Here is a 133,058-nt window from a genome sequence, read left to right as displayed (position 1 = left end):
TTTCTACAATGAGATTGAAATCATGGGTACCACAAGACAGCAGGGAAGCTATTTCTAAAAGATTTTCCAATATTCTCACTGTCACAGTCTTATAGAATCCTAGATTTGGGAACTGGAAGGGACCTTTATGCATTGGTGTGCTACTAAATATTCAATGACTAGCTCAAATGTATTCATGCTACATTTTTAGGTTTAATTTGCATTATTAGCATTTTTGACATCACTTTCTTAAGTCTAATCAAGCAAAACAAGAAATCAAGTTCCAATTTGTAGTAGGGTTACAGTATAATCCCTGTAGGGGAAGGGATATGGGAGTTGGTCCCCTGGGAATGTATGGAAGAGGGCTATTGTCCTCTCTATCTGACCCCAGAAGCAGGACATCAGATAAGATCAGCTTCTAAAGTTCAGTCAGGATTATTTAAAGCCTAGCCTGAATCCAAAGTCCCTATCCAGAAAGTAAGACTGGAAGAATGAGTAAACAAAACTAGAAAAATGATAAAGAACTATTATGATGCCTGAGATTCCCAAGACACCAACTCAGATGAGAACAACTCCAAAACATTATAAGCAAAGCCTCAAAGAAAAACACAGTTTGGCCACAAGATCAATTAGAATTCTCAAGAGAAGTAAGACAAAAAGACATTTTAAAATGATATGAATGAAATGAGAAGACTGAAGAAAGAATTCTGAAAGAAATGAAAGTTATGAAGAAAAGACTTGGAAAGAGAATTAATAGTTTAGCACAAGAGAAAAAAACCCTACCCAAGTTAGACTTGCTGAAAATTAGAATGGATCAAACAGAAGTTAAAGATTCTATGAGAAAATAAGAAATATTAAAACAAAGTTTAAAAAAAGCTGAAAATGAAAGATATATCATATTTATTTTTACAAAAGCAACTGACTGGGAAAATACATTCAGCAGAGATAACACAAATATCATTGTACTACCTGAAAACCATAGCCAAAAAAGAGCCTGTATATCTTATTTTAAGAAATTAAAAGAACAGTGCTCAGATATATTAGAACAAGAGGGCAAAGTGAAGATAGGAAGAATCCACTGATCACTTCCTGATAGAAAACCCAAAATGAAAATTCTCAGGATCATCCACAAAAGCTTCCAGGTCAAAGCAAAAAAGAAAACAAAGCAAAACAAAAAAAAAACCAACTTGGAACAAAGAGTTCAAATATCAAGGAACCCAGTCACTCTGACACAGACGACATGATGGTATCCTGCTATAAATATTTTAGTGTATTGAGGGACTGTTTTTATTGATGACCTCCTTGAGGTATCTACCTAGTAATAGAGTCTCTGTGTCAAAGGTTATGGATATTTTAGTCATTCTATTTGCATAATGGTATGATGGTATACTTAGAGAACCTTAAACAGTCGATTAAAAAGTTAATCAAAATAATAACTTCAGCAAAATTGCAGGATATAAAATAAATTCACATAAATCATCATCAACCTTTCTGCAAAACCCAGCAGGAATACAAAGAGAAATTTGTTCTAAAATAACTACAAAATTTATAAAATACTTGGATGTCTACTTTCTGTGATACACACAGGGTCTATATGAATAGAACTATAAAACAATTACTTTAAACAAAGAAGAATAACTATTGCTTATGAGTAGGTCCAACCAAAATAATAAAAATGGTAATTCTTCCTAAATTAATTTTGGAGGAGCAAAAGGTCAAGAATATAAAAGGAAATAATGAAAATAAAGGAGTGGGGAGGGAATTGGAAAAGGACCCAGCAGTACTAGATCTCAAAATTATACTATAAAGCAGCAATTATCAAAACAATGTGGTACTGGTTTAAAAAGAGATGTCAATCAGTGGAAAAGATTAGGTTTACAAAATAAGTAAGCAAACAAACTTGGTAGCCTAGTGTTTGATGAACCTAAATTGCCCAGCTACTGGGATAAGGATTTACTATGTCAGAAACTATTGGGAAAACTGGACAACAGTCTGGCAGAAATTCCATTTAGACCTCACACCATAGGCTGTGATGAACTCTAAATGGATAATGACCTGGATAGAAAAGATGACATCATAAGTCAATTAGAAGAATAAGGGAGAAATTATCTTTCAGAACTATGAATAGGAGAAAAAATCATGACTAAACAAAGGATAGAGAGGATTATAGATATTTTTGACTACTTAGAATTGAAAAAGTTTTTCTGCAAACAAATTCAATGTTATGATGAGCAACTATGATAGTTTAGCTCTTCTCAGTAACACAATGATACAAGACAATTACAAGAGAGTCATGATGGAAAATGCCATCTACATCCAGAAAAAGAACTATGGAGTCTGAATGTAGATCAAAGCAGACTATTTTCCCTTTTGTTGTGATTCTTCTTTCACAAGATGACTAATGTCAAAATATGATTAATATGATTGTATATGTATAACATATCAGATTGCTTGCTGTCTTGGGGAGAGGGGAGGAAAGGGAAGGGGGGGAGAAAATTTTACAAAAATGAATGTTGAAAAAAAATTTTAAATGAATGTTGAAAACTATCTCTACATGGAATTGGGGGGAAAAATAAAATACTATTAAGGGTGGGGGAAACAAATCCAATGCAGCTAAGATTAGAAGGGAAGCAATTTAACTGGGGGAATTTTGGTTTTTGCAGCAAGTTTCTCTGAAAAAAGGTCTCATTGTCAAGATATATAAGAAACTATTTCAAATTTATAAGAATAAAATTCATTTCTCAACTGACAAATGATTGAAGGACATGATAATTCTCAAGGGAAGAAATTCAAACTAGGCATATGAAAAAAATGTTCCAAATCACTAATAATTAGAGAAATGCACATTAAAGTAACTATGAAGTTTTTACCTCATGCCCATGAATTTGGCAGTTGACTAAAAAAAGGGGAAATGACAAATGTTGGAGGGTTTCTTGGAGAAAGACACATTGAGAGTGGAGTAGTGAATTAGTCCAGCTATTTTGGAAGGCAGTTTAGAACTAAACTGTGCATCACTTCTGGGCCAGTGACTCTAGGATGAAGCCTATGTACCCCCAAAATCATTATGTGCAAAAATATTTAAAACAGCTTTTTTGACTTGTGATGAAAAATGCCATCCACACTCAGAGAAAGACCTATAGAGTCTGAATACAGATCAAAACATAATTTGTTTCTTGTTGTTTCTTTCTCATGGTTTTCCCTTTTGTTCTAATTCTTCTTTGACAAAATGACTAATGTGGAAATATGTTTAACAAGACGGTACATGTCTAACCTATATCAGATTGCTTGCTGTCTTGGGGAGGGGGAGGGAAGGGGAGGAAGAAAATTTTGGAACTCAAAATCTTACAAAAATGAATGTTGAAAACTATCTTTACATGTAATTGGAAAAATACTATTAAGATTAAAAAATAAAGCAGCTCTTTTTAGGGAAACTAAAGGGGTGACAATTGAGGAATGTCTGAACAAATTAGAGCATATGAAATGTAACGTAATACTTTTGTGCTATAAGAAATGATGATGGAGAGTTTCAGAGAAACCTGGGGAGATTAATAGGAACTGCTGCCAAGTGAAGTGAGAACAAGAACAGTTTATGTTAGAACATCAACACTAGAAAAAACAAAATTCGGAAGGACTTAAGAACTCTGATCAATAATGACTCCAGAGGATCAATAATAACGAATTTGAACCCCCCCATCCTGATAGAGAGATGATAGACTAATATATAGAACGAGACACACATTTTTGGACCTGGCCAACACGGGGATTAATTTTGCTTAACTACTTCTTTGTAACAATGATTTTTCTTTGTTTCTTTCTTTTTTTCTCCCATGGGCCAAGGAATGTGGGAGGCAGAAAAAATACTTAACAATTAAAAAAAAACCCCAGCATCTTAGTCTACTTGTTCTCCCACAACTCCTTTAACATTAATTATTCCCATCTTTTGTCATCTTTGCCAGTTTGCTGGGTGTGAGGTGAAACTTCAGAATTGTTTTGATTTATATTCCTTTTATTGTTAGAATATTCTTTGTTGTTGCAGGATCCTTTCATATGACTGTTAGTAATTCTGTTGAGAATACTTCAAATCCTTTGACATTTGGGAATGGCTTTTCTTCTTATACATTTGTTAGTTGCTTATACATTTTTGTATCAGACATTATTAGACCATAAATCAGATTAAGCTATAAAGACTTTTCTCCAACCAACCCCTTCCCTTTTCATTCTACTTATATTAATTTTATTTTTGTAAAAGCTTTTCAATTTCCTGTAATTGAAAAGATCTATTTTATCTTTTTTGATCATCTCTACCCTTTGTTTGGTTAAGAATCCATCCCTTAGCTGTAGCTGGCAAAGGTATCTAATCTGGTTCTTGTCTAATTTTTTTCTTAATAGTATGACCTTAATTATTTAGGTCAGGTATCCATTTTTAGCTTATTGTGATATATGATGTAAGATCTAACCCCTTTCATTTTATAGAAAAAACTGAGACCCAGCAAAGAAAGGGGGCTCAGCCAAGGTCACAGTTAGTTAATAAACTCAGACCAGACATGTATACTCTCATAGTCACAGAGAAAGGTAAAAAATATTGCAATGGCTAGTGGCAATTTCCACAATCTAAGGGCAGTTTTGTGGGAAAAGAATTGTGAAATGTGTCCACAGGAGGTGGAAGAAAATAACCAGAATAACACCTCTACAACTCCCATCTGTGCAATCTTCCAATTGGGGAGAGGGAGAGGAGAAAAGACAAGGCAAGGAAAGTTAGCAGAATGTTCTGGGAGGCAGCACAGCCTCCCCTAATGTCAAACATAGTGGAACATCCCACTGCAGTCATATAGAACCCTTCATTATTGATTCCTGGCTCACCTTCAGGCTCCTTGCGCAGTGGTTTCCATGGAAACCATCAGGTTGCCAGGGTGATCATTAAAATCACTTCTTGGAAATTCGCAGTTCTTCTTAAAGTGGTATATGTCCCGGTTTGTCTCTGCCACTGCTTTGAGTTTATTCTTGATTTCTGTGGGTGTCCTTGTATATTCAAAATCATCAAGTTGGGGAATTTATTTTTAAGGCTAAAAAGCAAGTTCATGGTTTTCAAAATGGAATTATAGGAACATAGGATTCTCGATCTTGAGGAGGAAGGGACCTCAGAGGCCATCCTAATACAGATAAGGAGACAGAGAGGTTACAAGTGATTCAGAAAAAAAATCGGAATGATTTTGACCCGTTCCATATCCCCCCTCCCACCGGGGGGACTAACAATAGCACCTCCATTCTAGGGTTGTGAGGATCAAATCAAATAATATTTGCAAAGTGTTTAGCACAGTAGTTGGGACACAGTAAGCGCTTAAAAAACACTTACATGGCTCTTTATTTCCTCCTACATCCTCACTTCAAATGATAATGATGATGTTTGTCCTTCATTCTCAAAGAAGACCATGACAACAGGGAGGTGATGTCATGACAAGCACATGAATTAGATTTGAGTGGGGGGGTGCTGTGCTGAGTCACCAGCCTCACTTTCTCCCCCAGAGTCATCTGGGTCCAGTGGCCAGATTTGAGTCAGGATGACTAGAGATGGCCCTGGATGGGAAGCAATCAGGGTGAAGTGACTTGCCCAGTATCACACAGGTAGTGTCAGTTGTCTGACTGAGGTCAGATTTGAACTCCTTTCCTCCTGACCCACTGCACTACCTAACGTAACAGCCAACTAACTTAATCTCTTCGATTCCTATTTGTTCATCAGTAAAATGGAAACAGAAAATCCCTGAATTATATTAGGGACCCTTTTGGCATCATCTCTGAAGCCACTTCCAAACCATGCTTCCAGCCCTCAAGCTTCCATATTCATCTTTCTAATCTCTCTCCAACCAAAATCTTGGATTCTACTCCTTGGGTTCCAACAAACAGTACAACTTTTGCCTGATTTTTGCTTAGAACCAGGCTTCCTTTTCACTTACTGGACATTTCCAAATCATATTTCAGTGGCTTTAAATGCTCATACTATTCATCACCCCCCCACCAGAACAATGAATTTTGCCCCTGGAATCGCTGTGGATTCTGTTAGGGAGGTTTTGCCTTACTTTGATCACAATCAGATTTTCACATGTTTTTCTGGCCATTTCCAAACTATAATTCCTGGGCCCTAACCATCCTCTTCCTTCTCTTCTTTTCCTTCTCATTGAAACCTTAAACTCCTCATTATCTGGAAACACCATGGTACATCATAGGCCTTATATTGCTTAGAACAAAGTCTCCAAGTCACATCTTGGCCAGTTCCATCTCATTATGCCTGTAGCCAATCATGGCCATTCTCCTTCTCCTTCCTCTCCCCTCAGTCCTTTGGATTTCAGCCTTGAAACTACTCTGACCTTCAATCCAGGTCCCAGTTAGCTCTGTACTATGTATGTCAACTGGACTCCCCATCATCCCCCTCAATCCCGTCCCATTAGAAGCCTTGTCTGTGACCTTAGAACAACCCCAGGCTCTGATAGAAGAAGTTTCACCTTCTTTTGCCCCAAATTCAGGCTCTATATAACTCCCCAGTCATTTTTAAACCAAGTGGCCAAGTGCATTCCCTGCTTCACCACTTCCTACTTCCCTTTTATTGATTGTCTTCCTTTATTAGATTGTAAGCATCTCAAGATCAAGGACTGTCTTTCTTCTGTTTGTATCCTCTGCTCTTAGCAAAGTGCTTAGCACATAGTTAAAGCTTAATGAATGTTTTATCATTCATGTGTTCATTCCAGTGGGTAGGGCCAAATGGCAACCCTGAGTTATCTGAGCCATCCTATATAATTAATATGAAACAATTCTGGCTCCCATGAGGGTGAGCTATTTCCTCTCTAGTGATGGAGATGAAGGACTTTCCTAGACCAGCTCTCCTCACTACAATCCTGCAGGTCTGTGTGGAACATAGAAAGGAACATCTGTTGGCTTTCAGTGGACTACGAGGAGTTAAATAATATCATTATATTCACTGCTGCTATATAATGTTATCATGTTCACATTGTATCACCATTCCTAACCTTGTCAATATGGTGGACTAGACCCAGCCCAGAACTCTGGCAAGCAGTTTGGGGTTAACTACCTCTAACTGACACTTTCTTCTCTGTTCCTGTGCTATGACTAATCAGAAATCATTTGCCTTCACCTAGAAGAGAGTCCAGTAAATCTTCACTGTCTTTCCAAGGACTACCTAAATACTCCCTCATATTGCCAGGCTAGTGGATAGAGACCTGAGGCTTCCTTTTCTGAGAGCATTGATGCTTGCCACTTCACTGATGGCAAAATGTTCATTGAGCTGGATGAGGTCACTTTGGCAGAGACCTTAGATCTGATGGTGGCTCATATGAAGGACAAAGGCTGTGAAATCAACCCTAAGAAAACCCAATATATAACCTTACTGAACCAATTTTTTTTTTTGGAAAAATATAATGGAGAACCCAGTTGTTTCCAGACTCATGGAATAAGCTAATGACATTCTTCCACAATCTCTGGGTTTTAGGGAATACTTAAAAGAAGGCCACCTAGTCAGTCTCTTTCTCTGCTTTTGAAGATCTCTTCTCTACAAAGATTAGGCTGGGTGGAACCTTTCACAGGCACCCTTGCCTTGGATCAAATGACCCTTAGCTTTTGGAGCTTCAAGCTTCTCAAAGTAACCTCTCAACATACCCCTTTTGAAAAGCAGTCACTTGTCTGCTACTGGGCCATATTTACTACTGAATGGATGGTATTTTGTTATTATCATCCTTTGTTCAGTTACCTATGATGTGTTGGCCCTTCTAATAAGTTAGATAGGGCAGAGGAGACCTCTATCATTAAATGGAAATGTTACATTTAAAAATCATACTCAATTCATTTGGGTACCTCTAGTGTTAGTACCCATCATGAACGAGTTGGGGCTTTCATAAAGACTAAGGTCAGTTTAAAATCCAACATTCAGACTGTTATGATGGCACAGTGGGCCCTGGCCTATGAAGGCCTGGCTCCTGAGAAACATTGTTCTGTCTGATTTACCAGTGACTTTGCCCAGTACCAGAAAGGCAAGTGACACTGGACTTCAGTAGCCATTAATCTGATAGCAAGATCCTAGCAAGACCTCCCAGTGGACTGAGCTACAAATCACATGGCTGGCAGTAGAGGAATCTTGAGGGATGGAACAGATGTGACTTTCATCTATACCAAGCCATCTATACCAAGCAATCTGGGACTTGGAGAGAATAGAAATTGTACAATAAAGAGCCTCTCGCCTTTGGGATCAGGTTTAATGGATGAATTTTGCCAATGCCTCTCATAGCATATGGTTGTTTGGGGGGCACATCAGCACCCATAAGATGTTTCATATGCCCTTTGCTAAACCAAAAAATTCAATTGATGTTAAGAGAATGACAGCAATGGCTGCCAAATTGTGGCATATCAAAGTTATGGAATAGTATTTTTCTGTGAAAAATCTTGAGTGACCAGACTTCAGAAAAGCCTGCAAAGACTTGCATGAACTGATGCTGAATGAAGCCAGCAGAATCAGAAGAACACTGTATACAATAACAGCAACATTTATGTGATGATCAACTATGTTGGAATTTCTCTTCTCAGCAGTACACTGATCAAAGACAATTCTAAAGGACTTGTGATGGAAAATATGATCCATACCCCGAGAAGGATCTATAGAATCTGAATGCAGACCAAAGCATACTATTTTCAATTTTTTCAATTTGTTTTATGTTTTGTTTTTCCCTCTCATAATTTCCCCCTTTTGTCCTTAATCTTCTTTCACAACATGATTAATATGGAAATATGCTTAACATAGTTATACATGTATAACCTATATTAGATTGCTCACTGTCAAGGGGAGGGGGAGGGAAGGGAGAGAGGGAGAAAAATGTGGAATTCAAAATCTTACAAAAAATGAATGTGGAAAACTATGTTTGTAGTTGGAAAAATAAATAATAAAATTTATTTTTTTAAAAAAGAGACAATCTAGACATGGAGATTGTGGCACCATGTTATGCTGGGCACAGTACCATATGATCCCTCTAAATAAGGACCAAGTGGTTACTTCTGCCCAATGAATTCCCATTGCTAGCTCTAATGCCTAGCTATCCTATTTGGACTTTCACCTATTCACAACTGGTAAATTGATCCTCTTATCATATCTAAGGGCAAAATTGCTAATATCTTTGACAACATGCCACTGACCACCTGAGTTGGATGTCCCACCTTCCACAGACCATATTTGAGACAAATGAATGCTACCCTAGGAAGGGAGAAGGCTCTCTGGCACAGCAGTTTTAAGGTCTAGAAGACTTAAACCCAATAAAGATGAGTCTCTTTTGGATAAGCTTCCTTATTCCATCCTTGACACTGAGTCATCTAGTCCTCAAGGTCCTTGTCCCCCTCAAAACACTCCATATTTATCCTGGAGAAATAATTCAAATTCCCTTCCTTTCCTCTAGGAGAATTCAAGAAACTACTTCCTGGAATGCGGGAACCAAGGGGAACAATAGTTGGGAGATGTTTTATTTTTTAATGACATGGGGAAGGTGAAACTGTTTCTGGTTAACTGTGGTCCAGTGGATAGAGCACTGGTCCTGGAATCAAGAGGACCTGAGTTCAAATTGAGTCTTACTACCTGTGTGACCTTGGGCAAGTCACTTCATCCTGACTGCCTTGTATTCAGGGCCATCTCCAGTCCTCCTGATTCATATCTAGCCACTGGATCCAGATGACTCCAGAGGAGAAAATGAGGCTGATGACTTAGCACAGCCCCCCTCACTCAAATTCAGTTCAATGGTCTTCTTCGAAATGGAAGGACAAGTAACAACATCATGGTGAATGTGTATTTACCTGGAAGTGGAACCTCTGGTCATCCTGAGCTCTTGGATGAAGATGAAGCAGTGTCCTTATCTAGTCTTCAGCAAAGACTTTTGAAGTAGATACTTGGTATTATCCCCACAATAGGTTTCTCAAGGAGGGCGGCATCTTGAATGGTGGACTGGGAAGCAATGAGAGGTCTCAACTGATACTGGAACAGACTGTAAACAAGTAGTCTTGTCTTAGTGACCTGACTACAGATGACCCCTGACCCCTGAGGAATCAGTGGATGTGCTAAAGAGGCCATCAGCTGTGCTTTGGTACAGATGCTTTTGGTGCTAGTTCTCTTCATTGTTGCCTCTTGGAGAGACATTGGGAGACCTACAACTATGAAATGCAGATATTGCATCACCCATCACATGGACCAGATGATTTAGATCTGAAGGGGAGAGGAAGAAAAGAGGCCTGGGATTTCTGGTTTTTATTCTTCCATATTTGGTCATAACTTTAGAGGGAAATTACATTGCATTCCCCCCCCCCCCCTCTTTTCCTCTTTCTATGCTGTTTGTGTCAGATTTCTTATATCCCCATGATCAGGGTTGTCCAGTAACAACCATAAAAATATTTAAATGGTGGAAGGTCCAACAGAAGGTCTTTAGGATCTTGCCACTGGGGCGGTGGGGTGGGGTGTAAAAGAAGTCATATTTTCCTCCAGAATCTTCTGCTATGGTGGCTGGGTTGGCTTTTTCTAAAGACTGCCCCATGAAGGTTAGGTTAATTAGTTTTTCCTTAAAGGTATTGCAACTGTCCTTGATATTTGTGTGGCACAGGGTGTTGATGGGGTTTCCTGGTCATCTAAGAGCATTCAAAAGGCTTTTCCATGTTGAACGGGAAACTTTGAGATTTTGGAAGATGTTCCAAGGCTCTATGAGTCATCATACCCTGCCTTGTTGACCAGATGCATTTCTAGAGGGAGATCCGATAGGGACCGAGTCTTTCTGAACTAAATGCTGTTTCCTTATTAAATATCCTTTCCATTTTTTTTAACTGCTGAATGACCCATGAATATTCTGGTATCAAACTACTCAGGGACAACAGTTAGTTGGTCCTAATGTATTTTATTAATTAATTTATTTGTTTAACAGAAATTTTATTTAATTTTTCCAATTACATGCAAAGGTAGTTTTCGACATTTGTCTGTTTGAAAGTTTATGTGTCACATTTTTCTATACCCTCCCCTCTCCCCATGGCAGTGAACAATATGGTAAAAGTTGTATGTGTACAATTGTGATTAACATAATTCCATATTAGTCATGTTGTGAAAGAGGAATTAGAACTAAGGGGAAGAAAACCACGAGAAAGAAAAGAATAACAGAAAAAAAGTTATAAAAAAGTGAACATAGTCTACTTTGCTCTATATTCAGAATCCATAGTTTGCTCTCTGGAAGTGGATGGCATGTCCATAGCGGGTCTCCCCGGATTGTATTTGATCACTGAACTGCTGAGAGTCCTAACCTATTTTAGCAAGGTTGTTCGGAGGAAAGTTTCTGAACTGTGTTTATGAATAAAGGAGGTGAAGAACCACTGAAGGTTTTTGCTTGTTTTAGCGGGAGGTATGTCTTGGTCAGACTTATACTTATTTTGACAATTGTGTGAGGGAAATGGATTGAAGAAGGGAGAGGCTGGAGACACTGAGACCTGTGGTTAGTCTGGTTGAGGATGATTTGGGCCTGTACTATGGCAGGGAAGATGGGACAGATTTAGGAAATGTTATGGAGTCAAAGTTGAAAGGATTTGGCAACTGATTGGATATAGGAGTTGAGAGAGGGGATAGTCAAGTGTTATGTCTATATTTTAAACTTAGGGGATATGGGGAAGGCAGTGTAAGATCACTGCAATAGGAAGCTCTGTCTTCAAATCTTCACTCAAATCATTCACTTTGAATGATTTGAATCATTCACCTTTTGAATGTGGTCAAATATTCAAAGCAGAACTTTCTGTGGGAGCAAAGACCTGAAAATAAAATAGATACCTCCCATAGGTAATGGCTCAATAAACTGGAGCATAAGTATTTTTTTAAGAAAGATTTTATTTATTTTGAGTTTTACAATTTTCCCCCTAATCTTGCTTCCTTCCCCCCAGAAGGCAGTCTGTTAGTCTTTACATTGTTTCCATGGTATACACTGATCTCAGTTGAATGTGATGAGAGAGAAATCAGATCCTTAAGGAAGAAACATAAAGTAGAAGAGAGAGCAAAATGACATAATAAGTAATGTTGTTGTTTTTTTAAATTAAAGGTAATAGTCCTTGGTCTTTGTTCAAACTCCACAGTTCTTTCTCCGGAAACAGATGGGATTCTCCGCATTTGCAAATGCCCCCAAATTGTGTCTGATTGCTGCACTGTAGCATAAGCATTAATGGATGTCAAGAAAAAGTAGGAAAGAACAATGTTTACAATGATTACAATAATTTAAATTAAATTACTAAAAATAAGTCAAACTCTGAATAATTGGAAAACCACTAACAGTCCTGGAAAACTGACAATGAATCATACTTCCCTCCTCTTTTTTTAAATTAAATTTATTTATTTATTTTGAATTTTACAATTTTCCCCACTAATCTTGCTTCCCTCCCCCGCCCCAGAAGGCAGTCTGTTAGTCTTTACATTGTTTCCATGGTACACATTGATCTCAGTTGAATGTGATGACAGAGAAATCACATCCTTAAGGAAGAAACATAAAGTATAAGAGATCACACAATTACATAATAAGATAACATTTTTTAAAAATTAAAAGTAATAGTCTTTGTTCAAACTCCACAGTTGTTTCTCTGGATACAGATGGTATTCTCCATCACAGATATGCCAAAATTGTGCCTGATTGTTGCACTGATGGAATGAGCAAGTCCATCAAGGTTGATCATCACCCCCATGTTGCTGTTAGGGTGTGCAATGTTTTTCTGGTTCTGCTCATCTCACTCATCATCAGTTCATGCAAATCCCTCCAGGCTTCCCTTGAATTCCCAAACCTCCCGGTTCCTTTTTCTTTTCTTTCTTTTTTTGTTTTGTTTTGTTTGTTTGTTTGTTTGTTTTAGGTTTTTGCAAGGCAAATGGAGTTAAGTGGCTTTTGAACCCAGGTACTCCTGATTCCAGGGCCGGTGCTTTATCCACTGTGCAACCCAGTCGCCCCTCTCCTGGCTTGTAATAGAACAATAGTGCTCCATGACATACATATACTACAGTTTGCTAAGCCATTCCCCAATTGAAGAACATTCACTTTATTTCCAATTCTTTGCCACCACAAACAGGGTTGCTAGGAATATTTTTGTACAGATGATGTTTTTACCCCTTTTATGATCTCTTCAGGGTATAGACTCACATATACTTCCCTCCTCTTGGCAATGAGGCAGAATGTTGTATCCATTGTCAGATCCAATTGATATATCGGGTGTTATTCCTTAGCTTTATTTCTTTCTCCTGACAAGGGTGGATTCATGTTGAAGAATATTGTTTTTGCAGCATACTTCCACTGGCAGGTCATATACTAGGGTGACAAGATTCCTTCTTGAAGGAAGGCTGAGCCATAGCAGGTAGTATCCTCTGTAAGACTTAGAGTCATAATAACATGGAAAGGGACTAGACCTGGGATTTCATTGAGATAGGGAACTCCCAGATGAGGAAATGTCCTCCATCAATACAGATCACAAACTTCACTAAAACTTATCGCCTTAGAAAGTTTCCCAAGGCAAAGAAAATTTAAGTGATCTGCCCAGGGTCCCATAGCCAGTATGTGTTGGAGGTGTTACTGGTACCAAATCTACTCCTGGCTTTGTGAGATAGGTAATGGAAGTATTACTATTCCCATTTCATAGTCAAGAAAACTGAGCCAGAGAGAGGAAGTAACTCTTCAAAGGTCACAGTTGATTAGTGGTGGAACGGATCTGAACCAGTAATTCCTGACAAGTATAACATTTCTTTCTTCATACTTACCTTCTTTTCAAATATTAGATATAAAAGGAACCTAAAGGTCATTTAATGCAACCCTCTAGTATGCTGAGAGTCTGGAAAATGAATCTTGGAAGAGAAAGGAACTTAAATGTGACCATTGCACAACTTAGTGTCAGAGCTGGTCCACTTGATAATCAGTTCAGTATGCTTTCTACCATAGCATATAACCTCATTTATAAAGATGGAAGGAAGGGGGCAGCTAGGTGGTGTGGGTCCAGGAGTCAGGAGGACCTGGGTTCAAATCCAGCCTCAGACACTTAATATTGATCTAGCTGTGTGACCTTGGACAAGTCACTTAACCCCATTGCCTTGTAAAAACAAAACAAAAAAAAACACCAAACAAACCAAGAGTTGGAAGGAGGAAACAAGTAAGCAAACAAATATTTAAGTACCACACTATGCAAAACACCTTACAAATATTATTTCATTTGATTCTTACAGAAATCTAAGAAGGTAGGTGCCACTATTATCCCTGTTTCACAATTGAGGAAACTGAGGCAAGCAAATGAAGTGACTTGCCCAGGGTCACACAGCTAGAAGGTGTCTGACTGAAGTCACATTTGAACTCATTTCCCTGACTCTTGGCCCAGTGCTCGACTCTCAATGCCACCTATTGTTTGGGCTCAGGAAAGATAACAGAATCATAGAAACTCAGATTTGGAAAAGATCTGAGGGCTAGCTATCTCAGCCCCTATCTGTACAAGAATCCCTTCAATTGCATTTCCCAACATGTTATCTGGTCTTTGAAGACAGCTAGTGAGAAGAAACCAACTATGTTCTGAGGCCTGGAAGCCTGCCCTAAGGTAATTGGTAGCAAGCTTTTCCTTAAATCCATCTATTCCCATAAGCCTGTTCCTCTGCAAGATCTATCTTGTTTTTATTTTTGCCCTTTGAGACCAAGTAGAAATGCTTTTATTCTTTTCGCAAGTGATGACCTCTCAAATACTTGAAGATACATAGCTCTCCTATCCCTTTTATCCCTCCCCCAATCATCTCTTATCTAGGGCATCTTCAATTCCTTTAACATAGTTTTAAATGGAATGATCTGGGTGCAGCTAGGTGGTACAGTGGATAGAGCACTGGTTCTGGAGTCAGGAGGAGCTGAGTTCAAATGTGGCCTCAGACATTTAATAATTACCTAGTTGTGTGACCTTGGCAAACCACTTAACCCCATTGCCTTGCAAAAACCAAAGAAACAAAACAATGGCATGATCTGGAGGTTTCTCCTCATTCTGCTTGCCCTCCTCTAGATATTTTCCAATTTCTTTGAGTCTTTGCACCCAGAACTCAGCACAGTCTGACCAGGGCAGAGAACTGAGCACAAACAGATAAAACATTTATTAAATGTTTATTATTTATTTCCTTATTCCTAGAATCTTCTCCTTTCTTAAGATGGTATTGACTTTTGGGCTGCCATCTTGTATGGTGAACTCATATTAAGTGTCTAGTCCACTGAAATCCTCAGATCTTTTTCATGACCCTCAAGGTCTACTCATACTTTTCTCATCTTGTATTTGTCATATGAAAGAGTGTTGGATTTGGAATCAGAGAACTCTGACTCAAATCCTGTCTTTCTCATTGGCTATCTGTGTGACCCAAGCAAGTCACTTGCATTCTCAGTTTCCTTATCTATAAAATAAAAAGGTTGAATCAGATTACTTCTTCAAGGTCCCTCCCGACTTGAAAACTATCTATCTTATCACAAGCTTATCTTTTGATGGATGGTATTTAGGTTATAGCAATATTCACCTCTTGTTGATTGGACTCTAGAATAAAGAGCACCCAAGAACCTCTTTGGAATAGAAAGGTACCTCACAGATGACAATCTTTCTTGTTAATTAAAAAAGGGGGTCCTTTCTAAAAAGTGTGCTTGGTGTCCCAGAACTTAGGAGGCAGCTAAGTGGCTCAGTGGATAGAGTTGCTATATCTGGAGTCAGGAAGACACTTCCTGGCTATGAGACCTTGGACAAATCATTTCACCTGTTTGCCTTAATGTACTGGAGAAGGAAAGGGTAAGCCATTCCAATACCCTTGCCAAGAAAATTGCATGGACAGTATGAATCACAGGTCTCCGAAGACGAAACTGAACAACTGAAAAACATTCAGGGTTCTCTAGGTGTTATTCCCTATATTCCCATAGGAAAAATATTTTCCCAAGTTGGAAAACCAGTGATGGAAACTTCTGCTCCAGGTATCTCACTGGGAAATTGAGACCAGTCAAGAACATTTCTAACTTGTCTCTGTGTGGTAAGAAATCTGAATGGCAAGATTTGAGAACGAGGAGTCTAAAATTCAAATCTTTGTGGATTCCGAGAATAAATTATGAGATTAAAATAACGGCTCCTGTTGACTCAGGACTTTAGGGTTTGCTTTGCTCAAAGTGGAAGGAATAGAATCCTACTCCTACAGATGAAGCTTACAGAGTATAACAGTGACATGCCCAAGATCACTTTGCTTTTAAGTCACACTTTGCTAGTGACCTAAGTCCTAACCTAAGCTAGGATTTGAAACCAGGTCTCCTGATTCTTGCTAGACTATGTTTCCTCCTCTAGTCCTTAATTTATTTTTTAAATTGATTTTTATTAAAGATATTATTTGAGTTTTACAATTTCCCCCCAATCTTACTTCCCTTCCCCCCCCCACTGAAAGCAATCTGTCAGTCTTTACTTTGTTTCTATGTTGTACATTGATCCAAATTGAGTGTGATGAGAGAGAAATCACATCCTTAAGGAAGAGACAAAAAGTCTAAGAGATAACAAGACCAGACAATAAGATATCTGTTTTTTTTTCTAAATTAAAGGGAATAGTCCTTGAACTTTGTTCAAACTCCACAGTTCTTTCTCTGGATACAGATGGGATTCTTCATTGCAGACAGCCCAAAATTGTTCCCGATTGTTGCACTGATGGAATGAGTGAGTCCTTCAAGGTTGATCATCACCCCCATGTTGCTGTTAGGGTATACAGTGTTTCTCTGATTCTGCTCATCTTGCTCAGCATCAGTTCATGCAATTCCCTCCAGGCTTCCCTGAATTCCCACCCCTCCTGGTTTCTAATAAAACAATAGTGTTCCATGACATACATATACCACAGTTTGCTAAGCCATTCCCCAATTGAAGGACATTTCCTTGATTTCCAATTCTTTCCCACCACAAACAGGGCTGCTATAAATATTTTTGTACAAGTGATGTTTTTACCCTTTTTCATCATCTCTTCAGGGTATAGACCCAGTAGTGGTATTGCTGGGTCAAAGGGTATGCTCGTTTTTATTGCCCTTTGGGCATAGTTCCGAATTTCTCTCCAGAAGGGTTGGATGAGTTCACAGCTTCAACAACAGTGCAATAGTGTCCCAGATTTCCCACAACCCTTCCAACAATGATTATTATCCTTTCTGGTCATATTGGTCAGTCTGAGAGGTATGAGGTGGTACCTCAGAGAAGCTTTAATTTGCATTTCTCTAATAATTAATGATTTAGAGAAATTTTTCATATGGCTATGGATTGCTTTGATTGCCTCATCTGTAAATTGCCTTTGCATATCCTTTGACCATTTGTCAACTGGGGAATGGTTTTTTGTTTTAAAAATATGACTCAGTTCTCTGTATATTTTAGAAATGAGTCCTTTGTCAGAATCATTCATTGTAAAGATTGTTTCCCAATTTACTACATTTCTTTTGATCTACGTTACAGTGGTTTTATCTGTGCAAAACCTTTTTAACTTAATGTAATCGAAATCATCTAGTTGGTTTTTGGTGATGTTCTCCAACTCCTCCTTGGTCATAAACTGCTCCCCTTTCCATAGATCTGACAGGTAGACTAGTCCTTGATCTCCTCATTTGCTTATAGTATTGTTTTTTTATGTCTAAATCCTGTAGCCATTTGGATCTTATCTTGGTAAAGGGTGTGAGGTGTTGATCTAATCTAAGTTTCTTCCATACTAACTTCCAATTATCCCAGCAGTTTTTATCAAAGAGGGAGTTTTTATCCCAATGGCTGGACTCTTTGGGTTTATCAAACAGCAGATTACTATAATCATCTCCTGCTTTGCACCTAGTCTAGTCCACTGGGCCACCACTCTATTTCTTAGCCAATACCAAACAGTTTTGATGACTGAGGCTTTATAATATAATTTTAGATCAGGTAGGGCTAAGCCCCCTTCTTTTGCACTTTTTTTCATTAAGTTCCTGGAAATTCTTGACTTTTTAGTTCTCCATATGAATTTACTTACAATTTTTTCTAACTCATTAAAGTAATTTTTTGGAATTTTGATTGGTAGGGCACGAAACAGATAGTTTAGTTTTGGTAGAATTCTCATTTTTATTATATTAGCTCGACCTATCCATGAGGAGTTGATATTTGCCCAGTTGTTTAAATCTGATTTAATTTGTGTGAGAAGTGTTTTATAATTGTTTTCAAAAAGTTTCTGAGTCTGTCTTGGCACATAGACTCCCAGGTATTTTATATTGTCTGAGGTTGCTTTGAATGGGATTTCTCTTTCTAGCTCTTCCTGCTGTATCTTGCTAGACATATATAGAAAAGTTGAGGATTTATGAGGGTTTATTTTATAACCTGCAACTTTGCTAAAATTGCTAATTGTTTCCAGTAGTTTTTTGGATGATTTCTTGGGATTCTCTAGGTAGACCATCATGTCATCTGCGAATAGTGAGAGTTTTGCCTCTTCCTTCCCAATTCTAATTCCTTCAATTTCTTTTTCTTCTCTAATTACTGAAGCTAACATTTCTAGTATGATATTGAATAGTAGTGGTGATAATGGGCACCCTTGTCTCACCCCTGATCTTATTGGGAATGCCTCTAGCCTCTCCCCATTGAATATAATGCTTGTTGATGGTTTCAAATAGATTCTAGTCCTTAATTTAAATAGTTCTATTAGAACAACAAATTGTGGAGAAACACTATAGAAAGTTAAATTATCAAAACGCTGAGGCATTCAGGGGATGCTGCTCTTTGGGGTTGTTTTGGTTTGCTATTTCATTGGTATGAGAGGCTCTTGTGGCAATTCCTGCTGTTCCCTTGTTCTTCAACTCACCTGCAATTAAGACGGTTGCTTAGAGAACAAAAAAGATTAAGAGATTTTTTGAGGGTCATAATGTCTCTCATTGATGATTTCAGGTTGATCAACTTGCTGCTGACTATGGTTAGCATCTTCCCCATGTTCAACAAAACTGGATAGAAACCAAAGTCCCAGGTTTGCATGTTTTAAACAACTATTATCCTAACTCCCCATCTACTGTACTTCTGTGGAGGGGGGGTCTCCCCTAAACATATCTCCCTCCTCCCTCAACTTTGAAGTTTAGCAGAGTGCCAAATTGAGGTACAAATAGAGAATTTTTCAAACCCTAAAAAGTATGTGAAAAGAAACAATGACCTCTCTTTGGAAGAAGTTTGATGACATTTTACTTTAAAAGAAAGTTCTGTAGAGGAAGCTACTGATATAAATAGTAGGTGATTTGATTGTAAAAAACAATTTCCTTAAAAGAAACTGTATCTTCTTAAAGTCCTCTACGAAATCCAAACCATTTAGTATAGGCATGCATGATGATGATGATAATTTAAGATTCTTCTGATTGCTGCACACAAACAATATCCATTGGCAAGTCTTGATTGGAAGCTTCATTGTTCTGTAAAGAGAAACTCAATGCTTCTAGATATATTCTCCCCAACCCCATATGTTTTAGAGGGAACATGGAATGCTAGATGCTCAGTTTTTGGCCTAAACAAACTTCAAATATGAGGAAAGTTTGAGTTCAATCCAAGACAAAGAAAGGCAAGGCTCTCCTCTCTTCTTAGAGTATCCTAGAGCTGGAAAGGCTCTCTAAGGGTCCCCCTCAAGGGCCAATAACTTCACATTACACAGGAGGAAACTGAGGGCTAGGGAGGGGAAGTCACTTGCCTAACATCATACCTAGGATCTTAGATCTAGAGATGATGAGAGGATCATTCAGAGGCAATTGAGTCCAATCCCCTCATTTTATAAAGGAGCAAACTGAGGCCCAGGTAAGGTTAAATGACTCCTAACAGAGGGAAGAAAGGAAGCAGTTATAAAGCACTTACTATTTTCTAGGCACTGCCCTAGGCACTTCAGAAATATGGTCTCATTTGACCCTCACAACAGTGGAAGGTTGGTGCTATTATCCTTATTTTACAGTTGAGGAAAACTGAGTTCAAGTTTAGCCTCAGACACCTACTAGTTGTGTGACCCAGGCCAAGTCCCCTAACTTTCTATAGCCTCAGTTTCCCCATCTGTAAAATGGGGATCATTCTAGCATGTACTTCCCAGGACTACTGTGAGGATCCAAATGAAATAATGTTCGTAAAGCACTTAGCAGGATGGCTGGCACAGAGTAGGTAGTTAATAAAATGCTCTTTCCCTTCCCCCATTTGCTTCTGTTTGTTTACATTTGGTATTGAATTTTTGGTTTATGTTATTCCCCACCCCCACCCCAGCCCTCTGGAGGAGGGAAGCTTCTTGAGAAGAGGGAGTCTGAGTCCCCAGTGCCTTCCTGGCTCAGCTCTTGGCATAGAGGAGAAGGTTAATCTGCTTAGTGATTGATGATCATGGTTTCATGGTTTTGCCTTCTAAGGCTATGGTTCAGGTAGGAAGTGTGGACCTTTTCTTCTGACCTCCACAGCACAGCTATGGGCACACCATAGATATAGGCTAGAGATGGCCTGGTTAGATGGAATCCCAGGATCGGTGGGCTCAAAAATGGGCACCGGAGGATCTCCAAGTACCTTCAAAGTGAATTTAAAGTAAAGTATTGAATTCCTTTCCTTGATGGGCAAATTGCTTTGGCAAACTTAATTATCTTGAAATGTTACCATGGAACAAGAAGAAAAAAAAATCAACCATTTCAGATGAACAATGTGTAAGTCAAATAGTGAATCAGCAACAGAATTAACAGTAGGTTGGGTTATCAAGTAACCCGATTAAATGATTGCCTGATAGATGCACCATTCATTAGTAGAAAACAAGGAGCAATTGTGGCTGTCACTCTTAATACAATGGCATTCTGATGTTTAGAAAACAAAGCAAGAGAACCATCAGATCTGTTCTCTTTGTCATAAGTTTTTTGGATTCATGACCCTCAATAGAGGCATGATGGATGGGAAGTTGGATCAGAAGTCAAGAGGAATTGGGTATGAAACCTACATTGAATCTTTACTGTATGACCTTGGACAAGTCATTTGACCTCCCTTTCCCCATAAAATAGAGAAACTAAAACCTGTACTACATATACATCATGAGGTTGCTCTGAGCCTTGAATGTGGGAACCTCTGTATAGAATTTTGCAAATAAAGTCTGAATGCCAGTTATCATGGCCAATATTACTATTCTAGCTAGTACAAGTTACATTAAAAGGTACTGGAATGGAAAGAACTTTGGATTGTGGAGGCAGGAGATGGATGGTCATGTTCTAGTTCCAGAACTCATTACCTGTATGATTCCTTGGGTCAAGTTCCTTCCCAGCCCTGAGTCTCAGTTTTCTCCTCTGTAAAATGAGGGGGCTGGATTGTATGGCCTCTGAGGTCCTATTTAGCACTAGACTGATGACCCCACAAACCCACTCTACCACACAAATTCGTCCTGTGACTGGGGAAGTTCTTTTTAGACCTAGACCCCACCACCCCACACTGCCACTGAAATGCATTCTGTGACCCTGAGCAAGTCTCTTCCCTCCTATGGAACAATGAGACATCTGGGTTAGAAGATATCTCAAAGCCCCCTTTTTCCATTCTAAAGTCCAATGACTCTTTGAAAAGACTGATTTTAAAAAAAGTCATTTATAAAGCTTACGTCAAAGAGTATGTGCCAGGCCGGTAAGTTCCTTAGTGGTAGGGACTGTGATTTAATTCATTCTTGTATCCCTAATACACAGCAGATATTTGGCATTAGGTAAGTGTTGAATTCAATAGAATTTTATGGCAATTACCATATTCATCTTTGTAAAATGACTATAAGGAGAGCTTGTACTAATTATTCAACTCTCTCTCTGGAGGAGGAAACTGATGCCCAGAAAGGTTGAGGGATTTTCCCCCCAGAATTCATGGCAGATCATATCCTGCTCTAGCCAGGATTACATTTCACGGCTTCTTAAGCCATTCTGTGGATAAACATTCTGCTTTGCATTCTCTAATAGGCTGAGTTTCCAAAAGCAGACCTAAAGGCTACAATCCGCCCACCCGGGCCTCCCCCGTGGTGGTTTGGGAAGTTCTCCTTTTCTGTACATGAAGGCCCTGAGAACCGGAGGTGGAAGAATAGCAGCAGAGCCCCTGGAGGAGATGTGGGGCCATCTCATGTTTCACAAGCAAGGCCCGATGAAAGGCCAGATTGTTCCCCCCTCCACCCCCAGCTGCCAGCAAGCCCGATGGAAACTAGGGAGTCGGAGGTGGGAGGAGGCGTACCGGAGAATCAGGATATGGTGGTCTGCTAGGAGGCGGCTCCAAAAAGCTACAAAGCATTGGTGTTTCAGAAGTCGTGTTGCTAGGGAGAAAGAAGAGAGACAGCGGAAGTGATTACGTGAATTCCCTAATATGCAGCAGCTTATCAATAGCACGCTGCCCTTGATTCCTGGGGGAGAAGCGCCTGTCCAGGCAAAGGCAAAGTTTCTTTGTGATGCTTTGGTACAGATTATTGATGCCATTTAAACAATTTAGTTAATTTTGAATATTTCCCCCTTTACCCCCCCCCGGTTCCCCTCGCCCCCCATTTTTTCCTCACCAAAATCAGCCTTTTCATGTAACAAAGGAAAAAAGCCCCATAAATCAAATCCTCAGACACAATGTCTGATTGGTGTTGGATGATATTCTGCCAAAGCTGGTATTCAAAGAAGCCCTCTTGTCAGCCTACAAACACACCATGGAGGCAGTGTTTGGGGCACTACTGCCAGGGCAGGAAAAAAGGAAACTGGGGGAGGTGTGTGCTTGCCAGCTGGTGGGATGACTTCAGATGGCTAGAGAAGGGGGAAAGGGGGACAGCTACATGACTGCCAGATTATTAGACTAAGTCATTCTACCATTGGTGTGCACACAATTAGCTGGAAAGTTGTCCCAGAACGTACTTATTGCTAGCTTGTTGCAAACTTTGGCACAATAGATTCTTAAAAGTCCCTGAGGGGGGGAGAGACCGTGGGGTGGGGTTGGGTGAATATCTGAAGTAAAATACGGAGAAAACAATGCTGAATTTAGAGGTAGAGGACCTGAGTTCCAATCCCAACTCTGTCACTTATTATCTATTACCTTGGAAAAGTTCCTTCCATCCCTCTGGGCCTCAATTTCCTCATCTAATAAAAAGAGGGCATCAAACTACAATGGGTATCTCTCTAATATCTCCCTGAGTTCTAAGTCAAGGCTTACTAAGATAGCTTTGGTCTTGAAATTGGAAGACTATGATGGGCCTCTCTGAATAAATTCATAGAAGGGACCTTAACAACTATTTTATTTAGTCTCCCTATATAAGAAAACTGCCTGGGGGAATGACTTGAGCAAGGTGACCTAGCAAAACAGTGGCATAATCAGGCCTAAACCCACATCTCCTGATGCTCAAACTAGGGCAAATCTTTCAGCTTAATTCCTTAGGGTGATTCAATGCAGAAACAGGCTCCTTACTTAGTAGAGGCTGTGAAAAACTTACTCTACTAAAGGTTAGATCAGAGATGTCATATACATGATTAGTCAGATGCATGCCATCCATGATACTGTGTTACCAGAACCAGATTGAAACATAATGGGGGGGGGCAGCTAGGTGGCACAGTGGATAGAGCACCAGCCCTGGGGTCAGGAGGATCTGAGTAAAAATCTGGCTTCAGACACTTAATAATTACTTACATGTGTGACCTTGGGCAAGTCACTTAACCCCATTGCTTTGCAAAAACCAAAAAAAAAAGTAATTGGGAAATAACAAATAAAAATACAACAGAATATAGTCAATATAATTATGCAGTTTTCTAAGAAAATATTGGCTGGAGTTTGACATCACTGGGTTAGACGGCTATTTTTTTCTTGCATGATATGAGGTTCTAGCTCATCAGATGGGATTGACCCAAAGGAGAGGTAGGTAATAGAGTTTCAGGTGATTCAGTGTTATGATTACAAGTCACCAACACAGTTTGTAGTGATAGGGAATGAATTTCTCTTTGGCTCCATAGCTTTGTGATTGGGTTTGGTTGAATACTGAGTGTCCCATCTAGGATCTTTTGGCAGCAGCAGCACCTACCTCAATAAAGGAGGCAGAAAAGATGACAAAGTACATCAATGACCAGTCACTCAGTCATAAACACATTCTACACACAGGATTGAAAATAACACAATTTCTTGGTCAGTATTGGATTTAGCTTTCTTGTCTTTCTTAGTTGAACCAGTTGATCATCAGTACTGTCAAATTTAACAGTGTCGGAGTCTCACCCTCTTATGTCCCTGCCCAGAAGGGATAGAGACTTTCTGAGAATCAAAAGAGATTAAAGTAGGAAGGAATTTGGAAGGCATCTTGTCTAGCCTCCCACCCAGAATTCCCTCTACATCCCTAACAGGTGGCCATTCAGTTCTCTACTTGGGAATTTCCAGTGAAAGTGAGCTCAGTATCTCCTAAGGAATACCATTCAATTTTTGGACAGTTTTAATTGTTAAGAATTTTTAATATATTGAAGTAAATAAAATCAATTTCCTTTTCTCTTCCACCTATTGATGCTAGTTTTGTCTTCTGCAGTCAGAGATATCTACTTCCTTCTTCTAGGTGAAAACCTTTTAGAGTTTAGATAATGGAAGATGGCTTTCATATTCTCATTCCCCATCTTCATTGTCTTTAATTGTCTCTTACATAACATAGCTTTGAGTCTCATTACCATTCTGTTTTCCTTCTGTTGACTTAAAGCTTGTTAACATCAGTTTTGAAATACAGGACCCCAAACTGAGAATAAAGGAAAATTCTGTACTCGATTCATTTTATTTCTATAGTCTGGACTGATTAGCTCAGTTGATTAGAACATACTGTTCCTGAGGCCCAAGTTTATGACTCACTTCTTGTGAAGAAGTTAAACTTACAGAACAAAATGAACTCTGTCCTTTAACTTGATCATTAGTATCATAGATATATACCTTTAGTCATCTCAGAGCTCCAGGGGCAGCTAGGTGGCAAAGTGGATAGGGGGCTGGGCCTGGAGTTAGGAAGACTCATTTTAAGTTCAAATCTGACTTAGATACTTTGCTAGCTGTGTGAAACTGGGCAAGTCACTTCACCCTGTTTGCTTCAGTTTCCTCATCTGTAAAATAAGCTGGAGAAGCAAATGACAAACACCCATATCTTTGCCATGAAAACCCCAAAAATGGGGCCACAAAAAGTTGGAAATGACTGAAAAACAACTCAACGACGACAACAACAATCCTAGAGGCCCAGCAAAAGTAGGAATGGCTTAGCACAAACCTATTACTATTACCAAAAAACCCAACTTGGTGCAGCTATCATTGGGGATACATAATGAGAATGGCATTAAATTTGTTGGCAGATCTGGGCTTAAATCCTAATGCTATTGTTACTTAATACTAGTATAAACTTGGACAACTCAACCATTCTGGCCCTCAGTTTCCTCCTCTATAAAATTCAGATGAATTAAACCAGATGATCTTTGAAATCCCTTCCAGAAATAGAGACTGTGACCTTTGTATTGATAGATGTCTATTCATTTTTCCATCAGTAGAAGCCATATAGGTCCAGCCACTGTGAGCCTATTCATTGTGACAATATGCCTTCTCCTCCTCTCCCCAAAAAAGCCCTGGGGGGGGGGGGAATTCTTTAGCATTTCTCAGAATGAGGAGAAGGACAGTAAGTGTAATACATAGTTTTTACATTGGATCCAGGAAAGTTCACCTTTACTTACTCCTTGTCTATAGTAAAACTTCCATTTAAGAGAATGATTTCATTCCCAAACAATTTTGTCAGATACAGAAATAACATAGGAGGCAAAGGGATAAGTTTAAGAACAAGAAAAGTTATGACAGCATCACTGCTTGAGGCAACTGGTGGCACAGTGAATAGTGAGGGGCTAGTGTCAGGAAGATCTGAGTTCAAATCTAACCACAGACATTAGTTGGGTGACCCTGGGCAAGTCATTTAATCTCCACCTGCCTTTATTGCTTTATCTGTAAAATGGAAATAACTAATAGCATCTACCTTCCAGAGTTGTGAGGAACAAATATTTGTAAGGTGTTTGGCAAACCCTGAGCATCATATAAACAAGTTATTATCATCACTGAGATAAATGACAAATCTGCAGGATAAAAATTTTGAGTCAGAGAACCTAGCTGTGTGACCTTAGGCAGGTCACTTACCTTCCCTTAGGATTCAGTTTCCCCATCAGTAAAATAAGGGGATCGGAACAGATAACCTCTAAGGTCCTTACCATTCTAAATCTATGATCCTTTGAAATCCTAAATACAGATCTAAGACTCTGGAGGAAGAGAAGACGTGGAAGATAGAGGTTAAGAGGGATGGGGAAGTGACCTCATCTTTGGCCAGGCAAGGAAGAGGAAGAAATCTGATAGGAAGGAACCTGGTGAACAAGTAGACTGTCATTAAGGTCAGGTAGTCTGGCCTCCAGATTCCAGAGAAAGCTGGTGAGGAAGTCAAATAAAGGCTGTCTTGAGTAGCTTACAATCTAATGGAGGAGACAACATGCAAAGAATATACAAAACACATACAGGATAAATAGGAAATAATTAACAATGGAAAAAGGTGCTAGAATGAAGAGGGAGTTGAGAAAGGCTTCCTATAAAAGATGGGACTTCAGAGAAAGCTAGGGAAGTCTGTAGGTGAAGTTGAGGAAAGAAATCATTCAGGGCACAGGGAACAGCCAGAGAAAATGCCCAGAATCAAGAGAAAGAAGTGTCTTGTTCATGGAACAGCCAGGAGGCCAGTGTTAATAAGGAGCCCCTGGAGCTGGCTGAGTAGGGGAGTCACAGGGTCAGATCTGAACTTAAGGAAAATTACTTTGGCAGCAGTGTATAAGGATCTAAGGAAGCTTGGAAGAAGGGGCAGTGCATGGGAAGATTAAAGAGTTCAGTTTTAGACTGTTGGGTTTAAGATGTCCCCAGGATACCCATTTTGAAATTTCTAATGGGCAATTTGTGATGTGAGACTGAAGCTTGGGGGGAGAGGCTGGGGCTAGCTAGAGATGTAGATCTGTAAGTTGTTTGCTATAGAGATGATAGTTAAGCCCAAGGGATCTGATGTGGTGAGAGAGAATAGAGGGAGATGAAAAGAGATTCTAGGATACAACCTCAACTAGAGAGGTCGAGTGACATCAGTAGGAAGTGGCAGGGCCAAGATCCATTACCATGTCATCTCCCTCCATATAAAGTGTTATTTCTACTGTACTAGAATTGCAGACAGATTTCAGTTAAAAAAACTTGCTAAGAATTGCATGACAAATTGGAGGCCTTCAAGTTGAGGCTGTATGACCTCTTGTCAGAGACCTTGCAGAAAGGATTCCTGTCCAGGTATGAGTTGGAATAGGTAGTCTCTAAGATATTGTGATTGTGATAAGACACCAGGTTAGTTGTTTGGTTTTTTTTTTTTTCCGGGGGTGGGGGGGGGGACTTGATTTGGTATATTCACTCTCTTTTTTTTGTAAGGCAAACAGGGTTAAGTGGCTTGCCTAAGGCCACACAGTTAGGTAATTATTAAGTTGTCTGAGACCGGATTTGAACCCAGGTACTCCTGACTCCAGGGCTTTATCCACTACGCCACCTAGCCGCCCCTGGTATATTCACTCTTAAAAACCTGAAACTGAGAAAGGAAGAGGGGCACAAAGAAGGGCATCAGATGGTAGGGCATTAAGCAGGGGGAAAATGGAGGCAGGTACAGAGTCGGGCAGGAGAACTAAAAGCAGGCAAAGGTAGGAAAGGACAGAACAAAGAATTCTATACCTCTACAAATCCCAATTAGGTCACTCTCCTCTCCCTTTAAACTGTAAGCTCCTTGAGGGCAGGGACTGTCTTTTTCCTATTAGTAGCTCTAGCATTTAACACAGTATTAAATGTAAGAAGCACTTAATACATGTTTGTTGACTGGAGTGACCTGAAACTACAGCTTAGCTAGGATTTCGGAACTGGAGCCTCCCATTTTGATAGGAGGTCAAGGAACCCAGTTTCTTGGCTCTTACTAATGCAAAGTTAGCCATTCAAAGTAGTTGGTTCCAATAGTTGAGTCAAACTCAGGGCAGAAGAAAGTAATGTGTGAGAAAGGCTTCAGTTCTCCTCAAGCCTAAGGAGAACCATTTTTCTATCAGTAAAAAGTCTTTTCACTTTCAACTGGGCTTTTGGTAAAGATCTCCACAACATGCTAGTAAGAGATATGGAAAAATTAGCTGAAAATTGGCTGAGAATCTTTGAGACTACAATCTAGCCTTTGTAGCAATTACAAAGACATGGGAAAAACTAGCTAATTGAATGACTTCTTAAGATTGTGGGGTAATATTTTGAGTATAGTCACACTGTACCAGGAAATATTCTGAAATTAAATTAACCAGTAAAGGAGCCTAATTATATTCCAAGCTTAATGTGAGGCAACAGTGTGAGGCGGATGCTAAGAAAGCTAATGCAATTAGCATTAATGTATTAATAGAAGTATCGGCCGGAACAATGGAGATAATAATCCCTATGTAGTGCTGCTGATCATATCCAGAGTTTTGTGTTCAATTTGGGGTATCAAACTTTAAGAAGAACTTTGACAAAGTAGACATCATTCAACATCCAGAGAAGGGCAACCAGGACAAAGGTTATGAAAGCCCTGCAAGGAATAGATAAAGGAACTGGAAAAGACTTTATGAAGTAGCTGTCATCAGCATATCTGACAAGTGGTTTCATGGAAGAGCCCCCATGGAGCAATAATCACCTTGCTGAAAGAACTCTCTTTTAGGAGTCAGAGGATCTGGGTTCAAATCTCAGCTCTGCTATTGGTTGTGTGATCTTCGGCAAGTCATTTAACTTCTTTGGATACTACAAAATAAGAGAATTGGACTAGATGACATTTTAAGGTACTTTCCAGGCTGTAAATCTCTGATTCTTCACTTGAAGCTATAGTGAGGCAGATTCAAAGTCAATATAAGGAAGAGAATGTGGTGGAATGACTTAGAGGTCTGACTATTTGGGTATTTCTTTTTTTTTAAGGTTTTTGCAAGGCAAATGGGGTTAAGTGGCTTGCCCAAGGCCACACAGGTAATTATTAAGTGTCTGAGGCCAGATTTGAACTCAGATACTCCTGACTCCAGGGCTGGTGCTCTATCCACTTCACCACCTAGCTGCCCCTATTTGGGTATTTCAACAAACATTAAGTACCTGTGTGTGAAGCAATGTGCTAGAGATAGAAAACAATATAAAAACCCTGTATTCCAGGAGTTTCCATTCTAAAGACAGACAGGCATCAGGTGTTTAGTAAATTTATACTATATATTGCTGAGCAATCAACAATGATGTGGTGGAAAGAAGACTGGCTTTGCTATTAGTTCAAGAACTGACTCTGCCCACCAACTACCTAGAAATGACCTTGGTCAAGTCACTAAACCTCTGGGCAAGAAATTCCTCATCAGGAAAATGACCAGGTTGTCCTAGATGATATCCATGGTCCTTTCAGGTTTTAAAGCTAAGGTCCTATGAAAAAAGGATTATTAATTAGTGAATGAACTTTTTTTTAACTTTAAGGCAATGGGGTTAAGTGACTTGCCCAAAGGCTACACAACTAGGTAATTAAGTGTCTGAGGCCACATTTGAACTAAGGTCCTCCTGACTCCAGGGTCAGTGCTCTATCCACTGTGCCACCTAGCTGCCCCATGAATGAACTTTCAAAAGGAATTGTCCCAAAACAAAATTAGGTGAAGAAGAAAGGTAGTATAACTCTCTTGTACTTGATTTCTTTAAGCTGAAGGTCATCACTGATTAATCAATAAACATTTATTAATCAGGTACTGTATGTCTGACACTGTGCTAAGCACTGGAGATACAAAAAGAGGCAAAAGATATTCCTTGTCTTCAAGGAGTTCACAATCTAATGGGGGAGACAACATGTAAATAAACATATACAAAGCCAGCTGTATAGCTGGTGCAATGTCTAGAGTACCAAACCTGGAGTCAGAAAGTCTTGTTGTCCTGAGTTCAAATCCAGCCTTAGACACTTACCAGCTCTATGATCCTGGGCAAGTCACTTCACTCTTGTTTGTCTCTTTCCTCATCTGTAAAATGAGCTGGAGAAGAAAATGGCAAACCACTCCAGTATCTTTGATAAGAAAACCCTATTAAATAGGGTCACCAAGAATTGGACATGCTTGAAAAGACTGTAAAACTATAACATCAAAAACTATATACAGGATAGATAGGAGATAATTAGCAGAGGGAGGTCACTGGCATTAAGGGGTTTGAAGAAGGGTTCCTGTAAAAGATGAGATTTTAGCTGGGACTTAAAGGAAGCTTGGGAGGTTGCTGGTTGGAGCGGAGAAGGGAAAGTGTCTCAGACAGGGATAGCAAGAGAAAATGCCTGGAACCAAGAGATGGAGTGACTTTACTGTGGAGTTGCCAGAAGACTAATGTCACTGAATTGAAAAGTACATGTGAGGGAGAGATATCAAAGGCAGGAAAGGTAGGAAGGGACTAGGTTATGAAGGGCTTTGCATGCCAAACAGAAGACTCTGTATTTGATACTGGAGGCAACAGGGAGCCACTGGAGTTTAGTGAGTAGGGGAGTAGCTGCACCTGTGCTCTAAAAAAAATCACTTTGGTAACTGAATGGAGGATGGATTGGAGTGGGAAAAGACTTGAGGCAGGGAGACCCACTGTAGGCTTCTGCAATACATGAGGTGGTGGCAGTGTCAGAGGAGAGAAGGGAGTGTATTTGACAAATGTTGGATAGGGGATATCAAATAGGTCTTGGCAAAAAGATCTGATATGGGGGTGGTGAGAGATAATGAGAAACCCAGATGTTTCCTAGATTGTATGTCTGAGGGACTGGGAGAATGGTGAGCAGAGGGAAGGTGGGAGGCAAGGGAGGATTTAGGGGGAAAAGATGAGTCCTGTATTGTACACCTTGAGATAAAGTTGTCTACTGGACATCCAGTTTGAGATGTCTATAAGGCAGGTTGGAGATATGAGATAGAGAGGTCAGCGACAAGATAAAATAGACTTGAGAATCATCAGCATAAAGATGATAATTAAATCCATGGGAGCTGATGGGACCACTAAGTGAAGCAGGATAGAGAAAGAAGAGAAGAGGGTCCAGAACAGAAGCCTGAGGAACACTGACAATTAGGGGACGTGATTTGGAAGAGGATCTAGCAAAAAGATTGAGGAGTGGTCAGATAGGCAGGAGGACCAAGAGAGAGTGGTATACTGAAAACCTGGAGGGAAGAGCAATCCACAGTGTCAAAGGCTGTTGGAAAAATCAAGGAGAATGTGAAGTGAGAAAAGGTCTTTGGATTTGGCAACTACAAGACCAGAAATAACTTTAGAGAGGATAGTTTTGGTGGAATAAGTCAGAAACTAGTTTGGAAGAGAAAAAGTAGACACCTACTGTGGATAGCCTTTTAAAGATATTTAACTACTAATGGCAAGTTGGTGAGGAAGGGAAATTAGTGAGTAGTGACAGAGGATCAAGCAAGACTTCTTCCAGGATGAGGGAGATATTGACATGTTTGTAAGCAATAAAAAGTGAACTAATATACAGGGAGATATTGAAAATAAGTGAAAGAGTGGGAATTACAGAGGGGACAATTAGTTGGAGGAGACAGAATGAAAAGTGGTTGCTTGAACTGTTTGAAGCGCTAGACTTAGGAAAGAGATTTGAGGAGAGATGAAAAGGTTTGGAAGAGTCACTGTGGAGAGTGAAATAGTGAGATAATAGTGAATTATCTAGTACCAATGAAGGGAACACAAATTTGTAGTAAACTCAGCCAGAATTGATGAGTAATTTTTCTCCATCTTTGTTCAGCAGCTCATATATATGATTGAAGGCATCAAATGGTGGGAATAATCCAAGGCTGAGGTTTGCTGAATGTAACTGAGGACATGCTAAGAGGGGTAGGGATTCAAGAGAGGAAAACAGTATAGAATTGAATTAGTTCACCAAGAGGTCAAAATGGGGAGAAGAGAGAGTGGTTATTGTAGATGACCCAGAAGAGAATTAGGGGTCAAGGGATTAGAGGTTATAGTGCAAAAAAATAGGGTTTTGTAAGGGAAGGCAGAGATAGAGTCAAAAGTCAATAGATTATAGTCAGATAAGGAGATTTCAGAATTCTTGAACATAGACCTGGTACATCTGGAGGTGATGACAAGATTGAAGGTAAAAAAACATCTTTTTGTATGGTTGAGGTAGAGTGGAAGAGTAGCTTATGGGAGGTGAGTAGACTGAGGAGCTGAGTGGTTTTGGTAAGGCATTTTTACAGTAGATGTGAGTGTGTGTGTGTGTGTGTGTGTGTGTGTGTGTGTGTGTGTGTGTGTCTGTGATCCTAAAGATATTAGGATTCTAATTTAGAAAATTAATTTGGGTCTCCCAAGAAAATAAATTTGGGTCCCAAAGAACACTGGCCTATATACTAGGGTTCCTAAGGGTAAACTCAACAATATTGTTTTTCTCCCTTAAGAAGTTCTTGCCCTTGAGCACAGGGTTTTGCTTTTGCTATGTATCTGCAGTACCTAGAACACTGCCTCTCATATAGTAGGTACTTAATGTTTGCTCCTGAGTTGACACAATACGTCTACAAATCATTGATACTCAGTAAATTTAACAAAATGTCAACTGCAACAACCACAGTTTTCTATTTCCCCTCATATTTCCATAAACAATCTGTCATTTGTTGGTTCTTCCCTCCACTAATGCTAATTGCAAACCCTTCCACCACCCCTTTACTAGGCAGCCTTCATGAATGTCTGTGGCACTACCCAAAAAATCAATATCTGGAGGCCAGTCTTCTGGTTCTGAATTTTTCTAAACTGCTAGTCCTTGGGTACTAAACATGCAGGCTTATCACCAGACCCATACACTAAGCTTTTCCAACTTGGTTGTAAACTGAGAGGGTTTAACACCATTGGCACAATCTTCCAGAACCCGGGGCTCACCTCCATGCCAGGGGGCAGCATAGGATGACTTTTGTGGAGGTCTCCTTAGAAGAGCCAAAATAAAAATGAATGGTATAATTAGTTCCCTTTGCTGGATAATTTCATTTCAGATTATTTCCCTACAAAGCACGAAATCACAGGCTGGCTCTTTGTGATTGTTTCAAGTCATGACCTTTAGTTTTAAGCTTGTGTTCCCTGGTGAGTTACCAAAGGAGAAGACCCAGGCCAAGAAATAAACTAAATTGTAGTAGAAAGATTCACTACACCCACTTTCTTATAGTCATATGATAATTGTTTTAAAAAAGTTTTCTTGCTGGTAGTTGGTTTTTTAGTGTTAGATAAGATTTTCCATTGATGCCACAGAAAAAATTCATAGATGTGTGTTATTCCTCCTAGGATCCCTTTAAATAAGGCTCACATCAAACATATCTTAAATCTCACATCCTATGAGCTGATGAAGAGGTGTTTTGTTGTTTTTTGTTTAATTGGCGTGTGCTTTGCTGCAATGAGAGCTGGTGATTAACATGCAAATCCCAAGAAAATAATTTATTCACACAAAACAAGAAAGCAGAGGGAAATTAGCATTCCCTTTCTGAATAAATCATGCATAATTCAAAAGACAGAGGACACCATGGCAGAGAAAGAACAAAATGAGTTCCACATTGCAGGAAAGGATCAGAGTCTTGACTTCTATGGGTGTGATCCTCCCTAACCGCTTCAAGAATCTTTTTAAAGGGTTCAGAGGTTTATGACCAGCATGACGTTGTCTCTGCTTGCAAAGACAGAGGCAATACTTTAGGGGACCAAATTGCAGTCTGATCACATACTGAAAGGCTGACTCTGGGCAATTATTTTACCAATTTGTGTTGCTGTCAGTTAGGCCACAAAGATCTCCAATTTCACATATAGAGCTATCAGTCAATTTATAGGATACAGCTAATCGTATGGATGCATTTATTTAGTGCTTTTGAGAACATATGGCCATTAATTATCCTGCCACCAAGATAGTAAAAACAAATTTCCAAGCTGCCTATGTGATTTTCCTTTGGCTCCCTCTACCTAGAACTTATAGACAACAGTGAAAACCAATCCTATTTTTAACCTTGGCTGAAAAATCACTGGAAAGTCATCTGTGATATAAGACGACATGGTGTGGCAATGGAGGAGGCAAGGCTGGACTGCATTTTCACTGGAATTATCTTAGTCTCATTTAGCATAGTCTGCCCTTTTCAAAATTAAAAACTTTAGTTATTTGGCAGTGAATTCTAATAAGGATGAGGCCTCTTTAGGCTCAGGTCCTAAGAGCTAAAATACTAAAATGTAAGGTCAGAGAAGATGGCAATTACTTTTTCTCCCTATAATAAACTGTTAGAGAGTCCATTATGTAAAAGACATACAGATATGCCTGAAGGACAAGACTTTTAGTCATATAAGTGATTAGATATATTGTTGGTAGGAGTCCAAAGAACCTAATAATGCAAGGACAAGGGTCCAAGGTTAGTACAGGTTTAGAATTTGCTTTAAAGATTTGGTTAAATCCAGCCCAAGATCAAATTATCTGGTAATATATTGTTGCATACACACACACACACACACAGCAACAGACCCTTCTTCCCAATTGCCTTTCTCTAATTTAAAAAGAAGTATCTAAAAACTGGAGCTATCAAACAATGGAAAGGAATACCTTGTGAAGGAGCGAGTTCTCCATTATTAGAAGTACTCAGCCCTCTTCCTGAACTTTTGTGAAGGGGTACTGTAAGAAAGAAATTCTGTAATGGGGTAATAAGGCTGAACTAATTGATTAAGTTCTATTTAAGATTCCATGGATTTTTTTTTATCATGATACCTAAATTCTAGAATTTATAATCTCAAGAAGTATTTCAAATGTCAATCCTGGAAAGGGGTGGTGGTGGTGTAGAGACTGCACCACAACATGTCATAATACCGAAAACACCCTTGTTAAAATCCTTTTTCCTGATGTAAAGAACCAAAAAACAATACTACAGCATTCTCGGGGTATCTTGTTTTCTTAGGGGAAAAAAATTAGCTAGACAATCAAAAACACAGTCACTCTTAGAACATCCTTATAACTCATCAGTTCTGAATATGGTAAATATACATTTAAAGGAAGTCTATTATCATTATTTTGTTATAAATCAAAGCCAAGGACAAAAATTCGAAATTTTTGATTCCCAGTGACTAAAATCTAGTCACCGGCTCCCTCAAAAGGAGAGCTTCAAAAAATTGCTTCAAAAAAACAACTCTACAATTTAAATTCTACTTTCAAAAATCTTGGTGATGGAATTCTAATGTCATTTTGGGGATGGCATAATTGGAGAGACAGTTCATTGCCTCCAACTCAGAAGAGTAGGGTTCTGGAGGGATTTGCATGAATTGATGCTGAGTGAGATGAGCAGAACTAGAAAAACAGTATGCACCCTAACAGCAACACGGGACTGATGATCAACCTCAATGGACTTGCTCATTCCATCAGTGCAACAATCAGGGACAATTTGGGGTATCTGCATTGGAGAATACCACCTGTATCCAGAGAAAGAATTGTGGAGTTTGAACAAAGACCAAGGACTATTACCTTTAATTAAGGAAAAAACCTGATATCTTATTGTCTGATCTTGCTATCTCTTATACTTTATGTTTCTTCCTTAAGGATATGATTTCTCTCTCAACACATTCAATTTGGATCAATGTATGCCATGGAAACAATGTAAAGACTGGCAAATTGCCTTCTGTGGGGGGTGGGTGGGGGGAGGGAAGTAAGATTAGGGTAAAAATTGTAAAACTCAAAATAAATAAAATCTTTATAATTCAAAAAAAAATAAAAAAAAAAGCCTGGAAAGACTTATATGAACTGATGCTGAGTGAAGTGAACAGAACCAAGAGAAACATTGTATTTACTGACAGCAACATTGTAAGATGATCAACTATGATGGACTCAGCTCCCCTCAGCAGTCCAATGATCAATGACAATCCTAAAAGATTTGTTATGGAAAACACCATCCACATCCAGACAAAGAACTATGGAATCTGAATGTAGAGCAAAGAATATTATGTTCACTTTCTAAAACTTCTTTTATGTTTTTTTTTCTTCCCAATCCCCCCCCCTTTAGTTTTAATTCTTCTTTCACAGAATGATTAATAATGGAAATATATTTAAAGGGACTGAAAATGAAATAAAACAACCTTTCAACCTAAAAAAAAGAGTAGGGTTCAACTCTGACACTAGTGATAATCACTTCATTTCTCAATGTCCCAAGCAACTCTTTTAGATTCTAAGTGCTCAAGCAGTAGCTCATCTGCATTAATGAAAAGTATTTCCTCACCAGGAGCTCCTTTTTCAACAAAATTACAGAGTCAGGCCAAAATAAAAATGCATTTTGGGACTGATATGTCAATTTTAGGATCACAAAACAGTTTTCTTCTTTTTAGAATTTCACATATGAAACCTTTCAGGAAATGGTGCAAATTTGTGTGAAGATTCAGTGAAGGAAAGTTTGGAGATCCAAGTTCTATGGTAGAATGCAAGAGTTGTTGTAGACTGTATAGAAGTATTTTAGCAACCATCATTCTACTTATATATAATAGTTCAGTTAGAATAATGGCAAAGGTAAATTTCTCAAGCTGTGTTATCATAAGATTTCTAAGATGGAAGTCCAGTAGCAAACATGAAGATATTTTTAAAGCCAAGAAACATTATACCAAAAAAGAACTTTTAGAAGCCACATTTCTCTTTTATTTTAATTTTTATTAGCATTTTGAAAACTAGCATAAATATAATAGAAAGAGGACACCTTGACACATATACACAGCACAATTAGCTCTTGTTCTTGCATCTTTAAGATGAGTTACAGATTAGATAATATGAGACTCATTCAGGAAAAATGAGACAAGCAAAGTCAAACCCCCCAGAATCAGTCTTCCATATAGAAGAGTGACAGGACAGGTCTTTGGCATGTTTAAGATAAACTATAGCTTTACCATACTCAAAAGGAACCAACCACAAAAACAGCATGGAAAAGTTAAGCAATTCTTTGGGGTTGAATACCAAGAGAGAGAAGTCTTTTATAGAGAGAAAAACAGGCTACTTCCATTACACAAGCTCAAAAGACAACAGTTGCAATGATTAATCAAGAATGAAAAATCAACAACAGTATTCACAAATGCCACACCAAGCATACTGTAGTGAGTTATGTTATTCTAGCACATAACATATTAGTCTAAACTAACTTGAAGAGAGTGGAAAATTATCTGATCTAAGTAGAGTTATGATTACCTCTTTCCTAGAGGGGTCCAATTATTAGTACCCCCTACATATATAAGCATGTACTAATTAATGTATTACTTAGCAATGGATTTATACAAGATTTCTTGTAGCAGTGTTTTCACCCTAAAAGTTCACTTCACCTGTCTTCAATGGTTTTTGTTCTGGAACATTATATCCTCTCCCAGAGTCTATGCAAATGCATTATTACTGTATAAGAAGTTAATACACATGACTTTTTTTTTTTTTGCAAGGTAATGGTTTAAGTTGCTTCCCCAAGGCCACACAGCTAGGTAATTATTAAGTGTCTGAGGCCACATTTGACCTCAGGTCCTCCTGACTCCAGGGCCGGTGCTCTATACACTGTGCCACCTAGCCACCCCAATACACATGACTTTTTGGGGAGGACGGTGATATAAGGCAAGATACAGAATTGCTACTACATTTAGTTACAACAAAGTTCCCCTAACCCCTTTCTCTTTAACTAATAAATCTAAGACTTGGGAAACAAAGAAGCTAAAGCATCACTAAGACTATACCACTAGTTTTATTTACTCATAATTGTTCATTAGAATTCTAGACCCTTCTCAGAAGTCCATTATGATGAATGGTGCATATTTGGGAATATGTGATTACATTTATCCATAACCTGCGAGAATCCTTTCCCACAGACTCTTATTGGTGAATGCCTTCAAGGCTTTTGCAACACAGTCCTCAGTCTTTTCCCATTTGAGAGTATAGCTAAATTGTTGTTCTACTATCTCCTTTGAAAAGGAAATGTGTTTTATAAGAACTGTTCATAATTGAATAACTAAGTCCATTTCAAGCTATTCTCAACTTAAGTTCAGAAAATTCCCTTTCTAATTTTAAATTGAATGTTGAACTGTCCCCAATTGTTCAAAGCACTTATTTCAGGTTTTAAAATTTAACTCTTTGCTAGAGCTATTCTATTTCTATTTTTAAAAAAATCCCTTAAAAGATTTTTAGATAGCAAAACATTTAGAGTTAAAAAAAAAATTTACAGTCATTTAGGGGCAAAAGGAAGTAGATAATTCTGACAGAAAATCCATTACATGTAGGAAGCATATTTAATCAATTCAGGAGTCTTAATAAGAAATAAAAAGGAATTTACAAAAATGCCTAAGACTATAACTAATCAACACTGACTTCCCCTTCACATTTAAATACAAAATTGATCCAGGTAAAACACAAGCTGAATACTGGCACAAAGCCCCAATTAAGCATTTTCCTAGTCATTTAGGTTTTTTCTTCCTTATACTACCCCTTTCTCTTCCCAAAACAAAGTAAATATCTCCAGATTCCTGCATAAAACAGACAATAGTAAGATTAGTATGTTATTATTAGCTTACTTTAGAAAATAGCTTTTGATAGGTTGGTTTTATATATATATGTGTATATATATATATATATATATATATATAAATATATGCATACATATATATTTAGAGAGAGCTAGCAATTACTGAAAATATTAAGAACTAGTGTGGGCACAACGTGTCATTTTCAAACATCAGTTTGTGAAACTGTTTTAACAATTATACTTCATCAGAACTCACTATTCCCATAAATAAATAGCGCTCTCAATTATTAAAAAAAATAATCAAGGGACGACATAGATATAGAGATATATTAGCAGCTTAAAAGATGTATGTTTATAGCTTCAACATACTCTTATTTAAAAGATGTTTTTGAAAAGATTACTATGTTGAATTTAAGCGCATCCTCAGAAACTGGATATGGGAGATCTCTAGAATACCAATATTTCTGCATATTCCTAAAAGAAAAATATAAAAGAGGAAATAGCTCAAATTGCGCGATACAATTCTACATTATTATTTCAACTGGCTTTTTCTCTCCATCAGAAAGACAAGTCTTGGAGTGGTGAATCACTTAGATGAAAACTCATTTACAGGGATAAATGGAGAGCCCGAGTCAGAAGGTGACACAGGAGAGTCGGTGGTAGTGCTGACTTTAGCTGGTGAGTTACAAGAAGATCCAGCACTGCTGCTGTTTCCATCAAGAGCATCTGAAGACAGACTGAGAGAAGAAAAGGCCACCCATTGTAAACAGAAGTCAAGAGATTTGAAATGTGTATTTTGTGAGGAGAAAAGTCTGCAAAATAAGCACAGACCATCTACAGTAAAGAAGTGTTAGTAGTTACAGTTTCAGGATACCATCTGGATAGTAAAGTCAAGAGTAACAATGTTCTCTTTTTCTCATTAAATTAAGCTTACTGTGGTTCAAGTGAATAGAAGAATGATTTCTTCCCCCCTCCCAAATGTGCATAACCATACTTCTCCTATGTTCCATATAGAAATCTATTTCTATGGCCACATTTTCAAAAAACACACCCATTATATAATCAGTGTCACCTATACACATGCCTGAGAATTAACTAACTAGACAAACTAATCAATAAATCCATTTGAGATTAGTTTGCTAACATCTTAAAAAACGTTCCAAAGCTGACAAGTCAAATAAGGCTTTAATAAAATCATGCAATTCAAACCTTAATGAATGTTGGAAACCTAGAATTAAATCACTTACCACATATCAGGAATTGATGGAACATCAGGAGAAAGCAAACTGCTACTGGTGCCTTGAAAGAATCTCTTTGGTGGATCTTCATTTTCCATTTCGCCTATGAAAAAACACCAATGGGAAAGTCAGCTTTAAACAGCTTGGAGCTGGGTGGGGGCGGGGGGTGGAGGGACAGGTATCTATTTTCAATCAAAATGGTACAACTTTATGATAACTTTCAAATACGTGTTAAGAAATCTAATGCTTTATGATCATATAGTTACACGTAAGGTAAAGAGCAATCTATTGTTGGAAGAGCCTTTGTGGACTGGTAGGATTATGCAATCATGTAAAACCAAAGACCACACCTTTTTAGTTTCTTTAAACATCCGCATGGAGAGCAATTCTATAACTCTTCCTTGGGAAGATTGTTATGTATTTTCAAAGGCTTGAAACTTATTTAATGCATCTCGACCCATGCCTCAAGATGCATATAGACTTTCACAATTTAAGGTAAGTTAGTCTTCTATGCATTAAAAACCTCATTTTAAAAAAACCTCTTATCTTTAGAGAAGGTCTTAGTTTTCTTTAGTAAAGGCAACCCTTCTAAACCAACCAGCCAAACTGCTCAAGACTGCCCCTTTGAGTTCCTTCTCTCTTGTGCTATTCTCAGAGAAGATGATCAATTCCTGTTTATTGTCACCTCTAAAACCTTCTTATGCTTTGGATCCTCTTCCTGAAGAGTTACTCTTCACCTTGGAAGGTTCTCTTCTCTAGCTTAAAAGAGCATTAACTCCTTTAACCTTGCCTAAATTTGTTCTTGGTACTCTCTTTCTCTACTTTTAACTTGACCTGTAGGGTCCTACACTCTCAAGTGGTTGAGTTACAAGGGAATGCTCACTTCTGTATTAGGTAAAAGCAAGTTTTAAAAATAGATGATGCCGGGGTGGCTAGGTGGCATAGTAGATAAAGCACCGGCTCTGGAGTCAGGAGTACCTGGGTTCAAATCCGGTCTCAGACATTTAATAATTACCTAGCTGTGTGACCTTGGGCAAGCCACTTAACCCCATTGCCTTGCAAAAACTAAAGAACTAAAAAATAAATAAATGACACCATGCCCAAAGTGATAAAACCTTACTTTCTTAAAAGGGCAGAAGATTTAAGTTAAGCTAATGCACAAAACTTTGACCTGAAGCATATATTTAATATATTCAAAAGATTCCAAGTGCTCTATTACCCTTAGACTTTCTACTTTTGCATGACATTGACTCAGGCAGCTAAGTTATGGACAGTCCAATGTAAAAAAAAAAAGAAAGAAAAAAGGCCTTGCCCTGCAGCTCAGTCTTTAATAATTTGAGAGTAATTACAAAGAAATGCATATGTCTTGGTTTAATTAAATATGCTGTGCTGGAAGTCTGCCTTATTAATTAATCCAAAATGTATTATGTTTGAGAGAAGAAAGCATGCTGTGGTTCTTGCTCTCTTTTTGTTGACCCCTTCTATTCTCCCATTTTCACCATCCCACTCAAAGCAAATTACATTTCTTACAAAATATGCAGTTCATTTTGTTTACTAAGCAAGTGGAGAGAAGAAGAACAAGGTCAAATGGAGATGAGATGACATGGAACCAAAACTGGCTCAAAAACCACCTTCTTGTTTAAGTCACCATTCCAATACCAATTGTCCTCCTTCCTTTCATCCCACCTTTCTAAAACTAAGAATAAAAACAAACACTACAACCTCAACCATTTTAAAATTTATACCACGTTTTAATATTATCTATGTTAATCATTGGAAGAAAAAGCAATAAAATACTTGCTGAACTAAGTAGTCTAAATTGAAAAGCATTTTTATTATAATACTTGCAATATCTATCAAATGTTTCATAGTCAGCAAAAAACTAATCCTAACAAAGCCACTACTTGATGATTTAGTGACAATATATGTGAAATTACTTTGTAATCAGAAAGTACTATGTTAGTGCAAGCTATTAGAACAAACACTAAGAAAATATAACTTTACAAGTCCCAATTCCCAGACTCCCATAGAACCACAGTACCTTTTCTCTTTATAGGTCCCAGAACACTCGGCCTGATACAGTTGATGGGACTCTGACTCCTCCTGCTAATGTAACATGAATCACATTTGTCATTACTATGCCTCTATCCGTAGGTCAACAGTTGTGATCAGAAATCTACAAGGTTACTAGAGCAAAGCCATCACTACTCTCAAAAATGTTTGGAATAACCAGGTCCATCTAGCACAACTCAGTAGACCAGAGAATGTGGTCATAAAATGTAGGTCTCAGAAGTCATGCCCAACCTCTCTCTCTAATCCCAAGTGTACAGTAGAAGCTTCTAATTGTTCTATCCTATTTCTTAGTAAGAATAGGAATAAGTTAGTAGCAAACATACTTCTAAACTCTGCTCTCTAGCCAAGAACATTTTCCTAAATTTGGACAAATTAATGGAGAGCTATGTAGTCTCAGTTGTGACTGACTTAATTCACAAGGTTATTACAGATCTAGAGGTGGATAGAGGCAGTATGTGTAATTACTACAGAGGGCTGGGCTTGGATCAGGAAGACTTTTGGGGGGGGCAGTTCAAATCTCACTTTTGATAGTTATTGGCTATGGGACCTTGGGCTTATAGGTAAAGTGACTTCAGATAATTCATCAGGGTTTATCAACTACTAAATAGAATGTCAACAATCTGGACTTTGGGGAGGTATTGACTTTTCCACATATCGATATGTGGAGCTACAGAGAAGCTCATATAGTTTCCAAAGTCTTTAGAGCTTTAATTTTTAGTTTTGGTTGGTGGAGGGAGTTCCTACAAATGTTCATTTGTATATGTATACTGCATGTATATTTGCATGTTTATAGGTGGATGAGTGGGTATACTTGTAAAAAAGTATCTAGAAAATTATATGTATGAGTTAATATACATCAGAGGGGAGATCTCATATGTATGAATTCAGCTAGTGAAATGATTAAGAAAAGAACATTTTAATTTAGCTTTGAAGAGACACTATCCAGGTTTACTAGGTCCAGAAAAAAGAAACTTAAAAAGAAAAGTATAATTTTTCTTTAGTTAGAATCAATTTGGTATTCTCATAAAATGTGAACTTACGTTGCAAATCGTCTAGTCGGGCTAGGAATAGGGCTAGGAGGCATCCCATTGCTGGCAACAAAGGTCTGTAATGAAGGTGAATAGCACTGCTAAAAAAAACCCAAAATACAACAGAGAGTTCAAAAAAAAGAAATACCACTTTCCAAATCACATATACTACAATAAGAGAAATCGTTTGGAGTTGGGAATGCTAAACATAAGGTTTGCTAAGTGTCAGTTTAGCCTTCATTCTCCCCCAGTGCCTCACACAGTGTGCAGGAAAGAGCAGATGCTTAAAAGGTACATGTTTTACTGGTTCACTGGATGAATAATAGAGCATACATGGTCAGGTTTCACCTTCTTACCTTTCCGATTCCCCTGGTAGGTGAAGGTGCAGGAGAAACTGGAATAAAATCAACACGCCTTGGAGATGATGACTTCTCTCCATCATTATCGTTCTAGGTAAATGGAACAGTATGTAATTATATCACTGATAGTTGAACCTAGGTGACAGCAGAGAGGAAATATTGGATTGCAACTGCTGCTGCTGGGAAGAAGCAACTATCACTTTCATTAGTTGGAAAGAGCTCAAAATTTCTATCAACTCTACACCATGGCAAGGAACCTCAAAATCAGTTCCACTAACAAGTGTTATACCTTATTTTGGGGGTGAACCAGTTACATGGAATTTGAGGGGCTCCCCAAAGTTTCCAGTAGCTATATTGTAGGTCCAAAAGACTTAGCATTAGTCAGTATCGAGGTATCGGAGAAAAAAAGAGTATTTTTCTTTCCTAAGTGTGAATGGAGATGATACTGAAAATAACATTGTTTAGAGAATGACCATAGAGGTCTGAAACTGGGTACTGGTGAGAAAGCAAGAACAATGGTATTTACATACATTAAAAATAAGCACTGACTGGGGGGCAGCTGAGTGGCACAGTGGATAGAGCACCAGCCCTGGAGTCAGGAGTACTTGAATTCAAATCCAGCCTCAGACACTTAATAATTGCCTAGTTGTATGACCTTGGGCAAGTCACTTAACCCCATTGCCTTAAATTAAAAAACGAAATAAGCGCTAAAATGAATGGATTCACCTGATTTAAATCCAATTCTAAAATATCAACTCTAAAGGGTGTTCTCAGCAAATCCTAGAAAGACATGAACTGATGAAAAGTGAAATAAGCAGAACCAGGAGACTATCATATACACGAACAGCAATATTATATAATGATTCACTGTGAATGACTCAGCTGTTCTCAGGAATGCAATGATCCAAGATAATTCTGAAGAACTTGTGATGAAAAATGCTATTTCCAGGGAAAGAAGTACTGGAATCTGAATGCAAAATAAAGCATACTTTTGCTTTTCTTTTTCTTGGTTTTTTTTTGGTCAGTTTTCTTACATAACATGACAGGTATGAAAATATGTTCTGATGTATAACCCATATCAAATCTATATTGCTTTCCTTCTCAATGAGGTAGGGAAAGAATGTGGAACTCAAAAATTTTTTAAATGTTAAATGTTAAGGGGTCAGCTAGGCAGTGGATAGAGCACTAGCCCTGGAATCAGGAGGAACTAAGTTCAATCTGGCCTCAGACACTTAATAATTGTCTAGGTGTCTGACCGTGGGCAAGTCACTTAACCTCATTGCCTTAAATAAATTTAAAAACATGTTAAAAAAAATTTTACATGTAGTTGGGGAAAAAAGAAAATATTAAATAAAAGAAATTAAAAATAAAATAAAATATCAGGTCTAAGTTCCAATAGCACCAAAGCATTGAAATACCAGGCTGCAAAGGGATCCCCAAAGCTTATTTTTGTCTAAATAATTTAACTGCTAGAATCATCAGACTCATCAACTCTGGTATACAGTATATCTAGGAAAAGAAATAATATTTTCCCTTGTAATTGGGTTTATTTAAGGCTTTGAAGGAAAGGTCAAACAAGACTGAAAATTCAGCTCAATCCTTACTTGGTTCATCAGCCAAGATGATTAAGATTGAAAATGGCTTATCATTAAATCACTGCAATTAAGCAATCATAATCTGTACATAGGAGTTATAACATTTTTTACTGAGTTTCGAAGTTCTAAATCTGTTTCAATTGAAGGGTATATGCTAAAATAATGGTGGGGATATATGTATTATGGATATAAAATTAAATAAATTTTTTAGGAAATCCACCATAAGGCTTTAAAGTTCAATAGTTAGTAAATTAAGAAAAGAAAATAAGAACATTGATTGGTCTATCATCTAAGAATTCTGACTAGGTTTTTTTGGAGCCCATCATGAAGAACAGGCGGTGTTTCACAACTAAAGCGATGATTTTGTTTCAGATAGTTATTTATTTTGAATCCAACTCTTAAAAAATAGAGTAATTTTATGCCTAAACCATACAACATTTCTTCTTAAAAGAATTTCAAGTTACAGTAAGTGGGAAGCACATCTCAAACTAATTTTCACCAAAGAATATGTAAGGCTTTGAAATAAGGAAGTAGGAATAGGAAAGAATGTCTTGGTAAATGCAAACTTTTAAAAATTTATACAAAACTGAAGTATAAATACTTTACCAAGGTTAGAGTTTCTTCCCATGTCTGGCTTATCTGCATTGCAGTCTGAACCTCTCTAAAAAAAAAATTAAGAAAGAAAGAAATCACATTTGGTACTTGATGTTGATAGCGTTGGTACTTTTTAAAAAAATAAAAATAAAGATTGGATAAAATGTGTCTGGAAGTAAACATCGCCAGAAAACAATTTAATTCAAAAGTTAACACACTTACCGTTCATGCACAGCTTCCCTGTTTAGCATGTCCATCCCTTCTTCCTGAAGGACAAGAAAAACAACTGTACTAATTGCAAAGAATCTTTATCTGACTTTTAGATTTGATGAATCCTCCTCTTTTTCTTCACTGAGTTACAGAGAAAGAGTCCTTGAACAAGCATACACATTGTTTTTGCTTAACTGGTAGACTTGTAACAAAATCCCTAATAAAAAATCTCAAGGCTTTTTGAAGGAGGAAGGACAGTGGGAACAACTTGAACAAAAGGTGAGAGGTAGGAATAAATATTATGTGTTCAAGGGCAAGAGAAGAGATTGGCCGGCATGGACTTTTAGGTTTGTACTGACAAGTAGTGAGAAATAAGGTCAAATAGACAGAGTGGAGCCAGATTATGAAGGTCTTTGAATGTCAGTTTGGATCTTTCCCAATAGATAGTAGATAGCCATTGGCATTTTTGAGCAGTATAGTTACTATTAGAGGATAGATAAGTAGTGGCACAGTGGATAGAGTGCCAGGTTTGGAGCCAGAAAGATTCATCTTTGTGAGTTCAAACCCGACCTCACACATCTACTGGCTGTGTGACCCTGGGCATGTCACTTCCCTTAGTTTCCTCATTTACAAAATTAATCAGAGAAGGAAATGGCAAACCGTTCTAGTATTTTTGCCAAGAAAACCCCAAATGGGATCACAAAGAGTCTGACACAGCTGAAATTGACTAAACAGCAACAACAAATTACATTAACAATGATGTTTGTAGAAATATTTCTTTAGTGTTATGCAGAATGAATTGGCCAAAAGGACAGCAGAAAAGACTCATTCAGTAATCCAAGGCATAAGGGATCTGGCTAGTGAGAATCTCAAGACAAAAGAATAATTCAAAGAGAGCTTGTCAAGAAAGATATACAAGATTTTCTGATTGGTTGGGCAATATATTGGATGAAAGAAGAGAAAGAATAAGAAATAAAACTGAGGTTTTCAACCTGTGACTGGGTGAATGCTAATGCCATTGATAGAAACGAAGAATTTGGGAAAAGTAACAGATGTTAAATGGTATTTGAAAATACAGTATAAAAAAAATACCTAAAGAGTTTAGAGGGTTTAGATTTATTCTGCTTTGCTTCAGAGTTTAGAGTTAGGTACAATTTAGAGGCAGATTTTTCTTAATTTATTATTTTTTCAGCTATCAAGGATTCTTTTATAAATCTGTCTCACCTATTTCCTCCAAATTTCCTCATAGCAAATTAAAAAGAACCCCCCCAAAAAAAATAAAGCCCTCATACCTATAGTCTGGCAAAACAAATTTCTACAATAGCCATGTCCCAAAATGAATATCTTTTTGCATTTTAAGTTCATCACCTCTCTGTAAGGAGTACCCATGCTTCATCTTCATTCATTTGGTCTCATGGCTTATTATTTACAGCTAAGTTTAAAGAAACCCTTTCTGATAATTATTACTGCTTCAGGAGGCAGTGAGTCACCCATGAGCTGAGGTGTTTAAACAGGCTAAATGATCATTCATGGAGAATATTGAAATATATAACTTCAGAGGTCCCTTTCAACTCTAAGATGTCATTTTTTTAAAAAAAGGAAATAATTTGTAAATGTGTATTAAATTTTATAATGTCATAAGGCATAAATAACGGATGAGAAGACATGGAAGAGGTATTATGTGGTATAAAATGGAGGGGAATTTTTATGTTCCATTTCCATTTGAGATGGCTACCTATGGAAAAGAGATGTTCTTTCCCCTTGCAATATTGCTATTAGCCCCTATAGGGAAGAAGAGGTTGGAGGAGATACAACTTCTCCCATCTATGAGCTTAAATTATATATGGACAAAAATGCCCTTTTGGAGTAATATTTACAAAAGAAAAACATTTTTCACTCTTCTGAAAATGAATATGTTGAATGATATGTGTCTCCAAAGTCACTTAGGAAGCCCATGTAACAACAAGACACAAACAAAAAAATGCTTGATAGATTTCCTTTTCAGAATATAAGGGGACAATAATATTACTCAATAAGCACAACAACACTGTGACACTATCCTGAATTGAAAAGGTTCATTTCGACGCCAAAAAGAAGTCACCATTAAAGACCAGATACAGAAAAATAGAAAACGGGCAACTGGGAAAATAATAGACCAGAAAATTAAATTGCTAAAAATAAATTTAAATTTTTTCCAGTAAATCTGTAGCCAGACCAGGAGCAGACGGCTTTTCTCCTTCAACTTACCCTTTTTTGAGCAATTCTAAATGCAACAAATATTGAATTAATATGGATAATAAACTTCTTTACTCACTATATTACTAGCTATAGTTAAAATATGCTTTACTCAGTGCTTTGATAACTAACAACCTATAACCCCAAACCTCAAATACTTAAGATAATTGAGGAGACAGCACGTACAAATTTCAGAGATAAACAAAAGCTCACTTAGATATTGGCTATAAACTGTTTTTATCACTTAAGAAATGCTACAGATATATAATGTACACACTTATCCACCCAGAGAGGGCTCAATTTGAGTTTTATGTTAATATCAGGTTCTTTGGGGGAAAGGATAGTGGAAGAAAAAATGCTGGGGGGGGGGAGAGGGCTGTTATCAGGGGTGTGCTAGAGTGGAAACTGAGTGAAGTAAACCTGGCAGCCCCCAAACCAAAATCACAAAATATATCATGTTTCTGAATTTAAGGTGATAATGAAGCAAACAAAAACAGCACAACTGTGGTAGCCTTAACAACAGTTAAGTTACAGTTACAATTTGTGAATTATTAAAAAAGCAATAACATAATAAAAATGGTATAATCATGATATAAGGATGACTCTATTTTGTAATAGAAAGCTAGTTTTTCTAAGCAGCAATCCTCTGAGTTTTCCGAGGAGAAAAGGGCAACAGGTAACATAATTATTTTTGAAAATTACTACTTTCTTAAATGCAATAAAACTTTGTCTAATGTACAAAACATTTATTTTCCAAACAAATGCTACTTCTAAACTGAAACTCTAAATCAACAACAATCTGTTAAAGCATTACTATACCATGAGAATTAAACTAAACAGTTAACTTTGCTTTTTAGCGTTAGATTAGATAGTGACTTTCAAAGATCCCCCCACGAATTTTCTTACCTGTTTGATCTGATGAATCCGGCTACTGGGGATTCGAAGAGGGGAGGATGGTACCAACTGCAAAAACAATACAGAAAATAATCAAATAAGTTTAATTTGTTTCTTCTTAATTCACACTAAAGAAATTTGTAAAAAATAAATTCAAAGTTATAAAGAAAGGTTTAGGGTTTCCAAAATAGATCAAAAGAACTGCTCACTCAGGCAATATGGTTCAGAAAATATTAATAGAAAAGAGTGATGAAGTAAAAACGATTCAAGCTTTGAAGTCAGAACCTGAGTTTGAATTCAGACTGTGATGGATTTGTGGGCACTCCTTGTAAAGTACAAATCCCAGCTTAGTACTATTCATCCAGAATGACTCTTATGGGGATTATGATTCAATAGGTTTAAGGATGTTAATGAGAGTATAAAAAAAAAAACCTGAAGATGAGGTAATTCATGCTACATCAGCATGATATCTCTGGTCTACTTAGGGTTAACTTAGAAAGATGACCAAATATGTCTCATAGTTATAGTTATAGCAACTTAATAAAAGCAGGCTAGATTATTTCAGCTTTTGTGACAATCAAGGGGAGAGAGTGCTAAACTTAAGCTTATCTTTGCTAAACAAGTTCTTTTTTGATGAGATTGGAATGAGATTTCAGGAGATACATTTAGACCTCTTAAGGGGCCAAACTGTTTTAAGTGTCCTTAAGCATTGGAAGAGGAATATCATTTATATAGACTTGATTAATTATAAATCATTCACATCTGCTAGTCATTAACCAAAGGATTCTCTGTTGGACCAACACTTAGTCAAGTTATTGTTAATATATTTGAATGTATCAAAATGACATTTCTTTAAAAACAAGCAGTAATTCCGGTTTTTCAAAAATTAAATCCAAATTAGCCTGACAACACCAGCATAACAATGATAACAAATGATAACAAATCAGTTAAGTTGGAGCAATATGTTACTTTATATTCAAAAACTTAACACAGACCGTCACTCTCAGTATAGTGAGAGGATTTGTACTTATTCAGGTCTACCTGCTAAGTTCCTGGCCCAGAAGCTGAACAGAGGCATATAGTCTCTAGACTGTTGTGGACATTAATTAATAACTAAAGATGAACTGTATAATTGAATTCAAATACCATATGAGTTTGTATATGGAATGCGAAGCAATATGCTAGATGCTGAGGGACACTTCAAGGTCAGTTAAGACTTAGGCTGTTCTCTTAAGAAACAGATCTGGTAGGAGCCAAGATTCAAATACAGGTTCTCTAAACTCCAAATCTAGAACTCTCTCCCACAGTTTCACATTGCTTTCTAGCTAGCAACAAGATAACACTCCCATTGTGGTGCAGAGCACTGTTAGGCACTGATACAACTAAATTCAGAGAAGATATGGTCCTCCTTGTCAGTGCAGAGGTCAAGGTATTAGTAAGAGGATAGAATATAAGAACTAAAATACAAACTAACTCAAGATATGAAAGGAACAAGGCAAGACATTATTTTTTTTCTTTTTTTATTAAAGATATTATTTGAGTTTTACAATTTTCTCCCAATCTTGCTTCCCTCCCCCCACCCCCACCCCACAGATAGCACTCCGTCAGTCTTTACTTTGTTTCCATGTTGTACCTTGCTCCAAATTGGGTGTGATGAGAGAGAAATCATATCCTTAAAGAGAACAGAATTCTCAGAGGTAACCAGATCAGACAATAAGATATCTGTTTTTTTTTCCCAAATTAAAGGGAATAGTCCTTGTACTTTGTTCAAACTCCACAGCTCCTTATCTGGATACAGATGGTACTCTCCTTTGCAGACAGCCCAAACTTGTTCCCAATTGTTAAGGCAAGACATTATTGAGAGATCAGAGGGGAAAACCGGGAATGAATTGGGGAAAATCACAGAAGGCTTCATGGAGAAGGTATATTTAAGTCAGACTTTAAGGGCTTTGATCCCTTAAAGTTCAACAAACATTTATTCAGAACCTACTAGGTACAGAGAAGGTACTATGCTAGGTGCTGAGGATATGAAACTGGTCTTGCTCTCCAGAAGCTTACAAACTAAAAGGAGGAATGACAAAATAACTAAGGTACTTGTGAGAATGGGAAATGCAAAGCAGAGATCCTAGCAAAGTATTAGGAATTCAACAGGGTGGTGAGAAAGGGGAAAGTAGAGAGGATGGGGGAAGGGGATCTAGAATTTCAGGCACAAAATGGCAGTGAAATAGGAAGATGGATGGATGGATGGTTAGGGATGGTGTGTAATACAGTTCGGGTGGAAGGAATAATGGCAATAAAAGCACTTCTTAAAATATAAAGCGCTATAATGGGTATTATACAAACTGTCTCAAAAGTCTTATTGCGATTTTAAATTATTAAGATGGAAAATTGCACGAAGACTTTTGGGACACCTGGTGTAAGCACTTAATAAATACAAGTTAATGTTGATGATGGTGGTGAATAGGTTTAGGCCACAGCAAAACTTGAATGCTAGGCTAAGTCTGAATTTTATTTGATAAGTTGGGGAAGGAGTGACCTGATCAGTTATATGGAGAAAGAACCTGGTGGTAATATGCTTGTGAGAGGCTAGTTGGGATGACTGAAAGAATGTGAGACTTGGAATCAGAAGAGCAGAGTTCAAACATCAACTACTTTCTCCTCATACAGCCTAGAACAAGCCATTTCAACTTCCCCGAACCTCAATTTCCTCATGTCTAGAAAGAGGGGGTTGGGTCACATAAACTCAGAGGTCCTTTCCACATCTAAATCTGTGAGCCTGATGCTGAAATGGAGGGGGAAAAGGTTTCAGTTTTTAGGACATCTCTTATGAATGGTGGCTTCTTCCTCTTCTCTAAAATTGCTTAATGACTCTTAAAACTACATTACTCTTTTTGCTATCTCTTAAACTTTATGTTTCTTCCTTAAGGATATGATTTCTCTCTCTCTTCACACTCAACTGAGATCAATCTATACCATGGAAACAATGTAAAGACTGCCTTCTGTGGGGGGTGGGGGGAGGGAAGCAAGATTGGGGAAAATTGTAAAATTCAAAATAAATAAAATCTTTCTTTAAAAAAAAACACTGTTACTTTATATTCTCTCTGGACTTTTTAAATGCACATTTGTAGACAAAAACATGTTTACACTTGTGTTTTGGTTTTTGTCACTAAATATTAATTCAAATATATTCTTTTTTTTTGTTTTTTTTTTTTGGGTTTTTTTAGGTTTTTGCAAGGCAAATGGGGTTAAGTGACTTGCCCAAGGCCACACAGCTAGGTAATTATTAAGTGTCTGAGGCCGGATTTGAACTCAGGTACTCCTGACTACAGGGTCAGTGCTCTATTCACTGCACCACCTAGCTGCCCCCAAATATATTCTTTATAAAATAATACAATCTACATGTATATAGGGATAAGAACTGAACCTGTGATTTCATTGATAAAACTCTCCCAATCTTATACTGATTCATTGATATAGTAGAATCTTCCTTTGCCTATGTGGAATGGTAGCTTCTCTACAACTTGAATTTTATGACTAAACTCCAAATTGAGAGTCCAGAATCTCTAAGATATGTAAAGTGCAAGAATTGATGCTGACAATTCCATCAATATGTCATTAACATACATACATACATATGTATGTGTGTATACTAAATATACACATAAACACAAGCATATATACATATGTAAATTTAAATTCCATGAGGATCATTTCCATGGTTTCATTAAACTTAGATCAGTAGAGAAAAAATTGTAAATGATTTCCAAGTTACATATTCAACAAAATTTGCTCTAGAGATGATGTATTAATAAAAAGTGTTCAGCTATAAGATTATGGGTATAAAATGGCTGTTTTTGTTTAGATATTATGTGACATTATAACACCAAAGATGACAGTTCAAGACTGAAGAATAATGAATACTAAATTCCTCTAAGTAGAGTATTAAAAATTATCTTTTCAAGCAAAAAAGAAAAAATTAAAATCTAGTGTCTCCTATATTAAAAACAAAATTTTTATTAAAGTCATATGAGTTTTAGAAAGAAATTATACTATTAAGTGCAAATAATTATCAATAGGATATGTGCTGATCTTTCCCTAAGTATTGATGAAGTGGTACAAGTGTGGGTAATGATGAATAAGTTATCAGTATTTTCTTACCAAGTTCTGCCGGCTTAAAAATGTAGTACTGTTCCTTCTGGTTCTTAACATATCAGCTTGGAATATTTGTGAATTGTCACTGAAACCAAAACGCAAAAATATTTGTCAAATATAGTTAAAGGACATCATAGGTGATTTAAAAAAAATAAACTGTCATTCAAATGTTTGAGAACTATGACCCTAAAGTGAACAGCTATTTAGAGACAAATGAGTAAACACACAGAATGATTCAAAGTGCAGTTAGCATCACAATTAGCCAACCAAATTTGGAAGTGAACCCAAGAACTCAGGCATCCCATCCTTACTTATATACCTAATATGAATAACTTAATGTTGTTGGAAAATTTAGTATCACTTTCAGATGAAGTTCAGAGTATAGCTTTATACATACCTATCAGCCAAAATGAAGAGCAAAGTTCTAAGATATGAGCCCCAGATCACCTTTAAGCCATTACCTTTTCACTTGAATGGGGGGGGGGGGGTCCAACATGGGAGACTCCATAAATATCCCTCATTTTCTATTCCTATCCTATTCAATCTGTCCCCACCACTCAAAGATTCAGAAAACTCTTTAGTTTGATGTTTGATTTAGGAAATTTTTAGGATTAATTTGATTTAGGAAAATGGAGTTAACTCCATATCTCCATATTGTTTATTAATAGCTGATGGGGTGGGGAAAAAGAGAAGGAAATTTCCACCGATAGTTTTATTTTGTTGCTCATCCCAGTAATAAAACTATTCAAATGGAAAAAAACTAAAAGGGATTATAAAGAACTGAGAACACTAAAAACCATCTGTCACTGACTTTTAGGCTTATAATCACATACACAAAAGTCTGGAAACTCTATAATGAGATTAATACTTGCCTTAAAGAACTTGTTAAAAAGTACAAACTATCAAATGCTGGTGGTGCAAAGACAGTGGGATTTCTTAAAGAGGCATCATTAAATGAGTTCAGGAAGTTATTTGAAAGAAGTGAAAGGATGTTTAACAAGTACTGAATAAAAAGTTGTCTTGGCCTGGAATGGTATTGAGGAAGGAATGGCAATGAAAAGGAAAAAAGTGAACGGCATACATAGTGGAACTGAAAGGAGCCTAGGTAAAAATCCAAATTTCCCAGTTGGAAGTCAAAGCTTACAATACCTTCCGGAACTTTGTGGATTAACCTCTGACCAAATCCTGTGTCTGCTAAAATAGCATTGTTAGTGTTACTTCATGGACCCTGGACAGGACCTCTAATGGAGGTCCAGCCCTCCTTGTGTTCAGGCAGATAATAGTACATTATAATAAGCTTCCATTTGCATAATGCTTTGTGAGCAAAGTCCTCTAAATCACCCAGGGAGGTAGCTTGAGTTCCAATTTTTTTTTTTTGGAGGCAACTTGGTCCCTTCAGTTTCTAAGCCCTCAGCCTCTTCTGATTGGAATGTTTTACCCCCATTTAAACTGAATCTTCCACTTAAAACTACAAATATCTTGATGAAATTCAGAATCTAACCGATGCAACCATTCAGTCAATTTCACTCCAAAGTCTACTACACTTACGAGTTTTTCTGCTTGTCCATACTTATTTTTTCCCCTATACACCATCTTTGATGCTTTGACCATCACTGAAAAGTCTTGTTGAGCAAATGGCTTTCCTCATCCTTTTAGGATCAATTACTTTTTTCCTTCATGAAAACTTTTATCACTGATCAATCCTGCTGTCAGCAGCCCACAGTGCTTTCTTACATTCACTACTGGGTTTAATAAAAAGTTGGAAACCACAACAGAATCCTGTATTTTGTAAATCATTCAGCTTCTCAAATATAAACCACAGCACAAGGCTCTCTTGTTGGGGGGGGGGTGAACATCCCTTACTTGTGTATTTAGATAAAATACTTTCATAGTATTATGGATTTTAAAGTGACCTTAGAGCAGGGGTTCAACTTGAGACCTAAGGGGTCTATGACAGATTTCAAGGGGTCTATAAATCTGTAAGGGAAAAAAAATCACATCTTTATTTTCACTAACCACAAACTGAAACTTAGCATTTCCTTCAACGATCAAAAAACACTATTCTGAGAGGAGATTTATAGGTTTTATCAAATTACCAAAGAAGTCCATGACCCACAAAAATTTAAGAAATCTTGCCTGAGAGACCAACTAGTCCAACTCCTTCATACTACAGATGAGTAAAGCGAGGTCCAGAAAGATTAAATAATTTATTCCAAGAACACAGAGGTAGGAAGTGGCAGAATTGAGATACTAACCCAGGTTGCTGCACTTTCCCACCCTTATGAAATACTTTTTTTTTACTTAATTTCCTTTTCACTCTAAGGAGTATGGAAGTTCATGTTTTCTTACCTCAAAAAGTTTGGAATGGACATAATGAGGATTCAAACCTGAATTCAAATCTAAGCTATCACTATTTATATGACCTTGGGACACATGCTGCTTAGCTTCTCTGCATTTCAGTATCTGAAAAATGAGGGGAAATTGTCTGGAAGGCGTCTTAAGGTTCCTTCCAGCTCTAAATCTACCACCTTAGTTATTGTATATAGGTACATTATAAGTAGGATCTGAGAATGGAGTAAAAAACACCCCCCGAGTATTCAATGTTTGGACAGTTAAGAGCCCATATTTTAGCGGCCATTGACAGAAGTGCTCCCTGTCATCTGAAAACATACACGGTATGTAGCATTTCTACAGCATCTTTCCCATTGGGGGAAATTGTCTTGCTGTTGTAGCCCCTGAGCCGGGAACTTAGTATAGGAGAGGGGAAGCCGGCTACGACGACCGGGGGGTGGGGCAGAGACAAGCGAGAGTTACCTAGAAGGGGGCCAGAGATGGCGAGAAAGTTCGTCCCAACCAGGAAAAGCACCTGCTCCACTTTATTGCGATTAGTTGCGGCGCTTGGTCCTGGGCTCCTAAGCAGCTCAGTGTCTATGTTCAACTCGGGGCCAGAAGCTAGGGCCCCGGGCTCGCCGGTACCGTTCAAAGGTTGGGTTCGAGGCAGGAGGAATATCAAGGTGGGGGGTGGGGGGGTGTGATAGCTTTGGAAGAAATGATGGAGCACACACCTGCTGATGCGGATGCGGGGCGCATGCGCACAGCCCCCCGCCCGCCCCGCATCCTCGGCTGCCCAGCTAGCCCTCACTCACCTGAGCCCATGGATAAGCGGCGCGCTATTGGAGCGCCGCAGGCCGCCCCCGTCCGCGCCCGGGGGCAGCTCCAGGTCTAGCTCCATCTTCTCCTGAGCCATGGCGGGGGGTAGGTGCCGGGCCTCAGCTCTGGGCTCCCATCCGCCTCGAGATGCGGGGGTGGGGGGAGGGTGGGGGGTAAGGCGGGGGGCGGGGACCGGGAGGAGGGAGGGATGGGGTAGGAGGAAGCGGAGGCCACTCTAGACGGCGGGGCCGCTCATGCTGCTGCCAGGCCAGGTCGGCTGTGGGCGGGGGCCCGGTTCGAGGCTTCGAGGCCCGCCCAGCAGCAGCAGAGGGCACGGCGCGGGCCAGGCCCCGGCCCGGTGCCTCCAGCCCCCATGGCTTGCCAGGCTCCCCCCCCCCCCGCCCTCAGCCCTGCCTGTCAGTCTGAGGGGCCAAGGGAGGACCCAGAGGAGCAGGGCCCGCGGCCGCCGCCGCCGCTCCTCCTCCGGGCCCCCCCCCCGGGGCCCCGGGCCCCCCGGGCAGCACGGGGGCGCGGGCAAAACAAAACCGGCAACCTGCCGCCTCCTGAGAGCAGGCAGGGTCCGCCCCGCACGCTTACGCCCCCACGTCCGCCCCGACAGCTCGGCCCTACCGCGCAAGCGCCAGCGCTCGCGCCGGGCCTCCCGCCGCCGGGCCGCCGGGCCTCCCGCCGCCGGGCCTCCCGGCCTCCCTGCTCCTTCCCCGGGCCTGGCTCCGGGCGCCGCTGTACAAAGCCAGCTCTCCTCTCCCAGCGGCTCCCCCAGGGAAGGGCCCCAGGCCGCCCCCCCTTTGGCCGCCGGGGACAGGGAGCGGGCGAGCGCAGAGAGGGGCCAGGCTGGCTGGCTCGCTCCAGGCTGGGCGCTCGGCTGCCTTGGCAGACTCCAGATGCAGAAGGCAAAAAGGCAGCCGCCCACCCCGGGAGCATGGACAGGCCAGTAGGCGAAGTGTGGGGAAGGGCAGATACTGAGCACAGCGGAAACACGACCCCCCAGAAAGGCTTTGAATTCACTTAATCATTCACCCCCCCCCAAGAATTTAAATTTGCTTGATTACACACACAACCCCCATAAGGATCTGAATTTACCCCCCAAAAAGATTTGAATCTACCTAATCATTCAACCCCCCCAAAGGAATTTAAATGTACTTGATTACACACACAACCCCCAAAAGGAGTTGAATTTACTCACTTATACAATCCCTCAAAAACGATTTGAATTTACTTACACACACACAAAACCTCCCAAAAGGATTTGAATTTACCCCCCCAAAAGATTTGAATTTACTTAATTACACCCCCCAAAGAATTTGAAGTTTACTTAATTATACATCACCCAAAAAAGAATTTGAATTTGCTCACTTGTACAATCCCTCAAAAAGGATTTCAATTTACTTGATCACACACACAACCCCCAAAAGGAATTGAATTTACCCCCCAAAAGATTTGAATTTACTCAATTATACAATCCCTCAAAAAGGATTTGAATTTATTTACACACACACACAACCCCCTGGCCAAGGATTTGAATTTACCCCCCAAAAGATTTAATTTTACTTACACACACAACCCCCCCAAAGGATTTGAATTTACCCCCCCAAAAGATTTGAATTTACTCACACACACACAACCCCCCAAAGGATTTGAATTTACCCCCCAAAAAGATTTGAATTTACTTAATTATACCCTCCCCAAAAGGATATGAATTTACTTAATCATTCAATCCCCCCCAAAATAATTTAAATTTACTTGATTACACACACAACCCCCAAAAGGATTTGAATTTACCCCCCCAAGATTTGAATTTACTTAATTATACTCCCCAAAAGGATTTGAATTTAATCATTCAACCCCCCCAAAAAAGAATTTAAATTTACTCGATTACACACACAACCCCCCAAAGGATTCGAATTTACCCCAAAAAAGATTTCAATTTATTCAATTACAAACAACCCCCCCAAAGGATTTGAATTTAAATTATACATAGCCAAAAAAGATTTAAATCAATCACACAATTCCCCCAAAAGAATTTGAATTTACTTAAATTCCCCTTCGAAAGATTTAAATTTACTTAATTACACTCACGACCCCCAAAAAGATTTGAATGTACTTAAATTCCCTCCCCGAAAGATTTAAATTTACTTAATTACACTCACGATCCCCTAAAAAGATTTGAGTTTACTTAAATTCCCCCCAAAGATTTAAATTTACTTAATTACACTCGTGACCCCCCAAAAAATTTGAATTTACTTAAATTACACACATACCCCCAAAAAAGGATTGAATTTAATTACCTACTAAAAAAAAGAATTTGAATTTGCTTAATTACACCCACCAAAAAAAAGATTTGAATTTACTTCACACACACACACACACACACACACACACACACACACACACACACACACCCACTCTACCCCAATTAAAAAAAAAGAATTTTCAATTTAATCATTCTAAGTAAGTAAAGGATTAGATTTTGGAAGTTCCAAAGTATAGAGGAAAGAACTCAGTGTTAGGAGACCTGAATTCAAATCCTAGGCTGCCACTGGACAAATAGATCACTTCCTTTCTCTGGGTCCTAGTTCCATCTTTAAAATGAGAAGAACTGAACCAGACCTCCCAGGTCCCCTGCGATTCTTATCTACCTCTGCCACGATATTCTGAGCGGTGGTAACCTGTCCCACATGGGTCAAGGCAATTCCCCATGGTGAATTGCTTAAAATGATGAAAACAGATCCTTTCTTACCCTTAAGTACCAATAAATGAATTTCGAAAGTAAAATCTTTACCAAAACTTTACCTTTAAAAGCATTCCGGGAAGCCAAGTTATTTGCTTGCCACCTTTGGCGGGCGACAGCAAATAAATACCAAAGTCCCATCTGTCAGCTATATCAACTCTGTCCACATCACTTTTCTTAGGTGAATGTATATTGTGATGTCATCAATTTCCTGTTACTTAGGAACAATACTCCCCAAAGACAAGGCAACGTCACCCTACCCTGTTATCAGGATTAAGCCCCCTCTTACTTTCCGGCCATTATAACTAAGGGTACTGCAAATTAAGACCAAAGTCCCAATCTTCCACATCAGATAGATCCTTTAAAAAAAATGGGTAGGAATTTGAATAAATATTGGACAACCCGAACCACAGAAACCATTTAGTTGCCTCTATCGGCTTCATATTCTTTCTGAGTTTTTCCTCTTTTGGTGATCCAATGTATTTTAAACTCTTCCTCGATAGGGACCAAATCTGCTATCCAGAGATTGGGTCCCTTGGGGTGGGTGGGGGGGAGTGGAGGAAATAGAAAAGAAACAAATGCCCTTTCTGCTCTGTGGGGGTGTTGGGGAACTAAAACACAAAGACTATGACAACAATTACAAATAATGAATCGAGTGAAACATGATTGGGGGTCGGGGAGAATGGGCTAGACCCCAAATTTCACCAGGGTAAGGACCTTCTCTTCTAGGGCTCCCTCCACAGAGGCGGAGCAGAAACTCAGCTATAACTTAATCTGAAGAGAATTCTTGGATACAATGAAACTTAGATGGTTTAGAATGTTTCTGGTCACCCAGAATGTATCAAAACCGGGAATGTAACCCCAGTTCCTTCCAGATTAGCTGGTTCCTTACCACAGTGTTCTAAATTGAAATCAAAATGTTTCAAGGCAAAAGGAACAGCTAGGAAACAAGCTGGCAAAAGATGTTTGCAAGTTGCTAATGATGAACGTTACAGTAGTTTGGAAAGGAGCGCAGTCAGTTTTCAAGTAGCAACAGGATTTTGCCCTCCGAGTTATACCCGTAGAGGAGGCTTTAGAGATTCCAGTTCTCCCCAAACCTTCCTTGATTTGGAGCTGGAAGGTCAACAGCAGAGGCAGGACTTGAAGCCCATGTACTCTGGCTACCATGCCTCTGAATCATGATTGTCAGATCAGCTGTTTTGGCTCCTGCACATGCTTAGTAAGAACTTGTTGAGATGGATTTCCTGCTTTTTCTTTCATAAAGCCCTCAGATCGAATTTCTGTAGCTCTTGGACGCTTGCAATGCAACTATTTCGTCACAATCTTGTAATTATCCTCATTTTACAGATGCAGAAACCGAAGCTGTCCAGAGGGGAAAAGATCTGGCCTTTATCACCCAGCCGGGAATTGATCAGAGGGAGTGACTGGAACCTAATCCTTCGGCTTCCAGCTCCAGCGCTTTTATCTCCATTGGTGCCACTCTTACTGTCCTGGTAAAAATGAAGGGCTAGTGTTTCCGCCTACCTATCTTTAAAGGGCAAAAGGACAATGAATGGCGTGGTCCGCCAAAGGGGAAAGGGGTCTGGAGGAAGGATTGATAGAATTGCCTGGAGATGGAACTACACGATTCTTAGGAGATTTTTCTCTTTTCTTTTCTCTCCCTTTGACCTAGGGCTTCCCACTTGAGCCTCTTAAAAAGCTGCACAGATGGTCACTCCAATTCAATAAGAAACCAGTTTCCCCTTCCCCCCATTCCAAAGAAAGACCACCCGAACTGGCGGACTTGGGCAATTTCCCTGATTGGCCACGGTGTCTCCCTAAAGTCGGAGTGGGAGGAATCGAGGGGGCTGTCGGGTCCTCACTCTTTCTCCTTCCGCGATTGGCCCGAGCCCCTTCCTGGAAGGAGCTGCTCGCATTCCACCAGCCTATTGGTCCCTTTTAAATTCTAGCGCCAGGGCTCCTCTGCCAATAGCTACTACCTGAGCGCTCCGCCTCCGGCCGAGGCTCCGCCTTTTCGTGGAGTTGTTTTCTTGCGCATGCTTCCTGGGAGCTGATGCGTCTGAGTAGTCGCAGAGCGCCTGCGCAGAAAGAGTGGCGGAAAGAGGGCCGGCCCTGCTGTTGCTGAGGCTTCGGAAGCTGCGGCGACGGCGGCGGAAGCAGTACAGGCAGCAGGTTGTAGTTTTTGTTTTGGCCTCAACCCGCCAGCTGGTTCTCCGGGGCTGTTCCTGCCGGCCTGAGGAAGAGGAGGAGGAGGAGGAGTGGTTGCATCTGTAGCCCCTTAACCGGGTCGGGTGGAGGGGAGTGGGGAACTTAGAATTCAGCGGGGCGAAGTCCCGGGACAGAGTATGGGGGGCTGGGCCCAGGCCCAGATCCAGACCCAGACCCAGGCCCAGGCCCTGCCTATGCTGGGTCTCTGCCCCGCATCGTGTGATCGGATGCCAGGGTGGCCGCGATGTTTGTAGGCTCCGGGGAAGGCGGCAGTAGGAGCCTCCCCTTCTCCTTCTAGAGCCACCACCTCCTCCTGCTGCTTCCTTCTCTCCCCCTCTCCCTGTTCTGCAGTGAGTGGGAGCCGAGAGAACCCAGACTTGAGAACCGATACTAGCCTCAGGCCATCCCCACATCCCGCTACCCAGCCTCCCAGCATGGCTCAGGAAAAAATGGAGTTGGACCTGGACCTGCCGCCTGCTACCGCCCCTCCTGATGGGGGCAACCTCAGGAGATCCAACAGTGCTCCCTTGATCCATGGGCTCAGGTAGGACGGATGGGGGCGGGGAGGGAGGGAAAGAGAGAGTTTGGGCGCTGGGCCTTCAGCCGGCCACCTACCCTCTCCAGTGCAACTGGGAGACTCTGGACTCGGGGGCTTTTTGAGGGCTATCGAAGTTTAGCTGATGGGGGAGGGGCAGGAGGAGGCCGCTTGGTGCGGGGGGGGGGGGACACGGGCATGCCTTACAAAAGGGTTAAGCAGGTCCGGTATGAGGGTGGGATGACAGTTTGGAGGAAGAGGACTTGAAGGGGGGAATCTGAGTACTTGCCCTCATGTAAAGTGACCTGCGGAGTTGGCTGGCGGCTTTGACAGGTTATGTGGCCTCCCTGATTCTGAGCAGCCAATGTCAATCTGAAACTTCCGGAGCTGGCTGGCTTCAATTTAACACCTGTTTCGAGAGCCATTGAGGGATTTGCCCTCCCTGTAATATTACAAAGAAAGAACCTACACTAAAGCATATTTTAACTGACAGTTGAACGATGAAGTCACTTCTCTTGAGGTGATTGAAAGTGACTCGGAGTAGGAAACAATGTATCATTTACAGGTCTCAAAATTACTTTCAGAAATATTTTGATGCACCGAAGGATCTGTGATTGTATCCATGGAGCCAGCATGGATATAATACCCAAGAATACAGATCACTACCCTTTCATTTATTGCCAGCCTAAAAGGAAAAAAAAACCTCTTTTTGAAATGTAGGAAATCGTGAGGTTAGAAGATTTAGAAATTGTATATGTTTAAACTTTAATGTTGGCTTATTAAATGACAAGTGTTATCTTTTTAGGCTGATTAAACTATTAATGGGATTTGTATATACATGTATTTCCCAGATGTTTTTCATCACTATTTTATAGGTTGCGTTTTTCAAAATTCCATTTGACTAAATAGCCAATTTATAACGCCTTAGAGTTGTGGAATTCATCAAAAATATCCTATTCAATGAAACATGGAACAACCTGTTGAACATTTATTTGTATCAACTTAGGTATATGTGAACTATTTTGACCATTGCCTTTTTTCTTTGTTAAATTTTTTAACTCAAGGGAAATATGGCTTGTTTATTTGAGGTTGTTTTTATATGACTGAAATCAGAAGTTCAAAAAGGCCTATGCTTCTGACAGACACTGACCTATGAGTTTTCAGATTTGAGGAGCAAATAGCAAATAGTAATGATCAAGCTTTGCACTTCTCTAGAAATTACTGTTGCTTCTTGATTCATAAGATTTATAGTTCTTTTGTATGTTGAAGTATTCATTTGAGGAAGAGTATGTGCTGATGAAAAGAACAATGGAGTAGGAATCTGGAAACCTTAGTAAGTCACTTAGCCTGACTACAAAACCAGAACTACGATAAGAGCTGAAAGTTTGATTAGAAAACAAATGAAAATGTCTTTGATAAAAACAAATGAAAAGGTCTTTTGATAAGGAAATTCAATAACAGTTCTTCTTATTTTCCAGTGATAATTCACAGATTTTTCAGCCTTATATAATCCGAACCCGTAGGAATAGTACAACAGTGATGAATCGTCATAGCCTGGTAAGTTTATCAGTAAATTTCTGAACTGCAGAGAATGAGCTGATCTGCACTGGTAGGAGTTTCCTGTGCACATGAAATCACAGGTCCAGTCCCTATTCTTACCTGAACTCTTTAAAACATGAAAAAAAAATGTACCCTTCAGATATAGCTTTTCCTTGAAATTAGTTGTTAAATGTGTTGTAGGAGCAAGAAATTTAACATTCAGCCATTGCCGAAAAAGTTAATCAACCTATGAGATTTTTAAAAAAATTTTTATCTGTAAATAGCAATTTTCAATTTTTGAGGGAGGCCTTGTAAAATTTATTTGCTAGGGAAATTTTTTTTTAAAGTAATTATCATTTGTTGGTACATAGTTCTGAAGGAAGTCAGTATTAATTTTAAATTATACCTCATAATGTTTCTAATTCTCCCAGGATGAAAAAAAAATCAAATCAGTAGGAGATAATATTATTTGATGACTCTATATGGGATTATACTACTTTAAAAATGATACTGAGTTCATAAATCAGTGTAAACATATTAATATGTTTACAGGTACAGATATGGATACATGACTTAGGCTAAAGAAATATGGATAACCTCACTTAACTGTAATACATTAAGGACAAAATATAGGTACTTTCCCTGGAAAAGAACAACAAATTTAAAAAAAAAGAAGAAAGCACACACACATAAACACACACACAAACACATACACACCCTTTTAAAAAGTTTACCCATTATGTTTTGATGTTTTCTGAAGATTTATCATTTAATTATTTTTAACTACTAAGATTCTTGATAACTATCTAATTGTTAAAAGTTAGAAAAAATTAGAGTGTGGTTAATTCCTCCATTGGGAAGAAAGGAGTTTGTTTCTTCGGGAATTCTGTTTGTCAGTGAAATCACAAATTCAGTTCCCATTTCTCTCCCCGTTTCCAAACAGCAAACATCTATGTATCAAGCACCATTTGACATATAAACATTAATATTCTCATGGAGCTTATGATGTAGGGAAATGAGACAAAACTTTATTTCAAGTTTTTTTTTTTTTTGACAAGGCAATCAGGGTTAAATAACTTGCCCAAGGTCATACAACTAGTAAGTGTCAAATTTCTGAGAGCAAATTTGAACTCACATCCTCCTGATTCCAGGGCCAGTGCTCTATCTACTGTGCCACCTAGACGCCCCCAAACTATATTTCAGAGTGAAACATATTTATATATATACACATATACATAGTACAGAGCTATCCTGGGAAGTCTAAGGAGGGAAAGGTTATCCAAATTAGTGGTGGGGAAATTACGGATGATTGAGAAAATAGAATTAGAATTTGCTGGGTCTTAAAAGGAGAGCTCAGCAGGCACAGTCACCAGCAGCAAGAATTGATAACATCATTGAGAGCAAAAGAAGAGAAAAATAGAATAAAAACAGAAAAACCAAAAGTATAGCAACTCGAAGCCATGTAATATAAAGGTAAATGATCTATGTTTGATAACTGAGGACATCAAATCAAGCATAATAATGAGACTGTGTCATCAAGAAAAGTAAAGAAAATTGTAAAACTCAAATAATATCTTTAATAAAAATAAATTAAAAAAAGAAAAGTAAAATCATATTTAATATATTAGAGTTCTCCACTTAATTAGTTTCCCCAAACTTAATTACATGAGATAACATGTGGGGGTGGGGGGGAGCAGTAACAACATTGAACAACATTAAAAAGTAACTTTAAATATTAAAATAAGGAAGTAACAAGCCCAAATTCAGGCTATAAAACTTTAGTCAAGTCTTCAGAAACTTGAGAATTGGGTGGAGTTGGGCTATTTAGGTTCACTAAATAGAACCCTTCCTTCCTCAAGGTGTTAAGACATAATACATCTAGTTGGGGAAGAGACTCTTTCGATTTGTAGCTATGCAGTTGAATAAGAAGCAAAAATTACAAGCTATAGTGGAAGGTGTATAGCAAAAGCTAACCTTTGTATCCTCAGATTTCCTCTAAACTCCTGTCATCTCTATATTGATCCTGAACAACTCAGATGAGTTTGGATATTTTAGAAGATGGGGTGGAAAGGGATTTATTGTCCACAGTTGGGGGAAGGTATAATCCATCTTTCCAAAGGAACAAAGTACTGGAAAAATATTGAGTCCCAGTGCAGAGTGGTAAAGGAAAAGGGTAATTGCCTCCTGGAGTCCTAGACTGTAGATCAAAATTCTCATTTACTGTGAGAGAGTGGATGAGTAGGGTGATTAATGGGACTGTGGCTTTACTTGTAGCAGTTGTATAAGTTTTAAAAACTTGAAAATACTTAACATCTGATATTTAACAAACTAATTCAAAGACATGACTTAGGCTAAAGAAATATGGATAACCTGACTTAACTGTAATACATTAGGGACAAGATATAGGATGGAACAATTTTACTGATGTGCTTATATTTTATTTGAGAAGATCTTTTTAGGTTTCTGTCTAAATTTATTGAAATAGCCATTTATTAAATAAACACCTAGAATGTACAAAGTAATCTGGTTTTCTAGCTCATCTCAGACTAAAAGGAGCAAATTAAATGTAGGTGTTAGAGACAGGCATGTAAACAGCATCAGGAAATGATCAAATCATAAAAAACAGAATGTTAAAAAAGAATAGCATTTCCAGGCCACTGAATGTATGGTCAAAGGACACCTGGCACTAAAGTAGCCTCCAGAGACATCGTTGTAATTCAGTCCAGTACAATAATGGGGTTTGTAATTCTGACCCTGTGCCTTGAAGAAAAGATTAAATTATGTTCGACATAGCCATATCGATATTGAAAATAATTAATTCTCTAGAGCATTGGTGTCAAACTCAACTAGAAATAGGGCATCCTAAACCATTCGTAAGGATTGCTGAAGGCTGCATATTGACCTAGTAGTAAAACGTCATATAATTTGTATTTTATTGAATTTGTATTTATATATTTCTCAATTCCATTTCAATCTGGTTCAGGCCACATGTTTGATGACTGAGCTCTAGATCACTCAGTCAGTTGGAATTCTGTGTTTGAATATGTCTACTGCCAGTACACTGGCTAGATGCTAGGAGCTGGAAGGAATTTATAGAATGGGACAGTAAGTCATGCATCCACATTCTGCAGGCAAATAATGCGAATAGGTAACAAGTAAAAATGAAGAAACTGAGGTTGTGACTTAGAAGTACTGGAGTGGGAATTCCAACCCTCAGGTCTCTTGGCTCCAAGTTCAGTGTTTCCTGCAAATTGTACCTCTGCTACCTCTGTTTCAGTTGTGTTCCTTCTCAATTCTATTTAAGTAGTAGATAGTGTGTGAGGCCTCATAGGAATTTATTTCATCAAGATTATTCTATTTAAGCACAAGATCAACAACTAAAAAGAAAAGCTGTCGCCTACTGAACATGTGTTCGGTACAGGATTTACTTTGATTAGACAGGTCTCCTCTTGTGAAATGAAAAGGCACAGGGTGGTGGTGGGGGGAGGGAGGGGTTCGGGTCTGCATAGTTAAGGGAATAAACCAAGGAGACCATGGATTCATCAAATCATAATAACACAAGGTGTAAAACAACCTGGTTTCCCAGCCCATAGCAGCTCAAGCATCAAATTCAATGAGGTTGAGGGTGATCAGGGTTAGAAACAGGCACACTGATTGTAGGAAGAAGTGATAGATCATAGTCTGACAGCAGAGGACATAAACTTAATGAAAAGCAGATGGAACTCAAAATGCAGAGCAATTTGGTGCCATTTAACTTAGGGAAAAACAATCTGTGGCAGCCTAGTAGCCCCTGAAGACATAATACTGTACAATACAATACTGTTTGCTACTGACCTTGACTGATTGAGAAAAGATTCACTTAGGTTCAGTATAAACTGTTTTAAGACAGGGAAATGTGTATGTGATATGTTTTTAAAAGATTTCTATTCCAAGCGGTTAAACTCTAAAGAGGGTGTAAAGCAGGAAAGTCACATATGGAACGCTTCATTGCCAAAGGGGCAATATAAATAAGATATTATTTGGATTTGTTTTTCCTAGCCAAAAACCCATCCTCTATTCTAGAATTTATTCTGTGTGCAAGGTATTGTCAATGCAGAATTAGAGAAATTTGGTCAGGGAATTTGAGAGTGGGAGGGGGCCACAAGGGATATGGAGTCTTAAATCATACCAGAAAGAGAATCCCCCCTATAGTACACCTGACAGGTGCTCATCTCACTTTGACTTCAGAAAGAACTTAGCACTCACCTAGCTAGCCCCTCCATTGTTGGATAATTCTTTGTTTGGAAGTTGTTCTCATATCTAGCCAAGTTTACCTTTTTTTCTAACTTCAGCCCATTGTTTCTAGTTTGGACTTCAGGGGCCAAAGAGAACAAGTCTTAGTCTCCCTTCCATTTAACAGTCTTTTAAAGTCCCGGGACTCCTTTAAAGTATTTAAAGACAGCTTTTATGTCCCCACTGAATCTTCTCTTTGCCATACCAAGCATTCCAAATTCCTTTATCTGATTCTCATATCATGTGGATTTAAGGTTCTTCAACATTCTGGTTACCTTCCATCTATGTATTCCTATCAGCAGGGTCCTTCCAAAAATCTGGTGCTCAGAGTAGCAGTCTTCCAGAAGTAGTATGACCAGGTCAGAGGATAGTGGGATCATCACCTTGTTCCTGGAAGCTAGGCCCTTCTATTTAGCCCGATATTAAATTTGTTTTTTAGCTGCCATATGTTGGTGACTACTACTGAGCTGTTAGTTCTTTTCAGATAAACTATTATCCAACCATACAAACCAGTCTTGAACTTGTAAAATGATTTCTCAAACCCAAGTGTAAGATTTCATTTATACCTGTTCCTGTTAAACAGTATTTTCATTAGATTCAGCCCAGTTTTCAGAACTATCCAGATCTTTTTGAATCCTGAGCCTATGATATAAGCTATCCCTCCTAGTTTTATATCATCTGCAAATTTAATAAGGATGCTCTTGATGCTTTTAGCTGAGTTACTGATAAAAAATGTGAAACAGCACAGATCCCCGGATCATTCCATGGGAGGCTTCCTTTTAAAAGTTAATGTGGGGGTGGCTAGGTGGATAAAGCATCAGCCTTGGAGTCAGAGTTAATGTGAAGTCATTAATGGCGGTTTCTTGAGTCAGGTTGCCTCTGAATCCATCAAATTCCACTTTTTTTTAGGTTTTTGCAAGGCAAATGGGGTTAAGTGGCTTGCCCAAGGCCACACAGCTAGGTCATTATTAAGTGTCTGAGACCGGATTTGAACCCAGGTCCTCCTGACTCCAGGGCCGGCGCTTTATCCACTACGCCACCTAGCCGCCCCTAAATTACACTTTCTAATCTAACCCACATCTCTCCACCTTTTTCATCTCCTCAAGTGATTTGCTAAGATCTAGGTAAACTATCTGTAGCATTACCCTTATCAACTGTTTCAGATGGGAAGGGGATGATATTAGTGCAGGGCGAAACTCTTCCTCCCAGTGCAGGTAAGTGAACATAATCTCTGCGATTTATTGGTAATGGTAGCAATTAGCATTTATCTAGTCCCTACTAAGTGCCAAGTACTTGACAGCCCGGGGAAGGGAAGTGCTATTCCTATCCTATTTCACAGCTGAGGAAACCAAGGCACACAGATGAAGTGACTGTATCACAACCAGTGACTGAATCACATAACTACTAAGACTGGATTTGTATTCATGTCTTCCTAACTCTAGGCCTGGTATTTTATCATCTAGCTGCCTCTAAAGCTCTAGAGAAATATCTAGAGCACCAGGAAGTTAAGGGATTTGTCTAGGGTCACATAACCCATATATGTCAGAAGTAGGACTTTAACCCAAGTCTTTCTGGCTTTTTCAGATGGTCTGATAGAAACTCCACAAATTAGAGGGAGATAACAGTGCTAATTGTAGCAAGGAGGGAACCTTAGCCAGAAAAAAGATCACATAACGTGCCCTAGGTAGGAGAGAGGAAAACTCTGGGAAGGATTCAGTTGCCCCTATTCAAGAGGGAGTTCATCTAGCCGACTCTGGTATTCCATCAGCTACTTAGGGGTCAAGAAGCACTTGGTGAGGAATTGATGCAAAAACTATAGAATAATTGGATTGAAATCTAGAAATAAGCTTGGAAATTATTCCCATTTTTGATGTTAACTTCTTTTTTGAGTGGAACCAGAAGATGAGGTAGGTTATTGACTCACATTATAGGTAAGAATGACAGTTTAAGAAATGCAGGTACTTAACTAGTGTCCACAAAATAGGAAATGACCCAGAGAAGGTCTCTAATATAATGGGTAGCTTTTCTACTGAGCACTTTTAGAAGGAATGAACCAAATGAGAGGGTGTGGATAAACTAGGGTCTGCTCCATGGAGGGAGTATATACATCACAGGTCAGAGCTCTCTCAAAGTCTCAAAAGGACCCTCAGATTCTAGTATTTCATTGTGATTGTTGATTTTCTTTTTAAACAATGTAGCTGACTGTGTTGGAATTGCTAACAAATGTATAAACCAGGATGTTTCGATGTGTTTTCTAAAACTCCTCCATAGAGGAGTTAGCCAGCATTTAATATCATTTAATATGTCTTGCTCCAGCAAGACACAGCTACATAACTGAAGGAGAGGTACAATTGTTGTTAGCATTCTTAGTAATAATAACAGTATGAAAGGCAGCATGGTATGGTGGACAGAGCTGGCCTGGAGCAGGAAGACTTGGGTTCAAGTCCTACCTCTGAAGAAAAGTGACTGGGTGATCCTGGGCAAGTCACTTCACTTTTCAATGCTCCAAGAAGCATTCTAATATTCTACATTGTAGAACAATTGCCAATCTACTTGGGTAGAGAGACTCCCAGCATCACTGAAATCATGGAAATGTAATAAATCCCAAAATCAATAGCATAAACAATAAAGAACAGAAATCTTAGGCAAGAGTGATTTGCAGAATATGCCATACAGGTTTACTACTCATAAAAACATTCACAGATTTGTAAATATTGCATACATGAACACTGGCCTATGAAGCAGAAGAGCCACAAATTGAATGATTGACTGTGGGCAAGACACTGCATTTCTGGTCCTCTCTCTTTCATCCTCTAAAATGATAGGGTTAGACTAGCTGATCTTGAAGGTCCTATGCCACTCTACAATTATCTGCTTCCAGGAGGGCCATTAACTTGAGGCCTTTAAAAGATTGAATGTGGATATTTCAGTTTCAACCTGGTTCATCTCTATTCAGTTATTTATGCCCCCACACTAGGTAGAAAACATCATGTTGCCCATGATACAAGCTCCATAGAACATAGTGTAGTCCTTGCTATGAAAAGTCAATAGAAGTAGTGAATGTGGCCGTACATCGATGAAATAATTTGCCTAGGTATTTAGGCAAATGCTTATTCTGCCCAGATCTGTGCTGAAGGCACTGGGGGGTCAAGACATACAAGACACAGTTACAGTGGTGTAGAATTTAAAGCTGGAAGATAATCTATTCCAGAGATTCTTAACCTGTAGTTTGTGTATTTTAAAAATAAATTCCATAACTGTAAATAGATTTTTAGTGTATTTTAATATTGTTTCCTTTGCATTACTTTGCATTGTATTATTTTGTGTATCCAATAAGATAATTGTAAGAAGTTCATAGTCTTCATTAGACTGCTGAAGGGGTCCATATCACAAAAGGATTAAGAACTCCAATCTAGTCTAACTTCCTTTTTTTATGATTAGGAAATTGAGTCATGAAAAGGTCAAGTGATTTGTTCTAGGTCTGTCTAGTAAGGAAAATTAGGATTTTAACCTAGGGTCACATTCAGAAGCTTATCATCATTTTGGTGCACCAAAGTTTAAGAGAGAGGTAGGTATATAATGTCCCAAGCATCCTGGTAAGGGCCTGTTAGAGCTTTTAAAAGAGCGCCACCTAATGGTATTTTAGGAGTGATCTATAAATGACAAACATTTTTCTTTCACTCCTTTAAGTCCCTGAATTCCAAAATATGTCTCAATTCTTTTAGTAACTTGGCCCATTTTTCTAAGATGTTACTAAATTTTTGATCAGGTACTTGATTGTATTTAATGTTTTAGAAGAATGTTAAATTTCTTTTTTTTTTTTTTTTTTTAGTTTTCTTTTTTGAAGGCAAATGGGTTTAAGTGGCTTGCCCAAGGCCACACAGCTAGCTAATTATTAAGTGTCTGAGGCCAGATTTGAACCCAGGTACTCCTGACTCCAGGGCCGGTGCTCTATGTACTGTGCCACCTAGCCGCCCCTAAATTTATTTTTTTTATTAATATTTTGTTTTCCAGTTATGTATAATAGTAGTTTCCTCCCTTATCATTTTCTGTAAAGTTTTGAATTTTACAATTTTTCCTTCACTCTCCCTTCTCTTCCCCATCCCCCCCACGGAAGGCGGTCTGGTAATCTTTATATTATTTCCACGCTATACAAGAATGTTACATTTCTGACATCTTAAAACACATCATAGTCCCTCTTTTCAATAATTCTTGTTTTTGTTTTCTTGACTCTTTGTTTAGAGAGGATATCCAAGACGTCTTAATGTAGTCTGTAAACTCTACTAGCTCAAAACTACACTAAAATTTCTGAGATGCTCTGCATTTATAATCTCTCGTTCTCTTACTCTTTTTTAATGACCCACAATGCCATTAATAGATGGGTCGTAGAATTTTTATTCTTTCATTCCTTATGCCATCATCGCATTTTAGCAGCCTGAAATTTTTATCCTTTGTCAAATCACCCATTTAGAATTTAGCAGTCAAGATTTTTTCTTTGTGAAAAATAAGAAAATAGGAATAGAAAGAATCAATATCGTCAAATATTCAGGAGAATTTGGGATTATGATTTGGATGTTTCCCTCTAACTATGTAGATCACAGCTCATTCTAGCCTGCTCAATTGACTTGTTACTGTCCTCCCATAATGTAGCCACTGAGTGTTCAATTTTTCACTTTCTCCTGACACCCCAAAGATACTAGCGAAGATCTTGGGCTTCCAGCCTGTCCTTTTGCAATCCATGTCTCAAATCTCCTGACCTTACTCAGATACTTTACTTCAGTCCCATACAGGGATGGTCAAACCATTACCTTCTACTTCCTTAAGTAGAATTTGTGACATTCCTCCAGCTGACCATAATCATGTGTCATTCCATCTTTCCCTGTATTGCATTCCTCACTAGTCTTCAGCCTCATTCTGATCTCCAATCCCTTCACCCCTCAGTCCTTTCTCAAGTTACCCCTCTGGTTTTTGAGGTCCTTTCTCTAGCTGTAGTTCATTCAGTCGGCTCTCTTCCAGCCTACGCTGGAATCCCTTGTCTATCTTTTTCCTCCTTACCCCCTGCAAAGCCCTAATCTTCTGATATCCCTGCAGTCCGTGTTAGCTGTTTCTGCTTGTGAGCTGCTGAGCAAAACTAGAGGAATTCACCCCAAATGGTGCCAGCTTGGGATAGCATAAATGTGTTCTCCATCTTCAACTGGGCCTTCATCCCTGCAGGAAGGTAATCCTTTTATTCTCCCTAAGAGATTTTGTATCTTACTCCCCACAGATGCTGTGCTAAAGCTCTCTTTTCCTCCCACCTCGGAAACTTCCTCTTCTCTCCAGTTTCAGCTAAGGACCTCAACCCTTGCTTGCCTGAGAAAACTGAGACCATGCATCTTGAGCTCCAGCTCCTTTTACCTTTACTTTATCTCAAAGCACTGAGGTGATCTTCTACTCTTTCCTCCTTTCACCCATTCTCTGCTAATGAGGTTACCCTTATGCCTTATTCCAGCCCCTCGACTTGTCAGCTTGATCCTATTCCATCCCATCTTCTCCAGCAGGTTAGATTTCATGTTTAACTTCTTCCTCTTTCCTCAATCCTTAAGAAAACTTCATTAGGCGCTATCATCCCCCAGCTATCATTTTATATTTCTCCTCCTTTTCTCAAACCAAGCTCCTAGGCTAGGTTTGCACTTGGTGCTTCTGCTTTCTCACTTTTACTCACTCCTCAGTGCTTTGCACTCTGGTTTCCAACCTCAGCAGTTAACTAAAACTACCCCTATCTAAAGTTATTAGTGATTCCTTAAGTTGTCAGGTTTGATGGTTTTTAGATTTTTGTCAGTCTCCTCCTTTTCTGATCTTGCTCATCCTTTTCCTCTTGGATATGTTAGCCTTTTTAGGTTTGTGTGCCAATCTTTCCTGCTTCTCTTTTTCCCTGCCTGACGTGTTCTTTCTCAGTTGCCTGTGCTAGACCCCATACTTACGAGCATGAAATGGGGATGTTCCCTAAGGTCTTGTCCAGGGCTCAGTCTCTTTGAACACTTTCTGTCTGGGTGACCTCATCAGCTTCCATGTTTATACAGGTAACCCACAGGTCTATATATCTAGCCCTAGTCTCTTTTGTTCTCTTCATATCATCTCCTTTATTAGCAGTTACCTATTGAATGGATGTTCTAGGGATCTCAATTCAATTCTCCCAACTTCCTTCCTAACTTCACCCCCTTCCAATTTCTCTTCTTATGGTTGGAAGCATTTCCATTCTTCTAGCACCCTAAGTTCTTAACCTTGAGGTCATCTTAGACTTCTCCCTCTCTCCTTCTTTATAGCCTATCAGTTGCCACATATTGCTGTCGCTACAGCCACCTCTTTTGGGTCCAGTCCCTTTTCTTTACACATATAGCCATCATCTTTCTTTAGACTCACCTTACTTTTCACCTAGACCCAGGGTTCTTAGCTTTTTTTTTATGTTGTGGATCCCTTTGACAGTTGGGTGAGACCTATGGAACCCTTTTCAAAGTAAAAGTTGAAGTGCATAAAATAACATGAATAAGTTTATAAAAGAAGTCAGTTATATTGTCATATATTTATGAAAATATTAAGAGAACAAGTTGACAGACTCAAGGTTAAAATTATCCTTTATCTATCCTTCTGGCCTCAATGACTACAATAGTCCCTTAATTGGTCTTTCTGGTCCTAGGGAATAAGCATTTATAGAGCACCTAGTATGAACGCTAATTGCTTTACAATTTCATTTGATTCTTACAGCAACCCTAGGAGGTAGGTGCTGTTATCCCCATTTGACAGAGGAAACCAAGTGTCTAGGGTCATCCAGTTTAATAAGTGTCCGAAGCTGGATTTGAACTCAGGATTTGAACTAGGACTCAGGCCTGGACTCTGTCCACTATGCCACCTAGGTACCTAAGTGATTTTGTGTAAGTATAGGTCTGACCATGACCCTCATCTAATCTGTTATCTCTAGTGGCTCCCTTTAGGATGAACTGCTCCCTTTGTCTTCTCTCTTTTTTTAGAAATTAAAATTTTTATAGGTATTTTTCAATTATGAAACATTGATTTTTTTCTCTCTCTCCCTTCACCTCCCTGCAACAACACTTCCCAACCTGACCCCACCCTGCCATTCCAACCTTATTGTTGCTCCCCTTCTCGTATTGTGGGATTTTGCAGAACTACTCTTCTTTCCATTCCTTACTCATGGAAGGCCATCTCGCTCCCTGCCTCAGCCCAGGCTGTTCCCCAAGTCTCCTCACCTTTACCTCCCAGAATCCCTTTCTTCCATCAAGAAGGAGCTCAAGTACCACCTTGTACATGAAGTCCTTTCCTATTGTTCCTCCCTGATGTCTTCTGTTTATTTGAATGTAATCTCTTTACTTGTATAGACATCAAAGTGCTATTCTTATATTTAGGGACATAAATATCCATATTACTCTTCTCTCAAACACTGGTCACTGATCTCAATACCTTTTTGACCTCTACCTTCATAATTTCTCAGCCACACGCAAGATATGCCACCATTGTCAGAATTTTGAAATTCCTGCATCTGGCTACGATCTCTCTTCCAGCCCTGTCTCGTTCTCTTTCTCCTCAATATGCAGCAGTGAGTGCCTCTGTCCTTCCTCCTTCCACTATTGCATCGTTGCTCTTCCCTCACTCTCTTCTTCCCTTAGCAATCTTAATCCTACAATTAGTTGACAGGGCTATTGGACAGGTATCATTGGGCCAGTTAATCTACAAAGCATGATTCTTAAAAGGGCAGTGCTTGGCCAGATGTAGTAGCAGGTTCTTGTAATAGCTTCAAGTTAATATCTTGGGATGCTCCTGAGTTTCAGTGGCCCAAGGCATCTGCACCAAGTCCAGCTTTGGTATGATGAGGCCCCTGGAAAGGTAAGAGTTGGCAGGCGGCACATGAGAGGCCTCTTCTGGGCCTCTGAACAGCCCTTGTCCTTCCAACCTATGGGGGGAAGCGACCCCTGGTGGCCATTTGGGAGTAATACTTAAATATTTGATTTTACAGATTTTCTATTTAGTAAAGTCCTGACTGCTTAAACAAGCTTTATCTTCTAGTAACTTCTGAAATATTTTTTCCTAAGACTTCCTGTAATTGATAAATTAGTTGATCATACATTTGATGTCTTAGAATTGATGAACACTATCTTCCTCTAGTGAGTTCTTCTTGTGCCTTAGTTATATTGCCTGTTTACTTTCTCTTTTAAATCCTAGTCTACTTTTTAAAATGCTTAATTGTCTGCCATAGTTCAATTTTTGTACCTGAATTATTGTCAGACTTTCTCCCTAGCAACGTTTTGATAATCTTTTTGTTAGTTATTTTTCTGCTTCTCTCTAGTATTGGCTGTTTCCAGTAACCAATGCTAGAACAGCAGGGTGGTATGGTAGATGGTGCTGGGCCTGGAATCAGGAAGACATAAGTTGAAATCCAGCTTCAGACACTTTTAGCTGTGTGTGATCCTGGGCAAGTCACTTAACTGCTACTTGCCTCAGTTTCCTCATCTGTAAAGTGGGAATCATATCAGTACTTGCTACCCAAGGTTCTTTGTGAGAATCAAATGAGATAATATTTGGAAAGTGCTTTTTTATATCACAGTACTTGATTGTTAGTTATTATAATCATATTAAGTGCTTTAGAAACAAGGTACTATATAAGTGATAGCTCTTATTATTGTTATTTTGTCACATTTGCCGATGTGCTGGTCTGAAGGGAAACCCCATTTGTCTTAGGTTTCATTTTGCTGTATTGTGTTGGCATATTTTTTCTATATGACTGTCAGTTGCAGGCAATTTTTCTCTGAACTACTTGTTCCTTGTGGAAACGTGTTTAGCATGGTAGTAGCTGTGTGGCCTAAATCAGATTGCTCACTGATAGGGAAGGGAGGGAGAAGGATGTGGAGCTCAGAATCTTATAAGAAAATGAATGTTGAAAACTATCTTTGTTTGTAGTTGGGGAAAAAAAAATAAATTTATTTATTGGCTTGGGTTTTTTGGCAAGGTATTGGGGTTAAGCGATTTGCCCAAGGTCACACAGCTAGGTGTCTGAGGTCAAATTGAACTCAGGTCCTCCTGAATCCAGGGCTGTGCTCTATCCACTGTGCTACCTAGTTGTCCCCTTAGATTTATATTTTTAAAAAAATCTACCCAAAATACTCGTTCCTACTCTTTGACCTCTTATCCACTGAGTAAAGACACTTGTTATCTTAATTATCTTTGTGACCTTATACATGTTCCTTCCTTGTTCTCAATTTTTTCCTCTCTTAAAAAAAGAGGAAGTTGGACTGAATGGTTCCCCAAATCTCTTTTAGCTCCAACTCCATGAACCCATATTGTGTCTATGTTATCTCATTCTTTTCTCTGCCTGTCCAGGTTATTTTCTTCCTTTGCAGAACTTCATCATTTAGTCATATCAAACCCGTGCTCTCTTTTATTTGGGGATTGAAATAATTATGTTGATATTCCCTCCAACACTCTGCTCACTTAGCCTCAGCTTCTATAGTCTCACATTGATTTAGAAATATATTCTGCCTCTTTGAGCAAGAAAACCTTCACTTCCAGTGCCATGGTCCCTTCTTTAGCCTCACTGTCTTCCCTTCCTTTAGTTAACAAGACTAACAGATATGTAGTATCAGACCAGCTAGACTATAAAGCATTCTGGTAAAATACCTGGCATTTTTATTTTTAGGGCTAATCCTTAAATATTAAACTATTACTCTCACATTTTTCTACTTAATAAAGTAAGCTTCAAGACAGACTTTATATATTTTTTAAATAACTTCTGTACATTTTGCTAAAATTTCACTAAATTGATCAGTTATTTGATTTTCTGTTTGAAGCCTTAGGTTAAAAGTTTCTTCCTTCATGATGTCCTATTAATATTACCTGTCTTTCTGTCCTACATACTTGTCCTTTTTCAAAATTGATATGATGACCATTCAGCTTTTATACCAATTCTTCTTAGCCTATCTCCCATCTACTTTCTGAGAATTTTTGTTTTCACTTTCTTTTGACCATTAATTTGCTAACATTTATAGCCTTTTCTATTCAGTTACTCTTCTTCTGCCCTGTAATGAGCTTTTTTTTTCTTTTTTTAGTTTTTTGCAAGGCAAATGGGGTTAAGTGGCTTGCCCAAGGCCACACAGCTAGGTAATTGTTAAATGTCTGAGGCCGGATTTGAACTCAGGTACTCCTGACTCCAGGGCTGGTGCTCTATCCACTATACCACTTAGCCACCCCCCCCCCACCCCCTGTAATGAGCTTTCAACATAGGATCATAGAAGCTTTATTCTTTTGTTTCTTATTGCATCATTGCTTATTTTCTTTCCCTTTATCTTCTTGTCTTGAAGCAGTGTCCCATATTAGTTTGCCTGACATTTTTGTCCTTTGCCTTAGAGAGCCCTTTTAGAATCTGACCCCAGAAGATTTTGCCTTTTTGAGGAGTAGGGACAGAAAACAAAGATATAAAAACATGTAAAATGAAGAAAAAACTCCATTTCAGCAAATCCCCCTTTTTGGGAGAATTATCTTAATTAGCTACTGTTTTAAAAACTTGTTTTATATCATTTATTAGCTTACTCACTGATCGATCAAGGAAAAATTTAGTTAGGATCATAACTTATAACTTAAGGGTTCACCTGCAATCGTTCTGTACAGTTAAACTTATCACTTTGTTTTTGTCCCTGGGTATGTAGCTTACCCAGCAACTCTTTTTGGAGCTCAATTGCTGCCTTGGAAGTAGTTGTTGATTTGGAGTCAGAGAACCTGGGTTTACATCCTGGATCTGCCACTTGGTTTCCCATTGAGGCAATTCACTTTACCTTTCTGAGCCTTAGTTTTCTCCTGTGTTAAATGAGGGGGCTAGACTAGATTAATTCCAACTCTAAATCTGTCATCCCATGATCTGGCAATAGGACCACCATTCTTAGGCGGGTTACTTATATGCGCCTAAGGTTTTCTCCCTCCTTTCTTAAGGAGTTGAGCATACTTTTTTGCAGTTGTCTTATCTACTTCCTGCTCTTATTTGGACACTTAAGCTTTCCTATTGATATTCCCCTGGAACACCTATTTCACTCAGTTCATTAATCTTTTCAATTCCTGCAATTTGTAGCTTCACTATGGTGAAAATGGTCCTATCCTTGCTGTTACTATTGACCATAAGTGTTCTGCTTCTATAATCCAGATCTTTTCATTGCTTTATGTAACTACAGTGTATTTTTCCATTCCTCATATTTATCTAGTAACTTTGTTCATATATCTATATCTAAAATGTCTAGGTTGACATCTTGAATAAATTTCCTTTTTTTTTAAATTTTTACAAAGCAATGGGATTAAGTGACTTGCCCAAGGTCATACAACTAAGTGTTGAATAAATTTTCAATGACAGATTCCCCCATGCTTGGATAGAAATCATACAGGTTTAGGATACATTCATGTCATGGGCATGCTAGGGTAGCTAGATGGGGCAGTGGGTAGAGAGTTGGACCTGAGTTGAAATTTGACCTCAGATACTTTCTTAGCTGTGTGTCCTTGGGCAAGTCACTTAACCCTATTTGCTTTTCTCATCTGTAAAATGAGCTGATTGCATTTTCGTTATCTTACTTTGTAATCATGCATCTCCTAGCTTTATAAATAGATTGCAGACTTCCAAGAGGCAGGGACTGTGAATTTTGTTTTTCACTATGTCCCTACAGATTTGTCATCTAATATCAACAGTCTTCTCAGGGGGTTTACACAGCTCAGGACTCAGACAAGGGAACCAGTGGGGGGGAGTTGACGGAATATCTCAATGTTATTGATGTTCATATCAATTTCACCTAGGAATGGTCATATCCTTTGAGCTTGTGTTCCAATTCCATATTCAGTAAATCTCAGAATCCTCTCTTGCCATCTCTCATGTCTTATTTCTCCTAAATCTGTTTTTTACTCACTGATCAGGGCACTGTAATCCTTTTCATCACCAAGGATCACAACCTTATTGGCATCCTGAAATTCTTACTCACTCCATATTGTTAATCAGTTGCTAAAGTCTGCCTTTTCTGCCTCCAAGACATTTCATAGATCCTCTTCTCTCCATTTAATCAGCAATCCCCATCACCTCTAACTTGGACTATTTTGAAGGCTTCTTAATAGGCCTTCCTACCTCAAGTCTCTGCCTATTTCATGAAATCCCTTCTGCCACTCATAACCTCAATCCCCTGCCACTTTATAAACCCCAGTGACTCCCCATTACTTCCAGGATTAAATAAAAAGTCTTAGGATATTTAAGGCTCTCTATATCCTAGTCCCTTCTGATGTTTCTAGACTCTTTACATTGTATTCCTTCTGCCAGGATCATACCTGATGCTATTAGTAGCTCGGTGTCTGGAAGACCTTAGTTCATCTGACCCCAGATACTTAACTAGCTATGTGACTCTTGACCTGTCTGCCTCAGGGGCGGCTAGGTGGTTTAGTGGATAAAGTACAGGCCTTGGAGTCAGGAGTACCTGGGTTCAAATCTGGTCTCAGACACTTAATGATTGCCTAGCTGTGTGGCCTTGGGCAAGCCACTTAACCCCATTTGCCCTGCAAAAAAAAAAAAAAGCTAAAAAAAAAAAACCTGTCTGCCTCAGTTTCATCATCCTATAATAATAACACCTACTTCCCAGAGTTATGAGGATGAAATGAAATAATATTTGTAAAGCATTTTGTGAACCTTGAAGAGTTGTGTCAATGCTAGCTATTATTTTTATTATCTCCCCTTTCCATACCTTTGCACTGCTTGTCCCCCATACCAGAAATGCTCTCCCTCCTCCCTGACTTGCTTTTTCTGGTTCCTTCTATTGTTAATGCTGTCTCCTTTAAGACTACTTTTCACAAACCCTGGGAGACCTGTTATGGACAATGCCATCTACATCCAGATGAAAAAAAAAAAAAACCAAATCCAAAAAAACTACAGAATATGAATGAACACTATTTTCACTTAAAAAAAATTCTCTTTGTATTTTTCCTTTCTATCCCATCGTTTTCTTTCTTTTCCCTTAGTCCTAATTCCACATACACAAAATGACTAATATGCAGACATGTTAAACACAAATGTACATGTACAACATATACTAGACTGTTTGGCCACTGAGGGAAGTGGGTGGGAAAGGAGGGCAGAAGAAAATAAATATGCAAGTGGATGAATGTTGAAAAACTTTCATAACATGTAATTGGAAAAATTAAATAAAATAAAAAAAGACTACTTCCCACCTACTCTGTGTATATCTCTTCTCTGTACCAATATATGTTTATGTTTTCTCCTCCATTAGAAAGGGAGTGTCTCGAAGAGGCAAGAACTCAATTTGGCTTCCATATAGCTGCTAGTCATTTTTCTTAAGCCCAGGGCTGATCATCCCATTCCATAAATTCTAATGAATTCTATCACTTCTAGGGTCAAAACCCAAACTCTTTCATTTGACATTTGAGGCCCCTCCAAGCCATCATTGATTACATATTACCCTCCCTCATACATTCTTTGGTCTAATCAGATTTACTTTTCCCACTATTCTTCATACAAGACACTTCTCAATTAGCTGCTTCTTCTGTACCATTTCTGGGTATCTTCTATATCTGTAATTTAGTTCTTCCTTGCTTTTCCCTCTTAGAATCCATAATTTCATTCAAAGCTCAGCTCAAGCCTCCCCTTTTATGTAAAACCTTTACTGATTCTACCAATTGTACTAGTGCCTCCCTCCCCAACCAACTTTCTTGCATCTCTGTATTTCATATATACTTTTATGTGGTCATATTTTTTCTGGAATAGAACGTCAGTTCTGTAAGGGCATGAATGATTTGATTATTTTTTCTTGGTATCTCTAGAAATGGCTGGCATATGTTAGTTGCTTAATAAATACATGTTGAATGATTGAATAGCTAATTGGTTTCTGCTTCAAGTCATTCTCCTCTCCATTGCTCATAGTTGCCAAAACAATCTTGCTAAACATAAACTCATGCTTCAATTTTGCTCGAGGATCTTCATTTGGAGAAAAATAGAGATTCCTCAAATTAGCATTTAAAGCCCCTTGTACTCAGGCTCTAGACCACCTCTGCAGTTTTATTGTAGATTATTCCCCTTTGTGTCCTCTATATTTTAACCAAACCACTGACCTCAATTATTCCCTGACATGAATATTCTATCTCAACCTTGACAGAGGCTATTTCCCATTCCTGGAATTTTTTCTCCTTGCCTCTACCTCTTGGTATATCTCTATATCCATTCCTCATGGAATATCTGGCTTCTTTCAAGGTTTGGCTCCTGTGCCATCTTCTGTAAGAAACCTTTTCTTATCCTCTAAAGCAGAGGTATCCAACCTTTTAGCTCTTCTGGGCCACATCACCCAACCAAAACTTGTCAAGGACCACATACAGAATTTTTTATTGTTTTTGAAAGGCAATGGGGTTACGTGACTTGCCCAAGGTCACACAGTTTGGTCATTGTTAAGTGTCTGAGGCTGAATTTGAACTTGGGTCCTCCTGACTCCTGGGTCAGTGCTCTGTCCACTGCACCACCTAGCTGCCCCCCACATATAGAATTTAATATTGATTGATGACGATTATAGTCATTAAAGGTTGTACCCCCTTGCATTAAATGTTGATGTTATCTCCTTTTTGAATATCATATGTGCTTCTCTTTACGTGATGTAAACTTCTATTAAATGCCAGCTCAAAGTTAGGGACTGTTTTAGTTTTGAGTTTATATTTCTATCACTTTGGCCACTGCCTTGCAGGTAGGAGTCACTGGGAAATGGTTTGGATTACAGGGGACATGGGATCTGCAGCTGGAAGGAAGGGAATTTAGTTATCTAGTCCAAACCCTTATTTTAAATTACAAAGAAGATATTTTATGGTCCTTCCAGTAGTAACTGATAATAATTTGCAGAGCTAGAATTTAAATTCAGGTCATTCAACTCCCAAATGAGTACTCTTTCTATTGTACTTAATTTAAAAAAAAAAAAAAGGTTAAATTTGTTTTTTTAAAAAAGTGAAACCTGTTTGGTAAAGAGGTGTCTTCCTCCATAATTGGAATGTAAAACTTCAGAAGAGGGACAACTGTAGAAGATATTCCCTGTATAAGATAAATGTTTGAGTGAAGCATTTGGACTACATTCTGACTTTTCTTACTAGTTTAAATTTTGCTGAGATCAGACTGTTACTTCATCAGCACAGGCCACTCCCCATGAAGAAATTTTTTGATCAATGCAGATCTGTAACTGATCTGACGCTTACCCTCACAGAGTTGGAACCACAGTGAGGGTCACATTGTAGGCTAGATACAGATTGTATAAGCAGTGTCTGCTTGATGTAGAATCTAAGTATTTCTTTAAAGACTGTTAGGATTGCATGGCTTTTTTTTTTACATTCAGAAACCACCAGACTAGACTAACTTATTAGCCTGTCCCTCTAGCTTTAATGTATATTGGAACTAAAATGAATAAGATCAGTCTTTTCTATTTATCCTGTTTAAAAAGGTGCTTATTCTGGGCCAGTTAGGAAGTGGCTATTTCCAAGACTGGAATTTTTTTTACATCATTTACACTGGTCTGAATACATTTGGGAAAAGTGGTAAAGTCAACGTTTATTGACAGATGGTGCTTTGAGGTCCAGCACCTGGTGTACTTTCCAGAGACCAAATGTATTACCTCTATGTCCATTAATGTTCAGTGATTTAAAGAGCTAAATTTCTGAGATGTCTGGATTTTTAAACATATATACATGAATATAAGAATACATTGTACACAGTAATATTGAAAGCTGGCTGTTTTAATTCAGAAAACAGTGAATGTTTTCTTTTGTTTGTTTTCCCAGTTGCTGTCATCTTCTCCTATTCGTATTCCTAGTAGCAGACTTCATCAAATCAAAAGGGTAAATGTTTTCTTCCATAGATCTAAATTTTTCATAAATAATGTTTTTATTTTCATTTCGAAGTTTTTGACATTAAAAGGTCCACCTCACTCTTTTTTTTTTAACAATTTTTTGTACCTTCTCCATTTAGAATTAAGAATGCTTATCTTCTTGTAGTTGGAGCCAGATTTCCCTCAGAATCTATGAAATTCTTTTTAATAATTATATAGATTATATGATTTTAGAACACTAGTTAGGGGTAGTTAGGGTTATATTGCCAGATCAAGCCTAAGTTATCTCTCAGTGTATGTAGATAAAATGTGTAAGTGGCAGTTTTGAAATGCTAGCTTTGCCATATGTACTTTTAATTTTTAAGATCAGTTGCTTAAAAACCAAGGTAGGGAAAAACCCCACTTATGGAGAATTTTGTGACTTGTCTTCAAGCTCTGAGTACATATTCTCTTTCTAGGAAGAAGGAGTAGACTTGATGAACAGAGAAGCTGCCCATGAAAGGTGAGTGGTTCCTGAGAATGGGGACTTAACCCAGTCTTGTGCTGTCCCAAGTTACTGATCAGAGCTTTTTGTTTTTCAGGGAAGTACAGACAGCAATGCAGATAAGTCATTCCTGGGAAGAAAGCTTGAGCTTGGTAATTTTTTTTTTTTGCAAATTGCTTTGAAAGGTAGCTTTTAAAAAAATAACTTATTCATTGGCCCTCTTTATTTGTCCATTTAACTTTTATATGCCTTACTTACACTTCTAAAATTATAGCAGTTCTTATCTCCTTTTCAAACAGGTTTAAATAAACACAAGAGACCTTTTGTTGATCTGCACATTTGTGTGTTCTAAAAATCTAGGTGTGATAGTTATGAGAGTAAATATAATACTTTGGGGCTTATTTCTGGAGAAGGGATGTTCTGTGTTGTTATAAGCAGATGACATATTTTATTTACAGAGTGATAATGACTTTGACAAGTCAGAGAAATCATCCTCTCCTAAGAGAATTGACTTCGTCCCAGTTTCTCCAGCACCATCACCCACTAGAGGAATAGGAAAGGTAGGATCATTGAAGAGATTTTAAATTGCTGCAAATGTCTATTTCACACACCCCAAGCCACTAATTGTTTAAAATAGGAAAGGGGGGAAAACCCCTCTGTGTTCAGATAATGATTTGAGAGGAAATTAATATTAATTTGAAATATACTCAGAAACTATGTTAACCACCCTATATGATACTAAGCACTTCATTGCAAATGCTTAAAAAAGAATGTTTTTTAAAAATGGGACTTCAGAACTGTATTAATACTGACTTTTTTCTTTAGCAATGCTTTTCACCATCCTTACAAATGTTTGTGAGTAGCAATGGGCTACCTCCAAGTCCTATCCCTAGTCCAACAAGACGATTTTCAAAGTAAGTGAGCTTGCTTTATTATAAAAGTTATTTAATTTGTTAACTTAGCTTCACAAGTAACCTTTAAATTTGATGCTATTAGAAAAGACTGATATATATATATATATATAATATATATGAGTGTGTATGTATATATAGAGAGAATGAAAATATGATTTTTAAAAGTTTGGGATTTTTAAATAATTTAGCTTATAACAAAGAATTTTAATAGGTTTTTTAAAAATTATCTCTTGTTTAAATTTTCTTTTTCCCTTAAAACCCTTGCTGTTCCACAGAATGGGTCATGTTATGTATGGGACAAATCATATTCCTCATATACTTTTGAATCCTTTGGAAAACTAGAACATAGGAATTAACTTTTCCCCCCTATCCTGAGTTTTCTTTACCTTTTTTCAATCTTGGACCTCTTGGACAGTCAGTTTGGTGAAATCTATGGACTCCTCAGAATTGTATTGTTAAGTACATAAAATAAATTCTCAATATAGCCAATTGTAGTGAAACAGTTTGTCTGTCTGTCTATCTATCTATCTTTTAAAAGGTCAGGTACACCAGTTAGGAACCCCTACTCAACATTAGTGCTATCACAAGATTCTGCTATAGGTTTTGAAAAGTTTAGTAAAATCCATTTCATTCCAAAGATAGAATTCTGGTATAGTAGAAAAAACACTGAGCCAGAGTTCAGAAGGCCGATTTTGGAGTCCCTGTGCTGTTGGGGAAACTAGCTGTATGAATTTATCTATTCTTCTGTTTCCTCATCTGTATAATAAGAGGATTGGACTAGGTGATTTCAAACATCCCTTCCAGCTCAAAAGTTCTGTTGATTGATTTGGGAGGGGGGGGGAATTGGTAAAAGAGTAATCTAATCTCTTTTAAAATTTATCTTATGCAGTATTTTCCCTTTTATGTGATTAATTGAATAGTTTCCATGATCTTTGGATCTGAAACCCTGTAAAGTGGCATACACTCTTTAAAAACAACATATTTATAAGAGTAATCCTAGACAGTCTCAAAGCCTCATTGTGGAAATAGACATTTGTACCACAATTCTGGAACTGGTGAAAAACCTTAAAGTTAAGAGAAACTGTGGTAGCCACCCTAAGAAAATTAAGTTAAATAATTTAAGAAAGATGGAGCTGAGTAATGACTTCTCTCTTAGATTGTCTTGTTTTGCTGCCAGCCTTTAGATCAGACTTCAAACCTGGCTTCCCCCCCCCCCCCCCATTATGTACTGTCTTTTCAGGAAAAATGGCCTGCCAGTGGTGCAGGTGGTGTTTGCATTGCACAGGACTGTTATTCTAGGATCCCAAAATTGGGGTTGCACTGAGCTTCAGAATTGGAATCTTTTTGTGGGCTTTTAGACTATTTATCTTGTACCTTGGAAGTACTTCAAATCTTTCTGATGCCAATATTTTAACTTTATATTTTAGCAGAAGGAGTCAAAGTCCAATCAACTGTATTAGACCCAGTGTTCTTGGTCCTATTAAACGGAAAGGTATGCAGTGATGTTTGTGATATTGTAAAACATAGTTTGTTTTGAACTAGAAACTCGATTTCCTGTCTCTCAAAGCATTTCAAGATGGAATCTCCTCCTCAAAAGAAAGGTTTATTTTTCCTTACAAGCATGATTATAAAATTTGAATTTTATCAATTATCTTGGGGATATTTTCTCATTAATCTATATCCACACTTGATTACTTATTTATTTATTTACATTTTAATCATGTGGAGAAGAGATAGTAGTTTACAGATTATAGAAACAAGTTCTAAAAAGTAGAAATACAGAAAAGTTGCTCATATTGAGTTTTCTAAATTATTCACAAAGAATTACTTAAGTTAAGAGTATTGTCATTTCCCAGATACATTTTTAGAATTCTGAAAGATTATTTTTGAAAGATATTAAGGAGAGTTTTCATGTGAGTATTAGAATATGTTTAATTTGGGCTGTTTCACTTCAGAGCGACTTCAAATTAGGACAGCAGGGGGAGCTCGTCAGACAAGCTAGACATTCCACTTTAAAAAAAAAAAAAGACCAGAGAACTTTTGCAAAATGAAGGTAGATTTTAAAACGAAGTATTTTCATTTAAGGACAAGAAAAATAGAGACTTTACCAAGTTCCCATGACTTAAAGTAACTATAGAAAAAAATAGAACATGAATTGATATTTATTAGAAAAAGTGAAAATTTTTGTTTGTTGATTTGTTTTTGCTCTAAGAACATTTTCAATTTCAAACTTTGATCTACACATTTCTTCCTGAAATATAGATCAACCCACGATTGATACTGATGCACAGTGAAGAGATCTTTTTTTTAAGTCTTAAGCTTTTTGTGTATATGAATTTATTTTGGAAAAGACTTAATATATTGCTGAATTGTTTTTAATTTTTGTATTTTGGTGGTAAAGTGTTAAGTAGTATTAGTATATAGTAGAATCTTTTTGATGATTAGTTTTGAGAAAATTTAGACTTGGTTTCAGCTGGATGACTAATATGCATTTACATATACATATTTACATATATACACATTTATATAGATTTATATTTCTATTTACAGATTTGCATATATGTATAAGATAAATTTATTTATGCATATCATACCCTTCATTATCTGCACCATTATCTTCATTCTCTGCTTCACTGCTTTTGAAATTATGTTTTTGGTAATTTTCAGTACTAAGCAATTTAAAAATAGACATATGTATACAGTTATATGTATATGTATACATATACACACATGTATATATGTATATAAATATAAAAAATGTAGCCAACTATGACATTTTTGACCTGTCTCCCTTCTACTAGTATGCTAGGAATGGAGTATTCAGGTAGTGACCTGGAGACAATGAGGGTTCTCTGCTAGCGAGTTGGCATATATTATTACTTACTGTTGGCTTCAAAATCTTTGCAAATATTTCTTGGTGCTCTGATTAGTCTTGATCCAGTATTCACGATGGAATCAATGTGCAGCTCTTCATTTAAGGACCTGAATATACCTAGCACATATGACATCAAATCAATGGGAAATTTTCAGGGCTGCCAACCTTTGACAAAAAGATTTTCTTTTCCATCTGAGTACATGCTGAAATCAGCTCTAAAATTAGTAATGCACAGAAGAATATTGTAGTTTGGGATTAAAAAACAAAGTAAACTAAATGCCCCAATTAAGCAACAAGTTGATATATTTCATAATTCATTTTTTTCTTTTTTTGTTTTAGGTGAAATGGAAACTGAAAGTCAGCCAAAGAGACTCTTTCAAGGCATTACTACTATGCTTTCTCCTGATATTACGAATTTGGCAGATCTCAGTTCATGGTAAAAAGGCAGGGGGGTAATAAGAGAAAATATGTGAATATATATTAGGACATGGCCCACTTAAAATAGATCATGTTGAAAATAATGTTAAATCACCTTGGAACAATTGAAAAGCTATTTATTTATGAATGCTGATTGAGGGGAATTTTCCATGCAGGCATGGGTGACATAAAAGATAATTCAAAAGTCTTATGTACTTCCCTTTGGTATGCATGTTTCTAATTTTATTACACTCACTTTCATGCCCAACTCTGACCTCCTATTAGCTCAACCCCCCTCCAAGTTCGGCCATGTGGGAGGGAGTTGGTCCTACATATGGGGAACTCTGGGGATGGGAGGGAAAGAGAGTGAGTTATCTTGGCTTGCTGTATCTAATGATCTTATTCTACATGTTTCATCTTTAAAACCTTTTTTTTTTTGCAAATATTTGACAGGACAGGAAAACCCAAAATTCTTCAACATGGTTTCTTTAAATACTGTCATCTAAATATTTATATAAAATCTTTAGGTTATTCCACCAGTAGTAAAAATCTTTTTTTTTTAAAGTAACCTTTCTGGCTCCTTAGGGGAAATTATCATAAATATTTTTAAACTTTTTTTTTCTTTGTTTGGACCTGAAAAAATAATATCTTTCTCCTCCTGGCCAGGAATTGCCAACCAATTAATGACAAGGTGTTACTTTTAATTTCCCAGAAGCCCATCAGGACAGGGATTGCTGCTGCCAATAACACTTTCCTCCTAGTTAGCACATGGGTGTATGGGGGGAGGGGGGTGGGAAGTGGGGGCAGTGGCAGGGAGGAGTGTTGACTGATTTGGAGATCTACCAGGTAAGATTGAGATCTGTTATAGGTTTTTCTATTCTACCCAGAGTCGTGTTATGCCCCTTCAAAACTCTAAGGGTACAATCCTGCATTTTACAACAGGCCTTTTCAAAAAGCCTCTGAAGGCATGTTATTTTGGACATGTACTCCCAAAGACCTTTAAATGGCATTTCCAGACCATTTCTAATTTGAGTCACTTATTCACTTTTTATGTAAACTAACCTGTGCTTCTAGTTGGCAAATAAGTCCCAAGTTTTTGCCTTATTTTGTTCACTTAACTCCTGTGGTAATCCTGTCCTCATTTGGGCTCATCCTATCTCTCCTGGAGGGCTCTGATCATTTTTGTCTCCCTCTTTTCTTTCTCATCTGTCTTGTCTGTCCTCGATAATTGTGTGCTAATTTTGATACTAGATGACTTTCCTGGCATTAGGGAGAGATGCTTCCAAAGATCATAGAGGAAACAGGTTGCTGAAACTGTCAACTCTGTTTATATTTATTTTTAAAAGACCTGAGCAATTACACACACACACACACACACACACACACACATATATATTGGCCAGGACAGAGCCCTTAGGAATAATATGTGCTGCTCTTGTTCCCATCTAGCCAGCTCAAACAAATAGGTGTGGATGGCTCTCTTACCTTGTGCCTATGGGACTGGAGATAACAGCTTCCTAGGCTTTGTCAGTACTGAAAGTTTCCATAAATGACCAAGGCTTTTGCCACTGAGGTGTAGACTCTTTTTGTGGCCACTAACAAAGCATTGTAGTAGTCTTGGGGAGGACATGGGTGGTGAGGTTTGTCCCTACTCCCATGTCCACTAGTTTTGTTTGGGGCCTTTGAAAGGGCAGGAAATTGTGAGCGCATAACTATATATGATGTTAGCAAGAAGTGTGGTTTTGGGATCCAAAAAAAACTCTGTTGGTCCCAGTCTCTTGGGAGGCTTACCCTCAGAAGAGTGGGACAAAGGGTAACTTAATTACAATCAAGGAAAAATAAGATGCTGCTGCAGTCTTTCAGATTTTGTTTATCTTAAGTCAGTATTTAAATACTTGCCATTTTCTTTTTGAGGACTGGGCTAGGCACACTTTTCAGTTGTATCTTGTATCTTAAAGATTGCCATGTCTTTAAGGATTTGCCAGGTCCAGTTGATTCCAAAATCATACTGTTGCTTAGATATTTACAACTGGGATCAAGTGATATAAATCTTAGAATCATCTTTCTGTGGGCTCTCTATCCTGCTCTGCCAGGAACTCAGGAACTCTTTCAATCTTTGTTATGAGATTTCATTGATCAGACATCTATATTCTTGAAAATAGGTTGCAGCTGGCTTTTGGGATCTCATGGCAAGGAAATCTGTACTATTTGATGAAATGAAAGCAAGGGGTTATTTGGTATTAATTTTGCTAGAATGGAGAAATGGGGGGAAATGACAAGATAGAACGACTAAAAATTAACAGCTCCATCAGTGTTTCTAGCTTTCACAAATCAAATGAAGAGAAAGAAATGTTTTTTAAATAGTGAAATGGAAAACCATATTTTTTTCATTTTCATTCCTTCCTGTACAAACTGAATACTTATATGTGTATTTGTTCAACCATTGTAGCCTTACTATTAAGTTTATATTGAACATCTCCAGCTCCAAACATCTTTGTGATAAATATGAAACAAGCCAGTTTTTGGAATGGACACATCTATCTCATTGTTATGTGTTTAAGGGGCCATGGTGCACCAAGTACTTTTGTGACCACAGCATGAGCATGACCCTGCTTTGTGGTTTTAGAACTAATTGTCTTTCAACTTCTTTCTATTTGGTGAAAATTCTTAAATCTGTGGCTCTAGGGATGAGGCATGGATTGTACCTGTACATACGTACCTTAATTTGTGTATTATCAACACTGGGTTTCCTACTGTCAGCTCTTTGCCTTACTTCTTATTGCATCACAACTCTTTATTTTTGTTAAAAAAAACAATCTTTTCCTACCTCAATCCCTGAGGAGCACAGATGCCTCCATGGTGTAGAGAAGGGGTTTTCAGGGCCAACAAAATGATGCTAAAGGTTCTTATAGGAGAAAAGTATGTCCCCTAGATTTTCCTACTCAGTAAATCAGGAATATTGTGGGGTGGGGGGAGAGAGAGAGAGAGAGAGAGAGAGAGAGAGAGAGAGAGAGAGAGAGAGAGAGAGTGTGTGTGTGTGTGTGTGTGTTTTAGATTTTTTACTTCACATTTGCAAAATGAGTTTGTACTGAATGCATATGCAATGTGTGTCTAAAGAGTTTATAGAGTCATTTAGGCATAATCTGTATCTTATTTAACAAATTCAGAGCAGGAACTAAATTATCTATTCCTAAGAGCCTTATGAGCTGCAGTGATACATCTCTGCTGATCCTTTTTGCTTGGGGCAAAAATATCTCCCTCCCCAGAAAATGTGTCTGAAGATAGTCAATTGTAAATGTGAACATCTTCTAATGAAAAACAATGTGGAGACTTCCAAGGTTCAGATGGTATCTTTCTTTAACATCAATTTGTACACTGGTGGGACCTGGGATATGTGCCAGCCTGAGAGGGAGAATGGGGCAACATTGATAAGAGACATCAGGTGGCATACACAGTGAAGATGCCAGAGGTAGGGCTGGGAAGAACCAGTAGAGAGTTTTAGGAAAATTGTGGGTTTAGAAAAGAGGAAAGGTGGGGGCTTGGCTGGCCTTAAGAGCATAGACAGGGAAGAGAAAGGGGAACAGGACCCCAGGATGAGTAGGCCTAGGTGGAGGGTCAGCTAAGGGACTAAGCATGAGCTAGGTAAGGATGCCTAAGGACAACCTAGAGGACTCTGGCTGAATGTGTCATACCTCATTCTCCCCCCCCCCCACCAGCCCTTGTCAAGCATTACCATATAGCAGAGATGAGAGCATGCACCTAAACTGAATGTGAGCGCTAGAGTGGACAAATACTGCTAGAAGAAACAAAAAGTGAGGAAAAGCAGGCAAGAAGATCCTTACCATCCCTCCTCCCACCTTCAAAATTTTAGAATAATAACAGCAAAAATATAATTGATGCAAAAGTTTCAAGGACACTCCTATGTAATTATTCTGTTTGGAGTGCTGCCTGAGGGTGTGGGGTGTGTATATCATTTGGTTTTGAGGATAGTAGTAACTTTGATAGCATTGACTAAGTTTTTTAAAGCCCATTTGGATCTGAGGCTCTGCAAAAGGCTATCTAGAAAGAGGGTCTGTCTGCCTAGAGTGATCTTATGAGAGTTAAGAACACACAATTGATAAGCTTGAATAACCAGTACATTGATGGTCCTGAACCTCAACCCTTCCTTTCCCTTCAGGTAGAATGTATTGTCCCAAGTCCTATAGGAGGCTCCCCTGAAGTTTCATTTGGAGACTTCAGCTGGTGCAGATCATAGTCTCCAGAAGTTGGCAGCACCTTGTCCAAGGGAGCTCTTGCAATGTCTTCTAGACCCCTTCTGAGTACAATTGCAAGTGTTATCAATGAAACCCTGTATGGCCAAGATTTAAATTATTTTGAAGATCTTATTCAACTATCCTGTGCATTCTGATAGTTCACTCAACTGCCACATACTGGGTACTGATTTCTCCTGAAGGGAGCTGGAGGCATGTTATTTTTGTGGGTTGGGCACCTGGACCTGTAAACCTGGGAGGCTGCTTGTATAGTAGAAAGAAAGAACCTTGAATTTGGAGTCAAGAGGACCTGGGTTCAAATCCCTCATTGTTATTTACTTGTTCTATCTACTTGGAGAAAGTACCTTCTCTCTCAGCCTTTCCTCATTCTTACCAGCTTGAAGCCCTAAATCCCAGGAATCACTCTAGAGTCTTTTTAATTTTTTTTTAAATTTTTTATTTATTTAAGGCAGTGGGGTTAAGTGACTTGCCCAAGGTCACACAGCTATGCAATTATTAAGTGTCTGAAGCAAATTTGAACTCGGCTCCTCTTGACTCCAGGGCCCATGCTCTATCCACTGTGCTACCTACTCTGCCTCAGTCAGATTAACAATAGGAGGCATCTCCCAAGCCTTCATTTTGTTGCTACCTGGTTCAGATGTTTAAATTTCAATTACTTTTTTATTTTTTGTTGTTGTTTTTTTCCAAATATAGGGCATAATTGAAGGGAAAAAATTCCTCCTTGCTCCTTTGAGGGTCTATGATTACTTGGTTATAGGTATTCAGTCAGCATCTGGCACATGAAATGAATTAATCAACTTTTAGATGAGGCCTACTGATTAGCCATTTTGTGAAGCACCCAAGCCCTTTACCTTTCCTCTCCTTGGTCTGAAACTTGACCAAGGTATCTGTTTTTCCTTTTAATAATTAAAATGACTATGCTTAGCTTTTTCTCTCTTTATTTTGCTGCTCAAGACTTATTAAAATAGAATTAGAAATTGAAAATCATATTGTAGAACTGCCTTTATCTGATTACCAAAATGGGTAATGTGATTGTTAAACAAATCATTATTGAACACATATGTGAAAAAAGCACTGTGCTAGGTGCTGCTGATCTGCCTTTTTTGCTTCGAAGATGTGGCCATCTGTTAGTTATAGATCATCTGTCTTGGGGCCTGAGAGGAGAGGCAGGGTGGGTGCAGTGAGCTTAGTGCTCTATCCAGTCTGAGGGATCAAGCCCACTCCTATTGCTTACTTTCCACCTAAACCTTTCTGGACCTCAGTTTCCTCTTCTATAAAATTGGGGAAGTAGTATAACATCAGGGATCAGAGAACCTAGGTTTGAGGTCCAGCTCTGACTTGTGCTGTGTGCTGCCTGTGGGACTGTATGTGATAGGTCCTTCCTCTCTTTTAGCCTCAGTTTTTTCCTTTGTGAAATTCTGAGGGGGTTAAATTAGAAGACCTCTGAGCTCCCTTTCTAGTTGGAAATCCATTATTCTACAACAGAAAAATTATTAGCACAATACATTATTTTAGATTAGTGAAAACATCTGATGAAGAATTTCTCAAATTCTTAATTTGCAAACTGCAGTAGTGACTAGTTGTAATCCCAAGAATAAATGAAACAAGTAGCAATTCGCATTCCATCTACAGCAGTCCAGCAGTTCGGGATAAGGGGGTCTAGCTTGTTAGATTCAATATTAGATAAGCAATTGTGGAAACTAGAAAAAAGGCAGATCAAGTTTGTATGCCTCTAACTTTCTGGAAGGCTTCTCTATTAGTGAGTTTCTTTGGAGTTAGTAACAAACCATGCTAGAAGAGTGATTCCCTTCAGGAATGATAGTTCATATTTGGAATGAGTGTTGGGTTTATTTGAGTCAATGAGAGTATCACAAATGATATTGTTTAACCTGGTACAAACTTACAGTTAATGTCTCCCTATTTCTATTCAGATTCTCCAGGTTGTAGCCAATTTTTAATGGGAGCCTCCTTTCTTCCTGCCACGTAGCAGGGCCCATTTTCTCATGCTTCTCAGCTAATATGTGCTCTAGGGATGCAAGCTGATTTTTAGCTGAGGCAAAAAATGCTGTATCCTAGTCAAATGAAAGTAATTTTTGGATTTCCATGGGGAGGAAGGGGTGGTTTCTATTTGTACATCTGCTTTTCTCTGGTAGTGTAAATAATTGTCCAGTCAATTCAGTTCACCAATTATTGCACATGGTGAAAAAAGTCTTTGTGAACCAACTCCATTTTCCCTATTTCCTCCACTTAAAAGCGCTTTTAGCAATGATGGATTTGAAGGCAGCGGGCTTTAGAAACCTAAACACATACAGTGGCAGTGCTGTGTTAGAGTACTGGATTAGAGAAGCACTTTTTGGCTTTTTTTTATTTTTTATTTTTTATTTTTAGAGTCTTAACTTTCTTAGTTTGTTTTGGCTTTTTCCTCTAAGGAAAGGCTAGATTTATTTTTCAGGTTCAGAGCCTCTTGGACCCCTGCTTTTTATATCTGTGTGTATATATATATATATATATATATATATATATATATATATGCCTATATCTATATTATATATGTATACAGTAAGATCCTATTTGCAAGATATTTTATAATATCTATATTTATAATTGTTATGACTTGAACTTCTAGATATTCCTTTTGTGCCATATTTGGATCTTTTAAGATTTGTTCTTAGTTATGGGCAAAAATCACTCTCTTTTGAATGCATACATTTCATACAGCAGTTTTTTTTTGTTTTTTGCAAGGCAAACGGGGTTAAGTGGCTTGCCCAAGGCCACACAGCTAGGTAATTATTAAGTGCCTGAGACCGAATTTGAACCCAGGTACTCCTGACTCCAAGGCCGGTGCTTTATCCACTACGCCACCTAGCCGCCCCCATACAGCAGTTTTTAAAATTTAATTTCATTTTAAGAGGTGGATATCTTTTGATTAGTTTTATTTTTGAATGATAAAATTAGGGTTTAAATATAGGTGCTCACTATCCTCCCCAACCCTCTAATTTTCAAGGCAACCAATGTCTTCATGTCATCCTCATTGCCTTGATTTCTTACCCACCACATTCCATCAGTTGCTAAGACTTGTCTGCTCTTCCTTTGTCTGCATCTTTGTAACATTTCTTGCATCCTCCCTGCCTCCCCCAAGTTCTTGCTGCCTCACCTAGAAGACTGCTATCAACTACAGGTCTCCCTTCCTCAAGTCTCTTCAACTCTAGTCCTTCCCTACTAAGCTGCCAAATTGGTTTTTCTAAAATGAAGGTTGACTATGTCACCGCTCCCCTTATTTATAAAACTGTAGCAACTCCCTCTCACCTCCAGGGTGAAATCTTCTATTTGGCTTTTAAAGCCCTTTATTACCTGGCTTCCTTTCCCATCCCTGGGCAACCTTTCCAGGCTTTTGAGACCTTCTTCCCCACCCTGTGTCACTGGCCTCCTTGCTCAAGCACAAGCCTTTGCCACAAGCTGCCCCCCATACCTGGAAGGCTCTCCCTCCTTATCTCCACCTCCTGACTTCCCTGATATCCTTCCCACCTGAGATCCCCCCCCCCCCCCAAGAAGCCTTTCTGGATCATCCTTAACTCTTAAGTTTTCCCTTTTCTGTTGATCTTAAATTGATGCTTTATGTAGTTAGCTTGAACACTAGACTGGGAACCCTAAGGGCAGGCACTGTCCTTTTGCACAACATCCGGTACATCGTAGATGCTTATTGAATGCTTTCTGACTGACTGACCTCTGATTTCATGGGTATAGGTAGCTCCAGGGTGAAGAAACTCCCTGAATCAACACAAGTTTGCATTGCTCTCAGTACTTTCTAATCTTTGAGCACCGAGGTTGCCAAGTCTTTGTGTCAGCCATGATTGGGCAAAGGGGGCATCTGAACTTTGGTTTTGGTGGCTCAGGGGTCACCTCTCTCCCTGACACCATGCTACCACTCCAAGATTGAAAATCATCTTTCAAAATTGCAACTACTTAGTCTGTGGGAAAGATTTGGGGAGCAGGAATAGCCTGCCACAAGCAGCGTCAATAAAACAATTTCTGCTTGTCTTTGTGTGGTAGGAGTATAAAATGAATGGGCCTGAAAAGGAGAGACAAAAGAAAGGATGAAGAAGAAAAAAAAAGATAAAGAGGAGAAGAAATATTTCTAGGGAGGGTTAAAAAAGTCAGAAATTCTTGGAAGTGCTATGGCAATATATTGGATTTCAACATTTTCTAGAATTAAAGAAAATTCCCAAGAATGTGTTTAGGGTGGAAGCAAGCAGGCATTTAACAGCCTAACAGGGATGATGTGAGACATAAAGGAAATAATGGAGAAATGCACACTCTCATTATATACATCATTTTTAAAGCACATTCAGTAAAACCCTAACTTAACCCTGAGTGATTGGAGGAGGGAGAAATGGTATTGGATCAGAAGTCTGGCGATATGGATTCTAGTTTCACATTTGTTGTGTCATTCACATCTAGTTAAAAGTGCTTTGTTGGGGCGGCTAGGTGGCATAGTGGATAAAGCACCGGCCTTGGAGTCAGGAGTACCTGGGTTCAAATCCGGTCTCAGACACTTAATAATGACCTAGCTGTGTGGCCTTGGGCAAGCCACTTAACCCCATTGCCTTGCAAAAAACAACAAACCTAAAAAGTGCTTTGTTGTGAGTAAGGCCTTGGTCTTCAGTTTGATCTGCAAACTGGGGGCTAAAGTTCACTTGAAATAGACCCAATTGTTGACTCTTTTTTTAAGATGTCATTTATTACGAAGGATAGCTGGCTCTGTGTCGGGAGCAGGGAAAGTAGATGGAACCCTAGGCTCACTCACTAAGAGACTGCTTGGGCTCTTTATTAGCTGAGTGGTTCTAGGTATGTTACTTAAAGGTTCCTAAGCCTTAATTTCCTCATTTTAGAAATTGAGGACACACTATTATTTGGGCTATCCCTTACCAGGGCTTTGTGAACATCAAAAGAGACATTTGTGAACCTTAAGGTACTATAGAAATAAATGTGTGCTGCTACTCAGTACATAAAAAGATGGCTAATTAGCATGCCAAAAATAATGTAAGAACAGAAAGTCTTTGTTTATATATATTTGATGGGTGCATGGCACAAGCAATTATTGAGGCAGGATCACAGATATGATCAGGGAGCACCAAGGAGTCAATTTGACTACAGAATAGGCTTTGCGTAGGGGCCAGATATAGAAGGGTTCTATGTCAAGATGAAGAAAGACATGGGGGCGGCTAGGTGGTGTGGTGGATAGAGCACCGGCCCTGGAGTCAGGAGTACCTGAGTTCAAATTCGGTCTCAGACACTTCATAATTACCTAGCTGTGTGGTCTTGGGCAAGTCACTTAACCCCATTGCCTTGCAAAAACCTAAAAAAAAAAGATGAAGCAAGACAGAGGCCACCTTGACTAGACTGAATAGTTTATGCCATAAATTGCAGAAGACAGGGCCATATTAGAGAGGGCCACAATACTAGGAAGAGTGATTTGGATTTTATTATCTAGGTTCCTAAGGAGTCACTGGCAATTTTGAAGCAGGGGAATGACACAATGAAAATGGATCATTAAGTAATTATTTGATTAATAGAAGAATCTGGAATTATGTAGGATGGATGTCAATTAGGCCAAGTGTACAAACCTAAGCCTGAGGTAATGAATGGAATTGGGGTACTGCTTTTATATAGGATGAAAAATAAATAAAGTCTGTAGTCCAAGCTAAATTCCTTGGGAGAAGAGAACCATTTGACATACTTGGGAAGATTGAAAAAAGCCTTCCTTTATTTGGGAGATAATGCGACTCTGCTCTTGGCTATGGTGAGATTGAGGTATCTGAGAGCTACAGATTTGTGAATTCTCATAGAATTGACCTCAAAGCTGAAGCTTTGAGAACAGAGAAGCTGAAGCTATGAATATCAAGAGAAGAGGGGTCAGGAGGATGAAAAGGAAATAGGAATAAAATAGTCAGAGAGCACTCTGGGGTGGGAAGAGATCCAGGATAGGATGGTAACTCAGAAGCCAAGGTAGGATATCTAAGAAGGAATGGAGGTGGTCAGCAGTGTCCTACCACCAAAAGAATGAGAAAGCAGCTTAACCAGATGAGCTCACTGATGACCTTCACTAGGGTTGTTGGAGTAGACGAGGGCTAATTAAAGGAAGGGAAAATGGTGACAAGTGTGGACCACTTTTAGCTTACTGTCCTCTCCAGCTATTTCATTCTCTTTTTCCTTTAACTGCCAAACTTCTCAAAGAGAGGTGTGTGTTTGTGTGTGTGTGTGTGTATGTGTGTGAAATTGAGAGCACACATGCTGTGAGTGTTCGAAGACAGAAAAGGAGCCAGAGAGAGGAAGAAGCTGAGAAAGTGAATATATGATCACCTAAAGATGGTACCTAGGCTATAGGTTCACTTTGGAAACTAAAGGACACTTCTTTCCCTAAGATTGATGGGACAGATGGGAAGAGATTTAGAATAGAAGTATCTTGAACTAAAGATGAGGGGAGTTTCCCCAAATGGCCTTAGGTCTCAGTGATATTGGAGGTGAGACTACACACAAGTGATGTACCATCTAAGGCATTGATGGTATATGTAGAAATACATTTTCCTGTTCCTTTCTTTTTAGGTTTTTGCAAGGCAATGGGGTTAAGTGGCTTGCCCAAGGCCACACAGCTAGGTCATTATTAAGTGTCTGAGACCGAATTTGAACCCAGGTACTCCTGATTCCAGGGCCGGTGCTTTATCCACTGCGTCACCTAGCTGCCCCTGTTCCTTTCTTAACTCTGCACAATTTGCAAATGTTCTCTTAATTTGTGATTTCTGAAAACTGCAGCTATTGCATGTTGTACTCACCTGAGAGACACACCTGCTCATGACTGTCTCTGCTTTGTCCTCAGTCTGTCGTCAGATATTCTGGATGGCAGTAGTAGCAGCATTGGCTCATCCTCAGACTCACTGGCTAAAGTCAGCAATGCCACAGACTCTCCAGTAACATGTTCCAATTCATGCTCTTCGTTCATCTTGATGGATGACCTTTCACCCAAGTGACTTAACCATTTCTCATTCAGCGTTCTGACCGTGCTGTTTTCTAGACAAAAGACTCTGGCAGGCAGGGAAAAAACTTTGATCCTTAATGAGGATTAAGATATTAGTTAGGATAACAAAAATTAATGTAACATTATCCCTTAACATCTCTATTCTCAAAAGATTTAATTCTTAAATATATTAGACTTTCTACTAGTTTTTGCAAATTTCCTTTTGCTTTAAGTGACCATTCAAGATAATTAAAATTAGCTTTGAGTTGTTGCGCTATTTGATTTGTAATGCCTAAAAGGCTACCTCCTTAAGGTCCTGTAGTTTGAGTACTGATGTATAGTTTCTAGTATGGCTCCTTTCCCAGCAAAAGTAAATGACAGTTACAAAACTGATCAGAAAGTCTCAGATCACCATTCCTATCCCTCCCATTAAATACATAGTTCTGTATTGCTAAGAATTGCATTTAGTTAGATTTGAATGATTTTTCTCATCAGATTTAAATATATGATTTCTCCTTTTTCCTCACTGAGCTACTTGCATGTGGCCAGATGAGGAAATACTTAGTGGTCTCTGTAGCTGCTGGTGTTGCTCCTTCATAGTTAAGCTTGGATGGAAGGATAATGTTTGAAATGTTAATGGACTTGGTAGTATGGTTGAATTAGCGAGGAAGAATGTTCCAGATCCTTATAACCCAGGAGTAGTGGTAGCTAACATTTTCCCCCAAACTTGTAGCCCAGAGGAATGTATAACATTTTATTAATATTTTTAGTTATATGTTATCAAGGAGAAGAAATTCCAACCTTGATCAAAGCTAGCAAGTGCATCCAGAAATGACTAGCCAGTGTTACTGACCTAACAAACTACTGTGCAGGAGAGTGCATGTGGGACCATCAGTGTCTCCTGTGGCATTGAGGCCAGAGGGATTTTTGTGCCTTAGGGGACATTGTTCTACTATTAAAGAATGTAAACCATAGGGGAAAGGGAAAACAAGAGGGGGTGCCATGTGTAATGATCTGATATGGGGTCTGGCTCCCCCTTTTCTTTTCTTTCAACTTTTAGATTTGTTTGCTTCCCCCCTATGGTGATTGGTACCAATGATTCAGTCCCTCTACAGCACAGTTTTTGTGTTGCCACAGGAGCAGATGGATGGGTTTAAGTAACTTTCATGCTGCCTTGAAAAAAGGTCACATCTCTAAAATTTAATTTCTAGGGAGAAAAGAAAGGTTTGCAGGCCTGATAATTGAATATTAGCTCTGTATTCTACTGTTAAGAATCAAATTTGAATTGTAAAGGAGTATACTTGGACCATGTCAGTCAGTCTGAGGTAGCAAAATAGGGAACTTCATAACAGGAGAAATATTAACTGAGCTAGATAATCCATTGATTATAATCTTCCTATCATGCTATTTATTATTTATAACTATGTAAAAAGTCTGTGTGATGAATTATAGTATTTTTTTATGATTAAAATTTTTTAAATGTTTGGTAGTAACTGCTGGCTTGTCGCTAATATACAAAATTGCCTGCCATAAGCTTTCATTGTTAAATGATGGTTCAAAATGCTTTTGTCTAAAATACAGCATTTGTGTTGTGTTTTTGTTTTTAAGAAATAACCATGAGTTTTAAAAAAGAAAATTATGTGCTTTGAAGGTAAGCAAAGATTGGGCAACTTTGTGTGTAGCTTGATTAGAGGGGAGAACTCGACTTTCTTTTCAGCTCTAACAAGGACATGGTATGGTCACAGTTCAATGACAGTATCTTGTATTCTTTATTTTAAATTGTAATAATCATGGTAACCAATAATGGATTTATTACTTGTATTATTTTTACCCGTGGATTATCACTAGTTTCCCCACTTCAAATAGATGTGTATATTGTAAAATATTAATCCATAGTGTGCCATTTAAAAGAGAACATATAATTAGTTCTACAGTATTCAATGTATTCATTTTATTTGTATATGAACCATATTATTTAAGATGTTTTTGCCTGTACAGTAATGACTAGAGTGTTTTATCTTACAGAATATTTATCCACTTTCACTTTGCTGTCTTTTTTGCCTTAAAGGGACACTTTCAGCCATAATTTTCAGACTTTGAATTGATTGCTAAAAATATAACCTTTCAATTCTTATAGATGATTAAATCTAATTTAAAAATTTTAATCATTAAATTAGAGGGGAGGGAGTTGGAGAAGAGAAATTAAACATCAACATATTCCTGCAGTGTTTAACTGCAGCTTGATGTTAGTTAAGAGGCTACATACTAGCTGTGTGACCACAGAAAAGTCACTTAACCTCTCATGGCTCAGGTCACTCTGGGATTCTGTTCCCGATGAGTTGCTGATCTGCATTTAGCGTATGGAGTGCCCTGTACCAAATGATATCATGGGTCTGGACCAAAAACTGGGGTGGGGGGGTGTTTTTAAATGATCACACATAGTGATCTGTTTGAAATCAATTCTAAATAAAGGTCAATTAACTAATGAACTTTGTTGACAGTCTAGCAAATGAACTTTGGTGACAGTGTCCCTTTATATCCATATAAAGTTCACTCTGCCATTTGAAAAATCATATCTGTTCTGATGTGATGTAGAGGTTGTCATTTATCTCCATTATACTCTCCCACCCTCTTCTCAGTGTCTCTGTTCGGTAACATAGACAAGAGATGGGAGGACCAGCGTCTCCCTCATGGGCCATCAGATGGTTTCGTCTGCCTGACTTGTAGAAGTGATGTATTTCATGATTTCTGTTTTGGGAGTGATGGAAAGTTTTCTGTGAAATGTTGGCCTTTGTAAACATTAGAATGAAAATCTCATAAAATGTGAACACATACATAAAACTTTGTATTTTCTTCAAAAAAAAAACAAAAAAAGTCTGGTTGTCTCTTTTCTCACTGGTGACTTGGATTTTGCTGCCATATTCCATGTCCTATAACTTTGGTTTCACTGTATTTTATGTTCCTGATAATTCTTCATCTAATTCACAACGTTAGCTTTGATCTTTTGGATTTACAGGAGAGCATTAAACATTTGCATTATCAAACTGCTACATTTCAGACACTCCTCAACTCATAAATTCGTATCCAATTGTTTTAGTGCACACTGCCTTCTCTGACCCACCCCTCAGCTACCCTGGACTACACCAAGCACCTCCTACTGACTGAAGAAAATTAGATCACTATCCCTGTCATCTCTCCTTTGTAGGCATGCTGAACATATTGTGGGCCCTGCTTTTCCTACTTCCATTGCTCCTAACTGCTCATTAATTCCACCCCTAGCAACCATGACATCGTGTTCTCCATACAACTTTTTGGGGTGCTTCTTATAAGATGAATGAGATTCTGCAAACAACTGGGTCTGTATATCTGATTTTCTCTTTATATCTCCCCCAGGGAGGCTTTAGCCTAACTTATAACCTCTGTTTATACCCTCCTGGCACTATGCCGTCCCCCCCCTGCCATACAGATCAGAGCAAAGCAGCTAGACCTCTGAACCAGAACAGAGCACCTGCAATTGTTTAGCAGCATAGAAACTGCTAAATGGACTAATAAGAAGAATCATCGGTTACATTTGGAAGCTAGCAAGGGGCATGTGCTTCCTTCCTCTTCCCCTGAAGGGGAAATGAATTTATCATTTTCATGTCCTCTATATGCTAGTAAAACTGGACCACTCATCATCATCCCAATATGTCCTGCAGTCTCCTACTTCTGCATCTGTGTTTACTCTCTCCCTTAGATTGTTCTACATCACCTGGTGATGCCCTGCACAGCTCAAAAAAAACCACCCCCTCCAAGAAGCTTTCACTTACCTTCCTCCAAAAGGCCAGTAGTGATTCCTCCCTCATAGAGCACCATACCTGGAGTCAGGAAGACCAGGGTTCAAATCCTGCTTCAGATACTTTCTAACTGTGTGACCCTGGGCAAGTCACTTAACTGCTGTTTGCCTCAGCTTCTGCATCTGTAAAATAAGGGCGATAATAACACCTTTCTTGCAGGGTTATTGCAAGGATCACAAATGATTGTAAAGCACTCAGGACAGTGCCTGTCATGTCCATACTACAGAACTGTTAGCTATTATGATGTGTGCTATTCACATTTTGCCCTTTTAATTTGTGTACATATTCCTATTACTGGGGCGGCTAGATGGTGCAGTGGATAAAGCACCAGCCCTGGAGTCAGGAGTACCTGGGTTCAAATCCGGTCTCAGACACTTCATAATGACCTAGCTGAGTGGCCTTGGGCAAGCCACTTAACCCCGTTTGCCTTGCAAAAACCTAAAAAACAAAACAAAACATTCCTATTACTAGACTGAAAGCTCCTTTAGCTTCTGCACACGGAGATAGCTTACCACTGAATGGCTATTACTGTTGAATGAATGGAACACTTCTGGATCCCCTTTACCCTTCTTGACCAATTACCACAGGAAAATTCATTTTCATTCTGCTTTTCCCCCTTTAATCCTTCTCTTAGTTCTTTTTATATAACTCAAAAAAAAGCATGGAGGATGTGTGGAAATGATAGTAGGGATACAATGTATATATATCAAGGTAAAGAAAATAATATGTTTTGACATGATATTGGGTAAAGAATTGATGCGATCAACCTTTGGGAGTACTCAGAATCCCCCTTGAGTATCAATAGAAAATTCTATCTACCATCCCCTCTTTACTTCCAATGAAACCCACTTTGCTTCAAGAGCATCATTTCTTCTTCCCTGTCAGCAGAGGAACTTAACTTGATCAAGATAATTATGATTATCCATCATGAACCCCCTCTTCTTATGTCTACATTCAAATCTTATCAATATTTTTCCATTTTTGCCCCAGTCTCAGAAGAAGAGGAGGTCCTCTATGTCCCTTCCATTGGGCAGCTAGGAGTAGCAGTGGATAGAGCACTGGCCTTGGATTCAGGAGGATGGCCTCAGACACTTGCTACTTACTAGCTGGGTGACCTTGGGCAAGTCCCTTAACCCTGACTGCCTCGTATCCAAGGCTATTTCCAGTCGTCCTGATTCACATCTGGCCACTGGACCCAGATGACTCTGGAGGAGAAAGTGAGACTGATGACTTAGCACAGCACCTCCTCACTCAAATCCAGTACATGTGCTTGTCATGGCATCAACTCTGTACTGTTGTGGTCTTTAAAAATAAAAGACAAGGGGCAGCTAGGTGGTACAGTGGATAGAGCACTGGTCCTGGAGTCAGGAGTCCCTGAGTTCAAATCTGGTCTCAGACACTTAATAATGACCTAGTTGTGTGGCCTTGGGCAAGCCACTTAACCCCATTTGCCTTGCAAAAAAAAAATAAAATAAAAGACAAAACACGATTATCATTAGCCCCCTCTATAATCTCCTCTTCCCCACCTTTGATACAGGTAGGGAAAGAGGAATTGGGGTGGGGGGGGAGATAACTGTGGTACAACTTTTCAGAGAAGACATCAGGAGATAAACTCAACAGTACAAGTAATGGATTTAGCCACCTTTAAATGGGAGATTGGAAGAAAGGACAGTCATTCCATAAAATAGTGTCGAGGGCTAAAGCTCAGAAAAATCTAGTGAGATGTGCCAAGGATGACAACAGTAGGGTATGGTATAGTGGACAGAGAGCTCTTGGGCTCTCTGGGCCAGGAGGATCTAGAGTCAAGTGGGGAGGTCAGTTGAATTCAATAAACATTTATTGTGTACCATCTCACTGCTCTGGGCAACTCTGAATGTAAATTGTAGAAAAGGTGCCAACCTCCATTGGTAAAGGGAATTTCCTCACCAGGGAGTTGCCTATGTTGATGAAATCAGTGGTCCAGTCCCTATCTGTGAATTCCTGTTGGGAGAAAGAAGAATCAAAAAAATTAAAGGGCCACTTCTTGGGATGGACGAGATAAACTGATCCCAGAAAGCAGGCATTGTTATCAAGTCTCATTTTATTTGTTTTCTCTGACAAAGAGAAGACGCTCTGAACTGGAAATAATGAAATGGAAAGGCAAATAGGGAGTCAGGACTCAAAAGAAGCAGAGATAATCAGAAAATCCCTAATTGTGCCCTTGATGACTTCAAGTCTTTTGGTGCAGATGAACTACATCCTTGGATATAGAAAGAACATGCAGATGTGATGGCCAAACTACTTCTGTGATGTCTGAAAGATCATGGAGAATGGGAGAGATACTGGAGTGCAAATGTCATTCAGTTTTCAATAAAAGGAAGACAATGGATTGCAAACTTAGATGCCTGTGGGCTTGAAGCTGATGTCTGAGAAAATGAGAATAGATCAGGAAACAGATAGCTGTGACTGTGTAGAAAAGGAAGCAGTGAAGAAATGGAATGAGCCAGTATGATTTCATCAAAAACAGAGGATGACAACTGAATCTTATTTCCTTTTTTGATATAGTTAATAAACTGATAGGTCAGGGTGATGCTCCAGATATGGTTCACCTAAATTTGAGCAAATTATTTCATAGTATCATAGGACTATATATTTAGTGGTAATCTAGTTCAACTCCTCAGTTTATGGAATTTGAACTCAGGTCCTCTGGTTTCAAATCGAGTATGACTGGAGAGATGAGGACTAAACAAGAGGACAATTGCTTGGCTGGATTAAAAGAGTAGTCATTAATGGTTCTAAATCAACTTGATGGGCAGGATATTTGAATATCCCAGGAATTGGCATATACCTCTTTATCATTTGAAATTTTTACCAGGGACTTGGATAAAGACATAAATGACAAGCTCATCAAATTTGCAGATTTCATGAAGAGAACAGGAATAAGAATGCTCAAAGTGGCTCACACACTTACAAGCTATGTGAGTGACCGAACCTGCCTCAATTTCTTCAGTAAAATGAGTAAAATGAGTAAGAGGCAGCTAAGTAGTAAGCAGACAGAATAGCAGGCCTGGAGACAAAAAGCTCCAAATAAGTCTTACCTCAGACACCTCTAAGTTGCATGACCCTGTTTAAGTCATTTTACCTCAGTCTTCCTTAGTTTTCTCATCTGCAAAATGTAGATCATGATAGCATTTACCTCTTAGGGTCGTTGTGAGAAATAAGAGATAATAAATGTATAGTATGTTATAAAACTTAAAGTGCTATATAAATTATTATTACTATTATTACCCCAAGCACTCTGCATTCTAGTCAAGCTGGCCTTCTTACTTGTTTACCATTCCATTAGCTATCCTCCCATGCCTTGAATGCTCTCTCTTCCTTCTCAGTTGTGTCTCTTGACATCCCTAGCTCCATTAAAAGTTCAAACCAGGTGATACTACCTCTTGGACCTCTTATGATCCCCATAATTGGGAGTACTCTTCTCTCCCTGCCCAGATTACTTTGAATATATTTGTATTTCCATTTCTATATACATGTGGTTGCTACAAAATAGGATGTAATGTTTTGATTTTTCTTTGTGTATATATATATATATGCATATATATATATATATATCTTTTTTGATAGGTTTTTGCAAGGCAAATGGGGTTAAGTGACTTGCCCAAGGTCACACAGCTAGGTAATTATTAAGTGTCTGAGGTCGCTTTTGAACTCAGGTACTCCTGACTCCAGGGCTGGCGCACTATCCACTGCGCCACCTAGCTGCCCCTCTCTGTATATATCTTCAAAGTCTTTGCACCTGGTAGAGGTCTAATAAATCCTTGGTGAATAAAGTCCCCCAATCAAGATGAATAAAATAATTATTCAATTTGAGTGGGGGGAGGGGGTCAAACATTTATTAAGTGTCTGAGGCTGAATTTGAATTCAGGTCCTCCTCATTTCAGTGATATGCACAGTATCACCTAACTGCCCCCTGGGGCTAGGCTTTTTTTTTTTTTTTTTTTTAGATTTTGAGACCGGACTTGAACCCAGGTACTCCTGACTCCAGGGCCCGTGCTTTATGCACTGCGCCACCTAGCCGCCCCAGGATTATTTTTTTTAATCATTTCTTTTCAGTTGTCCAAAATTACGCTGAATTAAACAGGCTTTGTGCACACTAGCTTGGAAACTTTATCATCATTTATACCATAATCTCTGGGGAAAATCTGTATTGTGAGTTTCAAATGAACCAGCATTTGGAATGCCTTTTTCATTTTAAGTTGAGGACTGCAGATATCTTTTCCCCTTCTTGCAAAGTTCCCTGAGGTGTTCAAATCACACCTATTTTTTCCCAGCATTTTACATCCAAATGTATTGTTTTTAATCTCAGAATTTGAACATGTTGTTTAATTTTTATATATACACAAAACTATAACTTCCTAGGTGGTCGCTTAATAAGCTATTGGTAATATATTCTACTTAGCCTGTGCAATGAGAATTTATAGATTAGCCTAGAAAAATATTTAAGGCAATGGTGTTACATGACTTGTCCAAGGTCACAAGATACTGCATTTTCAAAAATCAAGCAGAGGATCTGTGATGAGTTTGATTCTGTTCTTGCTGCGTTCTTTTGCCTTTTGTCCAAACTTAAGATTTCTCAATATGGAAGCTCCCTCCACCAATGCTAAGTGGAAACTCATCTGTAACTCCAGGGCTACCTACCATACCTCATTCCATTTATTTATTGATTTATTTATGTTTGTTTGTTTATTTGTCTATTTATTTATTTTAGATTTCTTTATTTATTATTCCAACTACATACAAAGATAGTTTTTCAGCATTCATTTTTTTCCTAAGATTTTGAGTTCCACATTTTTCTGCCTCCAATCCCTCCCCTCTTCCCCTTGACAGCAAGTAATCTGATACAGGTTAAACATGTATAACTATGTTAAACATGTATAACTCTGTTAAACATATTTCTATAGTAGACATGTCGTGAAAGATGAATCAGAATAAAAAAAGAAACCATGAGAGGGGATAACTTGTTCCTTTTAAAGAGCTGAAATCAGAAATTAAATTTTGTGTTTCACAACTTTGTGACCTCTTTAAATATAAAATTAAAAACTAGTCGTTGCAAACACTGGAAATGGTGAAAATTGCAACAGAGTTGGAGAGAGACCAGGCCAGGGTTCAAGTGTTACCTCTGATAATAGTCAAAGCTGCACTAAGATTTTGGGAATACCCTGTGTATTTACCTTTGGCTTAACACCAAACACCTTTCAGTGTCATCTGTAAAATGGTCATCAAGATACCTGTAGCTCTTAATCTCACAAGGTTGTTGGATCATAAGAAATAAGGTATATAAAGTGCAAACCTTAAAAGCACTATAGAAATGACCGTTATTTTGAATATGATTAGTAGGTGGACATAAACCAGGAAAGGCCTTATTGAATGTAACTTGGATACAGATGACCCATCTTAGTTGTAGCTCACTTAAGAACTCATTACAAATCAGGCTGGATACTTATTTCTGTTCATTTCAAAAAGTATTTGAATTAGCAAATTAAACTATGTACTCGGTAGGGGGAGCTAGGTGGCACATTGGATAGAGAACACCAACCCTGGAGTCAGGAGGAGCTGAGTTCAAATGTGGCCTCAGACACTTGACACTAACTGTGTGACCCTGGGCAAGTCACTTAACCCCGACTGCCTTGCAAAAAAGAAAAAAATGGAAATTAAACTATGTCTTGTATTGCTGGGGTTATAATCCCTGCAGGAGCATCTGCCCGACAATACAAAGACATCTCCACTTACTGTTCTTACTGTTCGTATAAGCTGAAGTGAGTTCTTTCCCCTCAGCTGTAAAATAGAACTGATATTTTTTGAACTTGTAGAACATTAGGCTACAGCTATTAACAGCAAATTAGTGGAAGAAAATGGAACCTTAGGAACTTTCAGATTGGATTAGGAACTTCAAACACTTGGGGGGCTCAATCCTTGGGTAGCACAGTTAAAAAAAAAGGATGAAGAGAAGATTCCTCATTTGTATAAATTAGAAAATTATTATAGGGGCAGCTAGGTGGTACAGTGGATAGAGCGCTGACTCTGGAGTCAGGAGGACCTGAGTTCAAATCTGACCTCAGACATTTAATAATTACCTAGCTGTGTGGCCTTGGGCAAGCCATTTAACCCCATTGCCTTGCAAAAATACTAAAAAACATGATTTGATGGAGGGGCAGTTAGGTGACAGTAGTGGATAGGGTGCAGGGCCTGGAGTCAGGAAGACCTGAGTTCAAATCTTGCCTCCCATACTTCCTAGCTATGTGACCCTGAGCAAGTCACTTAACCCTGCTTGTCTTACTTTCCTCAATGGTAAAATAATCTGGAGAAGGAAATGGCAACCCACTCGAATATCTTTGCCAAGAAAGCCCCAAATGAAATCAGAAAGAATTGAACTGAAAATGACTCAACAACAGCAATAGCTGATGAACAGAGAGCCCTTCTGAGAATATCTGCAGACTGCAGTGTGGATCTGAGTACAGTTAACCTGTCTCCCAGGATACGGTATGGCCTCTAGAAGCAGGAAAGTGAACCAGTTGCATATTAAATAGAACAGCAATGAAATATTAGGATGCAAGTGCTTCCAGCCTTGAATTCTCTATATGGCATTTGGATAGCCAAAGACCTTTCCTTGAATTCTAAATCTCAGAGAAGATCAGACCCTCTAAATCATGTTCAAGACCGTGACCAGCCTTTTACAAGGTAGTGAGAGTACTCAAAAAGGCCGAGGGGATGTGGCTTGTCTTAATTAAAGAGTGAGTAACTCAAACCCAGATGCCAGTTCACAGGTATACATTTATGAGCTGTTCTGTTTTTCTTTCTGTTCTTGTCACATTTTTAAACAAAATGTAAAACTAGTCATTTCTACTCTTGAGCCTTGTCAATGTCAATCCTTTGCTCTCCCACCCTCCTGTCCAACTTTGCAATATAAGGATGGAAAGAACAACATTCATTAGGCAAGCAAATGTCTTGAAATATGCTCAATATATCAAAACATCATTCTTTCTTCAGCCAGGACACAAATCTCCCATCTGTCCCATAAGGCAGTTAAGGGTTTGGGGGGTGATTGTGTGTGTGTGTGTGTGTGTGTGTGTGTGTGTGTGTGCAGCTGCACTTTGCTACATATATTGGTACATAAGTTGTTGGTAGCTTATGTTTACCTAGCAACAAAATCTGTTTGGCAGGAGGCTGTGGGAAGGGAGATGTCGTGGAGGAGGCTGTTTTGTATAAAGCAGTTTCTTCATCTACAAATTCTTGAATGCAAGAAAGGCCAGTGTCTTAAGCCAAACAATCTGCCTTTTATATAGTTTTAACCCAATCTGCAGGGGAAATGCAAACTTGTAGAGTTGTCTACTTAAATCGCCTTATATACGAAACAGAATGCTAGTTTTCTAGAAAAGTTCAACAATTTGGGAGAAAATCAAGGAGAAACTGTCTTAGTTGTGGTTGAAATCATTTACTCCATACCGATTTCCCATCCTCTCAGCACAGCATCCACTCGGACCTGAGAATGGACCTTATGTATGGAGGACTGATAAATTTTGGGGAGGGTCACAGCCATTTATCAAACAGGATTAATCTAACCCTCCAAAGACATAGAAGGGCTATAACCTTTGTTAATGGAGGAGAGTACCTGCCCAAATGAGATGCCAGATTCATTCATGCAAGAAAGTGCTCCCATTATCAGAAGATTGCCCAGGGACAACATGTCTACCTAGTGTCTTTGAGGCAGTTAAACTTGACCTGTGGGGAGCAGTTTGCCTTTGCTGCCTGAATAATTTGTCTTTTTTTTAGCAGTAATTCTTTCTCCTTGCCTACTTTCTGTTTTTTTTTTCCAGGCAGTGGAATTAAGTGACTTGCCCAAGGACACACAGCTAGGTAACCATTAAGTGTCTGAGGCCAGGTTTGAAGTCAGCTCCTCCTGACTCCAGGGTTGGTGCTCTATCCACTCCGCCACCCAGCTGCCCCTCCTTGGCTACTTTCTAACCACTGGAGCAGAGCATGTTGAAAGAACAAAACAACGAGAAGAGCTCACTAAGTATGGGCCAGTCAAAGGTCTAGGGCTCTAAATGCCAGTCTAGTCTGTCCCCTGTGACGGTGGGGCAAATCACTTAGAGGAACATGGATGTAGGACTTGAATGGACTTCACAAGTCAAGTTACTGAACTCTCATTTCACAGATGAGGAAACTGAGTCATAGGGACGTGAGATGACTTAGGATCATAATATCACAAATGTAGAAGTGGCAAAGACCTCAGAGGCCACCTACTTTGACAAAACTGAGGCCCAATGAGCTGAAGTAACTCCTCTCAAATCACACAGATAGTAAGGAACAAAGGCAGCAGTCCTGTGAAGCCAGGCTAAGCTTCTTTCCTACTTGCCATCCTTCCAGCTGAACTTCATTCTCCCCAAGCATCAAGGTTCATTCTAATTCTAAATCAATTATTCGTCATGCTCTGTGCCCTTGAAGTTCTCAGGTAAAGTCACCTCAAAAGTGAACAGAGAACCCCCAAACCAGACTTCTTTCTCTTAGCTTCTTTCAGATCTATAGACAGAGCTTTTGACATTATAACTGTAAACATTGTTCTCCAGATTTGTCTACAGTGTTGAAGAAGGAACTTGAATTCCAATGGAAGAGTCAATGACTATAGTTGCTGTATTACAAGGAGACTGGGAAAAGTAACTGCTTGCTAGTGACTGTGAGGATACCAAAAAAAGGCACAAGGTCCTTGCATTTGACACTCTACTTTCTAATCAGTGGAGCATGTAGGGCAAGGGAAGGACAGGAAAGACCAAACCAAGAACTACGGAAAATTGGAAAGTAGAAAATGTTGCCCTTTGGGGCCTTTTTCCTCTACCCTAGGGACTTCTCTACATATCTCTTTCAGTTACAATGTCTCCCTCCTGTCAGTAGAGGGAAAAAATGTATATTATTATTTTTTCTTTACAGATTTTATTTATTTTGAGTTTCACAATTTTCCCCCTAATCTTACTTCCCTACCCCCAACCCCCCACAGAAGGCAATTTGACAGTCTTTACAAAGAATGTATATTATTAATTTCATTCTCACCCTGCAGTCAGGAGGACCTGAGTTCAAATATGACCTCAGACACTTAATAATTGCCTAGCTGTGTGACCTGGGCAAATCACTTAACCCCAATGCCTTGTAAAAAAAAAAAATTCATTCTCACTGTGGCATCACAAATCCAATGGGTTTGTCACTGCAGAGGTCTTGGTATTTTTTTTTTCAAAAGGGAGAGAACAATACTTGAAAAGGGAATGTATCACCAGAGATCAGTGAGGGAAAATATTTTCGGGGGGCTAGGGGTGTTTCTGATCTTTTCCCAATGTTACAATGTAGTTAGAAAGTCAGGATTGGGGGCAGCTAGGTGGTGCAGTGGATAGAGCACTGGCCCTGGAGTCAGGAGTACCTGGGTTCAAATCCAGTTTCAGACACTTAATAATGACTTAGCTGTGTGGCCTTGGGCAAGCCACTTAACCCCATTTGCCCTGCAAAATTCTAAAAAAAGAAAAAAGAAAGTCAGGATTGTGAGGATAGTTAAAAGCCTAGGAGGGAAGAGGAGCTCAGAAAAGAAGGTGTAGAAAGAACAAAAGACTAAGCTATTTTCCGGGTAGGAGATAGTGGCGGAGGTGGCAAGGATAGGGAGCAGGTAGAGGAACTACTGTCCAAGGAAACAAAGGCACTATCAGAGAGGTCAAGAGGAAAATTTCAGTTCAAAAAGCATTCATCAAGGGCCTACTATGTACTTGAGGCTAAGGCAATGATACAGATGAAAATTGTCTCTGGGCTCAAAGAACCTATGGTTCTACAAAAACTGGGACAGTGCATTGTCACAGGAGGGAGGAAAGGTGAGCCTCATCAAACAGCAGAAAAGGGTCAAAGGAAATGAGAACTGAGAATTCTGATTTGGTGAAGCTTTGGGGTTTTGACTGGAAGGAGACTGGTAAGTGACCTTATTAAGGGAGTCTCAGTAAAGTGATGGAGTAGAAGCCTGATAATCAATAGCAAAAGGGAAGTGGGGATATTTTCTACTTGCTGTAGAAATTTTAGCAGTGAGAGGAAGAAAAGATGATGGTAACTTAGAGGGTCATTGAAGGGTTTTTGTTTTCCTTGAGTTTTGAGAGACAAGTAAATGTTTGAAAACAAGGTCATGATCCAATGGAGAAAGCAAGAAAGTTTGAGAGTAGGGCCCCTCAGGAGCTGGGAAGGGACAGAATCTTGAGCATAGGTGGAGAGAAGGCCAGCATTGAGAAAGTGGAATAATTTCCTCTGAGACGAGAGTTGTACAGACAGGGCCCCACACCCCATCACGAGATAGTCTCAATTTTTTCCTTTGAGTAGGAGGCAAGATCATCTGCTGGAAGTGAGGGGGTGGGAGGGAGGGGGATTTAGGGGGCTTGAGAAGAGAGAAGGTCTGGAACAGCACTGTGGGAAGGACACAAGAGACAATCATGGATTGTTGAGCAGTGGTGAGGGCCAAGTTGATGCTTGACAACATGGATTTGTATCAGGCCAACTCTGGAAGGTTCTATGGGGCCAAACTGGTTAGTGGGCCAAACCTGCAGTTCCATATAAGGTTTTCTCCCACATAAGCAAGAAAATGTATCTGGAAAAGATTGTTCTGCAGCTTGCTCTAAAAAACAAAAAATTGTGTTTAAGTGTCTTTTTGCAGCTCTGTTGCTATACATTAAACACCTGAGGAACTGTTTTAGCATATATTGCAAATTGCCTTTGAAAGAATCTGACCAGGCAGGTTGAGGCTCTGTTGCTTATGTGGGGTTTTGCTAGAGTGATCAGCCAGATTCCACTGCTTGTCCTGGACCCACTCCCCTAGCGAGTGAGCCCTGAGGCTGCCTGTTCACCAGCTCATCCCTTGCAGGTGGTTTTTCCTTACATCACTCTGCAACCCCATTGGATTTAAGTAATGTCCTTTCCAGATGTCCAGATGTCTTTTGGGGGACAGAAGGGGGAGAAGGAGTGATTATGGAAATATAGAGCCTGTTGATGGGAAAAGAGAGAAAAATAAAATGAGATTAGTAGATACAGTTTTTTTAAATAAACGACTAGAGCAAGGAACAAAAGTGGGCAAATTGTTTAGGGACCAATGATTTAAAAAGACAGGTATCAATTAATCAATCCACAAGGTGGAGAGGTGTTTCAGAAACAAAGACAATGAATGAAATAATTCCCAACTCTTAAGGAACTTCTAATGGAGGAGTCAATTAAATTACTATAGTTACTGTATTACAACAATATTGAAAATGGTTACTTTCTTCATTAAAAGGATATGCTAAAATTGAGAATTTAGCTTCAGAAAAGAGCAAATATTTTGGACCATCAGACAATCTTCTAGAAGTTTATAGAAAAGCCTTTTACTTCCGCTCTAATTATACATTATGAGCTCTTATAATGCAATTTTCTACAATCAGAAGCTGATAAGTAACTTGGTTAGACCACTTTTGGTGAGCTTTTCTTGAAACTTAAAATATGTATATGTATGTGTGTGTGTGATGTTATATAAACTAATGGCCAGAAATAGAAGAAAAAATACCCATTTAATATAATTACACAAGTCATTAAAGAAAAATTAAAAGAGTATTGGATCTCTGTATTTTCAGTGGCAGCCCCATTAGTAGCCACTTATGCCCATTAAAAATAGGTCTGTGTCTTAAGTCAAAGCATTCTTCTCCATTTAAATCCTTAACCCATTACCAAAGTGAGTAATTAAAGCTGCCTTAGGCAACTTCTAACTGCTTGTCTCAACCAAATTTAGACTCAGTATGTCTCCAAAGGTAAGACTTTAATCCTAGAAAGCAGAACCTGAATATATACCTCTTAGTAGAGAGGAGTAGGGATGAACATCTTTTGCTCTTGGGATAGTGATAAGAATAGCTTAGTGTAAGGAGTGCATAAATTTAGGGGAGCAGTGGAAAAAGTTACTAAGTAGAGTGAAGCCTACCTAAAGGTCTTGGAGCCTAGGTAAAGAAAGCCTGATTTGTTAGAGTTTCCAATAAGGGAGGGACATGCTAAAAGTGGTTTAAGGAAGAGTAGTCTACAGTGAGTATATGCAGGGTATGTTGGATTGAGACTGGAACTAGGGACAGTAAACTATTACAGTAATCTAGAAATTGAGCAATGGGATCTGAAGAGTCAAGGATGGCAATGGAAATTTAAATAAGGGGCAAAATCAAGAGAATCAAGAAATGAGAGAACTTGGTGACTGAATATTGGGAACAAAACAAAAGGAGCAGTCAAATATGACTACATCTAGGCTAGGATGGTAGGGAAATGGCAATATTAGAGAGAGAAGTTGTTGGGAAGAGCAACTGTCTTCTGGAGGAAGATGATTTTCATTGGGAATGGATTGGGATTTAAGGTGGTGCCATGACACCAGTAGAGGGGCAGGATAAGGAAGTAGAGGATATGAGACTAGACACATTTGGGACTGTAGATTGAAGTGAATGGTTGAAATGAAGAGATCCCTAAGGGATAGGGGAAAACAAATGCTCAGAACCAAAAGTTAGTGGGTAAGACTAGAAATGGGAACTAACAAAAGGGGCAGGAAGACAATGAAAGGAATAGGAAATGAATAAAGAAGCTGTGGTGGCATGGAACCCCAGCGAAAAGAGATTTTTCAAGGAAGGAATAATCAGTTTTGAATGAGTTAGAAGCTGATAGAGAAGAACTGAAGGACAGGCCATGGAATTTGGCAGAAGGGATCAATGGTCACCTTTATGCATGTTTTTAACAGAGCAGTAAAGATGGAAGAGTAAAGTAATTTCACCTCTTGGACCTTCACTTTCCACTTCTCTAAAATGGCAATAATATCCAACCAACTTTAGAGGGGACTCAACTTGTAGAAAAGTCTTAGATCTCTAATTCAGTCTCCTGATTTTATAGATGAGGAAGCTGAGGCTCAAAGAAGTTCTCTCTTTACCTTAAAGGAAGGGGTCTTAACCTGACATGAACTCATGGGAAAAAGAAGTAAATCTTGATTATTACTAACTTCTCATGGAAACTGAATATTTCTCTCTCTCTCTCTCTCTCTCTCTCTCTCTCTCTCTCGTTTTTTGCAAGGCAATGGGGTTAAGTGGCTTGCCCAAGGCCACACAGCTAGGTAATTATGAAGTATCTGAGGCTGGATTTGAACTCAGGTACTCCTGACTCCAGGGTGCTCTATCCACTGCACCACCTAGCTGCCCCTGAATATTTATTTCAATAATTTTTTTTTAAAAATGTCTGAAACAAGGTCCAAAGTCTTTACCAGACTACCAAAGGAGTCCATGACACAAAAAAGGTTAAAAAGCCCCCCTAGAAGGTTATTGTCCAGATCTAATGAAAGGAATCTCTGCATTAAGTGGGAATTAAATTCCTACTCTAAATTGTGTGATAGAGATATGTAAGGTCTTCAAAAAATATAAAGCATCATATGTGTGTGGCTGGTGGGGGGCCTGTGAGCAAACCCCACATTGTACTCTAGTCTACTGCATTATATTGTTTTTTTTAGTTTTTTTGTTTTTTGCAAGGCTTTTTGCAAGGGTTAAGTGGCTTGCCCAAGGCCACACAGCTAGGTCATTATTAAGTGTCTGAGGCCACATTTGAACTCAGGTCCTCCTGACTCCAGGGCCGGTGCTCTATCCACTGCACCACCTAGGCGCCCTACTACATTATACTTTTAAGAGATTTACCTCAGTACCCAAATAACAATCTGTCTTGACTCATTCTGATCCATAGGAGAAAATCTGCAATTTGAAGACAAAGAATGTGGGGAAAATGTGATAAATCACTTCTGTAGTACTGGGTCATGGCATGACTCTCAATTTGTACCTCTTTTATTATACATCTATGCATGTGCGTGCATTTGTGTGTGTGTGTGTATGTGTGTGTGTGTGTGAGAGAGAGAGAGAGAGAGAGAGAGAGAGCTTCTGTCTCTCTTTTCCTTCCAGTAGAGTGTATGCTCCATGAGGATAGGGATTGTATCTAATGGAAACTTTTTATCTCCCTCTCTTCTCAGCACATTTCACACTTAATAAATACTTCTTATCCTAAACTCCTGGAGGGCAGAGACTGTCTTTTACCTCTTTATGTATCTTCAGTGCTTAGCATAGTATCTGGCACATAGTAGGTACCTAATGAATGAATTACTGATTGATTATTGATATAAACATCCTCATTCATTTTCCCTTTCTGAATTGTACTCACTTTTTCTTTTAGTTTCTGGTAAATGTCACTATTTAGCCATTTAACCGTTATCTTTTGCTAGGGATAAAACCCAAACCGAAAGAAATATAATCCAACATTGAAATACCTCAGGGCTTTAGGTTGGTAACCCGAATATGCTAAGTAAGCAGGGTAAATTTGAGTTATAGATGGAAATCTCTTTTGTAAGTTTGCCCTGGAAGCTTAGTGACTGGGGCAAGGCACAAGAAGGGTGGGATCATCTGCCCAAAGCAGGTCTGGCAAGTTGCTGTGATGCCAAGTCACTAGGTAACACTAAAACACAGCTGTGAATTTTCCAGGATGCCAGGTCATCACTATTCTCTTTCTTGCCCTAGAAAAGGGCAAATATTGCAGGTTGCCCTGCCGGGTACTGGAATAGTCCAGATTTAGATAGAAGAACTGAAAGGCAGTGGAGAGATCATCTAGTTCAACACATTCATCTGAAAAACAGCACCCAGAGGCTTTAAGTGACTTGCCCAAGAGTTTTCCATATATTAAACAGTCAAGTATTCAAACTCAGGTCCTCAGACTAGTAATCTAGTGTTCTTTTCTTTACTGGCTCCCTCCTACTTCTCCAGTTTTCTGATACCTCCCTCCCTGCCAGGTATTCTTGGCTCCAGTGACTCTGGCCTCCTCTCTGTTCCACAAACAAGACCTTCTATCTCTCAGCTCCAGGCATTTACTCTAGTTGCTCCCCATGCCTGGACTACTTACTTTCTTCATCTCCATCTACTGGCTTCCTTAGTTTCCTTTAAGTCCCAACTAAAATCCCATTTTCTACTGGAAGCCTTTCCCAATCTCTTTTCATTCCAAAGCCTTCCCTCTGTTAAAGCTGTCTCATTCATCAGGTATGTAGCTTGTTTGTATGTATGTATTGTATGTTGTCTCCTCCATTAGCCTGCAAGCTCCTTGAGGGCAAGGGCTGTCTTGCCTCTTTTTGTGTCACCAGTGTTTAGCACAGGACCTGATGCTTAGTACAGTAGGTCTTTAAGAAATATTTATTAACTAACTGATTTTCACTCGACAGTGTATCCCAAAAGTTAAAGTGCAGTTTAAACTTACCAAAGACTTGGGACACTCTGTGGGATCCAGGGACTCACAGAACTGGATACTTTTTTCTTTCAACAGAGTTGCTATTAGGAGGTCAGAGAAATGCTGTATATGTAGTTTAATGAAGTTTTTGCAAGGCATCCAACAAAGTCTTATGCTACTGTTGTGAATAAGTTGAAAAGATGTAGGCTAAATAGTAGCTTAGCCTCATTGAGAGGATTCAGAATTGGTTTAGTGGTGATGCTCAAAGAGGAAATTGTTGATGTTACCTTGGAAGGAAGTCTTCAGGGGAGTACCCCAGGAGTCTGTGTTCATCCCCTAGGAGTCTGTGTTCTTATCCCCAGAAATCTGTGCTTGGTCCTTAGCTGTTGAGCATTTTTATTAGTGACTTGGATAAAGGCCTGTTTATTAAATGTGTAAATGACATAAGGGTAGGAGATACAGCTAACACCTAGTTAAGGGGTTCTTAACTTGGGGTTCCTAAATATATTTCAGGTCGATCAACTCGGTTGGGAAATATTCTATCTTTATTTTCATTAATCTCTAACTAACATGGAGCATGTGTTTCAAGTATTCAATAGCAGTATTTTAATAGAGGGTCCCAAGGCTTCCCCAGGCTGCCAAAAAGGGTCCAGGACACACAACCAAGGTTAAGAATTTCTGTCTTACAGACTCAGAATCTTTTTGAAAACAATTATAAAACACTTCTCACACAAATTAAATCAGATTTAAATAACTGGGCAAATATCAACTGCTCATGGATAGGTAGAGCTAATATAATAAAAATGACAATTCTACCAAAACTAAACTGTTTAGTGTCCTACCAATAAAAATTCCAAAAAATTACTTTAATGAGTTAGAAAAAATTGTAAGTAAATTCACATGGAGAAATAAAAAGTCAAGAATTGCCAGGAGCTTAATGAAAAAAAGTACAAAAGAAGGTGGCTTAGCCCTACCTGATCTGAAATTATATTATAAAGCATCAGTCATCAAAACTGTTTGGTACTGGCTACGAAATAGAATGGTAGACCAGTGGAATCGACTAGGTGTAAACTCCCTCTTTGATAAAAATTGCTGGGATAATTGGAAGTTAGTATGGAAGAAACTTAGATCAGACCAACACCTCACACCCTTTACTAAGATAAGATCCAAATGGTTACAGGACATAGACATAAAAAACAATGCTATAAGCAAATTAGAAGATCAAGGATTAGTCTACCTGTCAGATCTATGGAAAGGGGAACAGTTTATGACTAAGGAAGAGTTGGAGAACATCACCAAAAACCAATTAGATGATTTCGATTACATTAAATTAAAAAGCTTTTGCACAGATAAAACCAATGTAACCAAGATCAAAAGAAATGTAGTAAATTGGGAAACAATCTTTACAATGAATGATTCTGACAAAGGACTCATTTCTAAAATATACAGAGAACTGAGTCATATTTTTAAAACAAAAAGCCATTCCCCAATTGGCAAATGGTCAAAGGATATGCAAAGGCAATTTACAGAGGAAGAGATCAAAGCAATCCATAGCCATATGAAAAAATGCTCTAAATCATTAATTATTAGAGCTTCTCTGAGGTATCACCTCATACCTCTCAGACTGGTCAATATGACCAGGAAGGATAATAATCATTGTTGGAAGGGTTGTGGGAAATCTGGGACACTATTACACAGTTGGTGGAGCTGTGAACTCATCCAACCCTTCTGTAGAGCTATTTGGAACTATGCCCAAAGGGCAACAAAAATGTGCATACCCTTTGACCCAGCAATACCAATACTGGGTCTATACCCTGAAAAGATGATGAAAAAGGGTAAAAACATCACTTGTACAAAAATATTTATAGCAGCCCTGTTAGTGGTGGCAAAGAATTGGAAATCAAGTAAATGTCCTTCAATTGGGGAATGGCTTAGCAAACTGTGGTATATGTATGTCATGGAACACTATTGTTCTATTAGAAACCAGGAGGGATGGGATTTCAGGGAAGCCTGGAGGGATCTGCAGGAACTGATGCTGAGTGAGATAAGCAGAACCAGAAAAACACTGTACACCCTAACAGCAACATGGGAGTGATGTTCAAGCTTGAAGGACTTGCTCATTCCATCAGTGCAACAATTGGGAACAATTTTGGGCTGTCTGCAAAGGAGAGTGCCATCTGTATCCAGATAAGGAGCTGTGGAGTTTGAACAAAGTGCAAGGACTATTCCCTTTAATTTAGAAAAAATCAGATATCTTATTGTCTGATCTTGTTACCTCTTAGACTTCTCTTCTCTTCTTTAAGGATATGATTTCTCTGTCATCACACCCAATTTGGATCAAGGTACAACATGGAAACAAAGTAAAGACTGACAGAGTGCTTTCCGTGGGGGTGGGGTGGGGGGAGGGAAGCAAGATTGGGGGGGGGGGGAATTGTAAAAGTCAAATAATATCTTTAATAAAAATAAATTAAAAAAAAAGAATTTCTGTCTTAGGCAATAGGATCCCCAAAGAACTCAATATGCTAGACTGTAAGAACAAATTTAATAGGGTGAGATGAAAATGTTAGCACTTGAATTTTATTTTATTTTATTTTTTAAGAAAGATTTTATTCATTTTGAGTTTTACAATTTTCCCCCTATTCTTGCTTCCCTCACCCCACCCCCCACAGAGGTTATTCTGTTAGTCTTTACATTGGTTTCACTTAAATTTAAAAAAAAAATCATTCTCCAATATGAGATGGGGAAAGTCCAACTAGATTGGTTTAACGGCCAACAGTTTGCCTCAGAAAGATCTATGGATTTTAGAGGACTGAGAGCTCAAAGTGAACCAACATGATATTGCAAAACTGTAAAAAGCCACTGAAAACTTAGAGCACATTAAGGTTATAATAGGGGCAGCTAGGTGGTGCAGAGGATAGAGCAGCCCTGGAGTCAGGAGGACCTGAGTTCAAATGTGACCTCAGATACTTAATAATTACCTTGGGCAAGCCACTTAACCCCATTGCCCTGAAAAAAAAAAACAAATAACAAAAGAAGAAGCAGGGTACAGTAATTAGTGTCCAGGATGAGGAGGGTGAGAAAGAATTTCACTGCCCTTTTCCTGGTTTAGATCACTCTGGGATGTTTGGATGATTCTGGGCTCTTCCTCTTCATGAGGATCCTAATAAGCTGGAGAACCTCTCAAGGCGGGAGGCCAGGAGACTGAGCCTCAAGAATCATGCCATAGGAGGATCAGATGAAGGAACTGCTATTTAGACTGAAGAAGAGAAGACTGAGGGGGAAACCTGATCTCTTGTCTCCAAGTATGTGAAGAGCTGTCATTTGGAAGAGAGATTAGGTTTGTTTCTGCTTGGCCCCAGAGGGCAGAACTCAGAGCAAAGGGTGGAAGTTGCAAAGAAGCAGGTTTAGGCTTGATGTAAGGAAAAATGTCCCAGCAATCAGAGCTATCCCAGAGTAGACCAGTGTGCTTGGAGAGACAGTGGGTTCCCTTTTGCTGGATGTCTTCAAGAAAAGGGCAAATGCCTACTTGAATCACAGATCACAGGAGCCTAGCTCTAGAATTATAAGGGACATCAGGGGGAAACTGAGGAATAGGGAGAGGAAAAAAATTTAAGATTTACTTACTATACAAGCTCACACAACTTACATTAGAGCTAGGATTTGAACTCGGGTCCTGAGACTTCACAGCCAGTGTGCCCATTTCACCGTTCTTTGCTTCTGAAATTCTGGGGATTTAGATGAAAAAGAAGGCTTCTTAACTCTAGATTAGCAGAAGGGTTCCATTGCATGTCTTCCTGAATATATACTTTTCCTGGACCGAAAGTGCCATGGGTGAGTCTTCCAAATGTGTTTGAGTTCTTTCACCTCAGACATTTGTTCGGGGTGGCTACCTTCTGTCTGCTGTTTACCCTTCAGAACTCCTGAATTGCTACAGAATTGTCTGTATCAATAGTTTGGCACTTTACATATGGTAACTTGAATTCTCATGTCTCCCAAACTTGATTTAAAGCCCCTTGGGAATCTGATCTTGGGAGAGCAAAAGATTATATACCTCTTTGTATCCATGATGCCCGACACAGTTTGGTTAGAAAGAAAGAAAAAAAAAAGAAAATTGCAAGGAGTGGAAGAGATACAGTTTCTCCTCAAAAATATTTACGATCTAAAGGAAATTTTAATACTGATCTAATTCTAATCCAGAGAACTCAGTAGTTGCTTAATTTCTACCCTCTCACCTCAAACAATGTAGATTGGTCGAACAGTCCACCAGACAGTTCTCTCCAATGTAAATGAACAATCTACTTTTGGCAGTCTAGACACTGGGGTCTGGGGGTGGTGTGTGGGCATTAGTTGTACTTGCCAATGACTGCGATATATCATATATAACATGTGATACATGATATGGCCCACAGAGCCAAACAAGTGACTCCAGGAGTGAGTTATTGGCCTTCTGGATAGAAAAGGTGTTGGGTCAAGTCCAAACACAGCACTGAATTTTCCTACTTTTAAGCAGCAAGGAAAATGAGGGCCAAGGTGACCACAATCCTATCCTGGCCTCTGCATCTACATTTTCCAAGAAGTCTTTTCAAAAGAGAGCCCTTGTCAGTTTTCTCAAGGGGGGGGGCACAGCAAGGAGAGATGGAAAATGAGGCCAGGTAAAAGGTTCTTTCCTCTGATATACTAAGTAGGGTTTGGCTAGATGATCTTTCCCAAATCCCTTCCAATTCTAAGATTCTGTGGTTCTTGTGATGCTGTTGTGCCTTTCCTCACCTAATCATGTATACAATGATCTGTTTACATATTGTATCTCTACTACCACCACAGGCCCAGTAAAACATACCGTCCTCAAGGGACTGAAAAATGGTAGGGACCATTTTTCATTTTCTCTTTGTATCTCCAATGCCTTGCATGTGGTAGGAACTTGATCAGTGTTTGTTGGGTTGGATTGGATTGGATTCTGTTTGACTGTAGGAGTAGCTATGAGCTGAAGAACTCATCAGAGCAGTACTAGAAGGTGAAAACAAGGAAGGCAATAGAGCTGGCTCCTGAGAGATGACAATACCAAGTAAGTGGGGGGGGGGTTACTTCAAGAGGACCTGGAAAGACTGAAAATTGGCCAGTAAGGAGGGCAAACCCTTTGAAGACTAGACAAGGTGAGAATGAAACCAGGAAGAGGAACCCCTTGGAGACAAAGCCCTTGGAGTGGCATACTCTAGGCCAGAATACCCTGCATGCCAGATGAAGCCAGATACACATTTGCCACACTGAAGCAGAGATGGGTGGGACTTGGGGAGTCCTCTCCTTCTACCGTCTAAGCCATGGGCTTGGGTTTTTAAATCCAGCATATCTGATCCAAGGGAGGACCGATTATCTCCTGAAGAAAACAGGAGGTCTTTGTGTGTGAAGAGCTAAGTGTAGTAAGTTCAGCTGTACTGTTTTGGGTTTTGAGAGACTGGGAAGGAGCTGGTGTCAGAATGGTTTGGTAAAGGCAGAATTTGTCTAATATTTGATAGTAAAGAAAATGTGGTGTTTGGTAAAGAAAGGGAGGAACCATGATTATTTAGTCTTGGTATGAGTGCTCCACAGACATTAATCAGAACCTTGACCTAGCTGGAAAGGGTTCATTTTAACAGGATCATGAAGAGGTCGCAGCTCTAAAAAGGTCAAGGAAACTTCTCCCCAAGAGGCTATTGATCAGCTTCTGACTAAGGAGTCTGCTCAGAAGTCAAAGCCCCTTCTTCAAATGGAGACTTTTTCTGAGCAATGAAATTCTGATCTCTGGTCATGACTCATGTTCCCAAAGGGTCACCAAAACCACAATTGGCTGGTTCTTAGTAAGATTATTAGTTTTCATAGAACCATCACAGTATTCAAGCACCGAGGGAGGGAGATACAAAAAGCTATAGATAGGGACAGAAAGACAGACAGAAACAGAGAGAGATTGACTGGCGGGTCACTCAGGCCAGGTCTCAAGATATGTGGAGTGTCATTCCTTGGGAGTGTGTTACCTTTAGGCCTCTGCAGCCTCAGCTTTGATGATGAGGATTTGGAGGGCAATATTGCTCAATGCTAAACAAACTCACAGGAGACTAGTTTCTTAATCAGAATTACTTTATGATAGTGAAGGGGGAGTTGTAAACTCTTCTAGTCTTTGGCATACTTTTTTATCCACCATCCAGAGCACTCCATTCCTTGATATCAAGCTAGGTCCCTGAGAGAATGAATGAATGAACCACTAAAAAGTTGCTGTGTTTATGTTGGAAGGGATATGGGAAATCTGGGACTAATACATTGTTGGTGGAGCTGTGAACTCATCCAACCTTTCTGGAGAGCACTTTGGAATTACACCCAAAGGGCAACAAAAATGTGCATACCCTTTGATCCAGCAATATCACTACTGGGTCTATACCCTGAAGAGATGATGAAAAAGGGTAAAAAACATCACTTGTACAAAAATATTCATAGTAGCCCTGTTTGTGGTGGCAAAGAATTGGAAATTAAGTAAATGTCCTTTCAATTGGGGAACGGCTTAGCAAACTTTGCTGTAAGTATGTCATTGAACACTATTGTTCTATTAGAAACCAGGAGGGATGGGAATTCAGGGAAGCCTGGAAGGATTTGCATGGACTGATGCTGAGTGAGATGAGCAGAACCAGAAAAACATTGTACACCCTAACAGCAACATGGGGGTGATGATCAACCTTAATGGACTTGGAATGGAATGCATCAGTGCAATAATCAGGGACAATTTGGGGCTGTCTGCGATGGAGAATACCATCTGTATCTAGAGAAAGAATTGTGGAGTTTGAACAAAGACCAGACTATTACCTTTAATTAAAAAAAAAGACTTATCTTATTATATAATTTTGGTATCTCTTATACTTTATTTTCCTTCCTTAAGGCTATGATTTCTCTCTCATCACATTCAACTTAGATCAGTGTATGCCAAGGAAACAATATAAAGACTAACAGACTGCCTTCTGTGGGGGGGGGAGAAGTGAGATTAGAGGAAAAATTGTAAAATTCAAAATAAATAAATATTTGCATGTGGGGCAACACAAAAACAAAGTTGCTGTGCTTAAGCATTTCTAGTCTCTAGGGTTCTATAAGTTTGTGGCCTACAGTGTTGGTGTTAGTTATCTAGTTTATAAGCGTTTTTACTGTTATTCATTTAAAGGCATGATTTACTTATTGAAAGCTAAATTCTCTTAGGAAAACCAAAATTCAAAACTGCCACAAGTGTTATTTTAAATAATATGCTACATCCTAATAGCTAGGACGCTGTTAGCACTGTAGTCATAATTGATTGAAATGCTCTATTGCATGTTAAATGCTTAATAAATTATCTCAGCTGAAAAAAAAAAGTTACTACAGTGAACCTGGAATCAGGGCAAAGGGAACTGGACAGACTAAAGCTTCTATCATCCAGGCAATAGTAGAGTCTGAAAAATGATCCCTGCTCCACCATACACTTTTCTAATGACTAGAATATTTATGTTGAGAGAATGAGTTTCCACCTCCAGCCCCTGCCCCCAACAGGGCTAGATAAACATTGATAAATTCATTCCATCAGACTTTCCTTTTTCAGTGTTCCTCAACAGTTATCAAAACTTTCTGTCATTGCAACACTTTTTCATGACAGGCACGCCCCAGTGTTCAAGATGACAGCTTATTTTACATTAATTATAGTTTAAATTTGTCTTTTTAATGAGATTTTCAGAGACATTCTAATACCCTTGCACAAGGATTGCCCAGGCTGTCAGCAATGCACTTACAAATATTGTTAGCCTCCATTGCGGAGGGGGAGGTTTTCTGACTTGTTTTTTCTAGTGTCTCCCAGCAGGAGAGTAAACCCCATGAGGGCAGGGCTGGATCTCCTACTTCCTTTGTATCCCCCACAGTGCTGAGTACATAGTAAGCAATGCAATAAATATTTGCTGAATTGATTTATAAGCTATTTTCTCATATGTAGTGTATCCTCAAAGGTTTTCTATTAGAACATTTGGCTGGGATTAAATACAGATAAAAATGAATTCTGAAAAAAATATGTAATGTATGTCAGAGTTCTATTCTCATGATTTCACATTACCTAATTTTTGGATTTCATTTCATTTTGATCCATTACACTCTTGTCCTTCAAATATTGCACTCAAAAACTTATGACCCCAAACATGAATTCCATCTTATTTTTTCAGAGTGAAGATTTTTCTCTTTTTTTTCTTTTCTAACTTTGACATTCATTCCACTTACGCCCTTCCGTGATAATTTCTTCTTTCTGAAAAACTTATTGCTATGACTATTCTATATTTTCTTTTTTCCGAATGTTTGGTCCTTTCACTTCTGTCCCTATATAATCAACAACTATGAGTGAATTATGAAGGAGAGGGAGCACAGGATCCCTGTTCCAATTAATTCACTACTAAAGGAAGGGAGCAGGATAACCTTCTTCAAATTAAATTCTTACACACAGACACAGACAAACACACACACACACACACAAAGCACAATCATAAAAGGCTAATGGGCTGCCTTGGGAAATAATAAGGTCCTCTCCACTAGAGATGTTCTGTTGGGGGTTGGATGAGCATGTGTTGTCATATTGTAGGGGATATTTTTTTAATTCCAATTGGAATATATGGTTTTTGAGGTTCATTGCAATTTCAGATGCTACAATCCTGTCATGATGTAACTGAATCACAGAAATGAATTTTGAGAAATCATGCCTTTTGGTATAGTCAAGTCAAATCAAGAAGCATGGATGCTGTTCCTTGACAGCTAAATTGGTAGACTAGATGTACAGATGAAGCAGATACTGTCACATGCGGACAATGTACAGATTCGATTTGGTTAATAACTTCTTTGTTAGAAGGGAGGGCTCTGCTGAGGCATGGAGTGGGGTTTGTCATTGGAACTGATGACAAGTTTTTAAAGAACATCAATAAAAACATCCCTTAAAAATTCATATATTTGAAAGCTATATTAGATTGTTCTCTGTCAAGGGGGTGGAGAGGGAAGGAAGGGATGAGAAAAATGTGGCACTCCAAAACCTTACCAAAAATGAATGTTGAAAAACTACCTTTACATGTAGTTGGGAAATTAAATATATATATATATATATATATATATATATATATATATATATATATTCAGATATTTCAATCCTCACATAACTCAGTATTTAATCCAGTCTAAGGATCTGCTATGTGAGAGGAAAGAGAGCAAGCTAGCCTCGGAGTAGGGACCATCATGGTTCCAAGACTGCTTCTAGCACCTACTGCCTATATGACCCTGAGTAAGTCACTTAAGCAATTAGAGCTTTGAGCAGGGTTAAACTTAAAGTTGCACCTAGACCAATGAAATCCCAGGTCTGCTCCCTCCCCAATGTGCCAGATATTGTGCTAGCTTGGATATCTTGTAGTCGGGTTTCAACATCCCCTCTTTCTGGCCTACTATAATAGAGTCCCAGCTCCATGCCCTCAGTGCTCTGGAAGGTTTCATTGGTCGTTGACTTCCCTAGCATCACGGTTAAAGTACCCAGGTATCTCTGTATTCCAACAGATTTATAATCTTGCCCCTTTGAGCACACTCTCCAACTGTGCAGTTAGCAACTCTTCCAGTGTCCCTTGTTCCCATGGCCATGGTTGCAATATACCTGGAATTTATATAAGTGAGGAGGGGTATTCTTATTGAAATGGACCAGTAGAAAATAAGGGTTTAGAGGGTGAGAAAGGAGCACAGTCCTTTCTCCTCTCTCCCCTTTCCCCCTGCACCTGTGGCTGTTTTAAATCTCTCCCCTGCCAAGTCTGTTCCTATGTAATCACTGCTGAGGGATTTCAGGGCTGTTCTCCTCAATACTTGGCTCCCATCTCTCTGTTCCATAGTGCTGGCAAAGACTGGGGTTAGAGAGTGGAAAATAGAAAACATGCTACACTTTGGAGGCATCACATTCTTTGGGAAAAACCTGAAACCTCCACTGGTTTATTGTCCATGGATTGCCAAGTTTATCTTGTTTTCCAAGATGAGGGGGTGGGGGGAGGAGAAGAGAGATCATCTTTGGAAGGCGTCCTTAATAACGTATGAATGAAGTCCAGTGGTTTTACCACACATCATAAAGTTGTCAGATAAAGGAGGGCTTGGATTTGAGGGGATTTGTGTTTTGTTTTGTTTTGCTTGGGTTAGTTTTTGGCGGTGGTGGTTTTGTTCTTGTTGATTGCGTGGAGTGTTTTTGGGGGAGTTTTGGGGGGGGGGTTGGTGTGGGTCACAAAAGGTTTGAAGCCTTTAGTTTAGTTGCCTTGAGAACAAAAAGAGGACATAGATCACTGAACTGCGCTTTGAAATCACAATACAGTGGTGCAATAAATTGCAGCAGTGACCTTGCATTTCTGTCCTTAGATGTTTAGACAAGCCTGCTCTGTATTTAGTTCCTCCCCACCCCCAAGAAGACAAAGAACTATTAATCATATCTCCATGCTTCTTATATCTTAAGTTGTTTTCTAACCACATTGGAGTGGAGGTAAAGGCCAGAAATACACTTCTAAATAGAACTAAACTAAATAGTTTGGGGGAAAGTGTTAATTTTGTTATTGAGCAGATCATTTCGTACCAATGCTCCTACTTTAAAAACAAATAAAAATATCTATTTTTTTATTTTTAGGTTTTGCAAGGCAATGGGGTTAAGTGGCTTGCCCAAGGCCACACAGCTAGGTCATTATGAAGTGTCTGAGGCTGGATATGAACTCAGGTCCTCCTGACTCCAGGGCCAGTGCTCTATCCACTGCACAACCTAGCTGCCCCTAAAAATATCTAGTTAAAAAGTCTGGTTAATTCAAATTCTATTCTCTCTTCTAGCCCCAGGCATCTTGAATTAGCCAGATTTTGTTATATATTTATTTAGATTGTTTTGCTAATAAATGATTGGAAAAGAGGCTGATGAATTTGATTACTTAAAATCTAAAGGATAAGGCACAATGCAAAACAATAAGACCAAGACAAAAAGAAATGCACCAGATTGGAGAAAATTCTGCTTACTAAAGGCTGTAGATCAATTCTTGATTGGAATTTATATCAGTCAAGGACAGTAATAGCCAGCACCCACTGGTCACATGTAGTCAGGGGATATGAAGAAACAATTCACAAAAGGACTCCTGGTTCTGCTGTTTTTCCTATGTGGCATTGGGCAAATCACTTCCCATGCATGGTCCCTGTTTCCTCATTGGTAAAATATAGGCAATACTTTCCTACTCCAATTTGATAATTCCTATAGATAGGGAGAAGACTTGTGATTCCATTGATGTAGGGAACACCCCGATGAAGAAGCCTCCTCTTTAACTTCAGAGCTCAGAGAGTTGCCTGGAATACTGAGAATCTTGCCCAGGGTCAGAAAATCAGTTGTGACAGATGTGGGGCTTGAACCTAGGAGTTCCTGGCTCAGAGGCTGACTCTCTAACCATCATTTATACTGTGCTGCTTCTTTTAATCTCTGTAGGCCTAGGAAATAAATATTGGAAATGAGTTTGCCTTCATTAATAACTAAGGAAATGCAAATGAAGGCAACCATGATAAACAAAAATGATTAAACCCAGTGCCTGCAGCACCTTGGGAGAAGAGGTTGGTAGAAATGATCTTGATTAGACCTGGTAGGTAAAGCATGTCCCCCTCCAGAAGGAGCCCAGGGATCAAATTGGTGACTGAGTGTGGCCCAGATTTTAATAGTGGAAAGAAACCTAGATGTGAAGTCAGATAAGAGCTAGGTTCAAATCTGTAGGACCTGGGACAAATTATTGTTTGCCTCTGAGCCTCAGTTTCCTTACATGTAATATGAGTATAGCAACCCCTATATAGCAATCATAGTACTTCCCTCACAGAACTGTTTTGAGAATCAAATAAAATAATGTATGGACAATGCTTTGCAAACCTTTAAATTGCTATAGATATGTTAGTACTGTTATTATTAGTGGGCAGAAAGTTCCCAAGGAATCTCCTTGAATCAGACTTCACTGTGCCCTGTGTTCTGCCTTTGGACTCTACCAAAGGTTTGGCTGAAAGACCTTGGGGAGAGTGACTGACTTTAGTGACCTTAGGCAAATGATTAGGTAATAGACCACTCAGCCTCAGTTTCCACATCTCTAAAATGGGGATCCCTGTACTCTCTGGTTTTTGTGAGGAGCTTTGTAAAACCCCTATGTAAGCTATTTTTACTTTACCTGATAATTGTTAAGTTCTCTGCAGCAAACTATAGTATTGGCCTAAAGGGCTCCTTAGGATGCTAGGGCTAGTAAGGGTTACGTCATCTCTGACAGACCCTTCCTTATGTGAAGAGGCAAAAAGAGAGAAAGCACATGACTAGGAGTGTTAGCTGAGTTAGTTTGCTATCTCCTGAGGCTCAGAGCTCAGGCTACTTGGAGAGGCCTGCTGGCTTCAAATTAAGGTCTCATAGAACTAAACAAAGGGGCCAAAGGCGTCTCTTTGAGCTCCATTTTCATGGGCAGAAGGTGGGGGGGGCGGCGTTGAGAACTATTTGAGCAGAAACTTTCATTTGAAGGCAATATCTCATTGAAGTGAAACATCTCTGGTCTCTGTGTTGTAATCAGAAAAGGCCAACGATAACTCTCACTCTAACCAGAATTAGTTCAGTAAGCATTACCTATACAAAGCAGGTACTTTGGTCCCCAATAAGGGAAAGAGGACTAGCTTCGGAGTGCTGGGAGTCTGAGCATTCCTAATCATTCCCTATTTGACCTTGGACCTTAGTCAACTCATAATCTTTTTAGATCTGTTTTCTTTGGGGATAAAATTAAGAAGAGTAGACCAGGTTCTTTGGTCATAAATCCCATTACTACCTCCACTCCCATTTAATGTCATTTAACCCCTGCCTCATAAGGCAGCGAGATAAAGTCCCAACTCTATTGTCTGTGTGGCCTCAGGACCCTAGGCAACTACTACTAATAATAAGCTCTTCTTTATACAGTACTCAGCCCTTTACAAACATTATCTCACTTCAGCCTCACAACAATCCTGTGGGATGTGGGCTACAGATGAGGACAGTGAGGTAAACAGAGGCTAAGTGTTTTGCCCAGGGTCACACAGCTAGGAAGCATGAGGACAGATTTGAACTCTCAGGTCTTTCTGAATCCAGGTTCAGTGTTCTGTCCACTGAGCCCACCAATCACAAAGAAAAATGTGTGTTAAGAACCAGCTAGTGGCCAGCTTGTGTCAGTCATTCAAATTGATTAATTGGTACCTAGGCACTGTGCTAAGATCGGGGAATAACGCCCCCAAAACAAAAACAGTTCTTACTCTCAAGGAGCTCACTTTAAGACCACATATACATTAATATACATACATTATATATATATATATATTATATATTATATATACATACATATATATATTGATATACATATATTAATATATACATTAATAGGGATGGTAGTAGACTAAAAGTAATCTGAGAAGGGAAGGCACTGACAGCTGGAGGACTAGGCAAGACCTGCAAATAACTCAGCTGTGAATTGAGTTTTTAAGATAACTAAGAGGCAGAGGTGAGGAAGGAGAGCATTCCAAGCATGGAGTTGGGAGAAGGGTTGGAGGGAAGACAACTAGTACAAAGCCAAGGAGATGGGAGATGGAGTATTGTGTGGGAGGAGCCTTGAGTTTGCCAGGGTGGCAGGACTGTGGAGTGGGAGTTGGGGGAAAGCCAATAAAATATAAGCAAATGGTAAATCCAGGAAGTGGCCAATAGTCACTAGAGTTTATCGATCAGGAAAATCACTTTGGCATGTGAGTGGTAGGTGGACTTGGGTGCAGAGAGACATAAGGCAAGGAGAAGAATCAGAAGGCTGCAGTCCAGGCAAGAGGTAGAGATGGCCTGAACTAAGGTACTGGCTTTGTAAATGGAGAGAAGATATTGTGAAGGTAGAAATGAAAAGATTTAGCAATAAATTGAATAGATAAAATGAGTGAGAGGAGTCAAGGATGACCCAATGGTTGGGTGTCTGGGTGTCTGGGAAGATGGTAGTATCCTTGATGGTAAAATGGAAGTTTTAAAGAGAACTGGGTTTGGGGAAGAGATTAATGAGTTCCAGACCTAGTCTCCAACACCTGCTCCTTCAACACCGCAGAGTACTGGCCAAAGTAGCCAATGCATTTAACACCCCCACATAGACAAAGCCTTATGAATGGAAGAAAGGGAGATCCCCATGCAAGCAGCTGTCCCTCTGGTTAATTACCAATGTGATCCACAAGCCCATCGGCCATTGCCAGGACTCTGGTGTTGAGATGATGAAATAGGTGCTTAAGGCACTTGGAGGCCAGTCCACACTGCTGCTTTGTTTGGAGTGTTCCAACGACAAGTGTTATTAGTCCACTAATCATAACATTGCCTGCGGTGGAATTTCCTTGAGAAGCAATTGGGCAGCAGCCTCCATGCCAGAGCATTGCAGCATATGAATCTACTAGCACATTACAATTGGCTGTTCTGTGGGAAGACTTTTCCAAAGCCCAATTCAGGAAACAGGTCACCATGCCACTAGATGCGCTGTTAGTTTGATTTACTTCCCTGTATTTTTGCAGCATTTACGTTGTCCTTTCTGGGCAGAATCAAAACTCCCATGATTTATTGGCCTCAGGGGCACCACATGGTGAAAGACACAGGCAGGTTCTTAGAACAATGGAAGGATTTTTCTGAGCCTGGAGAGCTTGCCTCCAAGGAACCATGCACAGTTCCCTTAAAGAAACTGTCTTTACCTTGTTCCCTTCTAC

The 133,058-nt window shown here is 39.0% G+C and overlaps 2 protein-coding genes across 10 annotated transcripts; one reads left to right on the top strand and one right to left on the bottom strand.

Moving 5' to 3' along the window:
* Positions 1-11,954: 11,954 nt before the first annotated feature.
* LOC141502342 (P2R1A-PPP2R2A-interacting phosphatase regulator 1-like) lies at positions 11,955-56,451 on the bottom strand. 8 transcript variants are annotated; one of them, XM_074207016.1, is made up of 11 exons: positions 56,023-56,451; positions 52,883-52,961; positions 48,737-48,793; positions 45,608-45,651; positions 45,398-45,452; positions 43,194-43,286; positions 42,850-42,914; positions 41,778-41,842; positions 39,746-39,839; positions 22,210-22,288; positions 11,955-12,183 (listed from the first exon to the last, which is right to left on the bottom strand). In XM_074207016.1, exons 1-11 carry the CDS (start codon positions 56,121-56,123, stop codon positions 12,070-12,072), a joined length of 846 nt encoding a protein of 281 aa, XP_074063117.1. In that variant the 5' UTR covers positions 56,124-56,451; the 3' UTR covers positions 11,955-12,069. The 8 variants fall into 8 exon arrangements, with proteins under 8 accessions (XP_074063117.1, XP_074063116.1, XP_074063123.1 ...); XM_074207015.1 differs by having other exon boundaries at positions 11,961-12,183; positions 42,850-42,938; positions 56,023-56,444; XM_074207022.1 differs by lacking the exon at positions 56,023-56,451 and adding an exon at positions 55,691-55,796 and having other exon boundaries at positions 11,962-12,183; positions 42,850-42,938.
* PABIR2 (PABIR family member 2) lies at positions 56,077-102,468 on the top strand. Of its 2 annotated transcripts, XM_074207025.1 has the most exons (13): positions 56,077-56,131; positions 60,123-60,268; positions 60,448-60,947; positions 61,335-61,527; positions 62,997-63,075; positions 83,155-83,211; positions 83,660-83,703; positions 83,783-83,837; positions 84,144-84,245; positions 84,511-84,599; positions 86,027-86,091; positions 87,814-87,910; positions 99,037-102,468. In XM_074207025.1, the coding sequence occupies exons 4-13, from the start codon at positions 61,418-61,420 to the stop codon at positions 99,185-99,187; spliced, it is 849 nt and encodes a 282-aa protein (XP_074063126.1). In that variant the 5' UTR covers positions 56,077-56,131; positions 60,123-60,268; positions 60,448-60,947; positions 61,335-61,417; the 3' UTR covers positions 99,188-102,468. The 2 variants fall into 2 exon arrangements, with proteins under 2 accessions (XP_074063126.1, XP_074063125.1); XM_074207024.1 differs by having other exon boundaries at positions 60,448-61,527.
* The last annotated feature ends 30,590 nt before the right edge of the window (positions 102,469-133,058 follow it).

The sequence above is a fragment of the Macrotis lagotis genome, chromosome X, assembly GCF_037893015.1.
Source record: "Macrotis lagotis isolate mMagLag1 chromosome X, bilby.v1.9.chrom.fasta, whole genome shotgun sequence".
NCBI lineage: Eukaryota > Metazoa > Chordata > Mammalia > Peramelemorphia > Peramelidae > Macrotis > Macrotis lagotis.
Note: the sequence above shows the minus strand (reverse complement) of the source record. Positions and strands in the feature narration are given on the sequence as shown.

Coding starts and splice junctions, on each gene's coding strand:
- LOC141502342 (XM_074207015.1), bottom strand. CDS start 56,123: ATGGCTCAGGAGAAGATGGAGCTAGACCTGGAGCTGCCCCCGGGCGCG. Junction 52,962..56,022: donor CCGCTTATCCATGGGCTCAG/GTGAGTGAGGGC, acceptor TTTTGGTTTCAG/TGACAATTCACAAATATTCC. Junction 45,652..48,736: donor GGATTCATCAGATCAAACAG/GTAAGAAAATTC, acceptor CTTGTCCTTCAG/GAAGAAGGGATGGACATGCT.
- PABIR2 (XM_074207025.1), top strand. CDS start 61,418: ATGGCTCAGGAAAAAATGGAGTTGGACCTGGACCTGCCGCCTGCTACC. Junction 83,838..84,143: donor GGGAAGAAAGCTTGAGCTTG/GTAATTTTTTTT, acceptor TTTTATTTACAG/AGTGATAATGACTTTGACAA. Junction 84,246..84,510: donor CCACTAGAGGAATAGGAAAG/GTAGGATCATTG, acceptor TTTTTTCTTTAG/CAATGCTTTTCACCATCCTT.